The sequence below is a fragment of the Musca vetustissima genome, unplaced genomic scaffold, assembly GCF_032173495.1.
Source record: "Musca vetustissima isolate MV318-11 ecotype Yass unplaced genomic scaffold, APGP_CSIRO_Mvet_v1 utg26122, whole genome shotgun sequence".
NCBI lineage: Eukaryota > Metazoa > Arthropoda > Insecta > Diptera > Muscidae > Musca > Musca vetustissima.
The window spans coordinates 53830-177539 of NW_026875537.1; the positions used below are offsets into that span (position 1 = coordinate 53830).

At 35.3% G+C, this 123710-nt stretch overlaps 9 protein-coding genes across 9 annotated transcripts; 2 read left to right on the forward strand and 7 right to left on the reverse strand.

The window, feature by feature from the left end:
- Window positions 1-40044: 40044 nt before the first annotated feature.
- On the reverse strand, window positions 40045-120008 carry LOC133338020 (nuclear pore complex protein Nup93-1-like). Its single transcript, XM_061546206.1, has 11 exons — window positions 119848-120008; window positions 119601-119781; window positions 119346-119525; window positions 118800-119281; window positions 118468-118609; window positions 118049-118409; window positions 117691-117937; window positions 117508-117631; window positions 116910-117341; window positions 116688-116825; window positions 40045-40059 (listed from the first exon to the last, which is right to left on the reverse strand). The coding sequence occupies exons 1-10, from the start codon at window positions 120006-120008 to the stop codon at window positions 116706-116708; spliced, it is 2430 nt and encodes an 809-aa protein (XP_061402190.1). The 3' UTR covers window positions 40045-40059; window positions 116688-116705.
- On the reverse strand, window positions 65927-66777 carry LOC133338021 (UV excision repair protein RAD23 homolog A-like). The gene has a single exon (XM_061546208.1). It carries the CDS (start codon window positions 66764-66766, stop codon window positions 65927-65929), a length of 840 nt encoding a protein of 279 aa, XP_061402192.1. The 5' UTR covers window positions 66767-66777.
- Window positions 76626-77815, forward strand: LOC133338022 (UV excision repair protein RAD23 homolog B-like). The gene is made up of 2 exons (XM_061546209.1): window positions 76626-76935; window positions 77017-77815. The coding sequence occupies exons 1-2, from the start codon at window positions 76629-76631 to the stop codon at window positions 77808-77810; spliced, it is 1101 nt and encodes a 366-aa protein (XP_061402193.1). The 5' UTR covers window positions 76626-76628; the 3' UTR covers window positions 77811-77815.
- LOC133338030 (histidine--tRNA ligase, cytoplasmic) lies at window positions 78933-87225 on the reverse strand. Its single transcript, XM_061546217.1, has 6 exons — window positions 87097-87225; window positions 80426-80638; window positions 80134-80355; window positions 79864-80070; window positions 79198-79800; window positions 78933-79136 (listed from the first exon to the last, which is right to left on the reverse strand). The coding sequence occupies exons 1-6, from the start codon at window positions 87187-87189 to the stop codon at window positions 78933-78935; spliced, it is 1542 nt and encodes a 513-aa protein (XP_061402201.1). The 5' UTR covers window positions 87190-87225.
- On the reverse strand, window positions 95365-97791 carry LOC133338025 (protein SPT2 homolog). Its single transcript, XM_061546211.1, has 6 exons — window positions 97669-97791; window positions 97089-97439; window positions 95887-97018; window positions 95701-95827; window positions 95538-95626; window positions 95365-95450 (listed from the first exon to the last, which is right to left on the reverse strand). The coding sequence occupies exons 1-6, from the start codon at window positions 97726-97728 to the stop codon at window positions 95365-95367; spliced, it is 1845 nt and encodes a 614-aa protein (XP_061402195.1). The 5' UTR covers window positions 97729-97791.
- On the reverse strand, window positions 102417-103232 carry LOC133338026 (multiple inositol polyphosphate phosphatase 1-like). Its single transcript, XM_061546212.1, has 3 exons — window positions 102949-103232; window positions 102644-102832; window positions 102417-102579 (listed from the first exon to the last, which is right to left on the reverse strand). Exons 1-3 carry the CDS (start codon window positions 103230-103232, stop codon window positions 102417-102419), a joined length of 636 nt encoding a protein of 211 aa, XP_061402196.1.
- LOC133338027 (regulatory-associated protein of mTOR) lies at window positions 103192-107885 on the reverse strand. The gene is made up of 3 exons (XM_061546213.1): window positions 105905-107885; window positions 103405-105819; window positions 103192-103322 (listed from the first exon to the last, which is right to left on the reverse strand). The coding sequence occupies exons 1-3, from the start codon at window positions 107883-107885 to the stop codon at window positions 103315-103317; spliced, it is 4404 nt and encodes a 1467-aa protein (XP_061402197.1). The 3' UTR covers window positions 103192-103314.
- LOC133338028 (multiple inositol polyphosphate phosphatase 1-like) lies at window positions 110449-111913 on the reverse strand. Its single transcript, XM_061546215.1, has 3 exons — window positions 111869-111913; window positions 110945-111023; window positions 110449-110885 (listed from the first exon to the last, which is right to left on the reverse strand). The coding sequence occupies exons 1-3, from the start codon at window positions 111911-111913 to the stop codon at window positions 110449-110451; spliced, it is 561 nt and encodes a 186-aa protein (XP_061402199.1).
- Window positions 112498-115869, forward strand: LOC133338029 (LIM domain-containing protein jub). The gene is made up of 7 exons (XM_061546216.1): window positions 112498-113529; window positions 114233-114602; window positions 114675-114815; window positions 114882-115051; window positions 115116-115178; window positions 115388-115553; window positions 115622-115869. Exons 1-7 carry the CDS (start codon window positions 112498-112500, stop codon window positions 115867-115869), a joined length of 2190 nt encoding a protein of 729 aa, XP_061402200.1.
- Window positions 120009-123710: the final 3702 nt, after the last annotated feature.

Here is a 123710-nt window from a genome sequence, read left to right on the forward strand (position 1 = left end):
CTAGAATCAATAAATTCTGATAATTCTTAAGGGCTAGTTAAAAAAACCATGCAACAAAATAGAGCTCATGGTCTGGGGTTGAAAAATGCTTTACGGGTATAAAAGCCATCGGTGCCAGAAGCAAAATTTTATTCATTTATTTATTTTTTTATTTATTTATTTATTTTTTTTTTGTGCAATACTAAATACCAAAACCTATTTTTACCTTCAAATATTACACAAAAATGTCGCTCATATGATTTTAGATGAAATTCTCAAAGGCAGGACATCGATAGTTTTATAGGTTCATCATAATTTTCCACTTTTTAATCGATCCCTGCTCAGATAAAATAAATGGACGTACCCTTTTAAAATTCGTAAATAATTTCCAATTATGAAGAACTTTAGGATGATTTTGATATATTTACCATAAATGCATATTTATGCCGAACAGGAAATAAGCTTTTATGTGAGGGAGGCAGATTCGCATAGCTAAATTTTTGAAGTGAGTTCTCTAATATTATTTTTTTTATTTTCATTCCAATAATAACTTTTCATCCCATAACTAAATTTTGTTGGGTTCTTAAGAGTATTTTAATGTAAGATAGTGGTTTCAAAACACTGTATTTCGTCTCTTATTTCCATAAAATTATATACTTTCCTACTTCTACATTGACATCATAATTATTGTGGTCACATTAATGGGAAAACAATAGAAGCAAACAACAAACAAATTGTTTAAAAACAATTATACAATTATAAGTATGCTGCTCACGATGACCAGCATCCGGTCAAAAATAAGAAGAAAAAATAAACAAAAAACTAAAAGAAAACCAACAATTACATTAACTTTGCCATTGACAACCAAACTGTAAAACGTGGTAACCATTTTTTATTCTTCTTTTATTTTTTCTTGTTCTTTCTTCTTAAATGACCATTAAAAATTCTTCCCACAGCTGTTGGCTGACAAACAGTGTGACACATGTACCAAGCAATCCCCAACCAACAACCAACCAAACGAACATCGTCATCACCATCATCCTCCTCGTAATAACAATTTATTTTCGGAATTATTGACAGTTTTAACAAGTGTTTACAAGCACTTAAATATTATGTTTAACCAAAAATAACACAAAACAACATGTGAACGACAACACACACACGCATTTGACACTTTTAAATGATTCGTTTTGTTTTTTGTCGTTATTTTTATTATTTCTTTTGCACTTTGTATTTTATTCTTTGGCTGTTGTTGTATTTCTTTTCTTTTAGTGACAATCAATGTGTTTTCGTAGAGGGCCTAAACTTTCTGCCTTGGCATCTAAATCAGCGTTTGGAGGAGTCAGCTGCTTTGCCAAAGAGGCTGTGAATGAATGCCTACGTATGTATGTGTGTGTATGTTGTTGCCATGTAATAAAAATCTCAACGTCAAGTGTTGCGCGCCACTTGTAATGTTAACATAAACCTATCACCAACACTCGTGTGCTACTCTCATACGACGAAGACTCTCAGGAAATCATCGTCAACAACAACTTGCCGATTGACTGGGCCGACTTAACTGACTGAGTGAGTGAGCATTTAACGGGATTTATGATTGTTTGCTTTATGTTAGAATAATTGTTGTTGTTGTTTGCCTCTCAATAATAAATGTTCGTTCGTTCAATACAATTCCCGTTTTAATAAATCCTCTTAAAAGAGAGGGAGAGAGGGTGTGGGGAGATAGACATGCCTTCCATATCAATATGTTCTCTATGGAGTTTTATTGAGAACATGTTGTTATGGCCGGTCACCCACCAATCATTGGCAAATGATTGACAAAAAGTCTGAAGTTCGAACCTTTCAGTGTTCTGTTCCATTCTGTTGAGTACAACTTATGGTGTTGATTGGTATTTATGGTTGTTTAAGTGTTATATACGTGTTATGCTGTTGTCGTTATTGTTGTTCGTACATTTGCAATTGACAGCCGAACGTCAAATACGTTTAGAAAGCTATTGCAATAACTTTGGGAGTCGATTGCAGAGGAGAGGGAGTGAGATTGCAAACAAATACGGCCTGAGTGTAAATGTTAACGCTCTTCAAATCAACAAATGACATTTCAAGCACACATATGGTGGCTCTTAACAACTTTATTACACCACACGAAAAAAAACAATTGTACACACACGTATATACGTACCAAATTGGTACACATAAATGTGTACTACCAACATGGTCTTGGAGTAAGCCTCTTAATGCCATTTCTGCGCTAAAAAAATTTTTCATAAATCCTCTTTGACTCCACCCTCAGCAGTTTGAATGTCTCCAACATACCACACCATGTTTGTTCGGCTTCATTGTCGGAATGTCAGGAGCTGCTGTTATTGGAAAAAATATCTTGTGATTTTATTGGATTTTCATAAAGTGTTGGCTTTGTTGCTTTCCTTTCATGATGTCGATTGGGTGAATTGTTGTTGTCATAAATATTTGTTGTTGTTGTTTATAAGTGTGCCTCTATGCGTGTGTAAACAATTTCACATTAAAATGTTAAACAACAACAATGTATGTAATAGTTGGTTTTGTTTTCTTTATTTGGCAGAGGGGGAAAATATTTCTATGGATGCTAACGGTGTTTTGATGGCAAAGAATCGGGTCTGAAATTAGAGGCGGCTTTCCTATTGCGGTTTTAATTGCAGTAACAACTAATTTGCAAGAAGGTGAATTAATTCAGGAATAATTTCTAGGCATGGAATACAGAAAAATAAAACCTACCTTTCTGAGGGAGGTGCGGACTATATCTGGGCTTGGTAAAGATAATATGTCATGCAATGTTTGGTTCAAATCGGACATTCCTTTCGCCTAATATTGAATTTATAAATACCGGAAAGTGTGGACCAATGGCTCCCATCTTTAGACTTGATCTAGGCTTGGTGAAGGCTATAGGTTGTGCAAAGTTTGACCTAATATTGAATTTTTTAAATATTGAAAATATTGACAATTTGTGGAAAGTACCAGAAGGAGTGGATCAATGGTTCCTATCTTCGGACATGATGTAGGTCTGTTAAATATAAAATTTCATGCTAAGTTTGGTTCAAATCCAAAATGTTTGTTTAATATTAATTTAAAATTTTTTGGAGTTTCCCTATATATGAGTATAATTACTTTATAATATACCGATTTTTACTTACGAAAAATAGAATTTGGCATACGATTTGTTAAGACTTACCTAAAATGAGAAAGAAAAAATTAATTAGTTGTGTTATAGATAAATTCATTAGTAAAAATATTAGTAAAATCAGTAAAAATTGAAAAAAAATAAAAAAATATTTTTTAAACAAAAAGGCAAATCTAGACTTCTAATGGATTTTGAAATATTTTTTAATTTCCATTTAGAGCTACTCCATGTCATTGCAAATTTTTAATCACTTTGTCAGGATGTAAAATAAATTTACGTTTAACAATTATATTGCCATGTAATTTCTATGAGAGTAGTAATTGGTATACCAAACCCCCTTCCTCTCTCCCTCCACACACACACATCACATGTTGCTCCATACATTGTCTTCGAACAAAAAAATGTTGTCTTCCCATTGAAGTTGCCTTGCTATGCAAACGGAAATCCATTCGAATGTAATGTTTATGTTTATACTTTGTTTCGAAAACATAATCATTACGTCAAGCAAACATCCGATCGACCAGCCAGCCAGCCAATCAACAAACAGGAACATTAAAATGGCAAATGACAGTAAACAAATAACAAAAACAAAAAGAGGAATGACTAGACTAAAAGGAAATCATAATTTCCAATAAAGCGTTTTGTTTAAATATGCGTTTAACCGAAAACTGTCAAAAACATGACGGAGTTGGATATGCATGAATTGGTAATAGGACGAAAAGAAGAGAGGGAGACATACACATTTTGAAAACGATAGAGAGAGGGGTATAAAATGCAACTTTAAAAGAAATAGAAACTCGTGAGACAAGTATTTAAAAGAAATGAAGGCGTGAATTTTTGAGAAAATATTTTTTGAAGGCGTGCATTTTTGAAAAAATATTTTTAAAGGAGTGGATTTAAAAAGAAATATTTTTAAGGAGTGGATTTAAAAAGAAATATTTATTAAGGCGTGGATTTTTGAATAAATATTTTTAAAGGCGTGGGTTAAAAAAACAAATTTTTTAAGGCGTGGATTTTTGAAAAATTATTTTTTAAGGCGTGGATTTAAAAAAGACATATTTTTGAAGCCGTGGATTTTTGAAAGAATATTTTTTAAGGCGTTGATTTTTGAAAAAATAATTTTTAAGGCGTGGATTTTTGAAAAAATATTTTTTAAGGCGTGGATTTTTGAAAAAATATTTTTTAAGGCGTGGATTTTTGAAAAAATATTTTTTAAGGCGTGGATTTTTGAAAAAATATTTTTTAAGGCGTGGATTTTTGGAAAAATATTTTTTAAGGCGTGTAATTTAAAAAAAATATATATTTTTTAAGGTGTGGATTTTTGAAAAAAAATATTTTTAAGGCGTGGATTTTTGAAAAAAATGTTTTTTAAGGCGTGAAAAAGTTTTTTTAAAGCGTGGATTTTTGAAAACATATTTTTTATGGGACAATTATTTAAAAAATGAAGGCGTGGATTTTTGAAAATTATTTTTTAAAGCGTGGATTTTTGAAAAAAATGTTTTTTAAGGCGTGAAAAAGTTTTTTTAAAGCGTGGATTTTTGAAAACATATTTTTTATGGGACAATTATTTAAAAAATGAAGGCGTGGATTTTTGAAAATTATTTTTTAAAGCGTGGATTTTTGAAAAATATTTTTTAAGGCGTGGATTTCTGAAAAAAATATTTTTTAAGGCGTTGATTTTTGAAAGAATATTTTTTAAGGCGTGGATTTTTGAAAAAAAAATTTTTGAGGCGTTGATTTTTGAAAAAATATTTTTTAAGGCGTGGATTTTTGAAAAAATATTTTTTAAGGCGTGGATTTTTGAAAAAATGTTAAGGCGCGAAAAAAATATGTGATGATTTTAAAAAATATTTTAAGTCGTGGTTTTTATGTGAGGATTTTAAAAATATATATTTTTAATCGTATTTTTTTAAAAATATTTTTAGAGCCTTATTTTTATTTTTTTATGGCGGGATATTTTTTAGGATTGATTTTTTTTAAATAATTTCTGATTTTTTAAAAACATTATTTAAGTGCATTTTTTAAAGGGGAATTATTTAAAAATATTGTTCAATGCCTAGATTTATTAGGGCCTGGATTTTTCTAAAAATATTTTTAAGGCTTGGATTTTTTTTTTTTTGTTTGTAAAAGTACTTTTGGAACATCCGACAGTTTATCGTTAATAATTTGATTTTTTTTTCTTTAATTGGAAAATCAGGTATATAACCATTTGTGTGTATTCCCAATAAAAATTTGCCTTCTTGTCCAATCCACATTTTCCAAATTAAAACTCCATAATGCAACTCCTAAAAATCATACCACAACCCCAAACATGTTGTGTGGTGGCTGCACATTTGAATGTGTCAAAATCAATTTCAAATGACATCCCAGTATTTCATAATTCCCATATTTTCAATAAAACCGCATCGAAACATTCTCCTGATGTCAGCTTCCATTGTTTGCCACCTTTTTCAATTTTATTGCCGATAATCACCAACCCTGGTTGCAGTTGCAGCAACTAGTTAGGCAACAACAGCATTGTCATCACCGCCATCAGCAGCAACAACAGCCACTCAACTCAAACTCGAAAAGTAAACAAATATTGACAATTTAAACAATTAATTAACATAAATTTCAATTATTTTCAATTTAACACTCCAAACTTCATTGTCAAACGAGGTGGGGTGGGGAAGGGGGAAAACTCGTTTCAAATACCATGGCCCCATCCGACAAACAGGCAAACAAACGAACGAACGAACGAAGGAAACCGAAACGAACCAACCAGTGGTAGGCAGCCAACCTCAAACTTCTCACTCTCAGTGGTTGGTGATCGTTTTCATTGGCTTTTGTGTTAAGCCGTGTGATTGCCGGTCTGGCTGTATGTCTGTCTGATTGTCATATGGTTGTTGTTGTTGGTCCATGGTCTATCTATCTGTCTGTCTCTAATGGCACTCTCTGTGCTGGAAAAACTCCTGACATTCGTTAGTTTTGGCTGCTGGTGTGCCTTCTCAACGCCACAAACTCCAATGGAAAAAAAATAAATGCAACCAATATTATAAGAGGGGATATATTTACTCGTCACCCGACCTCTCTTCGGTGTATTTGTCTGATTGTGCCTGTGTGTTTGTGTGTGGTAATTGTCAGCAGATTTATAATTGAACAAACGCGATTTTGACAGATTTCAACGATAATAATGCCAAAAGCAGCAGTAGCAGCCGCTACCCGGCCGGCAGTCCAAACGGCTGCTCTAAAGCTCAACTGTGGCAGCATTTTGACTGCCACCAAATGAGCTGCAACAACAACAACCACCACGATTACCACCAATCTTTCATTTATTGTTGATGTGTCTTGGAGTAAATCATAAAATAATTTTTGTTTTTCGGTTGCAACCACGGGGCCAGTGGTTATGGCTTCTCATTGTTGTTGTTGCTGCTGCCACTGGAACAATATTTGAGCAATAATGAGCAATTAACAAAACGGATAAATGGCAATTGAATGACGGCAGCATAACAATTTTTTTGTTGTTGTGGTAATTTCATGTCTTCGTTGTTGTTGTTGCTCTTCATTGGACCGGCGACGTCTTTTGGCTTTTCGTTTTATTTTTTACCTTTTGTTGTTGTTTTTTTTTAATAGCTGAGAAGTTTTTGAACAGTTTGACTTATTGAGTGACTAACTGTAATTGTAATTGCAAGGGGCATATTATTGCCAATTGTTTTTCCTTGTGGTTGTTGGTGCTGTTGTTTTGTTTGTTTTTAAATGTGATATCCGGTGGTCCACGACGAATGATGGTATTCAGGTCATTTCACTATAAGAATTTTTATAAAAGGCAATAGCGATCAAACAATAACAACAACAATAAATTATGATTGGTTCAAAAATTAATTGCTGACAGATAGAAACAAAGAGCGAGGGTATATATTATACGTAAAATAATATACAAAATTTTGGGAAAGCATTTTTTTTAATTTTTATACGTCAAAATTTTGTGTTCATTTCTTAAAATTTCTTAAAATAATCATGCTTACAATTTTATGACTATTAAAAATATTAAAAAAAAAATTTAAATTTTTCGAAACGAACAGAATCGTTATGTAGTTGTAACCTAGGGTATTATCGTTTTGTGCAGCCTCAAGAGTTTGTAACGCCGCGAAATATTGGTCCTAGACCCACCTAAAAATGTACCAATCGTCATATTCCAACTAGCTGAGTCTATGTAGACATGTGTGTCCGTCCGTCCTTCTGTCCATTATAATTTATAAACACGATAAACTGCGACCTGTAGTTATGGACCAATCTTCACGAATTTTTGCATGTAGCATGGATTATGGCCAATAAAGGCCTGTTTTAATAAAGATCGGCAAATATTTTGCTGGTGAAATGAACCCTGATTTGTGTGTGAGAAATGACAAAATTTGTATGTTGAAAGTACAGTTGCGAAAAATAAAATAGCATCAGCAAGTAACTTATTAATTTTGTTGAAAAATACCTTTAAAATGGAGGAACGTTTTATGGACGGATCAAATGAACCCTGACTTTTGTGTGAGAAAATTCAAAATTTGTATTGTATTACCCCTGAAGGACATAGACCCGAGAAGTTGATAATATATCCAAGAGGATTGGTTGACCTTTAAATTGATACCAATTATATTGACCTATGTACTCGGATGTGGGAGTTACACTTAAATATTTACAAGTGCTTAAGTATTTATTTTTTATTTAGTAACCCATTACCACACTGGAGGGCGGAAATATAGCGCTGATCGCTTTGAAATGTTCCATGAGGTTCCAGTTATGGTCAAGGACAACGCCTAAAATGTTAGGTGATGATCAGATAATAATTTTGGAATGAAGTGGACCGAAAACTTATTTTTTTTTCGAGTCGATCTATAGGCCACAATTGAAAGCCGGACATCACAAGACAACCCACGGTGAAGGGAATCTGGACAAGCAATTGTAAGGGCTGTACTGATTATTAGTGGTTGCAAATATCGTGAAAAATTGTCCAAGCTCAGAATATAGAACCACAGAAAGTTCGATTTTCGTAGAAGTTGTGTTGGGTATCTTATTGTCAGGTCCAACCGATTATACTGCTCCGCTCACTGTTTTTTAGATATATTTGAAGTAATATTTAATGATATAAATTCCTTCTAAAAAATTTGTTTTTTTTTTAAATTTAAGAATTTCGATTTGAAATCTTTTTTTAATCAAACTTTTCACTTTCAAATTAATTGAAAACTAATTTTAAAACTTGATTTTTTTTTTTGTTTTTTAATCTATTTTTTTATTTTATTTATTTTTTGTATCTACACAACTTCTTTAAAATCTAAAAATCCATGTAAAAAAATAATTTAAGAATTCACACCTTATTAAAGCTCCTTGAAAGAACTTTTTTCTAATATTTTAAAATAGTCCTTGTAAACATGCTTATAAACATTTAACTTCCCACTTTGAGGAAGACCTTAAATATTTTTTCCTTAGATCTCAAATATTTATTGAAGAAAAATCTACTCTCTCCTTTTGAAATATTAAATTGTCTCATTAAACATCTATTTCCTAGCCATTATTGAAAATTAATGTATCACTTAATCACCCGATGACCAATAATAGCAAAACTCACACTCACACAAATACATAATTCCATAAGTATTCAATTAATAACAAACAAAACAATCTCTAATAATCAAAGTACATACTTATGTTTCTCTGATTGTATGTATGTTTGTACGCCGGTACTTACATATCACATAACAGATCTTTGGAGTTTAACATTCATTAGAAATGTTGTTGGCAGCAGTAGGCCCTCTTGTTGTTGTTGTTGTAGTTAGTGTTGTTGTCAATACTCCACACACAAATGTGTTCCACATAAAGACATAATTGCCAATTGTCAACTTGGCCCCCTTTTTGCCAGCGCTTCGTCATTTGCTCCCATTGCTTGCCTTTGGTTGTTGGTGGGTTTGTTTACAATCATTACAACAACATTAAGAAAACCAATAACAACAACAACAAAATGAACTACAATGTTCTTTTAAACTGATAGCAAATATCAAATTGTGCGCGATACAATTTATCTCTGCCGCTGGTTTTGAAAACAAAACAAAAAAATAAACTCTATTTGAAGTTGAATACCTTTCACACCAATGGTTGAAGAGGAGAGGTGGGGAAAGCAGCAAAGGGGAATAAAATGAACTCTTTATTTCTCTCAAATCGACAAGCGTTCGTTTTGTTCTATGTGAAAATGCCAAATGCATGATGTGGGCCTAGCTCTCATACAGCAGTAGGTAGGCCGACCATAAATGCCGAACTTAGTCGGTGGGTCTGTTGCTCCACTAAAAACGAAAAGCGATGTCTAAACGATAGATGGATGGATGTATCTGGATCACCAACATTTAAGTGTCAACAGTGTGTTAGCAGCAGCAGTTGGCATTCTTGAGAGGTTCGTTCTACACATGTTCGTGTGTGTGTGTGTCACTTTGTGTGTTTGGTTGTGTTTTTTTTTTGCTTCTTCACATTTTTAGATTCATTAACGTGCCAATTGTTGCCCTTATTTTTCGTTAAATGGAGTCTTTGGCAGCTTGAAGACATCATTTGTTGCCCTGCTGTTGAATTTACGTTTTAATGGGCAAGGAAATAAAGAGTGGGGGGAAGTTGCAACATGTGCGTGAGTTCTTCTTATTGGATCCACTGACTTCTTTTGGTGTGTGTGTGTGTATGCTCTCAGACCTGATGTTCGCAGCCACTTGTGGCTGTTTCTTGCCTGCCATCGCATCGAGCCTCCATCCATCCTTTTCAAGTAGTAATAATTGGCTTCAATGAGTTTCGTAATTGTTTTTGGTTTAATGATGTCTTGCATTTCATTTAATCATTAGCTTGATGTTGTTGTTGTTATTTTTGGTGTGAGTATGTTTTTATTTTATTTTTTGTATTGAAAACAGTCTGTGGTTGTGGCATCATTAAGATGTCTTTTAGCGAGGATTGGTAAGGAAGTATGGACTATTATAAATATTGATTAAAAAAACACAATTTCTTAAAAATAATTTTTTAAATTCTCAACAATTTGCTGAATATCGTTTTTAAAAAGATACACAATAGGTGATAAAAAATTTATTGTTAAAAAATATTTTTAAAAAATTCTTACATGTTGGAAAAATATTTTAAAAACCCCTATTGTTGAGAATTAACGATTATTGACAATCTATGTCCAAAAAATTATCATTGGGAAAAAATATATTTTAAAAAATACACCACTTGAAAAAAAAAGAAATCAAAACGTTTCCAATTTCCACAAGAAACATTTTAAAAACTTATTGAAAAATTATAACGAAAAATCTATGAGTAAGGTCTTTTATGAAAGATGTCTTTTATTTTATGAATATGCCATGTGAGGAAGCTCCCAGGATAATGACACTCATGTTGGAAAAGACCTTGCACCGCAAATGTGTCCTGGCCTTTTTTGTATGGGCTATGTAGAATCATGGACAAATTAGGGTCAATATGGTCGAAATACTTCAAAAATCACTGAAATGTTAGAATATCTTTATATGGGTGGTATACAAAAATATGAATCGATATTAATAATTTTTGGCGGGAAGACTTGCTACCCCATGAGTATCCAAAATACCAAAGTATATCCAATATAGTTGGAAGACTTGTGTGAACTTTCTCGGAATTCCGAATTTTTGGAAGTATTACTATATGGGTTCATTAATCAGTTTTGATAGTGAGATTTGTTACCAAATAAGAACCCAACATATTAAATTAGAGAAAATTTGTTTGAAAAATTGTGCCCGAACTTCGAAACATTTCTAAATATTTGTTGTATGGAGGCTACCGTGAGACCTGGCCCAATATTGATAATTTTTCATATGAAGATTTCGCACCCAAAAACTATCAAAAATTTTAGATTGTAGTTGAAAAAAGGTGCCAAAAATATCGAATACCTACCCTAAGGGCCTCACATGGGAGCCACCACGAAACTTTGAACAATTATTTTTGATGGAAATATTTCCTATCCAGTGATAAAAATAAAATAAAAAATAAAAAAATAAAATAAAAAAATTGCAGCCACTTAGATGGACAGACGTGCAGAGCCACCCGAAAGGAACAATTATTTTTGATGGAAATATTTCCTATCCAGTGAGAATCTAAAATAAAAATTGCAGCCACTTTTAGATGGACAGATGTGCAGAGCTCACCAAAGGGACGAAATTTGGGAAGTGCCGTTATAAGGGAACTACTCCGAAATTTTGGCTCATATTTATAATTTTGGTAGGGAGATTTCTACCTAATAAGAATGTAAAATATATTTTGGGGTTAGCCTCTCAATTTGAGAAATATTGACAATTTTTGGTAGAGAAATTTACTCTCCAATATCAATTTAGAGCCTTAAAAACGTACCCAAAATACCGATTATTAAAGGTACCGTGATATGGAGGCTTCCATGAACCATTGCACTAAATCGATATTTTTGGTTTTTAGATTTTTTGTTTACGCTGAAGGAATATTCTTAAAATCCGCTCTTAAATCTCCGAGTGTCTTTGAAATAAAATTTAAAAATCGGGATACATTCAAAAATTGTTTAAAAAATCATCAGGGTGGGCGTATACCTTATAAAATAAAATATAGCTCATGTTAAGGGGGAAAAAGAAATCCATTTTTTTTTTGTAAATGGTTTAAAATAGTTTTATGGTCGATATTTAGCTCCTGGGATGTTACGACATGCAGGTCAACTTCGAGCATTTCTCCGATTTTATTGACATTTTCGAAAAAACGGCGTAACTGTGCGATGTGTATCTTTAACATCAAAAATTCCTGAACGGAATCTACGAAATCAAAATTGCACATAATTTGCTGTTACAGTATCAGAATCATAAACACCATTCCCAATTTTAATTTTATCACTTTCATTTTTGACACCCTGTAACCCACAACTGAGTGCACCAAACAAAAAACCACAAAATAATTTTTTACTGCGAAATGTCACCCTTCCAACGAGCATAAATCTGATATTGTTTGATCGAAGAAAAATAATGGAAAATAATGGATTTTTTTCCCCAACCTAATATAAAATGTCAGTCAATTCGGTTATATTTCGTTATATGGAGGCTACTCTCTAAATGGGACCAATATTGTTAATTTTTGTATGAGGATTTGTAACCCAATGGAAATACGAAACGACAGCCAATTTGGTTAAAAAATTTACTCAAAATACCGATTATAAAGGGTCTCGTTCTGTGTGGGCTACTACGCAAAGTGAATATTTTTGATTGGGGGATTTTTACCCTGATGGAATATTCTTAAAATCTGCTTTATAAACTCGGAGTGTATTCGGAAATATATTCACAAATTCGGAACTCCTTCAAAAATAATATAAAAACACAGGTTGGGCGTATACTTTATATGATCACATACTTTACGTTAAGTGTACGCCCACGGTGCGGATTAGTGATGTTTTCAATAATATCCCATGATACTATTTCAGGAATATTTTTTAAACCTAAATTCGAATATTTCATGGAATATGACTTTATTTTTATTGTTTGTAAGATTTCTTTTATAAATATATATTTCCCATTAATATCACACACTCCTCGTTCATATCATTAACGAGAACAGTCCCTGGCTGATGTTGTTAATTAGGCAAACGAATCGCCAAGAAAAAATACATCAAAATCACCCAATGATACATTTGACTAGATGCGAGTTAAAAAAAAATTGCAACGCTAGATAGATGTGATGATCATCCATCCACAATGCTTATAGATTGGCTGCTATATGCCTGACAGCCATGCCATGCCAGCCAGCCAGTCATCTAGTCTCCTCCGGCTGAATCTCCAACAACTCCGAACGATGCCTTAATTTCTTCCCATCAAAGTAACAAGAATATTATTACGGAAAACTAACACCACTTGTCGTGACCATTTAAGCAATTCAATGGCAGCAGCGGAGATAGCTCTGCAGTTCTCACATGTTGCTTGGCGAGAGAGATCAAGGGGGAGTAGAGTGGCCATACCCACCTTTGGCCATGTTTCACCTAATGTTCTAGTCTGGAAAATAAACAACATAATTGCGGCTTTTATGCCATCATTAAAATAAATACCAGTGCAGTGAAGTGTTTGTGTAGGTTCGTATGTTTTGTAGATTGGTTTTAGAGTGGGGATAGGGAGGTTGGGAGATTCTTGGTCGAAGCCTAATGGTCGGTACGTACGTTGTTGTGAATTTCCTTAAAAGAACTAGCCAAACAACAACAATAACAGAAAATAAAAAATCATTATCGGCACGAGTTGTTGGGCCTTGCGTTGTTGTTTTGGCTGCTCATATTTCAGCTAATTGTTTTTGTATTTGTTGTTGTTTTTGATGTATTCATTGTTCTTAGACTTGTTCTCAGTTTCTTTTGTTTGTATTTGAGGTTATTATTAGTATTGTTGTTGTTATTGTTAAATAGCCTTTTAATCCATAATGTTATGCCATTCAGCTGTTGTTTTACAAAAATTAACCATTCAGTCAGCCAATCAGCCACTCAGTCAGTCAGTTGGACCATCATTAGCAATTAACGATGAGGTTTTTTTCGGAACGGTAAGTTCTGTGGTGGTAGTGATGATGAGTTTGAAAAAAAGGTAAAATACCCATAATGATGTTAAGAAAAATATTTTGCGATTTTTTTTTTTTAAATAATTATCGCTACCATAAAAGAAATAATTAATTTTTTGTCGTTGTTGGTTAACCAGCAAAAATGTGGAAATAAAATTAAGTATCCACAATTCTAAATTTTTCGCCAGGTTGCTGAAATTAGTTGGTTTTTTTTGCTGAAGGCATAATAAATCCGTTAGTATAAATATAAGGTGTTAAATTGATAATTGAAAAAATAAACGGGTTTGGAATCGAATTGGGTATTTATTTTTAAGTGTAGTGTGTAGACAATTAGTTAAATACATAAAATTTTTTTTTTGTGTTCTAGTGGTTTTAATGATGGTGCACAATGGGCTAATAATGTTTTTTCGTGAAAACCAATATTAGGTTGGGGAAAAATTTTTTATTTTTTGTGTAAATGGTTTAAAACAGTTTTATGGTCGATTTTTAGCTCCTGGGCGATGTTACGAATGCTAACATGAAGGTCAACTTCGATAATTCCTCCGATTTTTTTGACATTTTCGACAACCGACGTAACTGTGCGAGGTGCATCTTTAACATCAAAAATTCCTGAACGAAATCTACGAAACCAAAATTGCACATAATTGGCTGTTACAGTATCGGAACCATAAACACAATTCACAATTTTAGCCGCTTGGCTTGCAATTTTCGCCTTCGTCAAAGAAAGAAAATCTGTAAAATGTACCGAATTTTCTCTTTGTTCACTTACATTTTTAAAACACCCTGTAACTCACAACCAAATGCACCGAACAAAAGCATAAATCCAACAAGCATAAATCTGAAATTGTTTGATCGATACTTTACGAGAAATCTATCAGTACTGTCATCTGCCGAAAAAATAATGGATTTATTTCCCCAAACATAATATAATGGCATAGCGTTCATAGAAAATTACTTATCCCATGGAATTTGCAAGGCAACAAAATATTGACCTTTTGGCATATAGATTTCGATATATCTCGACTTGCCAAATCGACCTGGCTAGTCGATATTAAAATCCACACAGAAATAAAGTCCAATGGCACTTTGTATACCGATCGTCATATCTCGACTAGCTGGTCCGATCTAGACATGTGTGTCCGTCTGTCCGCCTGACGGTTTTGTCGGTTTTTGTGGTCGCTCCACAGGTCGCAATTATGGCCCAAAACATCACAAATGTTTTCATGGAGCAGGGGATCGGGCCAAAAATAAGCATGTCTGTTTTGATAAAGATCGGCCAATATTTAGCGGGTCAAATGGACCCTAACTTTTGTGTGAAAAATTACAAAATTTGTATTCTATGGCCTATATATATTTAGCCCTGAAGGACATTGAACCGAGAGGTTGATAGTATATCCAAGAGGAGTGGTTGACCTTTACATTGACACCATTTATATGGTCGTATGTACCCAGATGTGGGAGTTACACTTAACTTTGAACTGGTGCTTACGTACTGAGATATTATTTAGTAACCCATTAACACATTAGAGGTCGGAAATATAGCGCTGATCGCTTGGAAATTTTTTATGAGGATCCAGATATGGTCAATGACAACGCCTATAATTTTCCGTGATGATCAGATAATAATATTGGGATGAAGTGGACCGAAAACATAATTTTTTGTGAAGGGAATATGAACAAGTAGTTAGAAGTACTGTACTGAATATTAGTAATAGTTGTTGACTTCTAGTCGGTCAAGAGGGTGCAAATATCGCGAAATATTGCCCAAGCTCAGAATAAAGAACCACACAAAGTTAGATTTTCGTGGTAGTTAATTTTTATAATTATATTTTTATAATTATTTTTAATATAATTTTAATAATAATATTTTTAATATAATAATTATTTTTAATATAATTTTTTTTAATTTTTTATATTTTTTCAACTATTTAATTTAAAATATTTTAGTTTAGAACTAATTTTTTTATTTTTATTTATTTTTTATTTAAAAAAAATAATCGCTTTTGTTTTTTTAGTACACGATTAAATGCCAATATCGACATCATCATCAATGTCGTAAAATAATTTTAGCGCCGTCTCTGTAAGCTCTCCACTTGACAGCTATTTTTATTATTTGTTTCGTTTTTTTTTTAATTTCTATTGCAAAGACTTAAAAAAATGTGTCATTCATTCTGTTTGTTGTCGTGCCAACAACACGCAACTCTCAGAGTCATTAATTTACTTTTCACACCCAGCATTAAGTGATCACTGATCACACACTTACACACAAAATGATCCACCATCAACAAACATCAGAGTGCGGCAGCAGCAGTATCCGACAGACGGACAATCCACTATGCTCATCAATGGGCCATTGCTGCTGAAAGATGTCAAGCTGAACGAACAGGGGAGCGAAATCAAAAGATCCAACCAACAAACACCAGTAGTAGGTAGTTGTAGTCACTTGTCAAATAGCATGGCTACATACGTATACGGACGGACAGACAGAATGAATGACAACAAAACAAACATTTAAGTAAATAAATCAAATCAATGTGCCGATCATGATGGCTAAACCACAAGAAAAAAAAACATCAACCATAAACCGAAAACGATTCGAGGCGAGTGTCCGTTTTTTTGGCCAGTCATAATTCATTGGGGTTTTATTTTTGGTTAAAACGATTATCTCATTTCCAAATGCGATTGACAATTTTTGCTTTTGATTTTTATTTTTTTTTTTTCGTGCAAGAAATCAAATTAAATCAAGCGAGCAACGAACGAGCGTAACGCGGCAGCCAAAAGTAATGTCATTAACGTTCTATCAAGCATGATACAGCAGACAGAGAGAGAGAGGGAGACAAGAGAAAGAAAGGCAATTGGCTTTGGTTACAGTGCCGTTACGACATGTTTTGCACAGAGAGCAAGTTATGTGAAGAGTGGGAGAGGGAGCTAGAGGTAATCAAATGTTTTAATTAAATTGTATTTTGATTTAAAATAAATCAACAAAGTGTCATTAATTGCGCTTATTTTAATTATTTCAATTTTATTTATTTTTGCTATTTTGTTTTGATTCTTTCCTTATTAAAAATATAATCGTAATAAAAATAGCAACAAAAAACATAAATAATATTTAAAAAATAAAAAATAATAAGATGCTTAATTGGTTGCAGCAACTGTTCAGTGGACACAGTGACACCGCACTCTCAAACACACACAGACACACATCGCACTCACTCACTTGTCGTATGGACGACAGCAATTATTATGTGTGACGAATGTTGGACACACACACAATTTTTTTTTAAATCATCATCCATCTTCGGCTTCGGGGATGCATTAAAATGTTCATGAGGCGATTCGTAATGTCTTGTTGATGTTGTTGTGTTTGTTGTTGTATACATTGATAATCAAACACCAATAATAATAATAATAATAATAATAATAATAATTGCAAAGTACAACATTGTAGTTGGTACTGTTTAGCTATTGTGGCTGATTCGTGTGTTTGGATCTGATAGTCCGGGGGCCCCCAAGTCAAATCGATTGCCTGCTAGTCGTTCAATCGTTGTTGTTATTATTATTATTATTTGCTTATTGCTTTCAGTTTCAGTCGATTGACTCTGTCCATCTCTCTTTACCTTCGCTATACCCCTTGTCTTCCACGTCTGCCCATCCATCCACCCGTCCGTCCATTAGCTGTCTGTCTAAACGATTTTCGATTACGTCGTTGTTCAATTTTCTTCATTATTTCATTAATTTAAAAATAAGCCATAAATATTAAACAATTGTTTATTAATAAATTGCATTTAATTAAGCTTTATATATGTACATATTTTTTGTTGTTGTGGTTCTGGTTGAGGTTGTTATTTTTAATTTTCTATAGGAAATTAACAAGATCTGAACAAGTGTTAAATGTGATTTAGGGCAATTGTTATTTAACACGAATTAAAATTATAATTTTTTAATTACATTTTGTTGTTTCATAATGAATTTATTATTAATAATAATCAAGAAGGGTAATTGGACGGGTTCAGAAATTGATCTCTCAGGCAAATTTTTATCAATTTGAATTTACTCTCATAGAAAGTTTTGAAAATATTACCACAGCTATATCTGTTGTTCGTATAATAACATTTTATTGTAGAGTCCACCATCAAGAAATCCGTGGTACGATCAGGAGTGTCGTAAAGCTACTGATATGAAAATCGCAGCGTATAGGGCAACCCTGCCGACAGTAGCAACACGTAATGGGATGGAGAATTAGCGGGATAAAAGGAGAGAGGAGAAACGTATTTTCAGAAAAAAGAAGAAAGAGCGGGAAAAATGTGAGAGTGAGCAAATCGAGATGTGCAGGAGTCAGAATGAAGTCAGAAAATTCTAGCAACGGGTAAAACACCAAACCGAAGGCTTTCATGCAGGCACATCCTCCTGTAGAGATAAAGAAGGAAACCTGGTGACAGATACAGACAACGAGCTGAGGATCTGGAAGAAGCATTTTGAAAAACTTCTGATAGCAAATAGTAGCAGTGAAGTGGATACCCCAGAACCAATAATAGATGACAGTATAGAGTGTATACCACCTAGCCAAGATGAAATCAGAATAGCAATCAATCGGCTGAAGAATAATAAAGCAGCAGGTGCCGATAGGTTACAAGCCGAATTATTCAAGACTGGTGGTCAGATGCTGGTAAGAAGCATGCACCAGCTGATTAGACAATTTGGCTAGAAGAATGCATACCCAATGATTGGAACCTCAGCATCCTGTGTCCCGTGCACAAAAAAAGGAGACAAGACGATATGTGCCTTCCCAGCGTATTGTGTGAACGACTGAAGCCAATGGTAAATGACATTATTGGACCATACCAATGCGGCTTCAGACCTGGCAAATCCACCATTGACCAGATTTTCACTCTGTGCCAAATCCTGGAAAAACCCACGAAAAAACACATCGACACATTCCACCTATTCGTCGACTATAAAGCCGCATTCGACAGCCCCTATTCGTTCAGAGGGGTTCAAAGCCATGTCTGCGTTTGGCATTCCTGTAAAATGTATACGGCTATGCAGGATAACTTTAAATGGCACAAGATCAGAAGTTAAAGACGGAAAGGACCTCTCGGAGCCCTTTAATACCGAACGAGGATTCAGACAAGGTGACAGTTTGTCGTGTGACCTTTTTAACATCCTGCTGGAAAAGGTCATACGAGAGGCAAAAGTGAACAGAAATGGCACTCTGTACTCCAAACAACACATGTTACTCGCCTACGCCGATGATACCGACATAATGGGTCGAACATTGAGAGCGGTAACAGCCACCTTTGAACAAATTGAGAAGGAGTCTGTCAAAGTGGGTATGGCAGTAAACGGCGAGAAGACCAAGCTGATGTTATCAACGCGCAAGACATCCAGTAGACTCGGACCAACTATGGAACTTGAGAACTACAGCTTTTTTATATACCTTGGTACCGCCATAAATAAAAAGAATGACATCAGTTTTGAAATTCGGAGAAGGATAGTGATGGCCAACAGATGCTACTATGGTCTGAGCAAACAACTCAAAAGCAAGGCCATCTCCCGTCGGACCAAACTCACACTCTACATGATACCGATACTACCCGTGCTGTTAAATGGATCTGAAGCATGGGTACTTGCGCAAGCAGATGAGGCAGCTCTTGGAGTGTTTGAGAGAAAAATTCTCCGAAAGATCTATGGGCCCGATCTGCGTTGATGGTGAATATCGCCGTCGAATGAACCATGAGTTGTACCAGCTATTCTCGGACATAAACATTGTTAGACGTATTGAGCTGCAGCGGCTAGGTAATGTTGTGACGATGGATGAAGATGTCCCAGCCCAGAAGGTATATAAAAGCGAACCAGCTGATGGTTCGCTTTATATACCTTTGAAAGACCGAAAATGGTCTTTCAAATTGGAAAAACTGCGCAAAAGACCGACGCGCCTGGAAATCTTTTCTAAGTTCTAAGTAAGAGTCCGATATTTCCCGAAATATAGGTCTTTGGAATTTCGAATATGATTATGCTTGTAAAGAATGGAGCTGCACTAATGGGTATCATTATAAGGCTTATAATATTTGATTTTGCATGAACATTGGCATAACAAAATCGGAAAATGGGCTGACCTATGTGCCCGCATTTAATTTGTTAACGATTACGATTTTTAAAGATATCAACTCGTATAAATGTTTTTATTAAATAATAATCGTCTAATTTCGAAAAGAATATTTCTAATTTAAATTGCCAAATTTCAAAATCTTAAAATCGATTTTATTTCCTTAATTAAACATAACGATTAACATCATCGCCTTAATTAGTATGATCAATTTAATTAATTTCTATCATTTTTTTTTCAAAATTTATTTGAACTTTTAATTAATAATTTTTTTGCAAACAAATAATGATGTTGCTTTTGTTGTTGTTTTTTTTTCAGTTTTCACATATTAAGAGCTGGTAGATTGTATAATTTAAGGCAATTACAAGCCAAACCACAAACAAACTTGCATGCATATGTGTGTGTGTTCGTGTGTGTGTATTTGTGTGAATTTAAATTATCTTCACAATAATGCCATAAAAATGTTAATAGGAATGGTGATCACCACTGACTGGCAGTTGGACGGATCACACCTTGCTGCCACCAACATCACTTGCATAAGTGGCATTAGAAGATACAGGCAGATTCATTCTCAACGAAGGAACTTAGACTGGGTTCCATATCGGTAAACGAGGGATGTATAGGAAAATGGAGATTTTTTTGCTATAAAATTTGGGATTATGAAATTTTTGAAAAAAATAGATTTTAACGATTTTGGTGCCCCATTTATCAAAAATCGGTCAAAAATATATATTGTAGCTATATCTAAATCTGAACCTATTTTCACGAAACTTAGCACACGTCATTCTGCACATAATTCAGTACGCTATGCCAAAATTCGTACAAATCGAATGATTTTCAGGGACTTTGGTGCATCATTTACCCAAAATCGGGCGAAATTATATATGGGAGCTAAATCGAAATCTGAACCGATTTTCACGAAACTTAGCACACGTCATTCTACACATAATTCAGTAAGATATACCAAAACAGTACGAATGCTTTGCCAATATATATCTATGCAAATCGGAAACTTAGCACATATATATCCAGTACGCTGTGCCAAAATTTGCAAATCGAATGATTTTCACCATTTACCTGAAATCGGACGAAAATATATATGGAAGCTATATCTAAATCTGAGCCGATTTTCACGATTTTTCACACAATTTCTTAATTAGGGCTATGCCAAAATTCGTGCAAATAAGTAACTTGTGCCAACATTATATTCATATCGGATTACAAATTTTGCGAAACTTTGCACATATCTTTGTTTACAATTTAACATGATTTTCGGACTTTGGTGCACCACACTGAAAATATATAGGGTATTAAAAATATTTATTTAAAAATTCCACTTTCTGAAACTCTTAAAATAAATAGAAAACAATATTTTCAGTTTTGAAAATTCTTAAAAAAATTTTTAATCTCCACTTTCTGAAAATATAAAAAGGTTTCAATATATTTTGAAAATTATATTTTTCTTGTAATTCCACTATTTGACTATAGACTATAAAATATTTGAAAAAATCCACCCTTCGAAAAATTAAATTAAAGTCCTTGCTATAAAAATTTTAATTTTCTTAAAAAATAAAGGGAAAATATTCTCTTTCAAAATTTCCTCATTTTTAAATTGCCATCCCTATATATTGCCATGCCATAATACCCTCCATCATATTCTTTACAAAGTTACTGAGAGCTGCCGCTCAGCTGTCTCAGACAGTATTATGGTGGCAATGATGGTGTTGTTGTTGTTGCTGCTGCATGTTTACTCGATGAATTAATAAATCAATCTGGTTGGCATGGTTGATGGTGTTGCAGCGGCAATGGTGTTGCCACCTTCCCCCACCCCACTCCTTTGCTCATTTTTATAAATTGTATAATCACAATATAACGCTCGCAAATATGATGCAGAATACAACAACAGCAACAACAAAAACATTTTAATTAAAATTATTTTAATGAAAAAATACTACACTTAACGCCAAAACCAGCAACGTAGGCAGCCAGGCTGGCTGGCTGCTTAGTCTGTTGATATGACCGAACGTCGGATCGGCTAGTTGCCTTAGAAGACAACAGAACCAACCAAGCAATGGACGATGGAACGAACCGACAGACAGACAGACGATCAAGAAACATTCATACTGTTCACATCCGTCCATCGTTCATTTATAAATGAAACATGTGAGCGTGTGATCGTTGCTTTTGTTGTTGTTGTCTTTTTTTTTTTTGGTGTGGGGCGTTAAGACGGACGCACACGGCTGCATTATTGGCCGGCCAGCCGATTGTGGATGAATGGATCTCGCACAAAGTCGTGCGCTTTTAACAACATTTTTTTATTTTTTTGTTTTTGCTTTACAGAGAGCAAAACAAACGCTAATTAGTTGATTTTTCTATTTTAATTATATGAATAAAATATACAGCAGCACCAACAACAATATCATCTACAACAACAACATTGTCACTCAAACTGCCAACGATGGCAAATCTTTTAATTAATTTATTAGATTTGTTTACGAGTGTTGATGCGGAGGAGGAGCAGCAAAGGCAACGAGAGACGAGAGAATGCATTTTATTTGTGTTCTATGGCAACTGGTATGAACGTATGTAGATATATATATGTGTGTGTGTGTTAGTTGTCTTTTCTTCAGAATGATGCAAATTAAATATTTTAATTGTTTTCTTCATAGCCATAAAATTGATCATTATTCGAAGATGGTTCTGTGTGATTTTCACACAACAACTGACAGAGGGCCTTCCTCCTCTCTCTCACTCTCTCTTCTTACCTCTTCTATGGCCTTTGCCTAAAGTTCTCTTTTAATGAGTTTAAAAAAGGAAAAATCACACACATGCACAACCACAACAACATATCCATTGCATAGCCGACAAATGAATCAGTTTTGCCGAACATGAACATCGCCAAATTAAACGCAACATAAACAGCAAATCTATTCAATGCTGGCTGTTGCATCTTCATCTGCAACCTGCTGCCAGCCACTCAGCCAACAGCCAACCTCTAGGTTTGCCTAGTTAGCCCAACATTGTTGACATCTCCCTAAATTAGGAAACTAATCTGTGGTGGTGGACGACTCCAGAAACATTTTTAACTCATTAAGCATTTCTAGGCCTTCTTCGTTACGTTAGGTTCTGTTTTTTATTGTTTACGTATTCTACCGGAGAGTGGGATGCGCATGTGTAACTTCATTAGTTGAGGTTTTTATGGGGATTCACATGCATGAACAGTGGGAGAAAATGTAAATAAAAAATATAACTAAGGTGAGCATGGAAATATTTTCCTAAATATCAACGATTAAAGAAATTTAAAAATTATTGGAAAAAAATAAAAATATTTCATTTCCCACATTTTTATACCCTTCACCACACTGTGATACAGGGTATTATGTCTTTGTGCATATGTTTGTAACAGGAAAAAATAATGGAGATAGACCCATGGTTCTTTTTGAGAATATGCATAGAACCACTTTCTGAGTCGATTTATGCATGTCCGTCCGTCCGTCCATGTTAAATTTTAAACCCAATACAGGTCGCATTTATGATCCGAATTGGATGAAATTTGGCACAGCTCATTTGTTTGGCACAAGGACAAACCCTATTGAAATGGGGAAAAATCGGTTCAGATTTAGATATAGCTCCCATATATATTTTCATCCGATTTTAGGTAATTGGTGCAGCAAAGTCTTTGAAAATCATTCGATTTACACGAAATTTGTCATAGCGTAGAATGATGTGTGCTAAGCTTCGTGAAAATGGGTTTAGATTTAGATATAGTTCCCATATATAATTTCGCCCGATTTAAGGTAATTGGTGTACCAAAGTCTCAATATATCTTTCGATTTGCACGAATTTTGGCATAGCGTACTTAATTAAGTCTAGAATGATGTGTGCTAAGTTTCATGAAAATTGGTTCAGATTTAGATATAGCTCCCATATACATTTTCGCCAGATTTTAGGTAAATGGTCCCTACATATCTTTCGATTTACACGAAATTTGTCATAGCGTACTGAATTAAGTCTAGAATGATGTGTGCAAAGTTTCGTGAAAATCGGTTCAGATTTAGATATAGCTCTCATATACATTTTCGCCCGATTTCAGGTAAATGGTGTACAAAGTACCTATATATCTTTCGATTTGCACGAAATTTGGCACAGCGTACTGAATTAAGTCTAGAATGATGTGTGCAATGTTTCGTGAAAATCGGTTCAGATTTAGATATAGCTTCCATATATATTTTCATCTGATTTTAGGTAATTGGTGCACCAAAGTCTCTGAAAATCATTCCATTTGCACGAATTTTATCATAGCCTACTGAATTAAGTCTAGAATGACGTGTGTTAAGTTTCGTGAAAATCGGTTCAGCTTTCGATGTTGCTCCAATATATATTTTCGTCCGATTTTTGGTAAATAGTGCACCAAAGTCCCTATATATCTTCCGATTTGCACGAATTTTGGTGTAGGGTACTGAATTAAGTCTAGAATGATGTTGCTAAGCTTCGTGAAAAGATCCATGGCTAGGCCGATTGACACAACGTACTGAAGTAATATAAATAAGTCTCAGGCAAGTTTCCCTGAAATCGGTTCAAATATAGATATATAACAAAAACGCGACGTCTGTTAGGATACATATGTAGAATATACCCAAAGTGGTGAAGGGTATCATATAGTCGGCCCAGTCCGACTTTACTACTTTCCTTATTTTATTTTTATTTTCATCCCACTGTGCATTGCAGTTTTTTTACATCATAATACAAATGTTTAAAAGTGAAATAGTTTTCAACCCTTTTTATTTATATTCATTTAAGAAACGAAACGAGGAACAGCACAAAGACAACCAGGCAGATGGATGGTTAAATGGATATTCCTGTTGTTGTGCTGTGCTGTGCTGCACGGTGTCTCTGTAAAACGTTTCTCATTTTATGCAAGACTGTGTTGTTTTTTAACTAAATGCCATGGCAGGCAAAAAACCAATGTCATTATTGCTTCCTACACACAAATTATTCCTTCTGTTTATATTCCAACTACACTGCCCGTCACTCCTGTCAGCCACCAACCAACCCAGCAGCTACTCCTCATTGGCCCACAAAGGAAGAAGAGGCACAGGCACAATTGGAGATCATTAAAATTCCTCAAGTGACATAAACGAGGCAAAAAGCAATGACAAAAAAAAACCAACGAAACGCTCAAAAGCAGAACACAATAATGTCGACTATGAAGATGTAATGGGGGAATCATCAGCAGTAGCACGTTACAGTTGCAGCTAAACTGTTGACGCTGATGAGCTGGCTGGTGTGGTATTGGTTTGGTTTTTTGAAAAAAAAAAAAATATCCTCCATCCTAGCATCCATCTTGTCCACACACCAGCCGCACACCATTCACTTGATTCACACGCATTGCTACGAGAAATGTCCAGTCGTCCAGCTGCCTTCCGAGGCGGTAATGTGTCTTTGCTAATTACATCTAAAATGCTTCTGCTGCTCATTCCGCGTATGAGTTTCCAGTTACAACAGCCACAAAAACAGCAAATTGCTGAACTAAATCCAACAACAATTTACTCGCGCCTTTTTTCCATGCAACAACAACACAAGCTCTGTGCAAAAAGGAAGAAGAACCAGTCAAGCTGACAGCAGGTTGTTCAAAGGAAATGAAGCGTAAAAAAGAGAAGTGCAGTCTAAGAGTGTGTCTGTATGTGTGTGTTATTTTGAGCTTTGTCCAAGATGTAGATCAACCAAGGATCAAATTAAACTATATTAAACAACGGGGAGGCCGATCAGCCCGAGCCAACATCATCTGTAGTTACAGCTAACGTCAGTTTATGTCAAGCCACCAAGGGTTTTTTTTGAGTTTTTATTTTATTATTTTTTTTTCAAAAAAAATCCGACTTCCAAAGATCGTTAAAAACAAATACAAATATAAAGAGATCGCTCGTTGCGGCTCGTTTTGGCTTTGGGCGAAAATGAGAAACGGCAGTGACACGACTTTAAAATTTCCAGCATATTCAAGGCGACAATAAATGGTCATGGATATGGACATTGATGGGGAAGGATACCTATTATTAACAATTAAGATTAATTTTTTTAATCCATGCATTGAAAATACCTGATTTGTTTTAATTTCTTAAAAAAAAAAACCTTTATAAGGATTGCAGACTCTGAAAATTGTTAAAATAATATTTTTTTGAAATTCTTGATAAAATATTTATACCCTTCACCAGACTGTGGTACAGGGTGTTATGTCTATGTGCATATGTTTGTAACAGGCAAAAGGAAACGAGATAGACCAATTGTTCCTTTTGAGAATATGCATAGAATCACTTTCTGAGTCTATTTATGCATGTCCGTCTGTTGTTGTTAAATTGTAAACAAAGTACAGGTCGCATTTATAATCCGATTTGGTTGAAATTTGGCACAGCTCATTTGCTTGGGCCAAGGACCCTATTGAACCCTATTGAAATTGGGAAAAATCGATTTAGATTTAGATATAGCTCCCATATATATGTTCGTCCGATTTCAGGTAAATGGTCCACCCAAGACTCTATATATCAGCCGATTTGCACGAAATTTGGTATAACGTACTGAATTGAGCCTAGAATGATGTGTATTAAGTTTTGTGAAAATCGGTCCTGATTTGGATATAGCTCGCATATATAGTTTCATCCGATTTCATGTAAATGGTGCACCAAACTTCCTATATATCTGTCTATTTGCACGAAATTTGATATAACGTACTGAATTGAGCCTAGAATGATGTATGCCAATTTTCGAGAAAATCGGTCCAGATTTAGATTTAGCTCCCATATATAGTTTCGTCCGATTTCATGTAAATGGTGCACCAAATTTGGCATAACGCACTGAATTTAGCCTAGAATGATGTGCATTATGTTTCGTGAAAATCGGTCCACATTTAGATGTAGCTCCCATATATAGCTTCGTCCGATTTCATGTAAATGGTGCACCAAAGCTCCTATATATCAGCCGATTTGCACGAAATTTGGCATAACGTACTGAATTGAGCCTAGAGTGATGGCTGCCGAGTTTCAAGGAAATCGGTCCAGATTTGGATATAGTTTCGTCGATTCCATATATAGTTTCGTCGATTTCGTCCGCACAACGCAAATTGAAAATTCGTGAAGAAATGTTTTTTTAATTCTTGAAATATTTGTTTAAATATGAAAAATGAAATATGAAAAAAAAATATTTTTTAAGAATCCACAGTATGAATTTTATTTGAGAATATTTTTCCTAAAAATATATCTTTAAAAATTCTTTAAAAAAAATATTTTTTAATTCATAATTCCAAAATCTTAAAAAATCTACTTCCCTTAAAAAAGCTTAAAGAGTTTTTTAATAAAAAATCAACCATTTTAAATTTTTTATAATTTTGTTGCCCATCCTTCCCCGCCTCTTCCACTTCAACGACGCCAAAGTGTGCTTGTTCAATTAATGCACCAATGAACAAACATACCAATATGTGTGTATGTAATACATATATATCAATTGTATTTATTTAATTATAAAAGAAATAACTGGAATTCGTGAGATGGAGTTTTTGCTACTTCTAAACTTCTTAACAACAACAAAAACAAAAAACTATTTCAAGACAAGTTTTCCAAAAGACAATTTTTTATTTCATCCTCGGCACCGAGATCTCATTTGCCAAAGATTTAAGCAGATTAAGAAAGATTTTTATTAGCACATTTCCTACAAAAACAACAGCAACAACAAGTGTAGGATTTAAATATATTTAATGTAATAGCCACGGCTAACAAAATGCTAGGTGTGAAACTGGTTTGAAATGGGTAGAAAATGAAAAACAAGGATAGGGCCGGCCAAGGAGACTGTTTGATTGCACTATTCAGGCTCCGAAAAAAAATAAAAATATTGCTTTCAAAAGTTTTCAAAGTCGGTATTTAAAAAAATATATATTTTCACAGCTTGAATTACAAAAAAATAAAGAGTTTTAAAGTATGAATTACTTTTTTATTTTCATTTCAAATATGGATTTTTGGGTACTTCAAGATTTTTTTTCAAATATTTCTTAATTTTTTATAATTTTTTCAAGATTATCCAAAGTCTGTATATTATTTTTATTAGAATAATTTGAAATTTTTTTTTTTTTTTTTTAAATCAACAAAATATCCAATTTTTTCATAAGGCTGAATTTTCGAAAGGCTGGATATTAAAAAAATATTTGCAGATTATTCAAAATATCAATATCCCGTTAAAATATATTTGATCAAAAAACCCATATCGCAAATTTTTTTTTATTTATTTTTTTGAAAAAAATTTTCAAATCCAGGTTTTTTAATAAACATATTTAAGAATTTTCATGTTGTTTTTTTTTAAATATTTTTCGAGAATTTCCAATGTATGTTTTTTTCCAAAATTTTTTTATTTATTTTTTTTTAATTATTTTTTCGTGACACTACATATTTGCAGATTCTTCAAAATATCAATATCCCGTTAAAATATATTTTATCAAAAAACCCATATCGCAAAAATGTTATTTATTTATTTTTTTTTGTTTTATTTATTTTTAATTTATTTATTTTATTTATTTATTTATTTTTTTTTTTTTTTGAAAAAAATTTCAAATCCATATTTATACCCTACACAACTATGTTGTCAGGGTATTATGGCTTTGTGCAGCCCCAAAAGTTTGTAACGCGCAAAATATTGGCCTAGACCCACCTTTAAGTATACCGATCGTCATATCTCGACTAGCTGAGTCGATTTGCCAAAGTGTTTAAGCAGATTAAGAAAGATTTTTCCATTATAATTTGTATACAGGCCACAGTTATGGACCAATCTTAAAATTTTGCATGTAATAGTTCATGGCCAACAAAATGCTATTGTTTTTGGTAAAGGTCGGTTAATATTTAGGGGATGAAAAAACTAAATTTTTGTCGGTTTTTCTGGTCACTCCAGAGGCTGTTTAAAGGCACTATTATGGCCGTAAACAAAAATATATCATCTTGAATGACAAAGAATAAGCATGTATGTTTCGATGAAGTTCCGTCAATATTTAGCGGGTCAATTTGACCATGACTTTTGTGTGAAAAATTGCAAAATTTCTATTCTATGGCATATATATTTACTCCTGGAGGATTTACCCCAGGAGTTGATAGCATATTCAAGAGGAGTGGATGACCTTTAAATTGATACCAAATATTTTAAAGTATCTATTCGGATGTGGGAGTTACAGTCAAATATTTACTGGTGCTTACGTATTCAGATATTATTTAGTAACCCATTACCACATTAGAGGGAGAAATATCGCGCTGATGGCTTTGAAATTTTTCATGAAGTTCCAGTTATAGTCAAGAACAACGCCTACAATTTTCGGTGATGATCGGGATACAATTTTGGGATGAAATGGACGGAAAACATAATTTTTTGTGTGTTTTCGAGTAGAGTATAATCCTAAAATCACAACACAACCCACCGTGAAGGTAATCTGGACAAGTAATTAGAAGGACTGTACTGAATATTCGAAAAAAGTAATAAAGAGGTGTTGTTGACCTCTAATCGGACAACAGGGGGCAAATATCACGAAATACTACTCAGACTTAGAATAAACATTCAGAAAGTTAGAGTTCGTGGTAGTTGTTAGGGTATTTATATTATCGGCCCCGTATTTTTTATTTCTCCGCTCACTGGTTTTTTAATAAACATATTTAAGAATTTTCATGATGTTTTTAGATATTTTTCAAGAATTTCCAATGTGGGTTTTTTAATTAATTTTTTTTTTTTTATTTTTTCGTGACACTACATTTTTTTCTACAATTATTAAATATTTTTCAAAAATAATAAAGGATTGGATTTAAGAAAACATCTCAAAACTTTTTAATATGTGATGACCAACGTTACCAAACAAATCACTGTTATACTCCTAGACCCACATTGTTGTTTTTATTTTGCAGTTATGTATTACAGCTATCGGGGTCTTTTCCTTGGTGACTTATAGTGGAATTTTATGACGAATATTTCTCCCATTACGACCAAGGTCCTTGAAGGAAGTCAGCAGGATCATTTCGCACGAAATTCAAAAAAAGCGGATTTTTAGCCAATTTGTATTTTTTCTGTTTTAACGCCTAAATTGGAATTGATTTTTTTCTTATATACAATAGAGCTACAGATTTCTTTTATTCCGTGACCTATAGTAAAATACGATGAAGAATAAATTATCCATTGATACCAACTCTCTAAAATTATGTTTTGATGGATTTTTTTTTGGACCAAAAATTAAAAAATAAGAGAAAATTCTTCGAAATGTTTTTTTTTTTAATTCTTGGTCGATTTTTTTTTTTATTTTACAAATTTACATTACAGTTAGAGACGTCTTCACTTCAGTGACTTATACTAGAATCTGGTGTATAATGTTTCCATCATTATAATCAATCACCTAAAATTAACCATTTTCGGTCATTTTGTACGAAATCGAAGAAAGGCCCAAATTAAGCTTCATTTTTAAAAAAATATTATTTTTCAAATTAGATTGAAATTCAAAAGGGGTATTGTATTATAGTATCTTGTAGACCAATATTCTTATTTAAAATTTCTGATGTGCAAATTTTTTCTCATAGGTCCTCTCCGTATTAATGTAGGGTACCTCCTGAGCAAAAGAATTGAACTACATTTAGTTAAAAGCAAATGTTAATTACCAAGTTATTTCACCGCAGGCGGATAACAAAAAATTCATGACTTAGTTAATGGGGCTAGGTATCCGATCCATTCGATCGCAGTGCCTGTTACAACAACAGATCCCAAAATGACAAATTACTTGTACAATTTACATGTTTTTTTTTCTTTCTTGGTTTAATAAATGTTTAATGAACCAGAAAAGGTGTTACACATGGGGTTAAAACCCCCTCACCATGCACAGCCATAACAAGGTGTGGCGCGTTATGGATCTGGTGGTGGTTTTGGTGCGAGGTTGGTAGGTAATTAACAATTAAAAACTAATAACAAAATACAAATGTCATTAAGTGTAATTTGTTATGATAAACGAAGAACAACAACAATTCATAACAACAACAACAACTACAAATTCTTTTTAGCCAGTTATTGAATGACGACTGTCATAATGCCACCAAAGTAACCGAACCAAACCCGGCCACTAGTCAGGCAATTGACATTACCATTGGTTAGACAGAGGAACAGCACCTAAAAGCCTACTCGACACTCTCGCGTCGAGCTCTATGAGCATAGGCGGCAAAACATAGGAGAAAAAAAAAATAATGCACACGGGGACTCCCCTCTCCATTTGCCCTTCTTGCAGCAACAGAAGTGCTGCTGTTGCTGCTGCAACTAATTAAAAATTAACAACGTTATCGACAACAAAACCAACAACATGATAATTACAGATTTTTAATTAACACACCAAAAACAAAAAAAAACAGCAATATTGAATTGAATACAGAGGGTATTGAATGAATCGGGTGGTTCGTATGGCTGGCAGAAATCGGCAAAACGGCAGTCGTTGCAAAAAAAATGGTACAACACGAACAAAACATTAAAGCGGACATGCGACAAGGTTACTGCCGGTTGCCGTTGTTCGGAGCTGTGTGGAGCTGCTGCTGGTATTGCTGTTTGGGTGCTGCTGCTGTTGTTGATGGTGGCGGCTTCTTGACTTTTTTTCCTGATGGTCGTCGTGCTTGTTGTCTTTCTTTCATTTGCTTTATTGTTGTCACCATTGCAGCAACGACAACTTCACTTCACTTGACTAGACTTCTTGTTGTTGCTGTTGTTTCCCCTCTTTATTTATTTTCTAATTACTCAGATATCAACAACTTTTGTTGTGTTGTTGTTGTTGCTGCTGTTGTTTGTTTGTTTGTTGTTATTTAGGCTCATTATTACATTATTTTGTAGTTATCATTATTAAATGATCTATCTGCCTGCCTGCCACCGCCTCGGCCTTCTCTCCCAAAGTTACCATGTTTGGTGTGTCAGGGTGTGGTGGCTTGTTTTTCTCTCCTTTAATTACCACAGCAAAAAAAAGAAAGGTGACCGCCAACAACAACCACGACCACAACCTTTAAATGGTTGTCATTCATCAATTTAAATCGGATCAAAATGGTTCGAGAGCGATTGACTAATGATGACCATAAAGGTGGTTTTGTTTACAGGATATCAAGAGGTAAAAATTATTAATGTATAAAGAAACATTCAGGGCAAAAAATAGAAATCTTTTAATAGGCCTTACAAAAATATCGTTATAAAATAAATATTTTTAAAATTGTTTACCTAAATTTTTGAAGATATTTCGAATCGTGTATTCAAAAAAATTATTTTTCGAATTTTAAAAAAATTTTTTTTTAAAAATTACCAAAACCTGGTTTTGAAAAAATAAAGAATTATATTAGCAGGTTTTTTTTAAAAAAAGCCACTAGGATGGATTTAAAAAAATATTAGAAAATTAATGAATATATTTTTCGAAATATTTTTGTACAATGCAAAGCTTGGATTATTTAAAAATTAGTTTTTCATGATTTCAGAATTTTTTAAATGCCCTCTTTTATTATTTTTGAAAAATATTTGATAATTGTGGGAAAGTGTGTAATTCTCTACAATTTTTTCTAAATGTGATGGCCCACATTGTTGTTGTTGTAATTTTGTAGTTATGTATTACAGCTATCGGGTTCTTTTCTTCGGTGACTTATAGTGGAATTTTATGACGAATATTTCTCCCATTACGATCAAGCTCCTAGAACGAAGTCTACAGGTTCAATTTACACAAAATTCGAAAATAATCGGGTTTTTACAATTTGTATTTTTTTCTCATTTAACACCTAAATTGGAATTGATTTTTTTCTTATATACATAGGAGCTACAGATTTATGTTGATCGCTAATCTATAGTAAAATTCCATGAGGAATATATTTTCCATTGATGCCACACCTCTAAAATTAGGTTTTGATGGATTTTTTGACCAAAAATTCAAAAATAAGAGAAAATTCTCAGAATTTTCTTTTTTTTTAATTTTAGGTCGAAATTATTGCAGTTATTTTATGGACTTACGTACTCTTAGGGTCCTCTTCACTTCAGTGACTGATTGTTAAATTTGGTGCAGAATATTTTCTTCATTATGATCAATCACCTAAAATAAAGTCTTGTGGTTCATTTTGTCCCAAATCAAAGAAAGGCCCAAAGTAAACTCAATTTGCTCTTGCCTTTATAAACTAACTTGGAAAATTATTTTTCAGTTATATAAACCATAGCTACAGATTTCTTTTGTTCGGGGATCTATAGTAAAATTCGATGACAAACAAATTATCCATTGATGCCACACCACTAAAATTAAGTTTTAAGGGATTTTTGACCAAAAATTCAAAAATAAAAGAAAATTCCCAAAATTTTTTTCTTTACATTTCGGTTCAAAATTGTTGTTGTTATTTTATGGATTTCCATTACAGTAAGAGACTTCCTCTCTTCAGTGACTTATATTAAAATTTGGTGTAGATTATTTCCTTCATTATGCTCAATCACCAAAAATGAAGTTTTGTGGTCAATTTTGTACCAATTCCAAGAAAGGACGAAAATAATTTTCCAATGTTAAAAAATTATCCACAAAACTCCATTTTAGTGGTGGTTTTCTCTAATGAAAAAAATATTCTGCATTGAATTTCACTATAAGTCACCGTACTAATGAATTTATTAACACGATCGATGACTTGTAGTGGATTATAATATATATTATTAAAAAATCGTTATAATTTGAGCTAAATTGGACCATTTTAGAATTTATCCACGAAACATGATTAAGGCTTAATTGGACATTTTAAGAATTAGTAGAATATTTTTTTTTTTTCAAGTTCGTCTGTATTGCCACCAATTCTATTATCTCGCCTCAAGATGCCACCACAAAAAAACATACTTCCCAGACTTGCAACATGCTGCAGCCTAAATTACCATAAAAATTTCAGTTGGTGAAGAACGGGCCACAATATCTACACGTATTTGAATATCTATCCGATTTAGCCAATTTCGCAGAGATGGTGTTTCTTTTGAGAGCCTTAATTAATCTTCAGAAAAAACCTTCTTTCCCAATACCACCAAACTTCATCTAGTCCTTGTTTTTGTTTTGTAGCATCCCTTATATACATTCAAATTAAAAATTTTGAATTTTATTTTCTAATTGCTTTGGTGTTTTTTTTTATTAATTTGCCAAGTTGATATCATTAACATATCAACAACAACAACAATTGTTCCACTCAGTCAATGCTGTTGACAAGGACGATGATGATGATGGCGATTATCCCTCAGTCATATTTCGCATATAAAATAAAATCTTTTGCCGCGGCTGCCACCATCAAATTAGCGGACTCTTGTGACTGTCATTGACAAATCAAGTACCCGCTTGTTGGTTGCTGTTGTTGTAATGCAGCATCAATTGTTAGGCCTGCTTGTCTGACTGTCGACAGGTCTATCTGCCAGATATATTAACCACTTATTTGTCGAGCAGCAGCACAAAAAACAAGCATGTCTGCCATAGCAGATACTCATTGAAATTCAATAATTCGAGACACATTTCCCCAACTCTCTCTCTCTCTCTCTTTATAATTTGGAGAAGAGATTTTTTAAATCGAGCGTAAAATTAAGCTAATGGAAAGGAAAGGTAGCAAAAATGCAAAGGGAGGGTGATAACATGCAATTTGTCGGGGTGGTATTATGAGAGAAGAAAAAATATAATTAATGGAACTTCTACGAAAATAATCTAAATTGTCTAATTTTCAAATTCACTTTTTATAGCCTATTTTTTACTCGTATATATTATAGCTACTGATTTCTCTTGTTCAGTGACTTACAGTGAAATTCCATGTGGAATATTTTTTCCATTAGGATCAAACACCTAAAACGAAGTTTATAGACAATTTTTACCAGACCTGAAATAATAAATGAATTAGGGTCAATTGCCTGTTTTTTACTATGCCCAAATTCAAAGAGATTTTAACGGATATATATTATAGCTACAATTTTTTCTTGTTCGGTGACTTGTGGTGAAATTTTGTGAACCATATTTCTTCCATTATGACAAACCATATAAGACTACGTATTTTCGGAGATTTTGCACCAAATCTTAAATACGGAAGGAAATAAGACCAAACAGCTTTCGTTTTTAAATTCCCAAATTCGAAGCGATTTTTTTCTGATATGTATTATAGCTGAAGATTTCATTTGTTCGGTGACTTATAGTGAAATTCTATGTAGAATATTTCTTTCATTAGGACATACCACCCCAAATGGAGTTTTGGGGGCAATTCTGTACCAATTCTAGAAAATGCCCAAATTAAACCAAATTGTCATATTTTCACATACCCTAATTTTAAACGATTTTTTGCTGTTATATGTTATAGCTACAGATTTATTTTGTTCCCTGACTTATAGTGGAATTCGATGTAGAATATTTTTTCCATTTGGACCAAACACCTAACAGAAAGTCATGTATACTATTTTTACCAAATCTAAAATAATACAGGAATTTTGACCAAATTTATACAGACCCAAATTAAAGGCGATGTTTTACTGTTATATATTATATGTACAAATTTCTCTTATTCAGTGACCAATAATGAAATTCGATGTAGAATATTTTTTCCATTATGACTAACCATCTAAAATTGAGTTTTGAGCACAATTTTATTCTAATTCCAAAAAAACGACAAAATTATCCCGAATTGTCTTCGTTTAATATACCCAGATTCAAACCGACTTTTACAGATATATATTACAGCTACAGATTTCTCTTGTTCGGTGACTTATAGTGAAATTCGATGCAGAATATTTTTTTCATTAGGACCAACCACCTAAAAGAAGGCATTGTGGACAATTTTGTACCAAATCTATAATGATATTACGACCAATTGACGATTTTTTTAACTATACCCAAATTTATACCGATTTTTACAGATATATATTACAGTTACAGATTTCTCTTGTTCGGTGACTTATAGTGAAGAAATTCGATGTAGAATATTTTTTCCAGTTGGACCAACCACATAGAATGGAATTTTGTTGATAATTTTATATCTATTCCGAAATGGTCCAAATTGGTAAGAAATTTTGTCGGTGATTATTGTACGATTATGGCTCCTAAAAAAACTCCTCTCTCCGAAATTTTCTAAGTGCTGTTGAAATACCACTCCTTGTAATTTTTCCTAACGACATTAAACTTCTCCCCCTCACTGCAGTTTGTATGTTAATATATGCTGCAACATGTTGGGAGTCACTTGAAGTATTGTTGTTGTTGTTATGTTTTGTTTGTTAATTAATTCCCAACGTTTTTTTTAATTAGATGGCATCTTGAGTGATGATCTTAAATTGTTGGTGGCAGTACAGTTTCCACCCACTTTTGTGTGAACACTTGAAGAGACAAGGATTCCTTTTCATTGTTTTCCTTTGAATTATTAAGTGTTGTTGTTCTTGAAAACAAAAAAGAATTTCAAAATCTTCTGTTGACTCTCCGCCTCAGGAGTGAGCTTTGGTCGGCTTTGGATTTTTGGTTTTATTTTATTTTGGAATTTTAACAAGCTTCCATGAAGCAACAACACATCAAGAACTGGACGCTTGCTCGCTCACTGGCCTGACTGGCTGGCTGGATGCTTGCTCGCTTAACTGACTGTTTGCTAGTTATTTTTATTTTTGGAGTTCAAACTGAATATTCCCACAAGAATTCATAAAAATCACCGTGATAACATGGACATCATTAAAACACATTCTCAATACGTAATTAGCTGCTTCTGGCTGACTGTGGGTAGAGTGAATGTTGAATGCCAAGCAAGCAACCAACTAAACATAACAATGAATCTCACTATGGCCCCTCACCATCCTCTTCCTCTCTCCAGTTACTGTTGTTTAAATAAGGCCAAGCCAGGAAAAAAAAGAATTTTGTGACCGCAAAAGTGTGTGTGTGTGCAGATCAGTCAGAAGCTCATTAAAAAATACCAACAACCTAAAACGAAAATGTGACAAAATTTTTAAATCATCATCCGAGGCAAAGCAGCCAAGCCAACCAACCAGCCATTGAAGTATGGAGCAACTATTTTGAGTCGTCAAATCACTTTTTTGTGGCAATTCCATAGTTTTAGCTCCAGTTTCCAATATACCCTTTAAACCTTTTTTTGCAGGGCAAAAAAAAACAGTGCATATTAAAACTATAAACACAACACAAGGTAGCCAAGCCAACCGGCCAACGAACGAACGAACCAACCAATCCATCCAACCAGTCAACAAACCAACGAATGGTTGCCTCGTATTTTTTCTTCAAGTTCATTTTGAACATCCTTTTTCATTGTTTATTTTTTCCTTCTTCTTTTCATTTTTTCCTCTTTGTTAGCCACGACAATTGCAATGGGCGGCAAGCCACAGCCAAATTTTATTGCTGGCTGCCTTTGCTGGAGGCGTTTTTTGTTGTTGCCGGGTTTTTGCTATTGCCCGCTTATGGCTTTAATGAGGCTCTAATTGACATCTGCATTTATTTGAGTTTGCGCGCAAGCTCCGAACATAAAACATATATATATACTTTTCAGCACCTCATAAAATGAAGAACAACAAAAAACTGACGATTTAGGCCAATAAGAATTCATTAGGAAAAAAGGGGGCCAAGACTTCGACTACCATTCCATAATCTATGTTACAATATATTTTATATTTATTTAAAATATATAACACAGTGGTCGACTAAGCGATAAGGAGGTTCATGACGGAAAAATGGTCGAAACCAGAAATGGGATGCAAACGAACATCGAACCATTCATTGATACAAACAAATTAAAAAATAGATGGAAGAGAAAAATAAATTGCAAGCAATATTTTATTGGCCAATATCATAGATATCGATTTCTCTTGTTCGGTGACTTATAGTGAAATTCGATGTAGAATATTTTCTTCATTAGGGTCAAGCGTCTAAAATTAAGACTTATAATAAATTTTGTAACAAACCTGAATGAGCTCCAATTTAGCCAATAATCGCCTTATTTTTATATACTCAAAATATAACCGATTTTTACAGATATATAGTATAGCTACAGATTTCTCTTGTTTGGGGACTTATAGTAAAATTCGACGGAGAATATTTTTTCTATTAGCATCAATCACACAGTATTAAGTCTTGTGGTCGATTTTGTACCAAATCTGAAATAATAACGAAATAAAGACCAAATTGAATTATATTTGTATATATCGAAGTTTGAAGCGATGGTTTTCCTGATATATATTATAGCTACAGATTTCGCTTGTTTGGGGACTTATAGTAAAATTCGATGCAGAATATTTTATCTATTAGGACCAAACACCTAGAATTAAGTATTGTATACGATTTAGTACCAAATCTGAAATAATAAGGAAATAAAGACCAAATTGAATTATATTTGCATATTCCGAAGTTTGAACAGATGTTTTTCCTGATATATATTGTTGCTACAGATTTCGCCTGTTCGGTAATATATAGTGCAATTTAGTGAGGAATATATTTTCCATTAGGACCAACCACCGAAACCGAAGTCTTGTTGACAATTCTGACCTAATTCTAAAAACCTAGCAATTTAGTCCAAAAGTGTCTTCTTTTAAGGGAAACCCCCATTCTCGATTTTAATTTTTCAAGATTTTCAATGGGCTGGTAAATCAAGACCAATGCTTGTTGAGGTTTGTAACTTCGCTTCGCTGTTTTGTTGTTGTTTTTTGTAATTAAAGAAAAGTCCTCATTTTTAATGGCGGGCATGATAACTCCTCACTGGAACATCGGAATCCGAAAATTCCAACGGTGTTAGAAATAGTACATGTCTGGCTCTCGTATGAACTAGGATTATTGACTTCGCTCTAAAATTAACAAAATGGTGGACCTTTGAAAAAATATTTTTGGAAAATCGCCGATTTTTCACCAAAAACCAAGTTAAAAAATAAGGAAGATCTTCACCGATTGGCTTTATCCTAGTTCATACGAGAGCTATACAGTCCCAGAGAAACGTTGCAAAATTTGGAACCGATTGGATTATTAGTTTTTGAGTTATCGTGCCCGCCATTCGCAAAAAAATTTTAGAGAAAAACGCGTTTAAAGTTTGAGAAGCCCTTCAGCCGTCTTGAGATTTTCACTTGAAATTTTGTAGGGACATTCTTTAATCAGTGTAAGTTCGAATTATATCAACAAAAATTTTGACCCCGAGAATGGGGGGGTCCCCTTAATATACCCAACTTAAAGCCGATTTTTCAAAAGATATATTACAGCTACAGATTTCTTTTGTTCGGTGACTTATAGTAAAATTTGATGTAGAATACATTTTCTATTAGGACCATACACCTAAATCAAGGTTTTGTATTCCATTTTGTATTAAATTGTAAACAAGGAAGAATATATGACCAACTTTGTAATGATTTGTATATACACAAACTAAAATCGAATTTTTATTGTTATATATTATATATGCAGATTTCTATTGCTTGGTGACCTATAGTGAAATTCGATGTAGAATATTTCTTTCATTAGGAACAACCATATAAAATGAAGCCTTATACACGATATTGTATCGATTCTAAAAAGACGCAATTTAGACCAAATTGATTTTTATTTAAACAAAATTTATAACGATTTTTACTGATATATATTGGAGCTACCGATTTCTTTTATTCAATGACTTATAGTAAAATTCGGTGAGGAGCATTTTTCCCATTGGGACCAACCATCTAAAACGAAATATTGTAGGTACTTTGGTGCCAATTCCGAAAAAGAATACATTTCGTCGAAACTATTTTTAATATGCGCCAATTAAAATCTATTTTTACGGATATATTACAGTTATAGATTTCTATGGCTCAGTGTCTTGTAAAGAAATTCGATGTAGAATATTTTTTTCATTAGGACCAACCACCTAAAACGAAGCCTTGTAGGCACTTTTGTACCCATTAAAAAAATGGCCCAATTACTCAATTTCATATATACCCAAATTTAACACAATTTTTACAGATATACATTATAGCTGTAAATTTTCCTTGTTCCGTGACATATAGTGAAATTCGATGTAGACTATTTTTTCCATTTTACCAAATACCAAAAATGAGGTCTTGTGGACTATTTTGTAACAAAACTGAAATAAGGCCTCAATTTTACGAAATTACAATTTATTAGATATACAAAAATTAGCCCCGATATTTTTTTGCTATTTATAATATATACCGATTTCTCATGTTCAGTGACCTATAGTGAAATTCGATGTAGAATATTTTTTCCAACTGGACCAACCATCTAAAAGGTTGTCTTGTACACAATATTGTACCAATTTTTAAAACAAGAACCAATAAGACCAATTTTTTTAATATATTAATATACTCAAATGAAAACCGATTTTTACTTGTATACTTTATAGCTACCTATTTCTCTTGTTCGGCGACTTATAGTAGAATTTAGTGTAGAATATGTTTTCCATTAAAACCCATCTCCTAAAATTTAGTCTTCCGATCAATTATGTATCAAATCTGAAATATGTACGGAATTATGACCAAATCGCTATTTTTCTAAATCTCAGAATTCGAAGCTATTTTTACTTTGTATATATTATAGATATATAGTTTATTTGTTTTTTTTTAAGTTTTTTTTTAATTTTTTTTAAGAATATTTTGTTTTTAATTTTTTTAAGAATATTTTTTTTTTAATTTTTTTAAGAATATTTTTTTTTTAATTTTTAAAAATATATTTTTTAAACGTCTTTATTTTTTATTATCCAAAATATTTATTTAAGCATATTCTTAAATAATTATATACAAATATATTTATTTTTTAATATTCTGAAATATTTTTTTAAAATTATTCTATTTTATTATTATTTTATATATTTTTAAATAATCATTAAAAATATTCTCCCTCAAACCCCTGTGTGCCCTGCACACAACAACAATTCATCCCTGACAACGAGTTGGCCGTTGTCTTTCGGCAGCATCATACGAAGCCAAGAGCGACAATAAAAACAATAACCACAAAAAATCAATGCAAGTCAAACAAGCAACAACAACAAAAAAGTCACTAAGCCACACGAATGGTTCTCGTTGAAAACAACAGCTCATCGATCACAAAAAGAGACACAAACACACCGACACACTCACTCAGAGGCAAAGACAATCAAGTCAAAACCCAAAGCCAATGAATGAAAGAACAATTCTCAGCCTGTGCTGCATGTGGCACAGTTTGGGATAATGGAAACGCGATCCAGCTGTAATAGCAGTTCCAGCAGACGATGATGATGACGAGGATGGCGATGACGAGAACGGCAATGACGACAAACGGCGACAACCAATTCCTCTTCATCTCTTTGCGGACTGCTCTCACTCACTCAATGCAATCCAACACACACACGGAGACACACAGGCACATGCGGAGAGACTGCAGTAGTTGTGTGATCGTTTGGTTGGATGGCTGGCTGGCCTGACTGTGGCACAGAAATATTTTAATTGGCTTCTTAACTGAAAGTGTTTAGGCCGCAGTTAAAATCGCATAATGACGCGAATAAGCATCATTAGCAGGCAAAACGGCAACATTTTAGTTGAAGTACCTCCACTCCGAACTGTGGCTGGCTATGAGGTCTTGCTGTTTCTTGGGCACACACACAGAAGGAACTTTTTGGTTCTCAACAGCAGCAGCAGAAAAAAGAGCAATCGCTTTACGAAAAAAAACCCCGAAACTGAAATCTAGCAACAACGATAAAACGAGCCAAGATCATGTACGTTCAACCCAATTAACAGAAATGTTTATGCTGCTGCAATTTGCGGTTAGAATTAAACAGCCAGAATAGCAGCAACAACAACTAAGCTACCAAAAAAACAAAATATATTTACTACAAAGCTCATTCACTAAGGCAGACGGACGGATGGACGAACTTATTATGCTAAAGTTTTAACTTAATAGCAAATTGGACGGACGGAGGTATGAACCGAACCAGGCCTGCATGTACCCCTTAAGAATATTAGAGGTCGTTGTTGGCGGCGGCTCTGAATCAAGGAGAGTCCAACAGCGAGACTTGCTGTCTTATTAAGGGAGTGTATGTGTTTGTGTGCGCGGGTTCTTCTGTGCGTATTTAAAACAAAAAAAAAAAACTTGGCCGCCGAATTCCCCAAAAACCGAAATTGCTTTAATTCACAAGCGAACCTCGAATAGCAATGTGAAACCAATGTAGTTTTTTATTGGTATTTTGTTGTAGTTGTTGTTGCTCATGCTGTCCCTGCCTCTGCATTAAAGTTGAATGTACCACATAGTGTGGCAAATCAATTAAATAAAAGGTTGATTTTTATAACGGAGCGATGCAATTGATACCGACGACGACGATGACTATGAGGACGCCGGCAACGACACCACCACCGAACTGTTGTTTTGTTGCTAAATGATTGTATGAATGATGAGGATGACAAGGGGTGGAGTGGAGAGGAGGGTGGGAAGAAGGGGAGGGTTTGGTGTAAGAAATAAGAGTAATTTTCAAAAAAAGAAGACATAAAGAGGAATTGGTAATGCGGTACCAAAAAAAAAAAACATCAGCAAAAAATGCAATGCAATACAATTGAAGACGTGGAGAGATTGGGAAGGATAGCCCAGGGAACAAAATAGGGGAATTATTGAAAAAGAAAAATTTTATGGCAATTGAGAATGCTTATATAGGAGAAATATATTTCCACCTATGAATTTCATTAAATTTTAAATCGATTTTTTAATTGGGGTTTTATTGTATTTTTATACCCTCTGCCTTTGTGCCTCATCGAAATATCGGTCTATGACCCCATGTTTCTTTGGGTCAAATTCGTTTTAGACTTTGGAATCAATTTACAAATGTCAATCTGTCTATCTGGCGCCCGATCACACTCTACAAAACACTGAAACAACCCGTGCAGGTGTATGGATCTGAAGCATGGGTACTTGCGCAAGCAGATGAGGCAGCTCTTGGAGTTTTGAGAAATGTATGGGCCGATCTGCGTCGACGGTAAATAGCGTCGTCGCTATGCCATCTATTCTCGGACTATCGAGCTGCAGCGACTACGTTGGCTATGTAATGTTGTGAGATTGGATGAGGATGCCTCAGCTCAAAAGGCATGTTAAAGCGAGCCACGAATTCAATAGAAGACAACATTTCGGAACAGGGTCTTTCAAATTGGAACAGCTGCACACAATACCGAAGATAGGACTCTCCTTATACCTCCACCCACAAAATGGTGAAATTGATTTTATAATATCATTCGATTTGACCCAAACATTGCTCAAACTTATTTTTTAAGTAAGCCTGTATAATGTTTGAAGATTGGACTTATCGGTTCACTACTTCTCCACAAAATGGTCAAAAATTTAAAAATTTGTAAATTTTCAATAAAGCGAACGGAATATCAAATTTGGAAACTTTATGCATTGTAATATTTTTACCAAGCCTAGATCAAAATGAAATCCATCGGTCCACTCCTCAGAATAACCATATGTATCTGTCTGTCAGTCCCTCTTTTTAAATCACGATTGATTTTAGATAGACCTTTAAAATTATTCATATACACTGCTATTACTCCTAACATGTTTGGTATTGAAAATGGAATACATCGTTCTACGTTATGGACCCATATAACGGTACCTCCCAATATTCGGTATTTTGAAGCCTTTTGACACGATCTTCAACCAAATAAGCTGCAATTTGATAGTGTGGGTTCTCATTGGTTAAAAAAAACTCCCTAAGAAAAATATCAATATTGGCCAACTTTTTAGGATAGATCCCATATAATAGTACCTCCGAAATTTAGGTATTCTTGGGGATTTGGGCACATTTTTTCAACCAAATCGGCTGTAATTTGATATTTTGGATTATCATTGTGTATAAAATCTCACTATAAAATATTATCAATATTGATCCGCTTTTCAGGGTAGGTCCCATATAACGGTACCTTCCAAATTTCGATATTCTGAGAGATTTGGGCGCGTTTTTCAACCAAATCAGCTGAAATTTTGTATTATGGGTTTTCATTGTGTATGAAATATCCCTACTAAAAATTATTAATATTGGTCTACTTTTTAGGGTAGCTTCGATATAACGGTACCTTTCGAATTTCGGTATTCTGCGGGATTTGGGTACATTTTTCATCCAAATTTGCTGTAATTTGTTATTTTGGGTTCTCCCTAGTTAGAAAATCTAAATACTAAAAATTAGCAATATTGGTCCACTTTTAAGGGTAGTCCCCCTATAACGGTACCTCTAAAATTTCGTTATTTTGGGCGATTTGTGTACGTTTTACAACAAAATGAGCTGTAATTTGCTATTTAAAGTTCTCCTTAGCTAAAAAAAATCTTCCTACCAAAAAATATTCATATTGGTGCACATTCAAGGGTAGGTCCCATATAACGGTAATTCGCAAATTTTGGTATTTTGGGGCATTTAGTCGAGCTTTTCAACCAAATCGTCTGTAATTATATATTTCGAATTCCCATTGAGTAGAAAATATCAATACCAAAAATTATCAATATGGGTCCAAGTTTCAGGACAGACCCAATTTAATGGTACTCCACAGATTATTCGGTATTTTGGGGGTTTCCAGCGAATTGGTTGTTATTTTGGGTTATCATTGGGTGGCAAATTTCCTGCCAAAAATTATCAATGTCCGTTTACGTTTCGGTATAGCTCCAATATAACAATTCGAAACCATTTTCGATATTTTCAAGGTTTACGACGTATTTTCCTCAACGATGTTTTGATCCATATAAGAGTAGCGATGACATTCTAATTATTTTGTAAGCATTAACTACATTTTCCCTTCGATTTTATCCAAATTTAGCTTATTGTATTATTTTCATCCAACTTCGATAATGAGGAATATCGGTCCACTCCTTCTGGCACCTTCCCCTACAAAATGGTAAAATTTGCGCAAAAACTTAATTTTATAATATCATGCAAACGAACTATCCCATGTAAATCAAACTTTGCCCAACCTATTATCTTTACCAAGTCTAAATCCAGTCCAAATATGGGACTTATTGATCCACTACTTCAAGTACCTCCCCCGCAATAGGTCAAAATGTTCGATATTCAACATCGGGCGAAAGGAATGTCCGATTTGAATCATATTTTGCAGAATCTATTATCTTTATCAAGCCTAGATCAAATTCAAAGATTGGACCCATCGGTCCTCTCCTACTGGTTCCTCCCCCAAAAAAGGGTTAATATTTTATATAAACTTGTAAATCTATTATTCAATTCGCTTCAAATTGAACGAATTGAATAACCAATTTGATTAACATTAAATCCGCTTTGTAAAAACATATACCTATAAAGCGAATAATAAAAACTGTGTGGAATTCCGAAGACAAACCATGGGCTGAGGGTATACATCTGTTGGCAACACCGACGTTTTTACTTGTTTTTTTATAATTTTTAATAATTTTTTCGAATTTGTTATTATTATATTAATTATTTTTTGTTGTTGTTTTTTCTACAATTTATTATTTTTTTAATTGGGAATACTTCCCTCATCTGCACAGCTTGAAAAACGCAGTGGGAAACGTTAATGCTCTACCACAAGAAGAGCAATTCGAAGCAGGCAAACAACAACAATTAAAACAAAAAAAAAACAAAGAAATAAATCGGTACTTTCAGGCCATATAGCGTGCCTTAAAAAAGCGCGCACACACACACATACAAACAAACAAAAAAACTCATCCAATTAAATTTTGAACAAATCAAGTAATTTGCAAATTAATATCAATGTAATTAATGGAATGGAATTGAAGGAAAATTGAAAGAAAAAAAAAACAACAACAACAAGAAGGATATGTAACTAACACACATGCACACATCGAAATGTTCATGTTATATTTAAATCCTCCAAAGAAAATTGCATGTCAAATGCTTTGATTTGTGGCAGAATGAGTAGCAACAACAACAACAAAAGCCAGCTGATGAATGTTTTGTCTGAGGAAAAAATGAAGAAAAAAACTACAAACAGGAAAACTAAGGAAATATCACGTGTAGCTGGAAAAAACAACAACAACCCTCACCCTCGTCAAAAAGCAGCAGAAGCAGCACAACCACCAAATAAATTTGCCATGCATTGCATTTATTATTTTTTTCTACATTTTGGGAAAATGTAGTCCTCACATGAATATGAGGACACTGAGTGACTTTCAAACAACCAACGAACCATAGGCCAAAGGATCAGGTCATCACACACAGGCAGACAGACAACCAGCCATTCATCCACGCAACAAACTGTTAGGAAATTTATTTCCTTAATGCGTATTAAAAATTAATTCCCATATTGTTAAACTGGTCTCAACTACGTGCTATGGAGTGGTGTAAGCGCGAGGAGAAAAAAATATTAAAAAATCATCCCCATTTTCAAATGAGAACTCGAACGACCATCCCACCGACCTTGCTGTCGACATGTCAATGCATATTGCCAAGGAGAAGAATTTTTATTTTTTGCCTGAACTGACTGACATTGCATTACTGAAATTGACAGTCAAGTATGAAAATACAAATCTTTTTAAAGGGAGCTAACAAACAATTACTTTCAATTTCCATTTTTCCACCACCACGACCACTGCCAACCACCTCCATTGGCTGGGCCAATAATTATCATTAGCAGCATCAGCGTGATTATCATTATCGTCGTCATCGCCGTCATCATCATTATCGTCATAACAAATGTGGACACAATGAAAACAAATTTTAATTATTTATATGCGTTTTGTTGTTGTTGTTGTTCTTGCTATTGTTAGCAGTTAGCCGGCGCATTACCCCAAAATTCCATGCTGAAAATCCATTTGATTTTGTGGCAGTAATTGAGTGGTAAATGGATGTGCTGCCACTGCTCTTTTTTTCTTTGCCTTGTTTTGAAAATAAAAAAACCGTATTGAAATCGTGTGGAAATAATTTAATTATAAAGAAATATCCATTACATACATAACAGAAATTTATATGGGGGAAAAAATAGGTTTAGATAAAAAAATCGGAACATCGCGGATAGTTCTTTCAAAAATAAAAAAAAATAAAAAAAAACTATTGAACGTCATTCATATTTTTTACAAGTCGGTGTTACCGACAGATATATATCATCAGCCTATGGTTTGCTGAGGTCATCGGAATTACGCACAGGTTTTATTATTCATTTCATATAAGGTATTATCAATTTTTTAAAAAGGTTTCGGATTTAATGTTGAGCAAATCGGCTATTCAATACGCTTCAAATTAATTTTACAAATTTATAAAATAATTACCTTTGTGGGGGAGGTACAGAAGGAATGGACCAATGGGTCCCATCTTCGGACTTTATCTGGGCTTAGTAAAGGTGATAAGTTGTGGTTCAAATCGGACATTGCATTCGCCTGCTATTGGATTTGTAAATATTGAACATTTTGAACATTTGTGGAGGAGTTACCAGAAGGAGTGGACCTATAGGTCCCATCTTGGCACATCATATAGTCTTAGTAAATATGATGAGTTGTGCAAAGTTTGGTTTAAATCGGACACTCCATTCGCCTGATATTCGATTTATAAATGTTGAAAATGTTGATAATCTGTGGGGGAGTTAACAGAATGAGTAGACCAATGGGTCCTATCTTCGAGCTTGATCTTGGCATGGTAAAGATAATAGGATGCTCAGAGTTTGGTTCAAATCGAACATTCCCTTCGCCTGATATTGGATTTATAAATAATGGAATTTTGGACACCTGTGGGGGAGGTACCAGAAGAAGAGGCCCAACCTTCGGATTTTACCTAAGTTTGGTAAAAAAGGATATTGATATTGGATTTATAAATATTAAATTTTTTACATATTGTGGGGGGAGGTAATAGAAGGAGTGGACCAATTAGTTCCATCATCGGACTTGAAGCTTGATAATACGAAACTTGATAATCTTAATACGATGTACAAAGTTTGGTTCCAATTGGATATTCCTTTCACGTGATATTGAAAAATTAATTTTCAGCAAAATTTTTACCATTTTGTGTGACAGGTATCAGAAGGAGTGGACCGATATTCCCCATCTTCGACGTTGAACTAAGAATGGAAGAAATATTACAAAGTGCAAAGTTTGAATGAAATCAGTAAATCCCTTCGAGAGTTATAGTGTGCACCAGCCGGCCAGACGGACGGACATTTGTAAATCGATTCCAATTTGGCTGAAACGAATTTGGTCCAGAGAAACATGGGGTCATGAAGCACATTTTTGGCGTATATACCTTTGTTGGTCATAAGGCTGAGGGTAAAAAATCCCCGATCTTGTGTCACGTGGCTCTTTTAGGAATTTTCTCTAAGTCGGCAAGAAGATTTTTTTGAAAAGAAATTAACACAAGGCCTATTCTCAAATATAAAACCAACCATTCAAAAAATCACTCTTAGGCCTCCGCTAATTCTTGTAAAGGAAACAAAACCAACCAATATTCTTAAAAATCCGTACAAAAAATATTACCTGCCCTGAAAATCACTTAAAAATATTTTAAAAAATCCCCACTAATTTTTGAAGCTTATTTTTTTACAAATTCAGGTTCATATCTGTCACGATCTTTAAAATATGTTTTTCAAAATCCACAATCTATATGCTAAAAGTTCTGTTTGATCTTTGGTAATGAATTGATACATATTCCGAAACTTACACCTATGTTACTTCCACAAATAATCTTAGCGAACCAGTCATAGTCCTCTTTCAGTGCTTCGAAAAATAATAAAAAGAATCTAATTTATTTTAAATATCTACCCTGAAAGTCCATACATAAAAAAATCGTAATTATGCTCTGAAAAGGCTCTGAAATCTTCAAAAAAAAAATCCACTTTAATTCCGTGAATATTTTTATTCCAAACCCCGAATTAATTTTTTTATTTCTTACGCCTAAAAGTATGCACCACACACGAATGTTAACAATCTACCAGCTGAGCTTTGAATATCGTCATATTTATCATTACATATGCAGGATCCCATGATTGTGGACATGTATTATAAATTACTGATCATATAGCCTTAATTCATTTGGCACCACCGTCCTTTTTAAAGGACACCAAAAATTTAATACAACTACCAGAAGCAACAACATTAGCTCAGAGAATTTCTATGAATTATTTTATTGTTGTATCTGGTTCCATTTGCCCTTAGCTTTATACTAAAACTGAATTTTATTTAAAAAATATTTATTAAAAACATATTTAGTTTTAAAATTAAATTTAAGACTTTGATGAATATTCTCTGCCGTTATCTGGGTTGAAAAGCGTTAGAAATATTGAAATATTTTCTCTCTTATTTTCCACATAAACTTTAACCGAGTTTAACTCCTACAAAAAAACTATTCCTTGACCCCGGGATAATACATTTATTTTTCGACCAAAATCTATTCTTCATTGCTCGAAAAAATCTATCCTCATCGCTCCGAAAGTCCTTGAAAAAAATAAATTTCGGAAAAAAAATTCTTAGTCTAACTTTTAATTAATTCATAAAAAATTAAATCTTCGATATATTTTAAATGAATTCCATTGCAATCTTTGGAAAGAGAAACTCAAAAATATCTCATCTCATCAACCATTCCCCGCATAATAAAGTTGAACAACATGAAGTTGTTATTTGGTAGCATGGGAGCCACTGCAACAACAACAAACCCTGAAACAACAACAAAACAACTGTTGTTATCTGCCAATGTTCTACGTTTATGAATAATTTAATTATTGTTTAAATGTTAATTAATACACCTTTTGTTGGTTGGTACTGCTGCTAATGGTGTTGTCTTTGCCGTTGTTGTTGTTGGTATTTCCCTAACCAACATCTTCAACAGCACCCAACCACCAATGACTTGTAAATTGTTTTCTGTTGTTAATGGGTTTTTGTTGCTACTGCTGCAATTGTTGTTGTTGTTACAACTACTGGGAGTCGATAGGTTTTGCATTCTTCTTTTTGCCTTTTTTTTTTGTATGCAACAAAGTGCAACACTTGGTTGTCTTTATTTTGCAGTGCAATAACAGTGAGAGAGAGAGAGAGAAGGGGAGAGAGGAAGGGTAATGATTGGAAGATCCCCAAGTTTAAGTCTAAAACTGCAGTGATCGAGTTTCATTTTTTCTGTGAGTGTAACTTAGCACCAGATAAAAATGTGGAGGAGAGCAAAACAACGAAGCAAAACAGCAAAAGATACTTTATAACTTGACAGACACGCATTTGGCACTAATTGCATAAAAAATATAATAAAAACAACAACAAAAAATTAAATTAAACAAAACAACAACAGCAACACCAAAAGCTAGCAGCAATAAAAAACGGCAACATTTTCAAGAAAACGTGCATTGTTAACAAACACAATCAAGCACACACAAACAACAGAGACGACAGTGTGTGTAGAAGAGAGCCAGAGAGACGCAGGCCGGCAGAGAGACAAACAACAGCCCCACAACAAACCAAACCGGCAAATAAACTTACATTACACATGACATACTCGGCACCACCAACACACGATCCAAACTTTGTTGTACTCGGGTAATGTATCGTTTGTGTTACTTTTTTATTCGTCTTGTTGTTGTTGTTGCTGTTGTTGGCATTTTAAAGAAAAGTCGTTAATTAGTGGAAAAAGGCTTTGCTTAAGCGTTAATTAAGTTTTGTTCAACGACGACGATGGCTATGACGAAGAGGACGACGTCGTCGTCGTTAGTCTGTCTCAGTCAATGAGAAAAAAACACACACAAACAACAACAAAAAACGCAACGAATAATTATTCGCCACACTCATGTTTAGTAAATACATGCGAATTTTTTTGTCCGCCCGTCCACCACATGTTTATACAATACAATGTTGTTATTGTTGTTTTTGTTATTGGTGGCTGTTATGCTTTTACATGACCAGCAGCAAGCCGCGGCATATCGAGTAAGAGGAAAAATGTTGTTGTTGTCATTTCCATTAATTAAAATTCAATTCCTTACCAGAGTGCCGCACAGAAAATAGAGTTGTAAGCACGACCCCCCCAACACCAATACCTCAACACCACCACATTGATCACATTTACACGCAGCCAACCAACCGCCTGTCTGCCGGCCTGCCTCCTTCCCGCCAACTCTTAGTTAGGCCTGACGAATGACTTCAAAATGCCATAAATCCAGTTTTGGTTAATTTGTTTTCTAATTAATCAACGATTATTGTTGTCGTCATATGTTGTTGTATTAGTTGTTTTTGTTGTTGCGTTAACGTGCAAAAACGAAACAAAATGACTAATTCATTTATTTAATAACATCCTGTCATTAATTTCAGAAAATTGTGAATTATTATTTTTTTCGTATGACAAGCGGTCAGTCAATTCGCTGGGAAATCTCATTCAGAGGAATATGCAGAGAATATAAAATCTATTTAGTTTGTCATAAAATCATGAAAATAAGTATTTTGATTGTGGAAAAAAATTTAATATTAAAAAATTAAAATAAATTGTGGAATTCTTTACTCTTACAAAAATCTGTTTTATACATCCTGTTTTTATACCCTCCTCAGCCTTATGGCTAATGAGGGTATATACACTCTGATACGACTAAAATGAGCCCCATCGAAATATTGGTTTTAGAACGCATGTATCTTTGGGCCAAATTTGTTTCAGACAAATTGGAGTCCATTTACAAATGTCCGTCCGTCTATCTGGTCGGTTGGTGCGCACGATAACATTCAAAGGGAGTAACTGATTTCTTCCAAGCGTTGCACATCGTAATATTTCTTCCAATGTTAGTTCAAGTTCCAATCCAATATTAGGCTAATTGAATGTCCGGTTTGAACGAAACGTTGCACAACCTATTATATTTATCAAGGCTAGATCAAGACCGAAGGTGGGATTTACTTGTATTTACCCCCACAAAAGGGTCAAAATTTTCAAAATGTACAAATCCAATATTAGGAGAATGGAATATCCGATTTGAAACAAAATTTACACTTTTACAAGCTTCGATCAAGTCCTAGAGTTGGACCCTCTGTTTCTGGTAAATTGAATTTGAAGCGAATTTAACCTCATATATCTGTCGACAAGACCGACTGACATTTTTTTACTTGTTATACCTAAAAACCTATTACTATTTGATTTTTGCTCCTAAAAGTATGCACCACACACGGAAAATTTATTATACTATCCTATATTGCTGGAGAGCGACAAACGCTGGAATATCAGCATCAGTGGTCCTGATTACAACGGTATACTTCTTTTTCTTGCCGAAAACTATATTCCCTGAGATATGGAGTCGAAAATCTATACTTTCTGAGGGATTGGCCATCAATTCTACGCTGAAACCCTTGTTTTTCCCAATGCTTTTTAAATTTCCCTATGGCAATATTGGTATTAATTTGAAGCGATTGAAGTGCTGGTCTCAAAAATATAGTTATTATTCAAAAGAAATCCATTGTATTCGATTTTAAAGGAGATTAGAGAATATATATGTAAGAGGGATGTTTAGAATTTTCGATTTCTATAGTAAAATAATTAAATTTGTACAATCGAGTGGATCTGAATTTTAAAAGTAAGGGGGGAAATACAAGGTTCTCAACAGTATTTGGAAGCTTATATCTAAGAAAGAATGGACTTCCGCTAGACGATCTTTTGTAGTTGTTATAAAATACCTAATATTTGAGGCTATTTTGCATCCAGAAATTTCTAATTACAGACCACTGGATTGAACTTTTCGTGTAAAACCCTCATAAACATCCCCACAAGCTATGGAAGTAACCGAAATTGAAGAAAACTGTTATAAGAGGAGATGTGTTAAATCATCTGCAAAGAATTTTTTCAACCTACAATACTTTGGACTTGGAATTTTATAAAGGGAGATATGTCAAAACATGGACCTCTATTTTCAAATTTCCCAGAAGCCCCATGTATTAGAAAATACCACCAAAACCTCCTAACAAATGGGTCTTAGGACCATGGAAATAGCTAAAATAGGGTGAAACTTATTTAAACATTGTTAAGATAAATCATCGGCCAGTGTTTTTTTTTAATTTCGCAAATGAGATTTTTTACTCTCCGGATGGGTTAGAAAATGCGGCTAAAACTTTAAAAAAAAAGACCAAGATATTCAAGATTTCATCGAACTATATTTTTCTGCAAGGAAGTTGTCCATGCTCCAATAGACTTCAATGAATAATTACAACCCCTTTGTTTAGAAAATGTGACCAAAACATTCCAAAAATATGCCTCAGACCTAGGAAATACAGTCACTTCGTTGGGAAAAATTTGCAAAAAAAAAAAAAATAAATTAAAATGGAACGATATCGTTTAAATGAAGCTATACCAAAATGTAGGCCAATATAACCAATTTTCAATAACAAGCGATATATAAAATTTTCAAAACCAAACATCCTACAAGTAATAGCGAACTGAGATACATACCGATCAAGAATATAGAGGATCTCCGATAAATATTTTGAGGTATTGCATACAAAAAGACACATTTTTTATACACTCCACCGTTTTCGGATACCTTTCTCCCCCAGGTTTCTTCCATAAACTTAACTTTTGTTCTTATATAATTTCCAGCAACTGACTCCCATTTTAGCAAAACAATTCTGGACCATTAAAAATTTCAACACTCAATTTAGTTTTCAGCTTTTTTTGTTTTTGTATGTAAACAATTTATCCCCAAAAAGTACATGGCTACTGTAATTTTTCACTTTACACATTAGCACGGTCCGACACTAGCTTATATCAATTTTTTGCATTTTCAAAATTACTGCCTATAAAATCAACAATTTTATGAGGATCGAATGGAGAACAAACATCACGTTCGGCCCGTTAAGGCGTCCGGCAATTGGAATGGATAATTTTCCAATTAATTTAAATGGAATATGAACGTACTAACGCCGAACACACAAGGGATTGAAAAAAATAAAACTAAGCAAAAAATGGTTTGAATGGATAAGTTTTCAAAACAAAAAAAATATATATTATTTTTATTACTTACATAGGAGGGTTGAGATTGTATGGCTAACAATCCGCTAAGAATTTACGAGTTGAAAGATAATACGCCTTTTTTGTTGTTGTTAGAATTAGTATAACAAGATACTAATTTTTTAAGATGTATGTGATTTTTGTTGTTCCACTAAAATTTTTGTGATTTCTTAAAAAATACACTTGTTTTGCAGATTTTCTCTTTTGCAAATTTATTTTCTTTTTGTTTTAGTATTTCTTTTGTTGTGGTATTTTTTTTTTCTTGATCGATTTTTTAGCACGCGTTAATTGAAATGTTTATTTGCTTTGCTTTGATTTTTCTCAAACAATTAAAAATTCGAAACGATCGGCAAATAACCCACAGACAACGGTAGCATCGGCAGCAGCAGAAATCTGGTAACGTCAATCGTCAGCATCCAATTAAACGGCGAGTATCAATGAATGAGTAATAAAGCACAAAGATCGCCAAAGATATAGATTTCGTCTTCTTCTTTTGCTTCTTGATTTTCCAAATGACGACAATTATCAGCTGCTAATAAATATGGCCCACATGGAATGTTGTATCTTTTTTCAGGCAACAACACAAAACGTTTGTTTGTTTATTTAAGACGGACGACAAGAGAACGAGCGAGCGAGGGATATAATATTGTGGTAATAAGATGACGATTGCAAAATTTTTATTTCCGAAACCCGTTTTTTTAATTTTTAAAAAATATATATTCTGAGCCCTCTAATTACCACTTTTCTCTTCCTCTTCTTTTCTCTATTTCTCTAATTACTCGGTAAATGACACTTTTGTGATTTCTAAACAAAATGCACTTTGATTTTTATTTTTCTTGTTGTTTTGCAGTTAAAGGAAATAAATCACTTTTCTTGTTTGTTGTTGTGTTTTTTTTTCTCTGCTGTTAGCTCGGTTATACTTGACGAAGCATAAATTGTAATTACATATATGATTTTTAAAAATGCCTTATTAATTAACAAGAAATTCTTTGCTATTTCTTCTTCTTTTTCTAATTGGATTATTGGGTTTAATTTGATTTGATATTATATTTGCTTTTTCTCAAATTAACTAGATTTGTTTTCTTTGCCTTTTTCACAAATTAATTTTCTTATTATCAAACACCAAAAACAGCACGTCTAAACGTTGTATTATATTTATCTACCGCTCTAACGTCCGTGTTCTTCGAATGTTGAAAAACATTTATGCTGGCAAATGCAGTTTTTCATTCATTCATTACTTTGGCAGAGAACAACAGCAAGAAACAGCAGCAGTAGCAATGAGAAAGAGAACGAGAGCGGGAGAGCCCACCCATTCCCCACACAACAAACAATAATACAATCATATGATACCCGGAGCAGGGGATAACAACGAGAGAGCGAGACTGAGTGTGAGAGTGTGTGAGCAAGAGGTAAACAAACCAAGCCACCGGCATCATCGCCGTTCGTGTGATGGGGGGATAAACAAAAACAAAATGAGACCGGCTTTTCTGCGGTGTTTATTTTTGTGTTGTGTTTTTTTGCTACATTGTTTATGTCTCTCTCTCGCGCGCTCTCCTCTCTCAATAGTTAAAAGAGGAGATATTTTGTTTACATTGTGCTGTTGGGGAGCATTGTTTTTGCCATTTTTTATAAATGGAGGGGTAATTGTTTGGGTGTTCATTTTGTGTTACGGTGAATTCACAGGGAATTTATTTAAAAATATAACATAGTTTAGATTAGGGAATTAGTGTTAATAATATAAATTCAAATATTGGAAGGAATTTATTAGCTTGAATGTAGCAATATAATTGTTGTATTTTTTTATAAATTATTTTGCATTAATAAAGACATAAGGGGCTAAAATGAATATTTTAAAATGGTCGAAAATTAATTTGCAGCAAATAAAGACCAGCGTCATTTAGTTCAGAATAAAATTATTTAAATTAAATGACACAAGATATAAAAAACCCAGTGAGCTTAAAAACGTTCACACGACTATTTCGATCTATTCGGTATTTTGATTTTTGTCGGCACATTTTCTAACTGAAGTGGTTTTTATGTGGAACTATGGGTTCATGGAGGGTAAAAATCATATTTTCAGAATATTTTCGATATATGACATTAATTTTACTTGGCCTCCGTATAAGAATCGTGTCACATTAATTTATTTTGCGTTGCGGCCTTTTGAAGATAAAAACATATCTGCAGAAAATATTGGAAATAGGTAGTACAGGGTGGCCAAAAAAAGACTGATTAAAAATGGTTATATCTTTTTTTGTTTTTGGAGATAAATCATGGCTACATTGAATCATTCATTTTTTTTATTCTTCTGGAAAGTCAATTATTACAACTCAACTAAATTATCGTTGTCATTTGAATGTCCCAACAGCTCCCAGTTACAAGATGATTAGGAACTTAGTCTACCGTTTTGAGAAACCTGGAAGAGTGTTAGATCTTTCAGGAAGAGGAAGAGGTCGATCTGTGCGCCAAAGGTGTTTATTTGATTTCTCTTAATCAAATTATGTTTTAATGGAGGATATTCCTTGTTATAAAAATCTTACTCTCTTCTGTCTTAGCTGGCTCGATAAGCCGAACTTAAAAAATATTTTCAATATTTTCATCCACTTGATCTTTCCATCGAAATCGTGGCCTTCGCCTTCTGCGTGAACCATCAGGTGGCTCGTTTTTATATGCCATTCGCACAACTCTATACGACTGACTATGTCGATGTCCGTATATAGATGATAAAGCTCCCCAACATCTCTTGTTATTTGCCATCGATAAATTATTTCAACATTATCTAATAAACTTATTTTTTAGAAATAATATATATATATATATATATATATATAATTTCCATAAAAATGTCATTTAAAAAACATAACCCACTGTGCTGATACAAAATGAACGCCACAGCACGTGCCAAACTCTCATTCATTTTTATTCATTTATCCAACAATGATTCACTGTTTCTCTCCATAACATGTATTCATTTGAATTAAATCTCTGCCAACATTCTCTCTTTCTAATGTACTCTCACGCTTTCTCTCTCTCCCCGTTGTGTTAGGGGTTGTTAAAACGAAAATAAACAGGGATTTCAACATCATTGGTTGTTTAGAAAGGGAAGCAGCGGCAACAACAAAAAATCAATGAAAAGGGGATATCCCAAAAATAAAGTCAACAAAGGAAAAGAGCCTACGCAAACAAACAAAAAGGATACAGGCGACAATGCGCAGACAGCAATCGAGTGAATGTTTGTTTGTACTGCTCCTAATGTGTAGGAGGAGCAACACAAATGCCAATACATACAGAGTAAATAAATACCAGAAGTATATAAGGGAGAGAGAGTATATAACCTAGGGAACAGTTAAACAGAATTATTTACTGCCCAAAGGTGTTTATGAACCAAAAACAACAGTAGAGTTAAGGAATAAGAGAAGCATGATTGGGGCTGCTGGGGTGGGTGGTAAACTGATTGGTTGGTGCGAATTTGGTATGATAACACAAGCATAACCATAACCATGAAGCTGTTTTTTTGCTTGTGGTGACACACAACTTCCAAAGGCTATGGGTAATGGAGTCAACACAAAAATTATTTGGAACAATGTTGCAAAAAAATTGCTAAATTTAAAAAATTCTCTAAATTTGTTAATGTTCTCCCTCTCTTTTTCTTTTGTCTGATATTTTTCTAACCATGTTTTGTTCTCTCTACCGTCTTCAATCAATCATTTATTTAAGCTTTTAATTAATGGGCACACAAACAAGTACCAAACCAAAAAATTGCATTAGAAACAACAACAACAAAAAGAACTTGTATAACCTTATGCCAAAATGACAACAACAACCATACGCAACAATAACCCTTCTAAAAAAATGTCATTCATTAAACAAAGCAAATTTCACCCTTAATTTTGTGGTGGATTTTGTTTTTCAGGATGATGATTGAATATTAGGATAATGGCAAGGACGGACATATTCCAGCATAAAGGTGACTTTTTACACATCATTAGGTTTGAAGTGATGGAAAAACGTAAACAATTATTTTGAACTAGAAGCGATGATTTTTATGTGATATGAAATATTCGATATCTGGAATTCAAAATTTACCAAAGGTGTGAATTTTTTTAAATGTTTTTTCGAAAGAGGAGTGGATTTAAAAAAAAAATCAAATGACTAACAAAGGTGTAGATAAAAAATGTTTCTTCGAAGAACTAACAAAGGCTTGATTTAAAAAAAAAAAAATTAGATTTAAATTTTTTAATATCTTTTTAGGGACTAACCGTATCGTTGATTTTTTAAAAATATCTCTTCAGAGACTACCAAAGGCGTGGATTCTTTAAAAATGTTTTTTTTCAGAGATTGCCACAAGGCGTGGACTTCAGAGAGGTGGCGTAGGGGATGACAGATACCAAACAACGGCTCTGTTTGGCTTTAACATGGCAAAGTCCAGTCTTATCTTGGTCCCTCTTTCCTCTCAATTGTGGACACTGACTTCTCCGCGGAGTCACCTGGGGTAGCTATTTTCATCATCCGTTGAAATGTGAGCTAATATGAGCCGCGAGTTCATCCATAAGAACTATAAAAAAATGGGTTGAGGCGTCAGTTTAGTTGCCCACACTCGGAAAACCCTTCCTACTATGAAAAAGCAAAGAAAAAAAGAAAACCAAACCCCCATAATGTTGACGACCCCCGCAATCGTATGAAACACCACGCGATCTGCGAATCTGCACTTGGAATGTGCGCACGTTGTACAGAACAGACGCAGTGTTCGCTTTGGCGAATGTACTCAAGAAGTACAAAGCCGACATTATTGCCTTAGAGGAGATGCGATGGAATGGGACTGGCGTAAGTAAATCAGATGATTACGACCCGTATTATAGCTGCCATGAAACGAGACGCGAATTTGGCTGCAGATTTATGGTTAATAGGAAAATAAAAGACCTCCTCGTCTACAGATTCATTCCAGTAGATGGACGAATTGCCGTATAATCCGTATAAAAGCGAAGTTTTTCTACATCAGTTTTATTTGCGTCCATGCTACGACCGAAGATAAAGATGAACACACCAAATAGGTTTTTCAACGAGCGCCTAGAAACTGCATATGACCGCTGCCCTGGCCGGTAGGGAAAATATCTTTGGCCCCACCGTCGGAAAATTCAGCCTTCATGAAGAAACATCCGACAGCGGCACGAGGTTGATTAACTTCGCGGCAGCAAAAAACATGGTAGTTAGCAGCACCAGATTCAAGCATCTCGATATACACAAGGCCACTTGGATTTCACCCGATCAAACAACGAGAAATCAAATCGATCATGTTGTGATAGACGGAAGGCATTCGTCCAGTGTATTAGACGTTGGATCGATCCGAGGAGCGAATATCGATTCGGACCATTACCTTGTGGCAGCCAAGGTACGCACCCGTCTTAATGTTGCAGCAAAGGTGCGATCTAATGTAAATTTGACGTCGAAAAGCTGCAAACACAACAGATAGCAGAAGCCTACTCCGCTCAACATACCCAACTGATTCACGAAAGCACCCCGATAGTAATATAGAAGCACAATGACAAAGAATTGCCCACTCCCTACAAACTGCAGCAAAAGCAACAAATGGGTACCAAAGACCACCATCAAGAAATCCGTGGTACGATCAGGAGTGTCGTAATGCTACTGATATGAAAGACGCAGCGTATAGGGCAACCCTGCAGACAGTAGCAACACGTAATGTGATGGAGAATTATCGGGAAAAAAATGAGAGAGGAGAAACGTATTTTCAGAAAAAAGAAGAAAGAGCAAGAAAAACGTGAGCGTGAGCAAATCGAGATGTACAGGAATCAGAATGAAGTCCAAAAATTGTACCAAAGGGTAAAACACCAAACCGAGATAAAGACAGCGTGCGAGGATCTGGAAGGAGCATTTTGAAAAACTTCTGGTATCTAATAGTGGCGGTGAAGAAGATACCCAGAACCAATAAGAGATGAAGGTATAAAATGTATACCACCTAACCAAGATGAGGTCAGAATAGCAATTAATCGGCTGAAGAACAATGAAGCAGCAGGTGCCGATGGGTTACAAGCCGCACTATTCAAGGAACAAGCCGCTGGTAAGGAACATGTACTAGCAGGTTAGTACAATTTGGCTAGAGGAATTCATGCCCAATGATTGGAATCTCAGCATCCTGTGACCCGTGCACAAGAAAGGAGACAAGACGGTATGTGCCAACTATAGAGGAATAAGTCTCCTTCCCATCGCATATAAAGTGCTATTCAGCGTACTGTGTGAACGACTGAAGCCAATGGTCAATTACATTATTGGACCATACCAATGCGGCTTAAGACCTGGCAAATCCACCATTGTCCATATTTTCACTCTGCGCCAAATCCTGGAAAAAACCCACGAAAAACACATCGACACATACAACCTATACGTCGACTATAAAGCCGAATTCGACAGCCCTATCCATTCAGAGGTGTTTAAAGTGGCAGTTTGTCGTGTGATCTTTTTAACATCCTGCTGAAAAACGTCATCGACATCGATCATGTTGTGAGAATGGATGAAAATGCCCCAGCCCAGAAGGCATATAAAAGCGAACCAGCTGATGGTTCACGGAGAAGAGGAAGGCCACGGATAAGATGGAAAGACCAAGTGGAAGACAACATTGCCGAATATGGTCTTTCAAATTAGAAAGACCGACGCACCTGGAAATCTTTTTTAAGCTCGGCTTATGGACGAAAGTTCTGTCACAAGCCAGTTAAGTAAATAAGTAATACCCTATCCTATCGCTTTCCCCAAATTAAGTACTACTATTAATTTTAATGTTTTACCTTTCCCCAGCTGCATCATGCCAATTCGTACACCTCATTTGGCCACAAAATAAATGGCCACTTAATATTAACCATTAAATGATGCACTGCCTCCACACACACACGACAACGGCCACCACCGCCACCATAATTAATCTTTCTAATTTGCCGCAATCTAATAGACTAAACTCTGACGATGATGATAATGGTGGCCATAAAGAACATTTCAATTAAAATAATTAAGAAGAGCAGAACAGAACAGAACAGAATCAGGGGAGAAAAATAAAAACATAGGCAGCACAAAGAAGCACGCAGCAAGAAACGGTGGATGGAACGCTTCTTCAAGCGGGCGTATGGAATGGATGAACAAAAGAGAAAAAAATTAACTTAAAAAGTGTGCAAACGCATTGCAGAAGCACTCAATTAATCGGAGCCCAGGGGGAGGGGAAATTTGTATACTTAATTATTCTAGCAATTCCAATTAGCTAACAGGCCATTGAGGTACACATACTTGGTTTACATTATCTAAGGAGAGAACAAATTGTTGCCACATTAATTGGTAAATGATGAAGGTAGAGCACAGTGACCATAGCTAAACTCCAGTAAGGTGTTCTATACATTGCAGGACTTCTAACCTTGCTGTAACCACTGTATGTTTTATTACTTCGCAATCAAATGCCAACAATACCGCTGATTGTGAGAGTCATGTAACACACACACACACACATTCATATTTATATGTGTGTATATTATTCTCGCTCCACAAGTCCTTGTTAATCACAATTAGACATGCAAACGAAGAAAAATAAGTTGCATTAACAACCTAACAATGAAGCAATAGGAACGCATGGAGGATGCGAACAAAAATTACATCTTCATAAAAGAACACCAAAAAGAAGAACGCATTAATTGCGAATCCGCCATCCCCAAGCCATGCACCACGTGCTACTGTCATAGCTTTATGGCCTTCGCGAAATGAAGTATGTCTTACCGCCACCACCACCTACACATCAGCCTTAGCTGAGGTTAGTTAGCCGTGCATCCTCGCACGGCTCATGGAAATTGAAACATTTTGAAGACACCAACACAAAAATTAATTTCAGACTCTCAACTCGACGATTTAATGAATAAAACACGTGGCACCAGGCCGTTGCAGAGCATCATCATCGTCGTGGATAATAATATTCCTTGTTGTCATCGTCTGATTGAATTGCCATTGTCATCCAAGGAGCTGTGTAACCTTGCAATGTAAGTCCTTGTTGGCATACGCACTCACATACATACACACACACAAGATGTAATAAATAAATTGAATATTGTTTTCAAAAAAAATGAAAGGGATGATGATATACTCCCATGCAATTTGTATTTCAAGTACCAATTACTTTGCTAGGAAAATAAAGGTAAGCTGCAAAATTAGAACTACTTTTTTTCAATGGGTGTAGTATTAAAATAATATTAATTGAATAATTTTCTTATTAGAATTAAAATTAATTTTGAAACACAAATGTAATTTTCTCCGATCCACTAACATAAGCTTGGAATTTTTGAATAGTGGCGTGGATTTTTTAAAATATTTTTTTCAGAGGCTAACAAAGACGTAGATTTTTTTGAAATATTTTTCAGGGACTACCAAAGGCGTAGGGAGGTTGCGCAGTGTGCTCCTCAGCCTATAGTTCCAACGAGGAAGGAGGAGAATTTAATAGAAAATACTATAAGCTACCCAAAACTGGTATAGGCGATAAATAGTCTTCAACCCTAAAAGTCTCCTGGTGCCTCTCTGCAGGCATTTTTAGGGCTTGTCTACTTCTATCGTACATACCTAGTCTAGTCTCAATACTTTAGAAAGGTTGCTAGACTCAGAAATTAGAAATTATATGCAGCTCTTCAATAGGGAGAATAATAGCTCCATCTCTTCCATAGAAAGAAGAATACCAGCAGCTCTTCCATAGGAAGAAAAATACCTGCAGCTCTTCAACAGGAAGCAGAATGCATGCAGCTCTTCTAAGGGAAAAAGAATGCCTGCAGCTCTGTAATAGATGAATATCTCCAGTTCTCGTATACGGAGAAGAATACCTCCAGCTCTTTCAACGGAAGCAGAATATCTGCAGCTCTTTCAAATTAAGGGGACCCCCCAATTTCGGGGCCAAAAATTTTTTTGATTTAATTCGAATCTACACTAATTCAAGAACGTCCCTACAAAATTTCAAGAGAAAATCTCAAGAACTCTTGAAGATATAGCCGATTTATTGTGTCAGCATCAAGTGACGGCTAAAGGGATTCTCAATCTTTAAACGCCTTTTTCTCTTTTGTGAATGGCGGGCACGATAACTCAAAAACTAATGACTCAATCGATTCCAATTTTTACACGTTTCTCTGTGAGTGTATAGCTATCGTATGAACTAGGATAAAGCCAATCGGAGAAGTTTTTTCTTATTTTTTAAATATTTTTTCAAAGGTCCACCTGCAGCTATTCCACAAGAAGAAGAATACCTGCAGCGCTTCCACAGCAAGAAGAATACCTACAGTTCACCTTTAGGAAAAATAAGACCTCCAGCTCTGCTACAGGAAGAAAAATATATCCGGCTTTCCGATAGGAAGAAAATAACATGCAGCTCTTCTACAGGAAGAAGAATGCAATAGGAAGAAAAATACCAGCAAACTTAGCAACTCCCATCAAAGGCAAATCAGTGGATACAGCCTTACATGAGGTGGTTGGATGCATCGAGAAGAATACGGAGTCCTCTGGCTACACTTTGACAGCATTCCTCGACATTGAGGGAGCTTTTAACAATGTTAAGCTAGAAGCCATCCATTCTGCTCTCATAAGCTCAGATACCCCTCACTTCTAACCAGGGTGCGCAAAAATTCGCTCGCGAATGATTCAAAATACATTCTTTTCGTTTTGTGATCATTTTACGAATGAATTTATGGCGTAAATTCTTTACGAAACGAGCATTCGCCAAAGAATGTTCGCACACACATAACAAAAGAGTGAAAACACACAAATTAAATTAAATTCTTTCTCACATTCTCTCACGAATGAAAACGAATATTCCCGAATTCTCGCGAATGATCAAAACGGCAACAACAATAACAACAAATGTTCGTGAACTCAATAGTTGTTACACATGTGTTTTCTTATTCCACACAGTTTCTACTACTCACACATTCATTTGTTGTTTGTTTACCTTTTTATGATATTTTTGTTGGTGGCTGTTTTTAACAGTGCTCGCGAGCATTCGCGAACATTTGTTTTTCAAGTTTTTCAAAAGAATGTTCTTCAGCCACAAATGCTCGCGAAAGAATGATTCGACGACGCTTGCAGCGAATTTTTATCGTTCGTGAATTTTTCGTACAATGCGAACATTCGCGAGAGAATGCAAATGCTTGTTCATTCATTGTAACTTTATCATTCGCGATAAATTGAAAACATTCGAATTCTCGTCCATGATCATTCGTGAGAAAGAGCGTATTTTAATCATTCTTCGCACCATGCTTTTAATGGACTGGATTGATAGAATGCTGGAAAGCAGAATTATCAACTCATCATTAGGAGTGAATTCCGTGGGGAATTCTGTCAATAGAGGCATACCACAGGGAGGAGTATTATCTCGCCTTCTGTGGCGAGAGGTGATAAATGAGATACTTCTGAAATTCAATCTTCTTAGGATAAAGGTTGTAGCCTATGCCGATAATGTAGTCCTGCTGTTGGTGGTAAGTTTCCAATGACAATTACAGATATTTTGGAGGGTGCCCTTTCAACCCTGTCTAACTGGGCATACGCCAAAGGTCTTGGTGTAAACCCCACTAAGACAAAAAATGGTGCTCTTCATTAGGAACATAAGATACCTAGTTTCCGCCTGCCATCACTGGGAGGAGTGACCCTAACCCTTTCTGAAAAAGCAAAATACCTTGGTACTTTGACCGCAAATTAACGTGTTATAAGAATTTTGAAGAACACTCTAAAAAGGACTACTGGCACTCTACTCATGCCAGAACTCCATAGGTAAGAGCTGGGGATTAAGACCCGATATTATACACTGAATTGTTAAAAAAAATGAAATCCTACCACCCTTCTGGGAATTTGTTCTGGGTTTAAAAAGAAATTTCTTGACAACTTTCGCACTCTGAAATTATTTTAAACCTCAAGGAGAACCACATCAGAGCCAACTAGTTAAAAATCTTGCCCTAAATACCAAATAATAGGCTACCGCCGAGAATTCAAAACACAAAAATTAGCTAAGTTGGTTGAAAAACATGCCCAAACTCCCCATAGTACCGAATAATAGGGTGTATCGTTATATGGGGACTACTCCCAAAAGTGTAATTTTTTGTAGGGAGAATTGATACCCAATTGAAAACAAAGTACCAAACAGTCAATTCTGTTAAAAATGGCTCAAAAATACCCAAATATTGAATATTAGGGGACAATACCAAAATGTAGACAGATATGTCCCATTTTCAATAGCAAACATCTTAGGAGTAATTGAAATTTTGTGAGCTCTACCGTGATTTCAACAGACGTACATATACAGAAAAATAAAATCCAGAATTTTATTCTTTTAGCAACCTGAATTTCTTAAAGGATATATTTTGAACATTGGGATTGAAAAGTGGTTTATGAAAATATTTCCGAAAGAGATTAAATTTTTTTTTGTCGAAATGTGTTTTGTATTTTTAAAGAAGTTTTGAAAAATTAATCTTAAACCCAATTAATTAGAGTTAAGGGGATCATCTCCAAATTAAATTAAGATTTGTTTACTAAATAGCCGCCGATATTATTTTCAACAGCTAACTTTCGGTGAGCTCCTTATAAACTAATTTCATATAGCTCAAATAATTCCTCAAAAAACACACGTTCTTTTAAAAACCAATCATAAACTCCATATTTAAAGTAATATCCTTTGGTGGTCATCAAAGCTAATTCCCACATTCCCAAAATATTCATTAAATTCCAAATACACTAATCTATGGATATGTATGTACAATACATACAAAGCAACAATGATAGTAGATTAGCAATATGAGCATGCCACAACAACACATACCACGTGCTGAAATAAAATGTGCTAATTTTTTTAAAACGCATTAAAAAAAATAACTTTTTAAAACGCATTAAAAAACTTTTTCAAACAAGGCACTCAACATAGTCGTAAATTATTTGTACTTAGTATTTCGATTTATTCGAAGAATCATAAAAAAAAACATTTAAATTCAAATGAAATGGGATGGATATTTCGCTCAATATCACTACCGCCACACTTAACTTCAATATAATCTCTATTGACAAAAAAAGGTAGTAGAGCGCTTCGCTTGTATAAAAAAAGAAACTAAACAGCAATTTACAAATATAAATAAATTATTTTTATACAGTTGATGTAACAAATAGATTCGTATCTCCTCATCATTCTCATCCTCCTATTCCTTGTAACTCCAAGTTTAAGGCACCAACTTGCTGTCGCATTCATTCGTCATCCTCCTCATCGTCGTCTTCCTCATCATCATCGGAACCATCTAACAGCATACTGAGGAATTCCTCTTGATTTTCACTAATCAACTCCAAGAGAGCTGGGTTGGTTTCACCAATTCGTTGGATGGCCACATCGATCAACTCGGGGTGTTGTTGTAGGGCACTGCGTAAATTGTGAAATACCGGATCACCACGGAATACCTCAAACGGAGTCATTGACAAGTCGGCATCTGTGTCCTCGATATAGCTGTCACCTTCGGGTGTGGACGGTGATGTGGGTATGCCTTCGATTAGGTATTCAATGGCTCGCTCGGGATTGTTAAAACTTGCCTTCAACGCCCGACGAACATCATGTTCCACATAACCCATACTGACTATTTGGGCGACCATAGCCTCTGTTTCGGGATTTGTTGATACCGGTGTGGTGGTAACGGCAGCAGGAGTGGATGGTGTCGTCGCTGCTGCTGCTGGTGTTGTAGGGGTTTTAAATTCCGCTTCTGACGCCGCTGTTGTTTTAGTTTCTTTGGGTGTTGTAGCCTCATCAACTGCTGCAGCCTTTTTCTCTTCAGCTTCCTTTTTCGGAACTGCCGTGGGCACCGGTAAAGGCTGTTTCAGTATCATGATTACCAGAAATTTCTTCACATCGATGTTGTACGAACTGATTTTATCTTCGTTCTCGAGTATTTTACCGGCATAAATCAATTTTTGCAATTCCGGACTTACCCCCACGTCGGGGTACAGCGACAATTCTTTTTTCAGCTCATAGACTGTTTTGTCCTCGTCGATTTCCACAACGAGAGACTTCTGGTTTAGTGTCTTCACCTGGAGTTTCATCTTAAATATAGGAAAATCGGTGTTTTTGTTGTTTTTTGGTTCTATTTCACCACCGCAATTCGGCAAGCAATTTTGGTATTTGGGAATAAATAACAATTAAAATACATGCATGTGAGTCTGTCAAAATACGAAACACACACAAACACACTGTTTTTGACATTTACTCCGAAAAATTTTCATTGACAGTTTAGCACGTTTACATTTTGTTATTCTGTTGTTTGGTTGATTCGTTCGTTAGTGATGTGGGAATGTTGTGGATTTTGCACGAGTACTCGTTGTGACGAACAGACAACCACCAACGAAGTGTTGTTGTTGTGTTGTGCACAGTGAGAAATTGTTTGGAGAAATTTTATGTGGAAATGAATAATAGTGAATTAAATATGTAATTTATATTGATTTAGAAAATGCTAACAATAAACTAAGGTTATTTACACCAGCTTTGAGATCATTTTGAATGACAGCCAGCTGCTACTTGTAATAATGTATAATGCATGAATACATATCGCCGATTATTTATTTATTATTCAAAAACTTATTATAAATATAAAAAGTTATGAATGTAAGGCCACGTTTAGACTACTAAATCCACGCGATCTCAAACATCAATTCCATTGCGTATACGTCACTTTTATCCAGTTCGCAAATCCAGTGGATTATATTTGACGTATGCGCTACGGAATTGACATTTAAGATCGAGTGGATTTCGTAAATCTAAACGTACATTAAGAAGAACTTTGATACTCAGTTTTTTTCGTTTTATGATAACCAGGTACTTCAAATAAATAGTTTTTGTAGTTAAGGAGAACAGTTGATTTGTTTAGTACTTTGACACTAAACAGGATTGCATAGCACCGTATGATGTAAATTATTCAAATATATATTTAAAAATATTAAAAAATTTAATTACATTTAATAACATTTTAGATTTTTTTTTAATGCGCTAATAATCTTAACATATGTTCGCAATCTATAATTTTAATTTTATTAAAAAAATAAATAATTGTAAATTATCCTGAGTTTAATAATAATAAAAAAATAAATATTACGGTTTAGGTAATTTTCGTAATACCAAACAAAGTATAAAATGAGCGGAGCAGTATAGCCGAACGGGGCCGAACATATGATACCCTACACAACTACCGCGAAAATCTAACTTTCTGCGGTTCTATATTCAGATTCTGGGCAATATTTCGCGATATTTGCATCCTCTTAACCGATTATAGATCAACAGCTCCACTTTCTAACCCTGGCATATTTTCGAAATTGTTTAGCCCAGGTGAAAATTTACGCCATAAAATAAAAATTTGTTTACGTTAGGTTTTGTTTTATTTGGTCATTGGAATATTGACGGATCATCATCTAAACAACCGTTCTAAGTATTTGGACCGACCCACTTCACCGTGTAAAATATGTGACGTTCTGCATATAATAATGGCCTCTAGAGCGATTAGAAAACCTCACAAATATATCTTCGATTCATTGCACCCCCTAAATACTATCATCACAACATTACCGAAAATTATAGGCTTCTTTCAAAGCGATCAACGCGACATTTCTGACCTGTAAACAATGTCATAACACATAGAAACCATTAAATACGTATAAACTCCCACATTCAATTTAAAGGCCAACCACTTTTCTTGAATATACTATCAACTTGCCGGGTCAATCCCCTTAAATGAGTAAATTTATACGCCCCAATTTACACGCGCAAGTACTCATGCTTCTGATCCATACACCAGCACGGGTAGTATCAGCGTCTTGTAGAGTATGAGTTTTGGTCTGGCGACAGGTGGACTTGTCTCCAAATTGCTTATATAGACAATAGAAGCATTTGTTGGCCATCACAATCCTTCTCCGAATTTCAAAACTGATGTCATTAGTTCTATTTATGGCGGTTCGAAGGTATATAAAATCGTTGATTACCTCGTAGCAATAGTTCTCAAGTTCCACAGTTGGTCCGGATATACTGTGCGACTTGCGCGTTGATATTATCAGCTTCGTCTTCTCGCCATTTACTGCCAGACCCACTTTGGCAGACTTCTTATGAATTTTTCAAATGTGGTTTTTACCGCACGCAATGTTCGACCCATTATATCGATGCCATTGTCGTAGGCACTCGCCTCGCGTTTGGTGTACTGAGTGTCATTTCTGTTCACCTTTGCCTCTCATTTGATTTTTCCACCAGCTTGTTAAAAAGATTACACGACACACTGTCAACTTGTCCAAATCCTCGTTCGGTATTATAGAGCTCATTTCAGACTTTTACTGCTGACCTTGTGTCAGTTAAAGTTATCCTGCATAGCCGTATTAATTTTGTAGGAGTTCCGAACGAAAACTTGGTAGTTTTTTGCAGTACGGCAACAAACCAAACAAATATTTAAATGCAACATCGATCATTATTTTAATATCTAGTTTTCACAATTCCTGTGTAAAATGGAATATTTCGGAATAAAATATATTTTGTGAATATATTTCTAGAATTTGATATGTGAGATTACTAGCACTCCATAATGTCCTTTTTTAAAAGAGGAGAAATATCTAATCTTTTGTTAGCAGGAGTAGCTATGAAAGGGTTATTCCCATATGGACAAATTCCTTACAAAAAAACTCTTATGAGTACCGCAAATTCCACTTTTTTGTTACACAGAAAATGATATATTACCAAAACTAACATGCATTATCCGAACAAAAGAAAAAAATGCAGAACAACTTATTTTACTAACCTAAAAAATCCCAATGATTTTTGGATGTTTTTCCACACAAAAATACAACAAATAAATTACAAAACATAAAACATTCATTAATGGGATAGAGGACGGTGGCGGACACCAAAAGAAATCAACCATCTGCTTAAAATTTTAACGTATCGCTCCTCGGGGAAATTCAAAACAAACCCCTTTAACGGACATAAAATGTGGAATACACTACTTATTTGTAAAATACGAAACAGGCAAAACAAAAACACTGATTTATTGCAGTTGGTCACTTTTTTGGGCAATGTCAGACGTGACTTAGAAAAGATTTGGGTTTAGTAAATGGCATATTTTGCTTTGACAAAAATACAGTTTTTCTATGCCCGAGGAAATAACATAGAAAATTAAGGTATTGTAGCCCAAAAGGGGAATAGCTTAATTATCGCATTAGCTAAGAATGGAATAACGGGACTCCTAATGTCATGAATGAAATTGAGATAAATGTTCAAGAGCATTTCTATATACATATTTCATGTGAGGAGAGGGAAAGAGAGGTGAAGAAGAAACTAAGCCGAAAAATTAGCCAGGTTGTGCTTTTTGTGCTTCTTGCAGACCTAAGTAAAAAGTACAACGGAAATTGCCAAGTTTTATCGATACGTTTTTTAAAACATTTAACAGGAAATCAAAACCCATTTCAAAAGCACGTGATTTTTTAGGTTTAAATGAAAAATCTCCTTCTCACTATGTTAGCAAAACGTGTGCCACAGATTCTTATCATTATTGACTTTACAATGCGTCAACACCCATTATGAGAAGCTCATTCCTTTAAATTCGATTAAAAGAATGAAGCGCCGCCGCTTTGCCATAAATTTTGAATTGATTGAAATTTTCTGTTTACAATATTACGATTTAAAAAAGTTGTTGCGTATTGTTGAGAAAACAAAAAAAAAAAAAAAACTGAAATCATCCCCTGTTGGTCGCCACTGAAATATGAACCCTTTTGATGGCATTGAGATACAATTTTAAAATTTCACACCAATATTTGTGTTTGTGATGATGGACAATGCCAAGAGAATATAATGTTTGCAGAATGAAGGGAGTCACCAGGCAAATTTAAACTGAAACATTTCAATTGAAACTAGCCCACAGCGAGAAATAGAGAAGCATGTTCCGAGAACACTCAAAAATTATTGTAAGTTGAAAAGTGATGAGATTCTCATTATATTCGGCAGGTTGAACATAGATTACCTTGAATAATACTTGGATAATACCACCACATGTCCAACAAAAAGGAAAGTTATAATCAGGGAAAATTTAGATTAAGCATCTTGAGTTTGTTTAATCTAAATTTTCCCTAATTCTAACTTTCCTTTCATCTTTACAGCACATAAAAGGCCTCAACTGCCGTAAGTGTATGGCATTTACATGCCTTCAAAAACAATTCTTGGGATATGACACTATTCACGGACTGAATGGAGAAGACTGAAGGTCCGTGAATAGTGTCATATCCCAAGAATTGTTTTCGAAGGCATGTACATGCCATACACTTACGGCAGTTGAGGCATTTTATGTGCTATAAAGATGAGAGGAAAGTTAGAATTAGGGAAAATTTAGATTAAACATCTTGAGTTTGGCCCCCCCTTCAGTCTTCTCCATTCAGTCCGTGAATAGTGTCATATCCCAAGAATTGTTTTCGAAGGCATGTAAATGCTGGGCACTGGAAATTTTCCAACGTTTCACTGTCTTCCTCACACACACTACACCTGCTGATACCCTCGCATCCAATCTGTGCCTTCACGCTGAGGCGTCCTGTAAAAATACCCGTAAGTCTACTTATTTCTTTTTTGTTTAGCTTTAGGATTTGCTTAGTTTTGTCTTCATTTGGGTCACCCATAAAATGTGTGTGTTCTTTCCTATCACCTCATTATCCCAAAGATTTTTGTGGGTCTCATATGCCCATACCCTCATTTCTTGGTGTGTTGCGCTAAAGGGTTTGGCAATACTCACATCTTCTGAAGCCCTTCAATCCCAAACGAATATTCAAACAAGGTGACAGGTTGTCGTGTGATCTTTTTAACATCCTGCTGGAAAAGGTCATACGAGACGCAAAGGTGAACAGAAATGTCACTCTGTACACCAAACAATACAAGTTACTCGCCTACGCCGATGACATCCACATAATGGGGTGGAACATTGAGAGCGGTAACAGTCACCTTTGAACAAATTGAGAAGGAGTCTGCCAAAGTGGGTCTGACAGTAATTAGTGAGAAGACCATGCTGATGGTATCAACGCGCAAGACATCCAGTAGACTCGGACCAACTGTGGAACTTAAGTTAAAGATTGTATATACCTTGGTAACTCGGAGAAGGGTAGCGATGGTCAACAGACCATACTATGATCTAAGTAAGCAGTTTAGAAACAAGGCCGAACTTACACTTTACAAGACGCCGATATTACCCGTGCATATGCGCAAGCAGATGAGACAAATCTTAGGGTGTTTGAGAGAAAATTTCTCCGAAAGATCTACGAGTCGATATGCGTCGAATGAACCACGAGCTTTACAATATATACGCGGACATCGACATAGCTAGGTCATATTGTATGAATGAATGAGAATGCTCCAACTCAAAAGGCATATAAAAGCGAGCCTACTGATGGTTTACGCAGAAGGGAAAGGCCACGAATTAGATGGAAAGATTAAGTAGAAGACAACATATCGGAGAATGGTCTTTCAAATTGGAGGAGGTGCGCACAAGACCGACGCGGTTGGAAATCTTTTTTAAGCTCGGCTTATGGAACAACCGTTCTGTAACAAGTCAGCTAAGTAAGTCCGCCAGAATATAGACGCGTATGTTAGAGTTGGTCTCATAACGTTCATATAGATTTCATATCATTTTAGGATTAAAACCCCATTTAGAGCCTACGGCTCTTCTACAGAAAGACAAGCATCTATGGGCTTTGTCAGCCCTTTGCTATATGTGTGGTCTTCCAATTTAAGTTTCCTGTCTAGCATTACTCCCAGATACTTACAGCCTGTTTTTGTAAAATTCCAAACGAACGAATTCGAGTGACTTACGATCAAACTCCTTGGTTTTTAAAAATATGTCATTAATTTTTGTTTTGAAATGAATTATAAACATAAATAAAGGTTTGGTCGTAAGTCACTCGAATTCGTTCGTTTGGAATTTTACAAAAACAGGCTGTTAACATTATTTGATATGGCCATCGATTTATTTTGGAAGATGGGCTCTTCATACTGACCTATATTTTTTGTCTTCCTGGTGGAAAGACGTATATCCTACATCCTTTTGATCCAAACGTTCATGTAGATCTTCCGATTCATTTACTGGGAACCAATGAACAATTCTAATCTCTTCAGGAACTTAATTGTAATAATTTTGAACAATTGCGCCCGAAGTTTAAGTATACATTGCTAACATTTTTAAAGAAGTCTCGAAGTTTTTTAAGCCTTTGACGTTGGTTGAATGTATTTGTAGTTACTTGGGTAATGTATTTGTTGTTACATCGTATCCCTCATATACCATTCATGATAGAAAACCTATAGTCTTTCTTAACCCTAATCTTTCTTAAAAGTAAATTTCTTTTTTTATTGGAACAAGGTCGAATTTTTATTCAAATCTTTAATAATTACCCGAACCTTCGAACTTCTACATCTATATTTCCGTCATAAATTTGTTATATGTTTTACTTTGTCTCTATTTTCGAGTGTAAGTGAACTAAAACGCTTAGCTGGAACATGTCACAATGGCCATTATAAAGGTCGCGTGCCTCAACAATATCTGGTCAACCATGATAAAGAAAGCAAATAAGATTTCACTTGGCGGGAAGAGGGGGAGAATAATTCTAGCAAACATTATCGCATGATAATCGATTTATTACCAAAAAAAAAAAACTACACACATGCATAGATGTGTGAATAAATATATATGGCACTACATACGAAGAATAATGTAATGATTAAATGAAATTAAGAGTTACGACTGCAGGCTAGCAAAATTTCATCCACTATGAATTGAAAACGGGATTAAGGATTTTTTTCTATTCGTTCACATACTGTAACCTAACCTTGTCACATATACACATACATATATTGTATTGTATAATGATGATCAACAACCCCTAATTAAATTGAAACAATTGCGTTTTTTCTCACTCTACTTCTCATCCCGTTGTTACCCTTAAAATTCTACCAGTTATTGTTAGCATCCGCGGTTTGTCAATGACAAACAAACTGTGAAACAATAAAATTAATGTCTAAATTCGGATTAAATGCAGCAGCAGCTACCGGTTGACTCCCGTTGGTAATATCCGGTTTATATTGTCTCATTGAATGTATGGAGAGAAGAAAATAAATAAAAAAACGTGTGTGTGTGTTCAGTTTTTTTATGAATGCTGAAGGGCATTCTCCAAAAAAATCTTAGCCACAAACGATATTATTGTGCATCAATTTAATGCATTGAATAAATATTTACTGATAGATTTTGTGTGAAACGAACATTTGAATAAAATTCGGAATCATGATTCACTAAAAATATTTTTTGTATAAATCTTAACAACATTTAAAACAGAGGTGAATATGTAAAGTACGTTTACATTGTAACCCAGTGGATCTAAATTGTCAACTATTATATATATAGTATATATATATATATATATATATATATTATATATATATAATTGTCCACCAATAATTTTTGATTGCAATCGCAATAAATTGGCATTCCGACGAAATTAATACAGTTATGCAGGATAACTTTAACTGGCACAACATCAGCAGTTAAAGTCGGAAAGTACCTCTCGGAGCCCTCTTATACAGATTGAGGATTCAGACAAGGTGACAGTTTGTCGTGTGACCTTTTTAACATTCTGCAGGAAAAGGTCATACGAGAGGCAAAGGTGAACAGAAATGGCACTCTATACAGCAAACAACACATAATGGGATCGAATGGGATCGAGCGGTAATAGCCGCCTTTGAAGAAATTGAAAAGGAGTCTGCAAAAGTGGGTCTGGCAGTAAACGGCGAAAAAACATCAACACGCAAGACGTCCAGTAGACTCGGGTCAACTGTGGAACTTGAAAACAACAGCTAACTAAATAAAACTAATGATATCAGTTTTGAAATTCGGAAATGGATAGTGCCAACTGATGCTACTATGGTCTAAGTAAGCACTTTAGAAACAAGGCCATATACCGCCAGACCAAACTCACACTCTACAAGACGCTGTTACAACACGTGCTGTTATATAGATCGGAAGAATGGGTACTTACGCATGAGATGAGGCAGCTATTGGTGTGTTTGAGAGAAAAATTCTCCGAATGATATATGAACCGATTTGCGTTGACGGTGAATATCGAAGTCGAAAGAACCATGAGTTGTACCAGCTATTCTCGAACATCGGAATTGTTAAATTGTTAAGTTCGGCTTATGGAACGAAAGCTCTGTCGTAAGGAGGACATATAGACAACTATTGGATAATCAATTACATGTGGGGATGCCAGCTAATATTAAAATTTACAAACGGGTAGTCGAAGACTCGTAGAATGATACAGGAAGTTTCCATTTATCACAAAGAACTAAGAGATCATAATATATGCGGTGGATTTTGTGAGAGGATAAACGTCTACATTTCTATAAACAATTTTCCTCCATATCGAAATAAATGATCGACGGAAAACAGATTCCACCCACAAAGAAGTTGGGCGTAACATCTTTCCCAAGACATATACGCAAGCGATCAAGCCGCTTGCCAGTAACACTTGGGGCGGTGACAAAGATACATTATGTACATATTATGTCAGTAGGCCGGTATATTATATGAGTCTCCTCTCGAAACTAGTTGGGGCAAATATCATACCCCTCTATCCAAAAACTACATATTTTGACGATTTTTTCCTAGTCATATAAAGAAAAAAATGCGAACCCTTTTTAAAGAAGGAGTCACATATATGCAATGAATTTGACAATTTAAATATGTTGGTTTAACGAATTCCAGTACAATGTAAACGTACTATTATTTGACATGGAATAGACAATTTAAACACACTGTGTTAACGAAATCTTCAAGAATGTTAACTATACAATTTTAACATGAATAAACAAAAAAAAAAGATGCATTTTCGATCAAGATAATATTTCTAAAATCCTAATATAGATTTTATTTCATTCCAATAAGACAATTTTTTACAAATTACATCAATGTCACGAAGTTTTTAAAATGCATCTGCATAATTACATTCAATATGTTTTATAAGTGTTAACATCATTTATTTATAATAACTTGTTTAAAAAGTGGATATATTTGAGTAGTCATGATGTAATGCAGATTTAAACATGTTTAAAACATGTTTAAAAAGAGTAGCTATGATGTAAGGTGGATTCTTTGTAATTATATATAAATTAGCCATTAAATTGTAATTTGGCTTCAATTACAAAGTAATTAAAGACAAATTAAATTCGAAAAATCACCCAATCTTTTGACCAATGTAAATGTGTCAAAATAATTATATGCCTATGATTGTATAAGTAAAAATTGTGTTTCTTCCACAATGTCTCTTTTAATAGCCTAGTTACAAAAATGTCATAATTAAAGAAATTTCAAACTTTCCTCAGTGTACTCCAATTTACTACAACAAAATACAACCCTGCAATATTTCACATTAACTCCGAATGTCACAATACAGCTAGAAGTGAATACCAACTACTCACACCCGCAAATTTTGCACAATCGGCATTGAACATTCCAACTCAGTGTTGCAAAAATACCCATTGCGGGGCACAAACAAACATCCATGTGTCAAAAACATATGTTCAACGAAACAATTGCTGACACATCGTCGTCCCTTTTGAAGCTGCCGTCATATTTGTGTGTGCGAAAAATTATTTCGTCGAAAAAGCAGAGCAAGCAGCAGCAAGAACGAATATAGGAAGTAAATTGCAGCATTTTTTCGGGCACGACATTTATTGTGCAAAAATTACACTAGGAAATAGACAATACTGCGAACAAGAACAAGCAGGCAAGCAATAAGGAATTTACAGAGTCATTCGTGCAAAACAAACACTCTCGCACACACACACATACAAATCCGCAGGAAAGGAAGAAAAAAAAATTATTGTTGCAGAATCGTCGTCACCGTCATCATCATCATGAAGCTGACCATCAAAACACTCGACCAGAAAACCTTCTATGTGGAATTCGATGAAACGAAAACCGTTTGGGACTTGAAGGCACAAATCGTGCCCGAAGTTGGTGTCCAGCCGGAACTGCAAGTGGTGGTGTATGCCGGACGTGTGTTAGACAATGACCAGGTTTTGAAAACATATAGTATCGATGAGCGCAAATTCTTGGTGGTAATGGCCAAGAAGGTGCCACAACCGGCTACGGCAGCTGCCAAGGAACCGGACTCAAAAACTGCTAGCGAACCGGCAACAAAAACTACAACTAGTGAACAGAGTGCCAGTGGTGCAGCCACATCAACTACAGCTGCCACTGCCGCTGCCACCACACAACCAAAGACTGAAGAAAAACCTAAAGAAAAGGAAACAACACCGGCTGCTGCAACCACAACCGCAACAACAACCAGTACATCCGCCTCGACAGTCGGCAGTGAAAGTGCACCAGCAGCAGCCCGGGAGTCATCGAGTGCTGCCAGTAATATATTGGGTGTCATGGACGTTTCGCCCACAGCTGCCGCCAATGAGTCAATGGTTCGTGAAATAATGAGCATGGGTTATCCCGAATCCGATGTACGTCGTGCCCTATTGGCCAGTTTCAATAATCCCGATCGGGCCATTGAATATCTGATTGAAGGCATTCCCGATATACCGGATATAATGGACACCGCACCACCCTCTATACCGACAGTGAATCCACCAAGCGGTGGTGCCGGTTCGGGCGGAGCAACTTCCTTGAATTTCTTGCGTGAAGATCCTCGTTTCAATCAAATGCGTCGAGTAATACGCCAACGTCCCGAACTGTTGAGCAGTGTTTTGGCCCGCATCGGTGAAACCAATCCGAATTTGTTAGCAATTATACGCGAAAATCAAGACGAATTTGTGGCCATGCTCAATGAAGAGGTTAGTGGTGGTGGAGGCGGCAGTGGTGGTGCCGGTAGTGGTGGCGTGGAAGCTGGTGAATCTCTTGGCCGTGTTGGTTCCGAATCTAGAGAGGATGTTGTGGAAATCATCCTAACCGAAGAGGAAAAACAGGCGGTAGATCGTTTGGTTGGCTTGGGATTTCCACGAGAAATTGTGTTGCAGGCCTTCATTGCCTGCGAGAAGAATGAAGAACAAACAGCCGATTTCTTGTGTCGACACATGGAGGATTAAACGAGCAGATTAAAGACAAAGCGGACGAATGAATTGAAAACAAGGGACGATTAGAAGCGAAAGCGAACGAATGGAACGGAAAAGTCAAAGGCGGAAAGAAGGCAGAAAGGAAATAAATGCATTAATTTATAATAATCCATATTCTTACATTTGTTGTAAATCTAGAATATAGATCAAAAAAATGTTTGAACCACAATATAATTATAATATAAAACAACAACAAAAAATTCTTAATAATTCTCGAGATTAAATTTAAAGAAAGAAATCAACATTTTTGGTTGTTTCACTTGGAAGAAATTGGGGGGGTGGCACTTACCTTATTCATGCTACCACCGGCCATATCATCATAACCCATGTTATTGTAGTGACTGGGAGCCATGTGCAGATGATGATGGTGGTGAGGTGGCGGCGGCTGCGGCGCTCCAGTCGGACCGGTTGGATACGGTGACTGATGCTGTTGCTGCTGCTGATATTCGTTGACATAATCGTTGTAAAGTTGCGCTGGTAATTGGGGCATTTGGGGTGTAGGTGGCGGAGGCGGTTGCTGTTGCGTATCATACATGGAGGGAAGTTTTTTAGCTTTGGGTTTGCGGCCTCTACGCTTGCCCGGCTTCTTGGGTGCATTTAGGAGCATTGAAGCGTTTACAAAACTATTTACAAATAAATCGGGCATTGTTTGCTAGCGATTGATGAAACACTTGACGAGTCAATGTCTATGATGAGCTCTTGCTTTGCACAGATGATCTGCAAGAAAGAAAATATGAAGCAGACAAGAAGAGAAGAAACCACCAAAGAAGAGAAAAAAGGAAGAACAATCAGCATCATCATGGTATGTAAAATAATATATATATTTTATCAATGGCTAATGCTACCCCAAGTAAAACAACAGCTGCAGCAGTTTTGAGTTATGTTTTGTGATTAAGTATATTTTGTATTTATACGTATTTTCTTTTCATTCTTTGCTTGATATTTTTTCTTTATGTGAATATCATATTTAAAGCCTTGCCACATACAATAAATATTATTTAAGTTTAAATAAATTAAAAAAGAAACGTCCGTTTTGGTGAAATGCTTTGCCTCTCTTTTGTAGTGTGTGTGTGAGTGTTGTTCGCGCTTAACATCTTAGCTACGCAATCTCTTTTTAATTTCATTGGCCAATTCAGTGACGGCAATGTCCTCCTCCTTGCGTGTCGTTACCTCACGCAACTTAACAATGCCCTTTTCCAATTCCGAATCGCCAAACACAACAGCCAAGGGAATTTGTTGCTCCTCACAGTGTTGCAGTTGGGCCAATAGTTTGGGATTTAGCTTGTACGAATGTTCAGCCTAAAAAATATGATGATTTTTAAATAAAGACTTTGAAACAAAGAGTTGAATTGAATGATACCTTAATACCCTGGTTCCACAAATCATTCAGAATACTTAAACGTTTTTCATGCAAGCCCTTGTGGGCTGAAGCCACGTAGACTTCAACCTCATTGGTACGTTGTTTAACACCGGAGGCAGCAGCCTTGGCCTCAATTACGGAGAAAATACGTTCCACACCAATCGAGACTCCCACACAGGGTACCTGTTTGCCTTTGGGATCAAACATGCCAACCAAATTGTCATAACGACCACCGCCAGCCACCGAACCCACTGTGCCTTGTTCTTCTGCAGCACCTGGACCGCCATTGGCAACGATTTTGGGTTCTGTCTTTAATACACATTCATAAATGACACCGGTATAGTAATCCAAACCACGGGCCAAACTTAGATCAAAACTAATTTTCTGGGCCAGGCCCATACTGTTGCAGTATTTCATGAGTAATTGCATGCCTTCGAGGCCCTTAACGGCTGCTGGGACGGATTTTAATTTGGGGTCAGCCAACAATTTATCCACCAATTCAGCACCACCACTTAGCTGGACATATTCACCAATTTGATCGGCAGCAGCAGCATCTAAACCCTTCTCTTCAATCATTTCACGACGTACCTCAGACCAAGGGGACTAAAATAGCAAAAAAAATGATTACAAATTGCCTTTGTTTACATGATTTCGTTTATGATTTACTTTATCCAATTTATCCACGGCAGAACAAATAGTCCTGAATTTGTCTGATGGTACACCACAGGCCTCAAACATGCCATCCAACAGCTGGCGGTGATTTAGTTTAATAACATAATCTCCAATGTCCAAAACATCCAAAATTTCCGATACAATTTTAACACACTCAGCATCGGGTAACATGGGATCAAAGCTACCGGCAATGTCGAAATCCTACAACGCAGAAATGATTCTATTAATAATGAAAATTGGAGACCAACAAATTTGAGAACTTACGCATTGATAAAATTCACGATAACGACCGCGTGTCATGGCCGGATTATCTCTACGATAGACTTTGGCAATGTGGTAACGCTTAAGGCTAGAGATTTTATTCATGGCCAAATATCTAGCCAAAGGAACTGTTAAATCGTAGCGAAGTGCAAGAATTTCACCACCCTGATCCTTGAGATCATAGATTAATTTTGAATCTTCACCGTATTTACCAGTTAATACTTCCTAAAAAAACAAAAGATGAGACATGGAATTAGAAAAGGGAATAGTTTTTTTTTTATAATTATTATTTTACCTTCAATTCAAAGACTGGTGTATCGATTGCCTCACCACCATGCTTCTTGAAAACACCAATGATTTTATCCAGGACATTTTGACGCAACATCATCTGCTGTGGACCATAATCCCTTGTGCCTTTGGGTGTCTTCAAGGTGAATTTTTGATTTTGTGCCGGCTCATCTCCCAGCTTGGCCTTGAGGGCCAATAACTTGGCCACCTCTTCATCGATCTGCAGTGGACATGAAAGAAGAAGAAGCACAAATGCACACACATTTGTATGTGTTCACACCACATTAGAAACTCTTGATAGTTAAACTCAGAATAATAATTAATGCTAACCTTGTCCAATTCCATTTGCCGATGTGTTTTTGTTATGGTAACAACACCACCACTACTACCACTACCAATTCCATCATCAGTATCATTATTATTTTTGTTGTTGTTGCTTTCTTTTTCATTATATTTGGGCTTTTGTTTTTTCAACTCCAGGCTAGAAGATGATGATGGATTTGATTGTTGCTTTTGTTGTTGTGTTGCCAGGAACCGATAGCAAACACAACTGCTGGATTGTTTAAAACTTTGTACAACGAAACGGGAGTTCGACAACAAGACAATTCCGTTACGAAACATTTTTTTTGTTTTTAAATTATAACTATTTTTTTTTTATAAGTTATTGTTTTATTGGTATTTTTTTTATTGGATTCAGCCGTAATTGGGTAAAAGGAAGTTTGAGCCGAATCTTTTTTGTCTGTTTAAAAGCTTAGACCTAGACAACGACAACAACAATAATGAAACTGAATTAGAAGTGGTTTTGTTTGGTTTTAGGGGAACATTATTTCTTTATTTTATTTGTATTTTGTTTTATGGATGATGGAGGGTTGGTTGGTTTTATTTTTTATTTAAAACTTATTTTCAAAATTAGTGTGATTTTTTATAAACTATTTTTTATTATTACATATTATTTATGAACACAACACTATTATATGATGGAAAATACAGATGCACAAATAAAACAATGCAAAAATGCGTACGGTTTTTTGTTTTACACAAAATGCAAAAATTATGTGAGGTTAGTATGTTTCTAAAAAAATGCATTTTTTATGCGATTTTGTTGGTGTGTGGAAAAAAGCTAAAGCTTATTGTTGGTTAGTATGCTATAAATATTTACAAAAAACAAGGCCACTATATATTTACACAAATGATTAACGAATATCAACATTTTGTTTGTTTGTTTTTTTTCCATTACAGGGATCACTTATCTGCTAACCACATTAAGTGGATAGATGATGATGTAATTAATTTGCTGATTTCCATTAAAATAGAATTTTCACAATTCTAACGAAATTTGGATGATATTTTTTCCATTGTGATAATTTAAGGTATTTTCAATTGGTATGCCTAAAAGTATGCTATAAAATATATTTATGTGCTTCACATAACGAATTATGTATATGCATTTTTCTTTTAAAAATAAAATTTACATAGTTCCACTACCCAAAGAATTCACTTCATTTTATTTATATTCAAAAAATATCTTTTTCAGAACTCAATTTGATACCCTCGGACATTAGAGCAAGTCCGGGTATTTAATTCTTTGAGAAACTGAAATTTCAAATTACAGCCACCACTTCGCTTGGAAAATGAGTTTTAAATCTGAAAAAAAGTTTCGTAATCTTATATGGAGGAATGTACTGGGTCCAGAATTTAAACCCGAAATGCCAAAATACGAACGCTACGGCTGAAAAACGCCTCAATGACCTTAAATTAGAATGGAACCCCGCCTTTACATAGGGCCTATGTTAAAATATGGACCCATTAAGTTAGAAATTTCATTGAAAACGAAAACTGGAGCCAATGAAGCAAAATACAAAAAGGAGCATATGGGATTAATAAGTTAATAAAATATCTAAAAAAAATGCCAGTCGGTGTTGCCAACTGATATATACCCTCAAACTACGGTTTGCGGAGGTCTACGAAATTATATCAAAGAGCTAACCATCAGTGGAGAGGTATGGAAATATATATTTGAATGTTTGTGTGGGATGTACCAGAAGAAATGATCGGATGGGTCCCATTTTCGGACATGATCTAGGATTGGAAAAAAATACTAAGACCGATGGGTCCCCTCTTCGGATTTGATCTAGAATTGGTAAAAATATTACGATTTCATACATCGTAATATTTTTACCAATTCTGGGTCAAATCGGACATTCCATTCGCTAAATATAGGATTTTTTTCTAAGCGACTATATATCACCAGTCCTGAGATTTGACGATATAGATGTCGTTATCCCAAGTAGAGACAACTGGAACTGTAGCAACCCTCCTCTGGACAGTCTACTGTGAAAGGCTATGCCTTAAGATTTCCTACAAGCTGCATAACAACTGTAGTGTTTTCCAAGCTGAAATCTTCTCTATTTGGAAGGCAACGGAATTGATAAAAAGTCTGGATACAAAGATCCTTGAACCGGTGACTATTTTCGTGGATAGTCAAGTGGCTCTTAAAGCCATCAAATCCTCTAATATGAAATCTGAGGTCGTCCCCTCAAGTGTAGAACAGTTTTGGAAAAACTCACTTAGAGCTATCGACTGTTTTGGGTACCTGGACAACATAACATCATGGGTAATGAAAAACCAGAGGAATTAGCTAGACGAGAATCTTAATCTACAGATCTAGCAATCGATTGCTTAATCAAACCACCCATCTTTCATCTTTTTCGGAACTTTGAGGCGTTCTTCGACGACAAGCCAATGAACCCTGGCACAATGAACCTAGGTGCAATGTGTCAAGATCTATCTGGCCGACTCTGTCAACCAAGAAAACAAACTCACTGTTGAACGTAAGCAAAGCTGAAATAAGAGTAATGACAGGAGTCATTACTGGTCATTTCAATATCAGGGTCTTTACCAGTAAATGGGACCATGATGTTACTGATTACTCTGCAGACTCTGTGCTGACGAGGAGGAGACTTGTCGCTGTCAAGTTCTGGCCTACTGACAGAACAGACTAGTGGGTGCTCACTTTCCACCGTCTTCTTTCAACTAAGCTTCTTTTCAACTAAAATGGTTAGAAACCTAAAATGGGTAGGGAAGTGTAACCTTAGCACGTAATATGTTTTTCTGCCCAATTTATTTAGCTGTTGAAAATATTCCCACCTTCCTTCTAATTCTTCTTCTTAGCTTTTTATTTTTTCTTCTCCGCTCATTGTCTTCGGTAGGCGCGAAGACTACTACTAATTTTTGGGTTCCTTAGCAATTTTGTCTGTCTTGTGATATACCAATTTCAGTTTTACTTAACTTCTTTGTGTCTCTAAAAATGTTGGTCACTTATTCGTTATATATTTTCAAAATGATTTCCGAGTGAAATAACAGTCTTGTAATAGCTAACCTTACCCCAAATGTCCGCAAACCTTATCCGTAGTATATGAAAATACACAAACTGTGTTACGCTTTATTGTACATTTGGGTCTTTGACTTGGAATGATTTGTGGCAAACTGAAATGTTAAAAACCATTTAAATATTGAAGTTCAATTGAATAATTTAAACCGGTTTAATAAAAATAATAATTTATTGATATTTTATTTAGCGTGTAAATAAGAAAGGAAGTACTTTTGACTTTGATTTCATTAAAGAACCTTTTAAAATTAATTTCAATATTTAAATTCGATAAAAATATAATAATTTATATAAAATATGTGAGATGATATTAACAGCCGTGTGATGTCATTGAGGATTCAAAAAGTATCTTTACAGGAAATGTTTTTTATGAATTAAAAAAATGAAAGATTTTTTTTAGTATCTTTACAGGAAATGTTTTTTTATGAATTAAAAAAATGAAAGATTTTTTTTATTGGAATTAAAAAAGAATTGCGAACAGACATTGATCGAGTCTCAAAAGAAATCTCGAGCTTTTCGAGGTCTAAATTGACACATCTAAATTCACCGAATGATACCTGAAATAATATTAAAAGATACTGGTAATTTAGTGCTCACAAGTGACCTATGGTGCACAGCCAGGCTTTCAACTATATTCGAACGTATCGTTATTGATACCTGGACGTATCAACAAAATTTACTAGGCTTAACACCAAGTCCTTGTCTAGACCGACATAAACAATCTGTTCGTTTTCACTAAAACGGCGCATAATGTTTTTCGTTACATTGATCGTCGTTATAAGTGAATTTGACACTACATATTTCTAAAAAGTAGGTCAGTCATTAGTCCCAAAGAAGAAATAGGAAAAGTGGTCTCCCACTAGCGCGGTCTTTAAATATAAGACCTAGAATTCGAACTCTAATTTTATATTTTATAGTTTTAAAACTTCAGTTGTCCGAAAAAGGAATGTGTCGAATTATGCAAAGATAAACCATTGTTAAAGCAGCAACAACAACATAAGAATGACGATTTGCAAGGTCATACCATAAACCACATAAATCAGAAGCTAGAAACAAACATAACCAAACCACTCACTCCACTCCACCATTGGCATTTAAACATTAAACGTAGCAACAGTGTCAACAACAATGGAACAAGAAAGGAAAATTACACTACCACCACCACCGCCAAGACTACCCCAACAATGCACGTGGTGGTGCTGTAATGGTTGTTGTAATACCCATCATAAGGAAAGGAAACTGAACAGAAGGATGGCTTGGTGGTGGTGCTGGTCTTGTTTGTTTTCATTATGCTGCTGGCTGGTTGTTCGCCTGTTTGTTTGGTTTACATGTAAACACAGGTAAGCATAAAAAACCAAATAAACAACAGCTGATTTTTAAACGCGGAAAAATTCCCCTACTTTTTTCCAACGTAATCGCAACCAATCATGTTTGCAAAATGCCAACTAGACATTCAATTCTTTAATGAAACAAAGAAACAGGTTTTCATCTCAGGGTTTCTTATTAGAGTCTGACAACTAAGCAATACTGAGTGATTGTGGGTCAAATTTTCAAAAAAAATGGTAACCAAACCACTCACCTCCACGGGGCACCTTGGCAATCGCGTTTTCGATAAATCTACCGTACATCACTAGCAACAGTGTCATCGAATATCGAAATAAATAACTGACACAAAGTTTGAAATTTCTAGCTAATAAGCTTATTTAGATACACAGGTTTTTGTATTTTTATAGATGTTTCTGTAATATTTCAATCCCATTTCAAGTACGTGTATAAAACTTTTAAAGTTTTTAAGACAATATTATTAAAAAGTGGTTAACTACGATGTGTATTATTACAAAAATGTTTAAAAATATAATGTTTTAGAAATCTGATCGAAAAAAATGAAAAAAACTATAAAAAGTACATTCGGGGTACATTCGGCATTTTACAATGGGGCACATTCGGCCATATACAGATTGTGCAATATTATTTCCTTAAAATGTTTTTGAGTTTGTCTTTAAAACTAATCCTTTAATATGGCTCGAAATTGCATATTTAAGATCAAACGTGCTTGTATTGACGAAAATGCGATAGAAAACCCCTATTTCTGATGGTGTGTGCGACCTTGAGATGTAAACGTCCGCCGCTAGAAAATAAAACCAAATAATTAAAACATTGTGTGGCTTATTAAAACCAAATAGAGCCTTTAGGGGATCAGAATTTCAACCAGTCTGATAGCGATGACAATTACCCGGCTATGACTATGGTGCCGAATGTGCCCCATCAAATGCCGAAGTTACCCCGGGTTGGGGCACATTCAGCGAATTTGACTTTTTTACAAAACTGTAAAATTTTTTAACTAATACTATTTTTTTATATCTTTTTGGTACTATTTTTTATAATTAAGAGTCAGAGGACAATAATCAGCCATAAAGTTTTTATATATGTTGAATAAGTACTGAAATATAGAGCTCTAAAAAAAAAGTGCCGAAGGTGCCCCAGTCTCCCCTACATAAAAAACGAAATGAAACAATGATTGACAAAAAAATGAACTACAAGACGGCAAATGTGAAAGTTAAGAGTTAGTGGTACGTTCGAACACTAAGTTTTGCTCTAATTGTGTGTGGTTTGAATGTACAAAACAATCGCTTGATGTGGATGGAGGTGAAGGTGGAAGGGTAGAGCGCGGTGCAGCAAATACCACGGAGTTGATGATGACTCAAACAATCACGAAGCAAAAAAGGAAACAAATGAGTATAATTTATGGTTTATTGTGACATGTGATGATGAAATCTACAAGTAATTCGGATAATCATTATGGAGGGTGCTAAGGACGACTCACAGTGGACAAAATACAAATCATACAAACAAACGAAAACATCTCAAAGTCTCGTCTAAACGAATTTGCAAATTTTTGAGTTTTTCATTAAACTTTATGATACATACACTTTTCAAAAATGAAACATACAGACGCGTACACACAACACAACCAACATACAGCATATGTACTACGGCTGGCTTTGGGCTTTTGCCGAGGTACACACGTAGGTTAGTTAGTGCCGTCGTCCATACGTAAAGCCAAAAAAAAGAAAGAAATATACACAAAGGGGTTGGTTAGTAATGACTCCTCTAAATTTTGAATTATACTCCAACACAATGGTTACTCAATATATATGTGTAATACCTCCCTGGCCTGACCGAGTCGTTTGGTATGGTTAGTTGACAAAACATGCGATTTAATCAACACCACCGCCACCCTCCCATGTGGAGGAGGATGACGACCCATCTGTGCAGCATTTGAAACGTACCTTTTCTTTGGGTTCCTTGGCCGCCTTTAATTTTCGCACCAAATCACCTTGTACTTTAATTTCTTCCAAAATTTGTTCACGCGTTTCACTCATTCCTAATACCAACAAATATTGCCAGCGAGAGAACACAGAAAACCGAAACTTTCACACAAAAGTTATACTTTCGACACTTTAAATACGCTTATTTCAAGTCCGACCCGGTGCTAGACACAGCGTCGCGTGTTTTTTGTATATAGTTGAGTGATTTATTACGATTTTTTCACAATTATTCGATCGCGATTTAGATTTTTACACGCGTGCAAACTTCCTCTTAGTAGATGTCTTCTTCTTCTTTTCCAAATAGGGGCATATCAGTCGACTTTTGTTTGATTGCTTCTTCTTATTTTGATAGGGATTTATAAATCAGCTGATGGGGATGACAAATTGTAGTTGAAATGAAAATTAATTTGAAAACATGGCGTTGTATTTACACAAGCCATTTTTTGAAAAGAATAATATGATTTAATGAATTATTTTTTACCTTTTTTATTTTTAATTTAATATAATTTATTTTAAAATACTATCACTTTTGAATAAACATCATGGCAAAATATTATAAGGTTATCGTGGTATAATTATTAGAAAGTACCATCTGATTACATTTTTCCCAAAGTGACCTGTTTTATCAAATGATCTGTTTTTTTTTTTCATTGCTTTGAATACCATGTCAAATAAATTCAAGATTAAGATTATATTTATTGCTGCTTGGCCCTTGCTCCCCGGAATACTTATATGTGACAGATACAGAAAATACAATGTCACCATAAATTACATAAACTATATTATTAACATGAGTTGTCACATTTTCTACCAATATTTATTAATAAGGTCACCCAGGTATCAATCGAAATCGGAAGACAGCTGGTTTTCTCAAGTCTAATGTCAAAAACTTTTCATATTATTTACGTTTTCTTAATGGAAGTCAATTCACAATAATGGATTTTGACAGCAAACTTGAGTGGCAACTGATGTCCAGCTGGATGACTTATTTATAGGCCTTGTGACAGACCAACATACAGCGTATAAGGCGAGTACTCATTATCACCCAGCAAACAATAGTCAGTTTTTTCTCAAGTCTTACGTCAAAAATTTTGACTTTGTTTACGTTTCCATAATGAAAGCCAATTCACAATAATGAATTTTGACAGCAAAAATGAGAAGCTGCTGATATGCAACCTTATTAATATAGTATGATTTCACTCGAGCTGTCCAGGATCTATTAATAAGGTCACCGAGTCAATTCACTATAATGTATTTTGACAGTAAACTTGAAAAACAGGTGATAATCAGCTATCTGACACTGTTTAAGGCGAGTACAAACTATCACCCAGCAAGCAATAGTCAACTCAAGTCTTATGTAAAAAATGTAGACTTTTTTTTTTTTTTTTTTATGTATTATTTTGGTTGGCCCACTTTCTATAGGGATAGAAGGTTTAGTGCCATGTATCCGTATGTAGCTTTGCTACGATTTAATGGCATGTTCGGTGTTGGCAATATTTTAAATGTCGATTTCAGCTTCTTTGAGGAATTTAGCTACTATGTTCAGGCGCTCTAAGCCTTGTGAATTAACGAAGTCTTCAACAGTGAAGAAATCGCATAGTGTTAGGAAACATCTCCGTTTGGTATTATACTTACTGCATTCAAAAATAATGTGGGAAGCAGTTTCATCAACCCCGCAATCATGGCATAAATTAGATGTAACAACATTCATTTTGGCTAGTGTATTCTTGCAAAAACAATGGCCGCTAAGTACACGATTTATCTGTTTTTGAGAAAAGGAATTAAATTTACAATTTTTAAACCAAGGAGTTCTGGATAAAGAAGGAAAGATTTTATAAAAATGAGAATTACCGTTTTGAGCTATTAAATGATATTCGCTACTCCATTCGTTCCAGAGTATATTCGATATTTGATTAATGGCATCCGCTAGGGGCCATGGAATTTCAAGACTGGTTCCATTCTGGATTGCATTTTTTGCAGCTATATCAGCAATTTCATTAATGGGAATGTTGGAGTGACCAGGAATGTAGTGAATTTGTATGTCAGTGGCAAAACTATTAATCTTGTTTATAAAAGCATCAATCAAATAATTTCTATGTTTTTGGTTGCTGATGGCCTGAATACCACTTAAGCTGTCAGTAAGAATGGCAAATTTTTGAATTTCATTGTTTTCTGCATACTCAGCTGTTTTGAGAAAAGCTAGAACTTCGGCTGACATTGAAGATAGTTTTTTTGAGGTGCAAAAAGACATTGTAGTATTTGTATTAAGATGGTAGAAGGCAGCCCCAATGGCATTGTTGCTGACTGAACCGTCAGTGGAGAAAATCTCATATCCAGCATTCCTAAGATTATTAATTTTTTCAGTGGCAATTGCGGTAATTATTTCGTGATTGGCTTCCGCTTTTTTAAAATTGGTTCCCTTAAAAAAGAAGGTGTCAACTTTAATTATCAAAGAATTGGAACCCTGGACTTTAGTACTAGCAATATCTGATAATATATTTTCAAATTTTGACCATACCTTGGCATAGCTGGTATTTATGCTTGTATTATTTCTTATGATTTCAGCACCAGGAAGGTTAAATGCAACGCATTTAGCAAGCTCCTTGGCAGTAGCAAGTTGAAACCTGTAGCTAGGAGGTAATTCGCATGATAGATTGTAGATAATAGCAGTAGGAGTTGATCTTATGAGTCCAAGGGCTCTTCTGAGACTTTCTTGAATGCATGTTTTGAGTCTATTTTCGGATTCTTTTGTTAAATTTGATAAGGATGATGCGCCATATTCGATTTTGGATCTGACAAATGCTTTGTAAAAATGCAACGCTCTAGATGGATTGATACCAAATTTGCAACCACTCAAAATTTTTAAGAACTTGCAACTCGATTTGACAGCCGATGTTGATTCATTCATATGTACTTTAGCTGAACCACTAGATGTAATGGTTACCCCAAGATATTTAATTGAATTTGTTTGATTTAGTCTGATGTTGTTAATGATGATACCTAGTTGTTGAGGCTTCCTGCTAAAGTGGACAGTATTAATTTTTTCCATGTTGAAATGTAAGGATAATTTATCGCATAATTCTTGAAAAACATTTATCTTGCTTTGCAGCGTAGTTTTGGCGTTGTTAATGTTTTTGTCATGGCAAACGATAAAAAAATCATCAGCAAACTGAAATAGATTGCAGCTATCATCAATTATTTGGTGTAGCGAAGCCGTGTAGATGTTGAAAAGTATGGGACTCAAGCCGCTGCCTTGAGGAATTCCATTGCAGACTGGTATGGATTTGTTACCCAATAGTAATGTTCTCTGTGACATGCCATCATAGATCCATTTTATGATATGGGTATTGAGTCCTGATTTAAAAAGGATTAATGCTAGTTTACCAATATCGGTGTTATCAAAAGCTTTCTCGATGTCAATGCAGGCACCAACAACAGTATTTTTGTTTTTCTTGTGAATTTCAATGGTGTTAACTAGGTCATTAATACAATTTGTGGTGGATTTACCCAAGGAGAAGGCATAAGAACTTTTTGGAACTATTTTCTTAATCTCTATGTGTTCTAATATTAAAGGTTTGATCGCAGCTTCAAGTATTTTTTGTGGGGCACACATGAGAGCAATCGGTCTATAATTTTTGACTTCGGATAAATCTTTGTTTCGTTTGGGTATAGGGGCTATTTTAATATTGCGCCACTCACTCGGAAATGAGCCATCTTTCCATGGTTGCAACAGCACATTGAGATATTTATTTTTTTCAGAAGCATCCAGATTGTTAATGATGTTGTATGAAATTCGATCTGGTCCAGGAGCTGAATTTATGTTCCTTTTGACAAGAAAACTTTCCATGTCCCTTATTTGAAGTTCCGGTTTATTTGTGCCAATATTACCAAAAACAACAGAAGTTGGTTTGGAACAGATACGTGAAGAACTAGTTATGTGTTTTAAAAAGTTTTCGTTCTGTTCATCACTCCAGGTATTGTTGGGTGACTTTATTTTCTGATATTTTTTGACATTCTTCATTTTGGTCCATACTTCTTTGATGGGGACATTTCCAGATATGTCGCTTTGTAACTTTTTAAGGTTTTTCTTTTTTAATTTGGCTATAAGATTGTAAAGTTTCCTTTCTATTTTCGCTAAATTACAGGCATCCGTGAATAAGTTGGTTTTTTGATAGATTTCTCTGAGTGCAGTTCTTTCATTATATAGATCGTTCACCTGGGCGTTCCACCACGGTTTGGGAACATATTTGCTATTTGAATCCACCACAATTGTATTCCGGGTTATGGCTTGGTTTATTTTGATATTAGTTTGTTGTAAGTTGTCCTCAACAATAATACCTTTGATATCATTGTAGAGGTTATCTTTATGCAGTATTTTGCTATTTTTAATGGCTACTTTGTTGCAAGTTTCGATAATGATAGGTAAATGATTACTATTTGTGATTTTGTTCTGTCTGACTGACCAAGAAAAGTTGAAGAAAGTACTGTTGGAAAAAGCGATATCAATGGCTGAGCGTGTATTATTTAAAACAAAAGTGGGCTCTCCAGTGTTGAGACATGAGAAGTTGTTAATATCCGCGAACCTGGCAAGCACATCCCCTAAGGGATCGGTGTGGGTATTTCCCCAAGAAATGGATTTAGCGTTGAAGTCACCAACAAGTAAGGTAGGATGTTTAAGACAGTTGATTTTCTGAAAAACGTCTGTAATTATGTCTATATAAATAGATCTATTAGTATTAGGAGGTATATAAACAACTACAATATTAAAAGGATTTTTGATATTCATTATAGAGATTCCAATTACCTCATGTTCATTATCAAAATTAATGAGTGAGTATTTAAATTTGCGCTTGATATAGATGCCCACACCACCGTAGCCATCGTCTCTTTTTTTTCCATAAAAATTGTAGTTGCATAGATTGGTACTTGTTTCATCTCTGACCCAAGTTTCGGTTAGAAGAGCTATGTCAATTTTTTCTTTCTCAAGAAAGAGTTCAAGGATGTTTTTATTTTCAATTTTGTTTATACTTTGTATGTTATACTGCAGTATTTTAAGCGTCATAATAGATTATTTGGAATTGGAGGAGATAATCTCCTGAATAATACTGGTAGTTTCTTTAGGTTTCCTGTTAGGATTAACCAAAAGTACATCAATGTTAAGTATTTCGTTTAGGATTTTATCTTTAATATTTTTAAGTGTTGTTGATTGTGCTTCGTTTAATTTACCTATTTTTTCGGATGTTAGTTCATTGATGTTGTTTAGTACAGTGTCTAGAATTTCTTGGGTTTTACGTATTTGTGACCCATTGGGGGAGGAGTAAATTTCCCCTTCCTCCAAAGCATCCTTGTACTCCCTCATATTTTTTCTAGCATTTTCCTGCTCTCTAATTTTATTCTTGTTAACTTTCGCTACTCTTGCATATGACGATCTAGCATGAATGAAATTAGCTGATTCAGTGTAATTATTAATGGTGTTGTTGTTGCCATTGGGGTGTTTAGAATTTTTGTTGGACCTTTCTAGTGTTGGAAAATTTTTGTCGATGTCCTCATCGAGTATGCTATATGAGTTAAAATGACCTGCATATCTCTCTCTAGCTTCTTTTTTGGACAAGTTTTCTATTGTCATGATTCTTTTGGTTTCGTACGCTCTTTGCCTGGCAGGGCAGCCTCTTTCCAATGGGCTGTGATCACCTTTACAATTGATGCAGATTATTTTTTCAGCACAAGGCTCATTTTTCTCATGAGGAGAAAAACAGCGTTTACATGACTCTATTTTTTGTTTGCAGTGTTCCGCCGTATGTTCATGTCTATAGCATCTATAGCATCTTCCAAATTGGATGAAATGTTTGACCTCTTTTCTGTGAAATTCATAGATTTTGACAGTTTGTGGTAGGTTAAGACCTTTGAACCATATTTTAACTCTTTGGGTAGGCAAACGTGTTCCTTCTACCATCCTGGTCACTCTCATCATTTTTATTATAGGAATCTCTGAACTTATAGCGGCGGAGAGTTCCTCATCAGGAATATCTACCGGTATGCCAAAAATTATGCCAATTTTTTAAACAAAATGCGAAAAAATTTTAGGTTGATAACCCATTTGGATTAGGGTATCATTGTCTGCCAGCAGATTAGCATTTGATGCACTATTTAATAATATTTTACTACGTCCGAAACCAATTTTCCTTATATCCAAAACACCTTGAATTTTCAAATTGAATATAGTTCGCGTTAGACTGACTGTATTTATTCCTACTCGATCATTATCTTTACTGATTTTGTCAATATACACGACATAGGGGCCTTTATGGTCTTGATCATAAAAAAAATTATAGTTGTTAGGCCTGTTAACCATTAATTGCGGGGTCTTACCTGTAGAGATGTTACCTGTATTACTTGGGATGAATTCACTAAGGCTACTGATTGGTGCGTCATCACTTTTCGCTAGCCTCCCCTGTTGATTGTCATCTTCCAATTTTTTCTTCTTGATATCGTCCACTCTACTTCCACTTCGACTTCGGCTACGGTTAGTTTTTGGTTTTTCTATTTTGGTGGTTTGCCTACGCGGCGATAAAGGAGGTGGAGGGAGGACCACGTCCTCCTCCATGTTGTAGTTTTGTAGTTTTCACTATTTAGCTTTGTGCTATTCTGCACGTCAGTTTCTGTATACTGACGCCACAAAGATCCCGTTATATGAACGGTACAGCGACGCCAATGCTAAGACGTTTCACAAATTCAAACTCGAGGTTAGCAAAAGCTTATTTTCAAACAATTGAAAAAATGAAAGTTTTTTAAAATAGAAATTTTTTGTTGTTAGTTTATAACACTTTTAAACAGTTAATAGCCAGTTTGTATTTTCGTCACAATAAGAATTTTGATTTTAATAAGTAAGGTTTATTTGATGTTTCATTTAATGCGTAATTTTTATGAAGCGTCACTTTATTAAAGTTCACAAGTTTTTCTTTTAAAGCGTAAGCTTTAAATTAAGTTTATTAATGTTTTTCATATGAATATATGAATTTCGAATTCTTTTTATTGAATGCGTTTTTATAAAAAAATCGATGGCGTCACTTTTATTATATTTGCACTTAAAATCACACTTCTTTACTCTTGCGAAAGCAACCGTCTGCGATGGCGTTGTCCAAGATAATGTTTAAATGTAGACTTTGTTTACGTTTTTATATTGAAAGTCAATTCACAATAATGAATTTTGACAGCATAAAATGAGAAGCTGCAACTGGCCTCCCTGTGCGACCTTATTAATATGGTATGATTTTTTTATTTTTTTGGACCTGAGGGCGTATAAACTTGAATAACAAGGTCATCCGACAAAGCCAGAAGATTTCACTCGGGCTGTCCAAGATCTATTAATAAGGTCACACAGCAAGTGAAAGTCTGTTGTTTTTTCTTAAGTCCAATGTCAAAAATTTTGTATTTGTTTACGTTGACAGCAAACTTGTGGAGCAGATGATAATCAACTTGAACTTTTATAAACTTGAGTGTATCCTTCTTGTGAGACGTCCAAAGAACGAACTGTAATATTCAAGGTTGTTGGACAGTCAGAAAACTAAAGTTAACCGTCCAAACTGATAGTGTATACTCTCTATGAATCTAAAAATGTTGGTCCAGGATCTACTATTTTTTCCTAAGAGTACGTTTAGACTACTAAATCCACTCGATTTCAAACGTCAATTTCATAGCGTATACGTAACGTTAATCCAGTGTATTATATTTGACGTATACGCTATGTTTTTGACATTTGAGATCGAGTGGATTTCGTACATCTAAAAGCACTTTACTTTATAGGCGTATATTATCAAATTCACAATTGCAATAAGTTCAGGGGCTCATCTCATCTTTTTTTTTAATTTTTACCACAGGTGAATATCACATAAATAAAATTTCATTTAAAAGCATAAAAAATCCCTTATTTTAATAATTATTCCATTTATATTGCAATCGTGTAACATTATTTTCTTTATTATTAATATTATTATAAAATACTTTGATTTTCTACTTAATCGGTATAAATATATATATATATATATATAACATACATATATATGTAAAGATTCATATGAATAAGGTTAAATATATAGAGGCATATTGTGTATCGAAGAGATTTTTATTTGGCCATATGTGTTTATTGAATATTCTATATAGTATAAATCCGAACTCCGTTGAAGTGAAAGCAAGTTAATAAGCGTAAAATCATTAGCGGTAACATTACGCCTAATCGGCAAGACGACGTTTTTTCATCATTTTACGTTTCTTTTCCATGGCTTCAAGTTTCATATCTTCTAAATCCTCTTGCATGCCTGCATAATGAAAATGAAGAAAAATGTTATGTTTTGTATTCAAATAAAAAATGTTTTTTTTTTTTGTTTTGTTTTTGTAATACTTACCAATCTTTTTACTAATATATTCTTCTCGCTGAATTTGTGCAAAACTAGCCTCCATCATACGATCATCTTCTTCATCAATGTCTCTATATCTGTAATATTTATAACACACACACATTAATAATCTAAATCTTAAAAGGTGTCAGATTTTGTTTCCAATACATACTTTGACTTATCATAGCCAAATATGGCCTTGATATGTGAGGAATAATCTTCTTCTTCGTCGCCATCATCAATGAAATCATCCAATTCAGAATCGTATTCTGAATCGTCATCATCATCCAAAATGCGTCCTGGAAAAAAACGCAAAACGTTTTAAAAATTATTCTAATTTCTACGACTATCTACTTACTTTTAGGTGCTGAAGTTTTTCTACTATCACCATATTTACTGCTGGGTCCTGGGCCACGTCGAACATCTGGCGGCGGAAATTGTCTTGTCTTTTGCACATCAGGTGGTGGAAATTGTCTGGTCTTTTGCACATCAGGTGGAGGAAATTCTCTTGTCTTTGTTAATTTGGGATCACGTGGTGGGAATTCACGAGCGGGGCCATTGTATGGCTGTTTGCTTGTAGTTCCATAGGGGTTTTTAATGGCCGCAGTACTGCTTGCCTTATTGGAGCTACTGCTACTATTACTGGATGATGATTTGCTGGCATTACTACTGGAGGCACTTGGTTTAGGTTTTGTACTTGATGACGATGATGATGTGTGTGTTGAGCTTTTTGACGACGATCCGTTAATTGAGCTTGAGGTATGTTTAGAGCTGCTATTTGTCGATGAACTTGAACTGCTAGAGGACTTTTTAGTGTCATGGCTTAGAGGTTTTCTATCAGCACTGCTTGACGTTTTACTACTACCATTCGATGACCCAGCTTGACCAAGCTTCGGTATCCTGCCATTTGGTTCCATTCTTTGCACAGCATTTGTGGACGTGGCGGAGGAGGAAGATGATCCTGAGCTTTTGCTTGAACTCTTTTTGGGTTCCTCATTGCGTTCACGTTCCCTTTGTTCCCTGGCCTTTTTAGCCCGTTCCCGTTCCTCCATTTCCCGTTTCTCACGTGACGTTAAAAGTCTTTCGGGTTCCTTTTTCTTGGGCACTGCAACGGGTATTTCAATAGGCTGGTGTTGTTTTTGCTCCGCCAATTTCAATAGGGCTTGGAAATCCATTGGTGGTGGTGGTCGCTTTTGGATTTCTTTTCGTTTTTTGCGAATTTCCTCCTCACGTTTCCGTCGCTCTTCCTCCTCCGCCCTGCGTTCAGCTTCTGGATCGTATAGGTTTTTAGAGGTTTGATAAGATCGTGCTACATTCACGCCAGAGCTGGACGATGAATGTTCCTTGGGAGTACGTGTACGTGTATGACTGTTTTTCTCTTCGATTTCTCTGGTGATAGCAGCCTTAACGCGTTCCTTTGTGCCTGTGAGATCTTTAAGTGATTGTGGTCTGCTTGGAGCAAATCCTTTGTCTTCTTTGACATCTTTAACCTAAACACATACACAAACACAACATATTAAATTAATATTCGAAGCTCATTCAAAACACAGCATGACTTGCCTTATCAATATATTTCTGGAAAAAGGAGTTAGCCTCCGTTGATACATAGCCATAATCGTCCGCATCTGGCTGATCAACCCCAGCCATGGTAATGGCTGTGTGTTCGGTATTGACAGCATCTTCCAATACCGATCTGTTGGCCGATTTTGTAACTTTTAACATTTTCCGAATTTTATTTTTCGATTTCTCATCCCGCATAGACAACAGGTTATTGAGTTTTTCCTGTTGCTCCCTCTGCTTGGCTCTTTCTTCTTCTTCCTTCTTTTGGAGGAACTTTTTAATGTTGTCCGATAATTTTTTTTCCTTTGATTCCTTTTTGGGAGGAGCAAATTTTGTGCTGTAATATTTTCCCTACAAGATAACAACAAAAACAACATCTCACATTAAAGAGACGACACACAAAAACAATAAAATCGAAAGGTTGCATTCAATGGATATAACAGTGATCGTTCGAATCGAAGGCATCCAAGATAATTACAAATTTGTGTCAATGAACCACTAATCTCTCCTTGTGGTGAAATTCTGTAATTACCTTCAAAATGCCCAGTTGTAAATCATTACTGTCAATTTATTAACTTACATCATTTTTATTAGTTTCACTGTTTTTCTTGGCCATATGGAGTAGTGTTCCGAAATCCATTTTGTCAGCTTCTTTTCTGTCTCTCCCACCGAGGCTATTGCATTAGTATGAAATAAAGTGGAAATCTACTGGGCTACTCTTATTTGTAATTAAATGTCTTTTTTGCAGAATTGTTTTATTCCCGTATGCGTCTTGTTGGTGTGTTTTCGTGCTTTCTAGATTTCCAGATTTGGTGGTGATTTGGTTCGTTTAAAAAAACTTCAATAAAATTAGCGAGAAAAAAGGCAAACCTGTCGAGAGCAGAGAACAAAGACGATACTGTTGGGTTAACGTCAACACATATGACAGTTAACAGGTTGCCAGAGCCGGTGTGGTAGTGCCGATGAACGGCGTACTTTATATGTTCGAAAAAATAATAATTTATGTAGTGTTTACATTTTATAGTAAAATATGAAAATCAGGTGTTGTATTGACATATGGTATGTTCCCGTACTGCAAGAATCTACTACTTTTTACTACGATAACGAATTTTCCTTTATAATATCAAAAAAAAAAATTGTAAAATCTGGTAGATTCTTGCAGTACGGGAACAGACCTTATGTGTGTTTGGCAATGCTTATAGTACGTTTGCATTTAACCGGATTTCGTTAACCCAGTGGGTTTCAATTGTCAATTCCTTTGCATATATGTCAAATAAATCCTCATAAAGTAGGTTAACCCGATAAAAAGTTCTAATGTATATGCCGTTTATTTTACATATGGTCTGTTCCTGTAATGCAAGAATATACTATTTTTTTATAGCGATAACACTTTTTTCTTTTATGATATCGACAAAAATAGTAAGAACTCGTAGATTCATGCAGTACAGGAACAGACCAATAAATACAATTGAATTGAAATCTTACCTTGTAATAACAAATATACAAGTTGAGTTGTTGTGGTTTAATGACATTAAATTGTAATAAATGTCACATGAAATACAAAACAACCTGTTGCAGTGTTCATAAAAAGGCATAAACTTTTTGAAAATTTTGCTAGGTTATAGTTAAGCTCCTCATAAAAGAAGTTAAAACGGCATATACATTAGAACTTTTTACCGGGTTAACCTACTTTTTAAAGATTTATTTGACATGTATACAATGTAATTGACAATTTAAACTAACTGGGTTACTGAAATCCGGTACAATGTAAACGTACTATAACTTGGCGAAAAGTTCTTATAGTACGTTTACATTTTACCGGATTTATAAATTCAGTAGATCTAATGGCTAATCAGCTAAAATGCAAAAAGGCGTAACTAACAAAAAATTGAAAATTGATATTTTGAATGAATATTGTGAATGTTAATAAACTACATGTGTTGACAAAGTTTTACACGTCTGCGGTCAAAAAAGGAGCTTCAATTAACAAAAAACAAAAAGATGTAACTACAAGTGGGTTTATTTGATAAATGCAAAAAGGCGTAACTAACAAAAAATTCACGTTTTTACTTAATTGTTATGACTGCCATTAAACTAAATAACTAAATTTGTTAAAAAAAAAAGTTATAGTCTATTATTCGTCATATGCAATATCGCCCTGCCGGGCATACTTTTTCATTTCACATGACATGTTTATAGTTTTCATTCAAAACTGGTTTTTGCTTCTCCTACACAATAATGTTTTTGTTAGTTACGCCTTTTTGCATTTTAGGTAACGATATGGAATGGAATTGACAATTTAGATCTACTGAATTTTATAAATCCGGTATAATGTATACGCATTATAAGGACGAGCATTCCTACACACTAAAACTAATCTATTACTTTCCCGGTTCAATAATTTAAAGAAACCTATTTTACATGCAATTGTAAGTTCTTACATCGAATTCCAGGCTTAAGATTTTTTCAATTACTGCGGTGTGGAACTCGGTCTATGAACGCCTAATTTCTTTAACAGTAGTGTGGACCAGTTCTAAACGCTGTCATCTTCAAAATTGGGAAAAGAAAATTGAAGATCAGAAGCAAGGCTCATTAGTAAGGCCAAGGCCTATCATCAAAATCAAAAAAATTTTTGATGGAAAAAATTGCCAAAGGTAATATACATATGGGAATATTATAATAAACTGAGTTGTTAAAAACTACTAACTTTTCAACTATTCAACCTGGCTCCACAAAAAGAAACCGATTCTGACCGACTTAGTCAAGAGAGTAACTACCTATTATGGGCGAGAATGACGTCACCATTGCCCAATAATAAGGTCGGCCGATAAGGCCAAATGATGTCACCCGAGCTGTCAAAATGCTTTAAACTTTGATTTAATCGTGTGAAAAGGTAAACAAATAATTTGATAGTTTACCAAAATGACCGAATCTTGGAGTATATGGCTGCAAGCGGCAAGCCGGTGCTATTATTACCAGTATTGGTATCGAGTAACTTTTTTATAGTACATCGACTTCAATCCGTTTACAAACCAACGCCGATGTCGGACACAAAATACACAGGAGAACAAAATTGTGTTAATAATGACCTACGAACAGGGTTACCGTTGTGCGACTAAAGTCAACGTCAGTTTTGAGTTCCATGGGTGAACGACTTTTTTTCAATGAAACGACTTTTTGTGCAACTTTTTTAAAATTCTCAGCGGTAACACTGCCTACTAATTAACCGCAAGTCGATCCATGGTAAATTCATAGGCGAATTTCTACAACAAACATCGGTTGTTGTAATTTGATATGTCAAAAATATTTTGCCAAACAAATAGATTCATAAGATTTTTTACACAAATTCTTCTAGAAAATGTTAATAAAACAACAGCTGAGTCGATCTTTGACTACATTCAGACATCTATGCTTTGAGAAAAAAGTCGAACAGATGCCACATAACATTTACTCAGTAAATGTCGGCAGATAGTAAAATACGAATTTTCCTCAAGAGAGAAAATTGCAAAAAGTAAACAAACATCCAGTAAAAAGATTGTATCGACACAGCTGATTAAAACAACAAATAATTTGGCGCCAACAAAAAAGTATTTTTCTTACAAAAATGGATAAAAAGCGGAAAATTTATGTTGTATATAAATACTTTATCTATTTTAATGTTTAATGGTGCCAAATCAATATAAAAATCACAAAACAATCAACTTTCTTGAGAAAAAAATTAGTCGTTTGTTTACAAAACAAACCAAAGCAGCTGATTAAATATCAGCTGGTTTCACAAGAAAATTCTTACTGAGTAAATTTTTTCCTTGTAAGAATTTGCAAAACACCCAGTAACACAACTGTCAAATCTGCTCTCTCAATTCACTTGGCTTTTGTCATTAATTCATTTGTTAATATTACCTAATATTAAGCCTAGCATATAGAACATAGTTTTATAATCCACCAATAGGAATACCGTGGCTTTTTTTTTGATATGTCATTAACCCCTCTTCCCTTTATATATTAAATCCCAAAACAATATTTAAATACATTTTCTGTTCTATTTTTCTTTATTTTGTCTTCGTTTGTTTTTTACTTTTTTATGTGTTTATTGCATGTTATCAACTATAATTATTTTTTTTTTGTTTATAATTAATTATTAATATTATAAATACAAAAATATATATGTATGTTTATATGCTGCAGTGTGGAAAAAGGAAAAAAAATATATTAAAATTTATAAAAAAAAAATGTTTTGGATCAAAAAAAGACACAAAGCATCATTAACACAAGTAGGTTGTTTGTTCAAATGGATCGGTCCGCGGACGAAAAAAATAGCAATAACAATTTTAACTTAAAATTACAAATTACTGTTATGTATATATTAAGGATAAGAAAAAGGAGTCGGGGTAGTAGGCAAAAAGAAGTAGAATAAGAAAGGGATGAATGGATGCTTCATTAGATTACAATTGGTATCAATGTTTGTTTGATTTCGTGTTTTAGCAATCAATTGATGTTGTAAACATTTAATTATTGGTTAATCCTAACTACGCGTTTTCGTTAATGAGATGTTGTTATGCTTTTGTGTTTAATTTAATTTTTGTTATGTTTTTTTTTTTGCTTAAAGAACTTGTGTATTGTAAAAAGGGGGATCTGAATATTTTGTTTTGCTCAACATGTATGAATGTATATGTTTTTTGTATATAGGTTTATATTCTTATAAAACAAAGTGAAAGCACTTTTCATGTTTATACGCTTCAAGGCAACGTATTTTTTCTTGTTGTTGTTGTTGTAGCAAAATTATATTTTATATTAGATGAGTGGTGCATTATTGTTGTAGAAAGAGGGGGTATAGAAGGATGGGAGGTAGGGAGAAAAGACCAAAATATATTTACACATAACATTCTCTCTCTCCAGGTAAGTAAGTATATATGTGGGATGGTTATGGTTAACAACAATAACTAAAAATTAAATGGTCATTATCTGCTGCAGCATTGTTGTAAGATGCAACAGCAATTCTGCATCTGCATATCTATTATCGCTTGGGGATGATGATATCAACTCAAATTGATAGTCGCTGAACAATGCAATTGGTTTAATGCTGTAGTAGTCTGGTCTGTATGTAGGTATTTGATGTTAGGTATTTTTTTGTTTGTTTTGTTATTTTGTTGCTATACCCAACAAATTTCCCTAATATTTACATTGTAAAGTGAATTTCTTTTCCGGCGTCTTCTTCATCAACATTTCCAGTAAAACATTTGATAATATAATTATGTGCGTTATTTAAGAAAAAGGCGGCGACAAAGCCATCATTATTAAGCCGGAACGGGGTGGAGGAGGCGGCTTGGGTTATTTAAAACACATCTCATCAAAATTGCAATTATCCAAACTGGTGGCAAACAACTGACGCAAAGTATTTAAACTACACAAATCGCTGTCCTGTGGACATCCTGGTATATGTACGATGCGTTCTTGATGCATTGTAAGGACCATCGGTGCCTCATTATCACATCTAAAATAATAATAACAACAAAATTAATTTGGATTTCAAATCAGTAAATCATTGCGCCACTTACTCATACAAAACAAATGCCACATTTGTGGCAAATGCATCGATCTGACTTGTACGCCATTTGCGTTGCTTGCCCAAATCCTGATGGGTCAGGGGATTCGGATCTTTGTATAGACCTAAATGTGCCAAAAGCTTAAGCAATGTTCCGGAATGCGTAAAATAAAACGTTGAATTCGGTAATGGTGAATGGGGGCTAGACAAAGAAACACAAAAAATTAACATTCAAATCGATAATTTATCCCAATTGAAAATTTGCTATCCCAAAAAAATAACCGCACATAATGCAAAAAATCCAACACCAATACTTACTCAATGTGCTTAAACATATTCTGTATTGCCGGACAAGCAATGCGATGTGTTAAATCATAACCATAGCCATCATTCCAATAGTATTCCAAATCTTCGGCAAACTCTAAAATCTCCAGGGTTTTTCGATCCAACAATTGACACCAAACTGAGGCCTCCGCTTTGTGTCGCTGCCAGGCAGTTTCAAAACCACAAATTGTATAGATAAGACGTAGAAGGCTAGCATCGAGTTGTTGATCATTCGTTAATTTGGTTTTCTTTTTGATTTGATGGATGGCCTCCAGCATGTGATCGCCTTGTAGAAATTTACGCACATTATCAAATGTTTGAGGATTTTTATCGACATCACTTTGCCAGCGACTACACAATTTATAAAACTAAAAAAGATCGAAAAAAAAAAACAAAAATAAATTAGTTTAAATTGCGATTGAATTTCATCATCGTCTCATTTGAGAATACCTGGTGATGGTTCATACACAGCCACCGTATTATCTACAAAACCTACAGCTAACGATATCCTGTGTACATGAAAAGCCAGACATGTCGGATGACCAATCTTCGGACCCATAAAACTATCATTGCTACGCAATGTACTCAACACCCGACCACCCTGCTGACTACTGTATATGGTTATCTTGTTGGCACTGCCCGATGCTATCATATCAACCGATTGATGGGATGCAATGGCCGTAACATCACTGCCCACATCCCATTGACTTAGAACACCATTGGGTACCTTCGATCTCAAATCAATGACACATATTTTGCCCTGGGAACAACCCGTGACAAGCGTCGTCTGATTATCTCTCAGGCAAGCGCTAAGTATTGCACCCGAATGTTCGCGATATACACGAATGCTAGCCTCCTGTGGGGCGCAACGTTTATCGAAAAGCCGTACACTGCCATCGCCACAACCACCCACAATAATGTCACTGGCGATATTGTTGGAGAATGGCGATAGCACCCTTATGCTATGCTCAATGGGAATGTCACTTAGGCGCAATTCACGTTCCACATCCCAAATGCGTATGCAGCGACTCGCACCGCCGGCCACCACCAACTGCTGGGAACACTGCTGCCAAGCTGTAACCATGCCACAACCGTCTCCAGCGATGTCCTTTCGTGTGTATTTCGACGAAGAACCCAAACTGGGCGAGGTACCCAAATACGCTGCTTGCAATGCGGGCAGGGCTACCCATGCTGTAACCAAACGGCCGTGCGAATCACGACTCTGTTCATCACCACTATTGCTGGCATTTGGTTGCCAAATACGAACCACACCATCTTCGTGGCCAACCAGTGTCAGCGGCAAATCTTGAGAATTTAGGAACTCTATAGCACTGACCCGTGCCACAGCTGTGTTGTTGTGTGGCACATGAGCCGGTGGCGAAGCCGACGAGGTTCGATTGCGCCCCGTTGTGGCAGATGACGACGAGGCGGACGACGTTGATGGCACTGTTGTGGGAGTTAAAGTCCTAACCGTGTTCCGCTGCCAATCGTACAAAAGTACTTTCTCCCGGTATGCAACGGCAATCTGTTGCTCATAAGGAAGCAAGCGCACAAGACTGGGTGTCGACTGCGTCCTGCGCATCCAACTTTGCGTATCGATGCGAAGTGATCTGGCCTGTTGGTTGCGAGCCTGGCTGCGTATTTGACGGTTACGTTGGAAGCGACATTCGCGAGCTCGCAGTACGGGCGCATTTTTATCAATGGGAAATACTTGAACGCGTTCGCTATCCTTATCGGCGGCATAACGATGTTTTCCCGGACGTGTAAAGTACGATATGGCCCATGGTATGAATTCGGTGGTCACAATCGGCTTCAACGTTTGTGACTTTGACTCGAAGTTTGTATCGCTTGTACTGCTGTGACCGGAGGCAGAACCATCACCACCATTTCCACCTCCTCCTCCGGCTGCTGCTGCGGTTTCATGAGAACTCATCGAAATTTGTGGACCGGCACTATCAGTTTCATCGTTCATGGACGTTGTGCGTAACTTACGATGCAACATGGCTTGGGGGTCATTCATATTTCGCAGTTTGGATGCCCAGGGGCTGGCATTTCCCTGAGCAGGGTTTACGTTGGCACACCCAACCCCAGTGGGTGGCGATTCACCCGTGCCAGCTGCACCACCACTTAGATACGAAACTCGAGTATTTGGACTGGGCGGCAAGCTGACACTCAAGCTTATGCACTTTTCATTGGCGGCCTCCTTGGCGGTTATCAACAATAGAGCGGCATTCTTAATGAAACCGATCACCTCTCGGGCAATTTCGGCCACCTTGGGGAATGGATCATGGCTTAGCTGGTAGATTCCCTGCCACAATTTCAAGAAGATCGACTGGAAGGGTATTGCCGAAGAGCTTATATTGGATATAGAACTAGAACTGACACCACGTCGCATGGTGGCATGTCGTTCCAGGCTATGAGTGGAATGATGATGGTGATGGCTGCCACCATGACCCCCGCCGCCACCGGCAGTTGAGATTGGTGCGCCAGGCATAACATGACTAACACTGGCGCTACGTTCACTGCTGACCGATGACGAGGACATATGCTCCTGCATATATACCGTAACAAATTGTGACTCAAACAGCAGTACCATCCATTGCAGGGCAGCAACCAATTCCATGCGCACCAATGGCGACATATCTTCGGCCACATTCTCGAGCAATGTTATAGCTATTATCCTATCGATGTTGTTGGCATGTTCCTCGGAACGGTCTGTAACCGAACTGATGAATGTGCCCAGAGCAAACACAGCTGCAGCACGAACTTCTGGAATTGGATCCTTAAGTAGGGGATATAGTTTCTCATGTGCCAAATCACGAACACCAGACCAACGGGCCTTTTCAAAATTTTGCCACAGCATACCTTCACATTCAAGAAGGGAAGAAGAAAACAAAATAACAACAACAATGAATCTCAGGAATATTTACTGTTAATCTGTTCAATTTACCTAAACATATGGCTAGCCACTGCCTCAGCAACCAACTTTCATCGTTCAGCTGTTCGAGGCAAATCGATACCAACGAGCCTTGCAGGGCACTTGTCTGGCCCAATAGGAATTTATTTACAATACAGGCCAACACAAATGCAGACAGTGTGCGATATTCCTTGGCCACGGTCGTGTCCTGCAACACTGCCAAAAAGTACTTGTGATCCTTAACTAAATCCAGCTGGCATGTCGGGTCCACAGCTAGAATCTTGGCCCATATAAATACTAATACCGGACGCAGTTCCTTGGCCGAGCTCTGCAACAACTTAAGTACATATGGAAAGATGCCAACGCCCAGAGCCAGATTTACAGCCCAGGGACCTAGATCTAAAAATCGGGCCAACAGCTCCAAGGCCCTAAGCCGATGCACTTGCGATAGCAGAACTTGCAAGACTATGGGTAGTTGTTCGGGTGGCGTGCGTGATTCTGACTCACGATCAAGCCACACCTGAAATGCGGTTAGCTGCTCTTCAAAGAAAGGCAATTGTTTGTAAGGTGCACCTCGCTCCAGAATATCGGGCAGTTGTTGCAGAGCCAAATCCACCACCAGATCCCAGGCAGTCCACATGGGATGACGGAAGCAGGGCGGCAGTGCAGGATGTGAAACTGGTGTGCAGTCGTGCGATCTCAGAATGCGTTCTGCCAATAAAAAGTTACGGAACAAACTGGCCACCAACAAATCCTGACGGAATAGCTTTTGAAACAACTCTCGTGGCAAGGTATTCCAAGCTATGGTATCGGTAATGGCTGTAAACACCCAGTTCAGTTCACCCATCATGGTGCGACGATCATTCACCTTGCCGGGAATTTTATCGATGAATTCACTGTGCAATCGGGGGACCAAACCGAATTTCTCTCTCATGGTATACCACTTGAGGGCTATGTTTATGGGCGTGGTAAGGCAGGATGTAAATAAGTCGGCTGGCAATTGGGCATTCATGGGTAGAATTTCACCCACCGAACAGGCCGCCAGGTGGATACAGTTCTTGTAACTAACTGCGGCTGGCAGGGATGTTTGACCCTGCCCAGGGGGAACACGTTGATTGGCAGCCGCCATGGCCTTTTCCATTTCTCGTTCATGCTGTTCGGCAAATTGCAGAAATGATTGAATGATGATGCCCGCATTGGAGCAATCGTAAACATAGATGGACGGGGCAGCCATCCAGTTCTGCAATTCAAAGATACTCAGCGGTATGTATTGAGTAAATGTTTTATTGAAGACCCAAATTTCTCCATTGGCTGTGGGTTTTGGTACACCATGGCCATTGTAGTGGAAGAGGATACGTTCTCCCTTGGCGTTGCGTCGCAAAGAGGTACACAACTTCTTGACATCCTCAACTGTGGGATCGTGACATTTTTTGTATCTAGCTCGAGGCTGCCAGCGTTCATACTGCATTTGTAAATTGGCCCCAATGAGATCCATGGCCTTCGGTGCCGACACTGACGAGGGGTCTATCCAACATTCCAGACGAGCACATGGCTGAATTTTTATAACATCCGGAGGATCAACACCGATATTTAGGCACAGTACCAAGGCAACACTGGCAGTTTTCATGCGTTCTCGTATACGCCAAGGTTGACGTTCGTATTTCATAGCCTCTATGACCTCATGATGACGTTTGGCCTGGAAACAGAGGGGACAGCGATGATCGGGTACCACATCCAAATGTTCACCCAGTGACAGTTGTTGCAAGTATTTGGGTAATGATTGACTATCGGAAGTGGATGTTTTGCGGCTATTCGTACCACTGCTGGCGGTACCGGTAATACTTGTGGCCATTGTCGATATTGTAGCACTGGCAAGTGAACTGGCAGCACCAAATGAACCGCTCGGTATAATTGAGGATCCAGTTGTTGCCTGTGTCGGAGGATGAGGAGGAGGGCAATTGCCGCTGTTCGAGTTGTTTACATTGGCGGCATTGATGTAGTGTGATTCGAACATTTTCCTGGAATCAGATTCCGTTTGCTGATTTTCCGGGTGTGTGTGAGTGTGTGTGTCTGTGTGTTCTCATCAACTGTACAACAATAACCACCTAGACAAGGAGATCGATTGAACAAACGACGAACATTCACACAAGGCGTCTTTTATCTTGTCTCGAAAAGACTAGGGTGTTGTTGTTGCTATTGTGGGGTATTGACTTTATTGGATTTTCATTGTGCCATTTTCCCCGTACTTTCACAAAATCCAAAACAACTATTCAATTTTTTTTATTTTACACTGCCGGAATTTTCTTCGTTTGGTTTTTTCGCCTGCTCCACTTCCAAACCTGCACCCAAACAACAATGTATGTCAGAGACGGCCGACTGACTCTTTTTTTTCTTCTTCGTTTCAAAACATAACCACAAATATTTGTGGAAAATATTCCCACAATTTTTCGTCACTACAGTTCGATATTGCACTGAATTTCAATTTCACTTTGGAATAGAACAACTAATGCACCGAATTGGCTATGAATTGGCGTCGAATAACTTCAAATTTTTGTGTTTTTTCCCGTGTAAATTGACCACGCTAGTAAAAATACGCATTACAGTTTCAACTTTTTGACTTTTTCACTTTGTCCGCATGCATAATCTCTGGCGTTGCCATATCTTCGGTCACTGACAAATGGAAAATAGCGCAATATGTAAAAAAGAGATTTGATGAAAGTGACGATAAAAATAAGCAGGTGACAAATTTAATGAAAATGTTTTGTTGTTTTTGTGCATTAATGTTCGTGCATGTAATGGGAGAAATAATGAAGGAATAGCAGACAAAAGTAATTGAAAAACAAAACAATGACGAGATATTCGGCAACTCCCGTATGCCCGTATGGTACGGATTGCTTGTCAAAACAAACAACTTTCAATAGGGTTGTCGTGTTGCTAGGAAATTTGACAGTAATAGGGTTGTCGTGTTTTGTCTAATTTTTTTGTTTCTGTTTGCAGAGATGGGAAACTAGTTGATGTAGCGGTAGTTTATAAACTTTTAATGTAGAATTAGAAATGTAATCTCATACAAATATTTATAATTTGTTTTTGTTTATAATTTTGATTTGGCTATTTAAATGAAATAACTAAGGATAAAAAGGTTATAATATATCAAATAAGTAAAATAATAAGTAATAAAGACCGCGGAACACAAATCCTGACGGAATATCCCTTGCTGGGGATTCTAACGATAAATTCACTGGGTTAACGTGGAACCAGGACAAATTTTTTCACATTGTGTACCATTTCAGGGCTACGTTTATGGGGTTGATAAGGCAGCCTGTAAATAAGTCGACTGCCAATTGGGCATTCATCGATATAATTTCACTGACGGAAGAAGTCAAAAGGTGAATTGACGTTGATTGATAGCGGCCATGACTTTTTTCATTCGTTTATGATGTTCGGGAAATTTCCATAAATGATTGAATAATAATACCCACAAAGATGTATATTAAACGTATTAAAAATTCGGTATGCCTAATATTTTATGATTTATTTGTATTAAGGAAAATCCGAAATAAAATAAAATAGAGAATAGTTTTGACATAGACTCCATATAAGGGTCCCAACCTATTTCATTGTGGACTCCAATTTTCTTTGTAGTATATTTAGAAGTATTCATCTGTCTGTCCGTCCATCTGTCGTAATATTTATTTCATACAAACGTATGCGCGGTAATTTCTTTCAGAACAGTTTAACATATTCGCTATAAATACAAAAATGCCTTTTTTTAGATTTATTGATAAAAAAATGCTTACTTAAAAATATAATATATTTTTTTGTTATATTTAGATGCTAATTGCTTCAAGAACACACTTAGTAGATTCTTGCTGTACGAGAACAGATCAATTACAGGGCTTTTCGGACATTTTTACGATTGAAAAAAACTATGTACTGTTCTTATATTACCCGAAAACAATGCCGAAAACATTTGGTCTGTTCCTGTACTGCAAGAATCTACTAATTTTTACTATTTTTTCCGATATCATAAAGGAAAAATTGTTATCGTAGTAAAAAATTGTTCATTATTGCTGGTTCTGGAACAGACCAATTTTAATTTTTTCATTTATAAATTTTAAAATTTTTGCCCGATTTGTAGAAGGGACCACTTCACATAAATGTATTGATAAAGATGGTTTGAACCGTGGCTATTTTCTAATTGAAAATACCGTTGACAAATGCCGGAAAACCTTACCAAATGATAGAAAAGAGCTACGAACAAAATTTACAATAGCGAAATAGTAATTTGCATTGTGTCGCCGTGTGGCCAAATAATGTTTCAATGAATTGAAATATATTACTCACCAATTATTTTTATTTCAAGACATACTATATTAACCACGACGTAAGATAACAACAACATTTTATATACATATATTCTAATGTTGTATTTATAAACCGAATGAGCAAAAGCATTCAAGTACATAATTACAACAAACATCTTGGTAAAATATATTTATAGTTGTGTGTATGAAACCTTCACCATTTTTAATGATGCCCTAACCTTAGTCATCGTTTCTTTATAGTATTCTTTGTCTTTAACTTACCCTTAGTACAGGATCCTTTGACAATGGTTCCGGATAAATAATCTCATGAATACGATGTCTACCAAAGAGGCCAGTTGCAAAACTTTGGGCACTTTTGTATGTTCTCTGTGTTGCAGTATATTTGAAATAGAACATTTGCGGATCATATTCTACAGCCAACAGGTTGGGAAAACGATTTTGCATACGTTCTGCCAATTCAATATGTTCATCTTCGCCTTCGGCTACTAAATATTTTTCTTCCTCGGTGGAAACATTAAATGACCATGTTCGCAAATGTTCAAAAAATTTCGGACACAATTCAGTGTCTTTCTGCATCAGAAGTTTCTCTTTGAGTTGAGTCAATTGGGTTTTGGCCTGTTTGATCACCTTTTTGCTGGGATTTCTTGTACCATGTCTTATTATGGACCACAGTCGTGTGGGTCGACATCCTATAATGATAATAGATTATTAGTAGATTTGTATAAATGATAATTGCTCATACTATTACCTTCCACAGTAATGGGTTTGTCGTTGAGATTAGCTATGGCTCGATATGGTGTTTTTGTTGATAAATGTCTCTCAATGTCCTGCTTTGAGATTTCATCATAACACACTTCACCAAGGACAGAGGATAGTAAAACAATAAAAACCAGTGGAGTAGTAAACATTTTATTTAATTAAAAATAGAGATTAGCATTTCAGGTACATGTGAAATTTGTCAGAGAAGTTAAAAAATAAATTAATAATAAAGACGGATCAGAAAAAACAGAACAGAACGAAACAATTCTTTTACACGAGCACAACCAACAACTGTTTACGACAATGAATGAAATGTAAACAATGACAGGGTTACCATGAGTCGAGACAAATAATAGTTACGATAACCGGTTACCAATTAATCAGTTTATATTAATTCGATGTACTTTGGATTTGCCATATTGTTTTTCATTCATAGCGGGGTTTTACATTTATCGGGATCGAGAGAGTAATTAGAGTTGCTCTATTTTTAATTTTGTAACAAGCGTACTTTTTGTTCACAAAAGGTACGAAATGACATAAACGTACCAAAAAAAAATAGATTTTTTTATTATTCGTGAATACATTTACGCTTAAATTATAACATATATGATTTATGCAAATAACTGGTATAAATATTGGCCAATTTTTCTCGATAATTATGATTTATTATCATTTGAAGTAGAATTTTAGGTACCTTTTCGTACTTTATTGTTCCTACCTGTGGTAATGTTTTCCAACACAAGTCACAATTTACCACTGAGAGAGAGAGAGAGAGACTCTTAACACCGATCCCAATCACCAACAGTGTAAAACCACGCTTATTGTTTAGTCGATTACGCTAAACCTCATTCGTAAACAACACGGTTTCCATTTAGTCTCCATCCCATCCCACCTCATTCGTAAACTTTTATACCATTTTGAATTCATCTTTATCGGCCGTTTTGTCTTCTCCTCCCATTCGTTAGCAAGTGGAACGTTTTTCAATTTTTCTTCAGTCGCTGAAATAGAGAAAACTCTTGAACAACGAATCAAATAAAATTAATAAAATAAACCAGCAATTTGTTCTAATTTTATTTCGGTGAAGACAATAAATTATTTTGTATTCATTTCCTTATTTTGTAATTGTAACAAGAAAAACGCGAAACCGAAAGCAATTTGTATTATTTTCTCGCTCGTCTTAAAAACGTCATTCATTCATTCATTCATTGTTCATTGCTGTGGTGCGGTGCTGTGTCATCAGTGTGCCGTAGAAAGATAAAAGATATCGGAAAGAAGAGATTTTACGAAGAATGTTAACAGAATGTTAACAAATAATTGTAATTGTGGTGGCGTTGAGATATTGTAAAATAACATCTACGAAATAAAGAAGAAATTAGGAAAAAGGAAGACGATTGAAACAAATTTAAAAAGATTTTACTTCCCCCATCGAAAGGGCGTTGTCCATTTTCTAGAAGTCCGTTAAGAAAACATTCGTCCAATAAGTAAATGTTAAGAAAAAAGTGTTTTGTTCCCTCTAAATTACAATAAGACATACAGACGACAATGGCTTCTCAAATCTCCACAAATGATTCGTCGGATTATGAGTTTTTAATGCAACGTTTGAATATTAGTGGTGGTGGTGGCTCAGCTAATCATCATATCCAGCATGTTGGTGCCACTAATAGTATTCAAAGATCCCAAAGACAATTACAACAACAACAACTGCAGCAACCATCCCACGAGGATTATCGCATGTATGAGCGGACCAATATCACGTCTGCGGCTGCTTCAAAGTATGCCACACCTAAACAAATTGAACAGTTGCACTTGCAACAACAATATTCCCCAAGATTAGTTGGTGGTGGTCGCGAGGCTGGCACAAATGGCAGCAACTCACCGGTTTATGAAAATCTGGATTTTTATCACAATACCGGCGGTGTTAATGCGACTAAACATTTCGACAGCATCAACAAACGAGCTCAACCCCAGAGCCCTGCTTCGCTCGGCCAAACTCAGGCAATACAACGTGGTCATTATATGATAATGCAACCACCACCACCAGGCATGGGCTACAGTGGTGGCAGCAACTCAATACGTTATGCACACACCCCTGTACCCGATCCCGATGCAAATCCCATATATGAAAATATGCGGGTCATACCCAATTCGGGGCAAAGAGCTCAACCACAGGCCTCACCGGCCACAGCCACAATATATCAACATCATAATATTGATGCGGTTCTGTCATCACCACAACATCATGCTGCCGCGGCCGCCGGTCGTTTACAACAACAATCCCTAGAATTGGCCGAGAATCAAAGCAGTAATCTGGGTGTTAATACATTGGATTTGTTGGCATCGCCAATGCATCGTCGCAGTACATCAAATTCATCGTTGAAAACTATTGCCCAATCGACGGGACAGCCTGGCATGTCGTCGGCATGTGAACCAAATTCACCAACAACACAACGTTATCGTAATCTCTCGTTGCCCAGTACTGCTATATCGCCTTCAAAATCATATGCTAGCTCCACATCGAATTTGAGTGGTCCGAATGATTATAAGTTGCATCAACATACACCATTGAAGACAACGGTAAGTAAATGTAAATATAAAATTATTAATATGCGTCTAAATACATATTAGTATAGCGTAGTAATTCGCCTTCGTATGATTCGTAGCTTCACAGGCGGCAAGTCTTTGTCGAATAAATCCAATTGGAAATATTGCTAAGCTGTGTCCTATCTTTACACGCCTAACCATGTGTTCAGTAGGGAGACTTTATATGGACAACTATTTAGTAATACCTTTTCGAATTCCGTAATCAATCGAAATGATTTTTCTACATCGTCACGACATAAAATTGGACCATGAAAAAATATTCTCAAAAAATCAACGTTTAAATATCCAAGATTGGAAAAATTTATTATCTTAAAATATTTTTTACGACTGTTGATCTATTTCGAATCCGGCTTAGGTCATGTTTAGGGGCTCCACTCGTATCGCTTTTTTATCTGAGAGAAGCCCTTAAACTTAAGCTTTTCTTGAATCCTAAGTCCTTTGAATATTTTTGATCGACATTTTGAGGATTAAAAAAATTTAAAATATTGTATAGAAATAATACATGTTTGTGGCATAAACATTTCCTTAAAATAGCTTTTTTTAAATCCCATTTTAAGAGAATTTTAAAAATATGCGTCCCGAAGTTCCCTTAAAAGCTCAGTTCCTAAGGTCTACTTCTAAGGGCAGAAAGGTTTTTCTAATATTACTTATGTTTTTCTTTTCTTCTTTTTTGTAGCATCACACTGCCGGTATTAATGTCTCTGTTAATCCAAATTATATTGAAGAAATCAATAGTTCCGATTATGTTTGTATGACAGCTAATTTAAACAGTAGTCCACTGTTGAAATCACAAAAGCCCATAGCATCATCATATAATACTCTTGAGAAGACGACATCAATTGGCGGTGCTAGTAGTTCTGGAACAAAATCCAATTTAACACAAGCCAATGTTGAGAATCGTCGAATATCACCAACCGGTGCATCATCTACAGTAGCATCGGGAAGCATCAATGCCAATAGTAAATTATTTACACCCATACAGGCTAGTACTAGTAACAATAGCATTCCAGCTACATCTCCAACACCATCGGCCACTAGCAGCACTGGTGAGTTTTTAAGAAATTTTTATTTTTCATAACAGTTTTTTTAGTAATTTTTGTCGAATTCTATTACAGGAGGCTTAGCTAAAAATCTTCTACCATATAGTGTAACACCACCACGTCCGGCTGGTCCGTCAGAAGCCCAACGTAAAATTGAAGAATTGACACGCCAACTTGAAGAGGAGATTGAGCAAAGTGAAGAGCAGGGAGAATATTTTGGTAGCGATATTTTTTTATTTTTACAATATTGAAAATTAATAATACTAAAAATTTTTTGTTGTTCAGGTATTTGCCACACCTGCGGTGAAAAGGTAAAGGGTGCCGGTCAAGCTTGCCAAGCCATGGGTAATTTATATCATACCAATTGTTTTATATGCTGTTCATGTGGTCGTGCCCTACGCGGCAAGGCATTTTACAATGTCCATGGTCGTGTCTATTGTGAAGAAGATTATATGGTAAGCAATAATAGTAACACACATTTGATGTATTTATTTATATATAATAATTATTTATTTTTAGTATTCTGGTTTTCAACAAACAGCCGAAAAATGTGCAATTTGTGGTCATTTGATAATGGAAATGGTAAGTATTTCAAAAAATATTTTTAATAGATTTTTATTTTTTAAGGTCTTGATTATTATTCATTTAATTATTATTTCCATTTTCAATCCACCTCTCACACTTTAAAATCTGCTTCTTAAATAAATATTACCTTTTTTGGTAGTGACTGACTGAAATAAAATCCATAGATTCTGACTAAACTCTTTGTATTCTTCCTTTTTCTTGAGCAGATATTACAGGCAATGGGTAAATCATATCATCCTGGTTGCTTCCGTTGTTGTATTTGTAATGAATGCCTAGATGGTGTACCATTTACCGTCGATGTCGATCACAAAATTTATTGTGTCAATGATTATCATCGAATGTTTGCACCAAAATGTGCCAGCTGTGGCAAAGGTTTGTTATTTCACACACACAATTTCTCGTCTCAATCCCCAAACTGAGCGATTTGTTTTTCTTTGCAGGCATTACTCCGGTCGAGGGCACAGATGAAACTGTACGCGTCGTCTCCATGGATAAAGATTTTCATGTCGATTGTTATATTTGTGAAATGTGTGGCATGCAGTTAACCGATGAACCGGACAAACGTTGCTATCCCTTGGACAATCGCCTTTTGTGTCGTTCCTGTCATTTGCAATGTTTATCATTGCAATCCTCTTCTGGACATTCTGGTCAGGAACCAGTATGTGCATCCTATCAATATATGGGTTAAAAAAAAGGGGAAAAAGGAATTGAACTAAAAAAAGAATTGCAATATTAATCTTTGAAACTCAAAACAAAAAAATAATATTCGAATACTTAGCAAAGTAAAAAACAAGTTGTTGTTAATCTACAACAACGCGAAATACTATGCTTTTATAGAACACATAATGCCGGTTTTTTTGCAACAAAGTGTGGCGCACAAAACTTACCAATATTGCATTTATACAACTACAAATTTTAATGCAATCTTAATTACTATAGGATAACGAATTAATTTTTTTTTGCAAATTAATTTCTAATAATAATGTGATGAGGGACAATTTTTTTACTTTGTGTTTTTTATAAGACAATTTACTTCTATTTTTTATACACCACTTTAGTATTAAATTTTGTTAAAATATTTTTTTTCGGCAGAAAAAATTATTTTTCGATTATTACTTTTATATACAAGAGATATATATTTTTGTAATATTTTTTTAAAGGCAACTTTATTTTTTTGGCAATAAAACAACATTCTTGTTGCTTGCAACATTTCCATAGTTAAGAAGAAATAAATAAAATTTACTAAATAAAATTTAAAACGGTGTAGTTAATGTGGAGTATACCTACCCTGCTTTAGAAGTGATTTAAGAGTTTGAAGATGATTTTTTAAAATCCACTATTCTGGCTTGAATTGTGAATTAAATATTATGAGTTAAAAAATCAATTTTAAAAATCTTAGTCATGGAAATTAAGAGCGAAGAAAAAAATTACACACACTTTAGTTAACATAAAAAAATTATTATTTTTATTTTAGTAAACAGAAATTACTTGTAGACTTTCCAATAGAAGATTTTGGCTTAAAAACTAATGCATTAATATTTCAGTTTGTACCAGTCTTTTGTTTGTATCGCCTGGCATACGATATGGAACAGTGGCTGCCATATTTGTCAATGCTTTCGCCTTTTGTCGTAGATGTTGTAATTGCTGGAAAATTACAAGAAACAAAAATTAAAAATAAATTTCAGTCTGAGTATCTCAATATAATTTAAAACATTTGTATATACATACACTATCTCTGCCAGTATCCAACATCACGGAATCCTTGCCCTTGATAGCTTTGTATTGTGAATACAAAATATCCATGGCAGCCAATAGAATATCTGGATACACTTTACATATTTCACCGCCCAAACGTTTAAAATTACTAATACACTCTTCCAAATCGTTCATAGACATTGGCACCAGTTTGGTATTGGCCAAAACTTCCAATGCGATTTGATATTTACGTTCATGATAATAATCAAAGAATGCCACCAACTCGGTCAACAAATTAAATGTGGCTATAACTTGTGGTTCACATTCAATGCGGCTGCCACGTAAACGTTCACTAAAATCGCCGGCCATAATTGAGAGACGTTCACGCAGCGAACCTTTTTTAGAGCTTTGATGTACAACTTGTGAGAGCATTAATGAAAGGTAACGCAGCGATTGACTTTGCATCTGGAAAAAAATAAATAAAATTAAAAAAAGTCGAGGTTGTTTCTGTATTTATAGTCCTTTAACCCAGTACATTTTCTTTTAATACTATTTTTTTTACTAAGTATTATAAATATTTTTTCCATTCGTATCTACCACACCAACCAATCACACAGTTTATAATACTCACATTTGCAATATCGAACAGTTTAATGGCATCTTCAAACATTCCCTTGCGCACCAATTCCTCGGCCACCATACCGGCTGCAACACGAGTATCGAATTCAACACAGTCGAATTGTTGGAAAAGGCCACTGTTAACGATTGAGATTTTATTAGACAGTAAAAATAAATTGAAAATTCATATATTTACCCGGCTGGCAAACCAGTTGGCATCATTTTACCAAAAATCAAATCATAATCACGACACTCAATGGCCAAATCGCTAACACAAACCAAAAACAGATTGCGGCCTTCTGGATCTTTTAGATTACGCAAAAAGAAGAAATATTGTAGAGCTTCGGCGGGATCGGTAATTTCGAATTTCTTAACATACAACATAACCAAACGGGCAATGTTTAAACGGCGCATAGGTATGGGATCTTCTATGTCCACAGATACTAAAAATAAATACGAAAGAAAACAATGATTAATTAATGACTCAAAATTGCATATTAGAATGTCGAAAAAATTAAATGTGATGGAAATCGATTTGATTATCTCTCACTTACGCAGTGGCTCCTGAACATTTCTTGGACCGGCAATTAAAAACATTTCATTGAGTGCCAAAGCAATGTGAACAGCATGAACACGATATTTTTCGGTGCGTGAAAGAAATTCAATGGCAGCCTCAAATTGTCCCGTAAGGGCCAACACTTGGAAATATAGATGTTGTTGTTCCCCAGCATTAAAATGTTTTTCACCATATTTTTCCAATATCATCGTTTGAAGGCCGGAATATGTTAAAGCATCTGAATTGTCACTAACGTCGGTACGTAATATGGACAATTGGATCCAGAGGAAATCATCTGTGGTTTTGGCAACTTCAAAGTGTTGTTCATTGGGATCGCAACCAGCAATAATACAATAAACCTAAAAATAAATTAATTTCGTTAGGGGTTATTCTGAAAATATACCAGCAAATACTTACAGCCTTCTTGTAGGGATCTGTGGAATTCTTAATTTTATTACAATAATGTAGTTTAAGTTGTCCCTCAAGTTTGGAATTTATTTTCTGTTCGGGTTTATTGACTTTGTCCTCCAAGACTTGTATGAAATCTTCATGACCAGCTCTGAAAATAAAAAATAAAATAATTCGTTACACATAATCCTCAGAACAAGTCAAGTTTGGGCCTGGTTTTGGGTCGTTTTATCCCAAGTTTCCTGATTACAACAATATTATTTTATGTTAGCTACTTGTAACAAAATTTTCAAAACGAATTCTAGCCGGGCCTTAAGTCCCAAATAATAATTTTTACTTACCCTCCAACCTGCATACACTTCAAGGCCGACTGTAAATCACCACATCTCAGGCAATAATATACCATGGGCCACAATGGTTTGCCATCTATGGTGGCATCTTGCAGACCAAAACTATTGCCCTGATTAAATGTCAGACTCACAAATGATGAAACCAAATTGAAAATGCTTGGCACGCCACCACGTTGAGCCTCTCGCAAATTACCACTAATTATTGTAGACATATAGAGTTTGTAGCGATTCTCCAAATATTTCTTGGCTTGATCGACAAATTGATTAACTTGTTGGCGACTTTGCATGGGATCACGATTTCGCGACACCGGAGTTACATCGACCATATACTTCATAATTTCCCAAATTTCATTGATTTTGGGATCATCGAATGTCTGGGCAACCTTGGCAAATCTCTGGACCAAGCTAGGACGGAAAGCGCCCTTAATGACAATGGCATTGTAATCATACACCTCACGGGCATATGCCATTTCCTATAGAAATTCACTCAAATTAAAATAAAGATTCATCAATATTCATTTAACAAATTTGACTTACAATTCTATTCAGACACGAACGGGTACCAAATGTCTCATTGATGATTGTTTGTTCGGGTAATTTTTGGATATCGATCCAATTTTGTGATGGACCCACCAAGGCATTCATTAGTTTCATTTTTTCTTGGCGCCAATCGGATTTTATGTGTTCCCATTTACGTTTTTGGGCATTTAAGAAGGACTGCAAAATGAAACACGAAAACAATTACCATTGTAACTCAAGGCATGGAAATATGGTCCTCTAATAAGTACTTACATTCTTATGCACCTCTTCAATAACCGACAGAATGGCATTTTCTTTTTCATTTTTCAAAAAACTTTGTATATCCGTATCAGCAATTGGATCCAAAGGCTCAAACGTTTTCCGGGCATTTAAAGATTCCAACTTTTGGGAGATTTTTGGCAAATCAATTCCCTTGGAACCAAGCAAAATGTGACTGAAAACCCAAAAAACAACATTTAAATTAAAATATTTTCTTATTTCAATATTCCAAAATTCTTACGCTTGTATATCCTGTGCCCCCGTTTGGGTTACTCGCGAATGCAGCTCTTTGGTAGCTTCCAACACCTGCGAAATTGTGCGCTCAACACGAGGCAACTCCTCTGAGGTTTGTGTCTCATTGGTCAGACGTTGAGCTTGTTGTAGTAGTGAATTAAAATCCATTGTGAAAAAATTGAAAAACGTTCCACCTACTAAGACAAAATGGCCGATAAAGATGAACTCAAAATGGTATAACCGAAACCGTGTTGTTTTGAAAGCTGCGAACGGTGGCAAAGACGTGATCTATATCTTTAAAAAGATGATGTTTTACTTCCAAATAATTGTTTCTTAAATAGTTTTTAACAAAAGCACGCACCGAACAAAATCAATCAAAATAGCCAAGCAATCCGAAGAATAGTATGCTAAGTCTAAAAAGTGAGTTTTTCAGCAGAAGCTCTCAAAGTATGGAATTTTCTTTAATCTTACGTGTCATGCAAAGTACATTTTTGCTTATAACTTTGGTTTGGATTGGCCGATGATTACCAAAATTTAAAACTTTAAAACATTCTAAGTCGACTTAGCATACTATTGGTCGGAGGCGTCGATATGTCGAATATAATTCCCTAGATTTTTGAACAGGATTAACGTGACATATACGCTTTGAAATTGACATTTGAGATTCAGTGAATTTAACAGTATAAACGCGCTCTAAGTGGCAAACATATGGCTCTGTTTTGGAGTCTGTCCATAGGTAAATGCTGGACAGTGTCCACAGTCGAAGATGGATGGCTACATATTTAAAACAAAATTAACCAGTATTGAAATTTGTCCATGGAAGAAACTTAAGAGGGCTTCAGGCTTGGCATGTGGAATCTGACTCTGTGTGTGTTTCCTTCTTAAGGCCTTAAGGTACGTTTAGATTTACGAAATCCACTCGATCTCAAATGTCAATTCGTCAAATATAATCCACGGGATTTGTGAACAGGGTTAACGTGACGTATACGCAGTGGAATTGACGTTTGAGATTAAGTGGATTTAATAGTCTAAACGTAGCCTTATAAAGAATTTGTTATTTGGGGACTCCACCTACGCAATAAAATCTTATTGGGGGACTAGCCGAAACCCGTCTTACATATTCCTATTTTGTAGGGAGAATCGATCAGCTGATTGAAATAATTCTTCCATGTCCATGTCTACTTCTAAACAAACCATTGTTATTACCGTTATTTATCACCTTCATTCGTAAACAATTTTTATCAGTCATTCTCTCTCGTCTCCCACTATTCGTAGCCGGACAAACGTTTTTAAATTAGGTCTGTTCATTTGGTTTATTGACACAACGCGCGGATTTGGTTTTGGCATTGGTAAGATTTAAGAGATTTAGATTTAAATATTTAATTGGAATAAATAAAATGTAATTTTATTTCATTCACTCAATGGTCCCTTCGATTTTTTCTGTTGCAGATCGATCAGCATAACATTTATTTGAATTTTGGTAAGAATCTATCGGCATAAGTTGCCGACGAAAAGCCGAAAAAATGTTCAAACGAAGAGGAACACAAAGTCACAAAGATAGCAAGATAAATATAAACACCCGAAAACGACGACAAACTGTGGACACAAGAATTCCGGATATTAAATGTTCGCCAATACCAAAAAAGAATCAATCAAAGAAAGAGGTGAATGGTGTAGAACCTCTACGTACACTTTCGAAAAGTTTAAAGAGTGGAAAAGGCAATGGAACTGCTGTTGTTACTGACATGGGAAAAGAAGTGGGCGATAAAAACTTGGGTACACCCGACTCCGTTTGTAATATAGATCTAACCAACATCAACCACAAAGAAACTACAATTCCAAAACCATCATCGAATTCGAATTCTAATTGGACTTCTAAGTTACAAAGAAGTTGTGAACAATTCCAGAAAATCAGTCATGATTATGAAATTCTCAAGTCCATGTTCGACGATATCATTATGGCCGAACAACAGAAGATGTTGAACACCATTGAAGAGGTTGATATACTACACAGATATTCCATATCTTTGGAAATGGAGGCGGCCTCAATGAAACGTAAACGTTGGTGTATTCAATGTCAAATGGAAGCCACATATCTCAGCACGAAAGGACATTATTTCCTGTGTTCGCAGAAATGTGAAGAACTGTACGAATTATCTTTGGAAAGATAGAATGTAACAGTCACATTGTATTATTAGTCTTTTTGGATAGTCTTCAAGTTCCTGAAGTTTCACTTGGTTAGAAAACTCAAAATTTTGTTTTTTTTGTAATTGTTTTATTGTAAAAGAAATTGCGTTTGGTTTTGTCCTTCAACATATGTATATAGAGGGGTTCTTTTACAGCAGTGCTGTACACGATCACCTTTATCAATATTTTTTTTTTTTAAATATTTCTCATTGTTATATTTATTAGTTACTATTTAAAAAAATTAGTCATTTTTTGTTTTCTTTAAAAAATATTCAGGGAATTTAGTTTAATACACTTTACCATAGATTTAATATTAACTTATCTTAATGAAGCTTCATCATTTACTATGTAGTAAATTTATGTAAATATTAGTATATAAACCAAATAATGAATTTTGTGGAAACTTAATTTCAATGCATTATTAGTAAATGTTTTCATTTTCATAGAAGAGCTGAAGGTCTTTCTCATAAAAGGGCGAAATGTTTTATTCCATGAAGAGTCTTCTACTAAGAGAATAAAATTCAACATGTAAAGGTATACTTGGGTACTATAGTCAACTATCTTTATAGCTAAGATGAAGGTCCCCTTCTTCATAGAAGAGCTGAAGGTCTTTCTCTGATAGAAGGGCTAAACAGTTGATTTAAAGAAGAGCCTTCTAATATTAGAATGAAATAAATTATTTAATCACCCCTATTCTGTATGTCGTCGTCGACACGAAACGACGTCGAAGAGAGTCGTCTTTTGCAAATTGGTATTCCCTATGTCGTTGTCGACATTTATCGATAACTATTGAAACATTTTTGGTATTCCGTAACAATGTGTGACGACGACGATGTCGAAGATTTCTTCGTCATAGTTTTTGTTGACGACTAAAGCGACCGGACAAGAACAGGATACATCATTCTAGAATCTATTCAATACTTAATGCAAAATAAAGTGTAAATAAAGAAAAATATATGGGATCTATATATAAATCTAAACCGATTTTGACCAATGTCAATAGTACTCGTCTATGTGGAAATAAAATTTCATCCCAATTGGATGGATTTTTTCCAAATTTCATCCCGTTCGGATCATAATGGTGGTATGAGGGACATGCATAAATCGACTGAAAAATAATTCTATGTACATACTATATACTAAAAAGTAACTATGGGTCTATCTCGTTTCTTTTTGGTCGTTGCAAACACATTTACCAAGACATAATGCCCTGTCCCACAGTGCGGTGAAGGATAGAAGAGGATAGAAGAGCTGAAGGTCTTCTTCTTCACAGAAGTGCTGAAGGTCTTCTTCTTCTTCACAGAAGTGCTGAAGGTCTTCTTCTTCATAGAAGAGCTGAAGGTCTTCTTCTTCATAGAATGCCTTATTTATCAAAAAAGCTGTCAGACAGATACCGATTACAATTAAACTAAATGCACGTCATACTAACCTCAAATCCGTAATCTATGTTGGAAATTAGACATGGGAGCTATATCTAAATCTGAACTCTGATTCTCAACAAAATATAATTATGCGTAAGCCAACTGATTTAAAGCAAACCTGATAAACGTCATTCTACAATATTTCGTGGCAATCGGACTTCGACGAAATATCGGATCCGATTTGAACAACATTTAACTCACGTAGTTGTAGTTTACCATCAATGCCCTGTTTGGTTGTTCGAATAAACCAGCTTTGGCTTTC

Coding starts and splice junctions, on each gene's coding strand:
- LOC133338021 (XM_061546208.1), bottom strand. CDS start 66,766: ATGAAACTCCAGGTGAAGACACTAAACCAGAAGTCTCTCGTTGTGGAA.
- LOC133338022 (XM_061546209.1), top strand. CDS start 76,629: ATGAAGCTGACCATCAAAACACTCGACCAGAAAACCTTCTATGTGGAA. Junction 76,936..77,016: donor AACTACAACTAGTGAACAGA/GTGCCAGTGGTG, acceptor AAAAACCTAAAG/AAAAGGAAACAACACCGGCT.
- LOC133338030 (XM_061546217.1), bottom strand. CDS start 87,189: ATGAGTGAAACGCGTGAACAAATTTTGGAAGAAATTAAAGTACAAGGT. Junction 80,071..80,133: donor ATCGTGAATTTTATCAATGC/GTAAGTTCTCAA, acceptor TCTGCGTTGTAG/GATTTCGACATTGCCGGTAG. Junction 79,801..79,863: donor CCGTGGATAAATTGGATAAA/GTAAATCATAAA, acceptor TTGCTATTTTAG/TCCCCTTGGTCTGAGGTACG.
- LOC133338025 (XM_061546211.1), bottom strand. CDS start 97,728: ATGGATTTCGGAACACTACTCCATATGGCCAAGAAAAACAGTGAAACT. Junction 97,019..97,088: donor TCCAGAAATATATTGATAAG/GCAAGTCATGCT, acceptor GTATGTGTTTAG/GTTAAAGATGTCAAAGAAGA. Junction 95,627..95,700: donor TTTGGCTATGATAAGTCAAA/GTATGTATTGGA, acceptor TAAATATTACAG/ATATAGAGACATTGATGAAG.
- LOC133338026 (XM_061546212.1), bottom strand. CDS start 103,232: ATGCTGGAGGCCATCCATCAAATCAAAAAGAAAACCAAATTAACGAAT. Junction 102,833..102,948: donor AATATGTTTAAGCACATTGA/GTAAGTATTGGT, acceptor TTCTTTGTCTAG/CCCCCATTCACCATTACCGA. Junction 102,580..102,643: donor GTGGCATTTGTTTTGTATGA/GTAAGTGGCGCA, acceptor TTATTATTTTAG/ATGTGATAATGAGGCACCGA.
- LOC133338027 (XM_061546213.1), bottom strand. CDS start 107,885: ATGTTCGAATCACACTACATCAATGCCGCCAATGTAAACAACTCGAAC. Junction 105,820..105,904: donor GTGGCTAGCCATATGTTTAG/GTAAATTGAACA, acceptor TTGAATGTGAAG/GTATGCTGTGGCAAAATTTT.
- LOC133338028 (XM_061546215.1), bottom strand. CDS start 111,913: ATGGGAGGAGAAGACAAAACGGCCGATAAAGATGAATTCAAAATG. Junction 111,024..111,868: donor ATAAAGATGAATTCAAAATG/GTATAAAAGTTT, acceptor ATCTCAAAGCAG/GACATTGAGAGACATTTATC. Junction 110,886..110,944: donor CAAACCCATTACTGTGGAAG/GTAATAGTATGA, acceptor TTATCATTATAG/GATGTCGACCCACACGACTG.
- LOC133338029 (XM_061546216.1), top strand. CDS start 112,498: ATGGCTTCTCAAATCTCCACAAATGATTCGTCGGATTATGAGTTTTTA. Junction 114,816..114,881: donor AGAGCAGGGAGAATATTTTG/GTAGCGATATTT, acceptor TTTGTTGTTCAG/GTATTTGCCACACCTGCGGT. Junction 115,179..115,387: donor GTCATTTGATAATGGAAATG/GTAAGTATTTCA, acceptor TTTCTTGAGCAG/ATATTACAGGCAATGGGTAA.
- LOC133338020 (XM_061546206.1), bottom strand. CDS start 120,008: ATGGATTTTAATTCACTACTACAACAAGCTCAACGTCTGACCAATGAG. Junction 118,410..118,467: donor CAGATCCCTACAAGAAGGCT/GTAAGTATTTGC, acceptor ATTTATTTTTAG/GTTTATTGTATTATTGCTGG. Junction 117,938..118,048: donor AAATGTTCAGGAGCCACTGC/GTAAGTGAGAGA, acceptor ATTTATTTTTAG/TATCTGTGGACATAGAAGAT.